The sequence below is a fragment of the Equus przewalskii genome, chromosome 1, assembly GCF_037783145.1.
Source record: "Equus przewalskii isolate Varuska chromosome 1, EquPr2, whole genome shotgun sequence".
In the NCBI taxonomy this organism is placed as follows: Eukaryota; Metazoa; Chordata; class Mammalia; order Perissodactyla; family Equidae; genus Equus; species Equus przewalskii.
The window spans coordinates 75,343,305-75,455,352 of record NC_091831.1 but is presented as its reverse complement, the minus strand read 5'-3'; the positions used below and the strand labels follow the sequence as shown (position 1 = coordinate 75,455,352).

Sequence of the window (112,048 nt, the reverse complement as noted above, 5' to 3'; positions counted from 1 at the left end):
AACTAAAAGGGGGTGATTATTTCTCGTTCTGTGGTCCCAGACCCCCGGCAGTCAGACGGGCATCACTCCTTGGACCCTACACCCCCTGGGATGTCAGGAGTGGGTCCCAGCCTGACAAATGTCCTGCTAACTGCTGCCTGGCCAGAAAGTCCCTTCCCTCGCCACACTGCTGGGGAGCTGCCTCCACTCCTTTCCTTTCACAGCCCCTCCCTCATCCCACCCAGGCACACTTGTCACCTCAGCTCGACACCAGCCTTCAGGCTCTGTGACCACATAGAGGCAGTGGGAGAGGAGAGCGGGAGGAGGGGAGGAGGGAAAACCCCTTCTTGCTCCCTTCCCTCAGCCTGCGCCTTCCTCCTCCCACGTCTAGGCCTCAACCTCCCCGGAGACAGGAAAGCACAACAGGTGGCACCTCCGCCCCCAGCCCCAGCCATCATTCCTACGGAGGAAGGCTGGGAAGGCTTCCCTTATTTCCGGAGCCTCCCCCCACCTGTGATTGACAGGGGGCAGAGCAGCAGCAAAAAGAAAGGGCAGCCTGAGGGGGGAGGGGATGGGAATAACACCCTGCCCTCCTTCCCCTGCTGCCCCCACGCGCTGCCCTGGTCTTCTCCCTAGTTCCCAGCTCCCTGAGGCCCTGCTGACTGGAGGCCACAGCAGGCCGAGGGCCATCTCGGTGCCTTGGAACAGCAGCTGAGGGAGGCAGGCTTCTAACTCCCTCCAATAAGGCCACGGCTACAAATGAAAAATCAAAACAGGTTCCTAATATCCCAGATTTAAAATCTAGAAAATGGGATGAAAATTTTCCCATGAAAATGCTGATATAAATAGTGATTAGTTTCTATAGAACCGTCAGTTCTATATTTCACACATTTCTGAATTAAAAGCTTTTTGTGGGCTGGCTTGGGAACATGGGTCCCTGTCGGCGCTGCTTCCATGGGACGTGGCTCCAAAATTCCGCACTCAAAATTCCAATCTCGAAACTGACTTTACACTGAACTTCTCATCATACATATCTTGAACATGGCTGTTGTTCATAAGTGTCAGCTGAACTTACGTTTGAGTTGGATCAGAAAGGTTAAGACACAGAATTCAGGCAGCTCAGAGGCGGGCAGAGCCAAGTGCTCCTTTATCTTTAAATTCAGGAATTACAGGAAAACCTTGTGACCACAGAACACCACCCCCTCCTCTCTCCGTTTGGCATCATTATTTCCAAAGTCCTGATTGCTAATAATTTTCTGGCTCTGAAAGCTTAAAATTCCTATCGTAATTGCATGAGGGAAGCGCCAGAGGGGAAGGGATTTTTTAAAATGGAGAGCTGATGTCAATGTGCTGCTTTAATTTGACTCTACCATTATGTGCCCATATGGCCATCTGTATCTCTTGGCATTTCCCTTAGGAAAAGTTTTAATTATTAGGAGTTTAATATTAGCAGAGAGAAATTTAAGCAAAAGATTTTTTTTAAAGTTCATTCAGATTCGGGGCTGGCCCCGTGGCCGAGTGGTTGGGTTCGCGCGCTCCGCTGCAGGCGGCCCAGTGTTTCGTTGGTTCGAATCCTGGGTGCGGACATGGCACTGCTCATCGAGCCACGCTGGGGCAGCGTCCCGCATGCCACGGCTGGATGAACCCACAATGAAGAGTGTACAACTATGTACCGGGGGGCTTTGGGAAGAAAAAGGAAAAAAATAAAATCTTAAAAAAAAAAAAAAAAAAAAAAAATAAAGTTCATTCAGATTCTAATGACTAAATGTGGGATGGCTTTTATCTGTGTTACATCCAGACATATCAAAGAGTAATTCTCAGCTGAAATAGAACTATGTCTTAATTGTACAATAATCCAAAGTAATTTTCTTTAATCTATAGCAAATAAATACCATAATAGCATAAATATGCTGATACTTTACAAAGGGGAGCGTGAAGAGGAAGGAAATTACTTTATGACTAATTGATCAAATAATTGTTAAGATTTAAGTTCATTAATACATAAGAGCTTTGCTCATTATGCTGTCTGTAGGGATCCACTTTAAATTGACCACACTATGAGCTAAACTGCTTGTGATGAGGGCCTTTTGCTTATAGAAAGAGGAAATCTCTTTAGCTAAGTTCCAACACAAACTCTCTTCAACAAAATTCTCACCTGCATTGTTATGTGAAGAGGCTTTATACTAAGATGCATTTTATTTGGCCGCAAGAAAAAATTACTAGACTCAAGAGAATGGAAAGTAAAGCTGTGTTAGCCACCACACACACCCAGGACACACACATCCACATACACACACAAAGGAAGACTCATGTGAGAGGAGAGAGACTCACGTAAAGCAAGTATTATGTAAAATTGTAAGATTTAAAATTGTTAGGGCTTAAATTGATTGCCAGGATTGTCCATTGATACTCAAGATAACCGTATGAACAAGTTACCCGTTTTTGTGACAGTAAATAATAATTATTCAATAATACAGAAAATTCAGGGTAATTGACAAAAGAGGCTGCACCTCAGTTTTTCCTTAATAGTAATTTTTATGTGGTACTGCCCTCTGCTGGAGTATAAAATCTACACACACATCCTTCATGGCTTGGTTAAGACCAACCTAGGACCAACCTTCTATTAATTATTGGTTGTTTGTTGGAACTCTTATGAGCAGCCTGGCTAAGACAGGAAGAGGAGAGTTCTTTTACAAACTGACAGGTATAAGCAGATTGAGGTTGGTATAATTGAGATGGGGGTGCCAGCCTCCTGAAGGTGCCCATCATTACCTCAGCCCGTCATTCAGAATTCCATACTCTGGGAATTACTTTTAGCACTCAGTAGGACTTTTCCTCCATGTCGAGTTAGGATGAGCCGTCTGTGGGCATTTGGTCTCTCTCTCTCTCAGCGTAGCAATGCTCTCTCTTTACCATTGTGAGGAACAGTGGCTTTCATGTAACAAGGCAGAGGAGTTGAGCTCCCTTACTTGTGCAGACATCGACCAGGAGCACTAGCCTGTCCTTTTCCTCTATAATATGTAATATAAACACGTCTTCCTTTCAATACAATATTAATAAGTAAGGTCTGGCATATTTTCTTTCCCTTTCTTTTTTAGATGAATAAATCTGTTTTGTCTAGTTTTGAGCCAGGACTATCCTCCTTAGAACATTTTTTCCACGTCTGCCCTCCCTGTTGTGTAGTTCTTCTCTCCTTTGAGTGCATGTTTCTGTTCTTTGTGTTGCTAACTTTAGAACCATCCCCTCATTTCTCGAATCAGATTTCCTCTATATGCCCATGGCCTTTTCTGTCCCAGCTGCAGGCTAACATCTGCTTCCTTTTTTGACTTACACATGCGGAAGCAATTTGTTGGATTGTCTTTCACATTTAATGACACATTGGGCCTGATAACATTAACACTGTTTTCTGCCCTTGTAACTGAAACATACATAACTACATATGCCCAAGGAAGTGACGGGAAACATTCCCCCCGTTTGTTCTGTGATTTCCTACTTGGGAATTCAGATTCCATCTTCTGAACCCTGTGAACTTGGTCATAAATGGATGGGGCAAGACTTGCTTCTCTTGTGTTTAGAGAGGATCATGGCCCTGATGCTCAGCCATGTGCTGGGCCTGCTGGAGCCTCTGGGGGAGTGGGTGCCGCACCTGTGGTCCTCAGCAGAGGATAGCCTGTTCTCTTTCTTCCTGTGGCTGTGTTCAGCTGAGGATGCCTCCTAGAAATCAGCTCCGCAGTTGAACTGAAGAGATCAAAGGAGCTGACAGTGCAACTCGAAATGAAATGATTGAGTTTTGTCAACCCTTTTGGAAATGTAAAGGGTAGCTTCTCATGACTTCCTGAGCTGAGCCATGCTCTTCCATTTTATGTGACAGCCAGTGACCATTCTCCTTTGAGGCAGGCCCTCAGAAGCTTCATGGAGGACATTTCTTCAGCTGATGAAGGCAATGCTTTTAAACTACGAGTTTTTGTGGTACTACATGTTTATATATATATTTGTGCTGTACTTTTTAAGCTGCCTTCATTTTGATCCCCTGTATGATTTTATATTTTTCTTATAAATAAATAAAGATTATTTTTAACTATAATAATGGGTGTTTAAAAATAAAAGATTGATGTCAACTGCTATCTATAATCGGTGCTTTTAAGTAGATTCCAACACAGTCATTGATTCATGTTTTCTGTTGGTCAGTCATCAATCAAAAACCTAGTGAGTTTCTAAACTATGTCCTGGATGCTGGGGATGCAAAAATAAGCAACATCTTCCTATCTTCACGGAGCCTATAGCCCAGGGAGAATCACTGTACACGATGAGAGACATTTCTAGAGAGAGTGCTACACAGGTCCAGGAATGGGCAGGACAAAAACAGTGAGAATCACTTGGGGCTGGCCTGGTGGTGTAGTGGTTAAGTGAGCGAGCTCCACTTTGGTGGCCCAGAGTTCTCAGGTTCAGATCCCAGATGCAGACCTATACACAGCTCATCAAGCCATCCTGTGGCGGCTTCCCACATACAAAATGGAGGAAGACTGGCATATATGTTAGCTCAGGGCCAATCTTCCTCAAGCAAAAAGAGCAGGATTGGCAACAGATGTTAGCTCAGGGCCAATCTTCCTCACTAAAAAATTGAGAATCACTGAAGTAGGAAGAAAGATGGATAAATAAACAACCTGATAAAATGCTTCAGATGCTGTAATATCTGTATGTGAAGGGAGATTTCACGGTTACTTTCCACCCATCCTAACTTTGTATCTCTGGCCCAGGCTTCTGCCAAACATCCCGAACTATCAACTTGATGTCTCCACATGGATGCTTCACAGGCATCTCAAACTCAACCTGTCCTAAACTGAACCCATGCTCCTTCCTTGCAAACTTGTTCTCACCCGAGTTCCTTATCTTACCATCCACCTTGTTGCTGGTACCATCCTTCAGACTTTCCTCTCCCCTTCCCTGTCTAGTCCACCTCCCAAATATCACTTAAATCTCTTCCCTCCTCTCCATCCTCATGACCACCATCCTAACCTGAGCAGCCACCCTTTCTCACCCTATAATGGCTTCCCAGCTGGTCTCCATATAGTTGGTGGATCCTGTCATCCCCACATTAACCCCTTCAGTGGGTTCCCATTTTGAAGATAAAGTCCCAAATCCTCGATATGCCTACAAGGCCCTGTGTGACTTGCCTCCAACCCCCCACTTAGCATCATCTTGCGCCACTCTCCCGCAGCTCCTGATGCTTCAGCCACACTGGACTTCTAGGTCCTCATGGCTCCCATTCTTTTTCCTGCCCAAGGCTTCAGCATGTGCTGCTTCCTCTACCCCTGTCCATACCCCAGCTACACTCATTCCTGGACGCACTGTCCTTCCATAGCTCATCCTACACAGCCCCTAGGTCTCACCCTGGACGCCCTTTTCTCAGAGAAATTGCACCTGACTCCCAGACTTGGTTGTCTTCCTATTATTTACCTTCATAGCACTAATCACAATAGTATAACTTGATTATTAGTGTCGTCCCCGCTAGGCTGCAAACCCCAGAGGACAGGCGCCTTGTTCTCTTATTCACCTCTTCATCATCAGGGCTAACTGGCCTGGAAGAGATTCTAAATATGCTGAATGGGTGAAATGGAGCTAATGAACAAATAAATGAAAGACTCTCAATATAGCAAAGCCTTTCTTCATAATCACATGGCCCTTGAGGAGGAAAAAGTTTATAAATAGAAAATAAAAATGAGAGGATTTGTTTACCAAACCACGAATGCCTCTGGTACACTGGGAAGTCTTGTTTATTTTGATGAAGTCCATCCCCTTCCATTCATCTTCTGGGCTGAAGAGATCAAAGCAAAAATGTTCTGGAATTACATAGGGAATTAATTACAATAGCACAATTTTGTGAATATACTAAAAGCCACTGAATTGGACACTGTAAAATGGTTAATATGGGGGCCGGCCCAGTGGCGCAGCAGTTAAGTGCACACGTTCTGCTTCAGCGGCCCGGGGTTCGCTGGTTTGGATCCCAGGTGCGGACATGGCATCGCTCATCAAGCCATGCTGTGGTAGGCGTCCGACATATAAAGTAGAGGAAGTTGGGCACGGATGTTAGCTCAGGGCCAGTCTTCCTCAGCAAAAGGAGGAGGATTGACAGCAGATGTTAGCTCAGGGCTAATCTTCCTCAAAAAAATAAAATAAAATAAAAATAAAATAAAATGGTTACTATGGTGAAATTTATGTTATGTGAATTGTATCCCAATGGGAAAAAAAAAAGCTTAAAAAATAATCAAAGCTGTCCCCACAGGAGAAAGTCAAACAGAAACAGCAGCTCCCAGCTTAGAGACAGGAGTCTGCAGCTGGTGGGAATGGAGGAGAAGGCGGGAAGGGGGAAGGTGAGAAAGAAGCTGGTCTTATCAGTCAGTGAAGACTGCTCATGAGCCCAGCTAGGCAACGTGTCATCCGTCTCCATGGTAAGAGCTAAGATGACAAAAGCCCTCTGGTAGGTCATCCATCTCCGTGGTAACAGCTAAGATGAACCACTGCTCTCTTGTTTTTGTTTTTTTTTTTTTAAAGATTTTATTTTTTTCCTTTTTTTTTTCCCCAAATCCCCCCCGGTACATAGTTGTATATTCTTCGTTGTGGGTCCTTCTAGTTGTGGCATGTGGGACGTTGCCTCAGCGTGGTTTGATGAGCAGTGCCATGTCCGTGCCCAGGATTCGAACCAACGAAACACTGGGCTGCCTGCAGCAGAGCGCACGAACTTAACCACTCAGCCACAGGGCCAGCCCCTCTCTGCTCTCTTGTTTTGACTCAGGGCTGAAGATCCTGTTCCTCAGAGGGTCTGTGGAGCTGAGGACTCTGCTCCCAATGCCACCATTCATCCAAACACCTTACCCTGCTGGCCCCTTGGTCCTTCCCTCTCTCAGGACAGGAGAAAACACTGATGAGGCCAAAGTGATCAGGGCTGTAGCTTTTCTATACAAAGTATAGAAAGTCATCAAATGTTTGGTGTGGACTCAAAAAATAACAGCATAAGAGAACCAACTGGATCTCATAAACAGAGGGTACATAAATTCAAGACAAAAAATAAATTTTGTTGATATTTGTCTTTCATTCAAATTTCTCCCTCCTTAAAAAAAACAAACAAAAAACCCCAAAAGTTCAACTTCATGGTTGTCCATAGCTACCTGCCATCTTATCTTTCTCCTTTCCTTTACAGCGTAGCCTCTTGAAAGAGTTGTCTGCTCTTTCTGTCTGGAAATCTAAATTTCCCCTTGGATCCTGTGACTTGCTGAAGTCTGACTCCAATGAAAGTGTGTGACAGAGGTGAAGAACGCCCTTCTAATTACTGTAGCCATCCCCTTTTCCATACCAATCCATATCCTTATGTAGAAAAGAGCTCACCTTTCTCCATGGGTGGCTCTAGTGTCCACTGGTGAGGGTCAAATCGGTTAACAAAATGGCATGACAGACCCAACAGAGAATGGTCGCACAGGATTCAAGGAGCTACTGAGACTGAGACCGAACTCAAGCCATGGCTACTGCTAGATGGGTAGGGGTGTGTTGGGGAAATTAGGTCTTCCCACAGAAGTCACATTTGCTTGGGCCTCCTAAAAGCAGATTCTGAGCTTAGGAACCAGGCATAACAAACTCTTACGGAACCAACACATACTCATAGGAAGGAAGTAGGGATTTTAATCACACCGTAGTAGGTGTTTCTTGAATCTTCCCCCAGGGGATGTCCAAAACTTTGAGATTCCTCCAACAAATAACACACCTCTAACAAACAGTGACTCAAAGGAGAGGGAACCATCCTAGCTCACTCTGTCACAAATCTCCATGAAGCTGTGGCACCCTGACTGCTCAGGGTAGCCTGTGGCAGAAAAGGGCCATGAACAGCAGAGTCGGGAGGAGCAGTGCCCTTGACCTCCAGGTACTGTGGAACCACGGCTATGTGGCTGGAAGAGTCCACCATGCTCAGGGGAGAAATGCCTCTTACAGAGAAGCCTGAAAATTCCATGGGAGAGAAACACAGGTGCGATGCCCCAAGGGCTCCCAGGGAACCATTTTTGGTTGGAGAGGCTCAGGGGCTGTTGAGGGCCTCATGTGCACAGGTGGAAGTGAGGAGCCAGGAAAAATTTTCCTTTTGCTACATTTAACATTAAAATTCATCGCTCCCTCGGCTTCTGAGACTCCATTCTCTCCTGGTTGTTTTCTACTCTGATTTTTTCCTTCTCCTCTTCTTTGTAGCCGCCTCTTCCTCGCCTATCTCATTAAATGTTGGTGGCCCTCAGCATTGCCTTTTCGCTTCCCCGCCGTCTCACATTATCCTCAATCTCTCTGGCTTCAGTTACCACCTCTGTGCTGGTGACCATGGTTTTATTTCTTAGCCCTGACCACCTCTTATGCCTCCTATACATATATGCAATTTTCTATTGAGCAAGTCCCAGGTGCTTCAAACATAATACATCAAAAATGGCAGACACAGGGCCAGCCCGGTGGCGCAGCAGAATGTGCGCACTTAACCGCTGCGCCACCGGGGTTCCCCGGTTCAGATCCCAGGTGCAGACATGACACCACTTGGCACGCCATGCTGTGGTAGGCATCCCACACATAAAGTAGAGGAAGAGGGCACAGATGTTAGCTCAGGGCCTGTCTTCCTCAGCGAAAAGAGGAGGATTGGCAGCAGTTAGCTCAGGGCTAATCTTCCTCAAAAAAAAAAAAAAAAAAAAAGGCAGACATCATTTCCTGGCCAATACCTGCCCCTCCCTCTAAATTACCTATCTCGGTGAAGAGCGTCCTTTTACTCCAGTAAGAAACTGGGAATTCAAGTTTGGTGTTGCCCTCCTTCATGACCACATCCTATTGATCAGGACCCCGCTTCAGTCCCTACGGCCAAGGCCAGCCTAGTGCCTCATCTTCTCTTGCCTCGCCTATTGCCATAATCATAACTGACCTCCCGCCCCCCAGTTTCCTTTTCTGCCTCACCAACCCCTTCACAGGCCATCCCTCATCCACCTAAAGTGATCCAAAGTCAAAATCAAGTCAAATTACTACCCTGCTTCATTCCTTGATTTGCTTCCCCTGCGCTCCGCCACCCTCCCACTTGCAGCCAAATAAAATTACGGTCCCTGTAAGTGAAGGCATAGTGAGGAAGCTTCATGGTCACTGTAGCCTAAATACTGTTTAAAAACTCAATTTAAAACTTCATTTAAAAACTCGGTCCAAGTCAAACACACTCTCGGTAGTTAGAAGCAATATTCCGTTCAGGTCCTTGATGGATGTAATTTTACTTCCATTCATGAAAACAAAAGTCTTTTACACAGCACTCAGAAAAAATACATAATGGACATTGTCTTATCTCTTCTTGGCAAGGACTATTTAGCTCTCAACAAGAAGGCTAACTGTGCAGATGATGTTTTGCTCCAAGTTAACACTTAAATATTTAATTAGAAAGCTTTCAAATGGGGGAGGTATTCATTGGAAGGTTTCCGAAAGCTTCATTCATTCAACAAATAATGCCCTTGTGCAAGCACTGTGGCAGGCCCTGATGAACTAGCGGGACATGACCCTGCCTTTTGACCAGTGTGCCCAGAGTCCAGGGCAGCCCATGCCAGCACTGCTTGCCCTCTCAGGCCCATCTCTTCCCCCTAGTGCTGGATCAAGCAGCTTCGGGCCTACTGGGCCAGGTTTTTCCTATCATAGCTAACAAAGAGTCAGTTTTCAAAATGCATGTGTAGTAGTTAGGGTTCTTCAGAGAAACAGAACCAATAGGAGGTATGTATATGTATAGAAAGAGATTTACTATAAGGAATCGGCTCATGCAGTTATGGAGGCTGACTAGTCTCAAGATCTGCAGGGTGACTTTGCAAGCTGGAGACCCAGGAGAGCCGATGGTATTAAATTCCAGTCTGAAAGCTAGCAGGCTCAAGACCCAAGAAGAGCTGATGTTTCAGTTCAAGTCTGCAGCCAGCAAAATACCAACGTCCCAGCTCAAGGCCATGAGGCAGCAAGAGTTACCTTTGACCTGTGGGAGGGTCAGACTTTTGTTCTATTCAGATTTCAACTGATTGGATGAGGCCCACCCACATTAAGGGGAACAATCTGCTTAGTCAGTCTACCTATTCAAACGTTAATCTCACCTAAAAACACCAACTCCTGGTACTAGACACACTCAGGATAATATTTGACCAAATGGTTGAGCATCCCATGGCCCAGTCAAGGTGACACATAAAATTAACCATCAGAGCATGTCAACATGTTTGACTGAATCCAGAATACTTTTAGGAAATATCAACTCTCTAACACAGTAAAAAAATTATTGAGGGCCTAGGGTGGAGAATACCCAGGGAATCATCAAAGCTATAGCTCCAAGTGTCTACAATGAAGATACTTTAATCAGTAAAGGGACTTCACAGGTTGAATGAAAGCAGAAATACTCTTAGCTCTGCCAAGTCAGGAAACCTGAATGGCACATCGATAGAGCTGTATTTCAGTAAAGTTCTGAGAGTGCTCTACCGATCAAATCGTTAGTTAGATAACAAACTAGTTCTAAGACCCACTCCTGTGAAGTTCTGGGTCTTCATTCTGCATATCACAAAATAGAATGACTGGCACAAGAATGAAAAGAATACTTATTCAGAACATCACGAGAGGTTAAATGCCAAGAGTATTTAAAGTATACGCCCTCCTTTTACTTGGGGAATGTAGTGTCTGTTCCTGGACCTGGCCAACCACCTCTCCCAAATCCCCATAACCGGCTGGGATAGCAGCTACCTATGTTGTATGAATTGAGTCGGACAACATGTCTCCACTTTCTCCACCCCCACTGGTGTTGTGCTCTTAGGCTGTCTTATTTTGCAAGGAAAGACCTAGATAAAATATGATAAATGTTAAGACAAGGTGTAACCTATTCTTATTTTCTGTTACTATGGAGATATTCTGGAGCACCTCTGAGATATAAGTACTGTGGCACTTAAATAATTCCTGTCTTTTGTTCTACCTGCTTCTTCAGGAGCAAAAGTCATATCCAAACCAAAAGGGTTGTGGGGTTTCCAGAATTTTGGAAGTATTAAGCCTGGTATACTTACATAGCATTGACTACATGTTTATGTATGTTACCTGTGTTAACTCATTTAGTCCTCACAGCCCTATGAGGTAAGTACTCTTCTTATCCCCATTTTATAGATGAAAAAAGTGAGGCACAGAATGGTTAAGTTGCTTGCCTAAGGTCACGCAACCAGTAGATGGTGGAATCAGGATCCTAACCCAGGAGTCTGGTCCCAGAGGCTCTGTGCTAAACCACTGCTATGCTTTCAAAACAACCTAAGGACAGAAGGAGAAGAAATACACATTCAGAAATTACTATCACGAGGAAGTCAGAAGATTTCTGGAACGTCTATAATTTCACTCTTGTTTTTCAAAAGCCCTGTCTTTTTCCCTACAGTGAATTCAGTAAAATCTAGGAGGGAAGGAAGGTAGGAAGGAAGAAAGGAAGGAAGGGAAGGGAGATGGAAGGAGAGACAAGTAGGCGAGAGGGTGGGGTGGCAGGAAAGCTGGGGGGAACACTGGAATGGTTACATTCCACTCCACTGTGCCCGAGGGAATTGTAGGTGGCAGCAGATTTAGGAAAAACAAAGAAAACAGGTTCTGCCTTTGGGGATTTGAGGGAAAAAAGAGAGGTGAACAGTGGACCCTAGCTTACCCCGGAGAAGGCACGCTGGATTCCCAGATACACATCCATTAGTACACATTAATCCCTCGTTTCCTGAGACCACGTTAGCCAGACTGCTTTATGGCAGAATCTTTTGGTCCAAGGAATGGTTTGCTTCGATTGGGACTTCCTTTCGTGCAGCCAGCTCCTCAAAGGCCAGCCCCTGACCCCCTGCACTCCCACAACACTCAGCAAAAACCCAGAGCAGGAACAGCAAAAATGCCGAGCACAATGGCCGTGTCGAGAACAAGACTTGGGGAGCAAAGGGGGCCTCCAGGTGTTAGAGTTGCCCATGGACATGGTCTGAAATTTTTGTTGCCTGGCCAGTACCATTAAAAGTTCTTAAATAGCTACTTGATTTCATATAGTTGTTTTGAAGAGAAGACTTGCTTCTAAAAAGAAAAAATTATATAAACTGCAGTATCAATGTATTTACAAACTATCTGTTGAAACAAAGAAATTTCAAAGAACAAACCATGTATTTTCCACACACACCTCCACCAACTTGGGGTGCAGTACTTTTGTGGAGGACATCTGGAATTGCTTTTAGGGACCCTTAAATGCTGCCCTGATGACCTAACTTTCCTAAAACCAGATTAGTGCTACGTTACACGAATTACAACATTCAGATTAAATATTTACAAGACCTAGATTATTAGAAAAGATTATTTTTTTTTAAAACGCTGCAAAGTTGTATTCATTCATAGACTTCTACACATAAAAAGTGATGTTGGGGCTGGCCCGGTGGCGTAGTGGTTAAGTTTGCATGCTCCGCTTCCATGGCCCAGGGTTCGTGGGTTCGGATCCTGGGCGTGGACCTACACACCACTCATCAGCCATGCTATGGCAGCGTCCCACATACAAAATAGAGGAAGACTGGCACAGATATTAGCTCAGGGACAATCTTCCTCAGGCAAAAAGAGGAAGATTGGCAACAGATGTTAGCTCAGAGCCAGTCTTCCTCACACACACAAAAAAATGTTGCAGGAAAAGCACAGTCTCTTTATTGGCATATGAAGATGTTCATTCTCTGTGATGGCCCTTGGTATGTGGGATGGTAGTTATCTTTAGTGTTCTTTTTGTTCGTTATCATTTCTATAATGAGAGTGCACTGACTTTATACTAAACATGCATGGTCAAAATGATTTCATTAAAAACAAAACAATAACTACAAAAACTCCCTTACAACGAAAGTAGCCTTTGGACTTTCTACTTGAATGAAACAAGAAATTTATTCAAGGTTAAAAATGTCTAAAGGCTCACTCAGGCCTCATGGGCAGAACAAGAATTGTACATCCAATTAAGTGTACAATTGCGATTAAATGTCTTTGCATCAGTGACATTCAACCAAATTCCCCAGGCAACTGGCGCAGAGAGGCCACAGGCTCACGTCACTCAATTAAAGAGAGGAGCAGACATGAGCCACGCAAAAATCAAGAAGAAAATTGATGTAAAAAAATCAAGATCCTCAGGCCAGGCACTGAATTTTCCTTTGATGAAATAAAAACATTCCATTTCAAGGTTGGCAGAGATGAACGAAGGCAGAAGAGGCCTCTAGTGCCTTTTAGAGGATGCCATGGAGCTCCATGTCTACACTAGCATATAGGATGGAGCCAAGTCATCTTGCTAGGCTTACTAGTACATTTCTTGGCAGGGTGGTCAGCTGGTAAAGCCAAGAATTCTAAATTAAACAGCCAGAAATGATCTTAAATATTTGGACGTGATATCCCCTCAACAGACTGGCTAGATTAGGGGTCTGCTGTGATAGAAAATTAAATGCCTGTCTCCCTGGTTGTTAAGGCCTTCATGCCATAGTACTCTGTGTTAGGAATGGGTAAATAACTATCTTACTAGGCATACAAGGTCATTGTATAATCTTGCCAACGTGTTTAGATAGACCAAAAAGAAGTGATAAGTATGTAATTATGAGGAACACATACTACACTAACTTGGGGAAAAGCTGGTTACTTATAGAGGAAAATTCCTTGATTATTTTTATGAACTGTGCAGCTTTGTCTTCTAGCAGAGTTGGACTCCTAGGAATCTTAAAAACCCCACATTACCATCTTCTCCTGAACACCTCCAAATACAAATTATCTCCAAAGGGCTAAGATCTCGAACAAATGTGTCTTAACTTTATGCATTTCTAAAGGAAGTTGGGACGGCACATAGGTTTGAAGTATTAGCTGGGTTTAATCCTCCTCCTTTTAAAAACTTTTTTCCAGCTTTATTAAGATATAACTGACATACAACACTGTAGAAGTTTAAGAGATAAAGCATAATGGTTTGACTTATATTGTGAAGTGATTACCACGATAAGTTTAGTTAAGATTCATCTCATATGGATACAATAAAAAGAAAAAAATTTTTTTTCTTTCTGATGAGAACTCAGGATCTACTCTCTCAACAACCTTCATGTGTATCATGGAGCATGTTAACTATAGTCGTCGTGTTGTTCACTACGTCCCTAGTACTTATTTATCTCATAACTGGAAGTTTGTACCTTTTGACCACCTTCCTCCGATACCCACTCTCCCTTACTCCCCCCACCTCCACCCCAGCTTCTGGTAACCACAGATAATCTGATCTCTTTTTCTCTGAGTTTGTGGGTTTTTCTTAGATTCCACATATCAGTGAGATCATGCAGTATTTGTCTCTCTCTGTCTGACTCATTTCACTTAGCATCACGCCCTATAGGTCAAACCATGTTGTCGAAAATGGCAGGATTTCCTCATTTTTATGGCAGAATAATATTCCATTGCATACCTATACCACAACTTCTTTATCCATTCATCCACCCATCTTCTGTCTTTTAAAGCAACATGTCACTTCACCACGAGGTGGCATTCTAGAAAGAAGAGTGTGAGTTTATAGGGTGGGACCTGGGGGGGCGGGGTGACTGGGAAAGCTGGGGTTCTTTTGACCTCTGTGGCACACAGATAGTTCACCAAGGAAAACTCCCAGTTAAATCCAGTGCTCACTGCACTAAAACAACACAGAAGGACCTGCTGCTTGGCCCCAGGCCCAGAGGACTGGTTAAGAGCCCTCTTTAAATGTACTGCTGGGTGCCTAGATATGCTCAGTCTCTCAGCTTCACCTTGCCCCTCATCCTGCTGGCAGGGGTCAGTCCTGGCAGGCAGTCTGCCCACTGTCAGAGGTTGTCCATTAAAATCACTCTAGCTCCCTTCCTCCTACAGCTTGTCAGGAGGGATGGTGGAAATTTACAGGAAGAAGGCACCTGTGCATTTGGGATTATATTTGATTTTAAGGTCCATTGCCTTTACCTCTTTCAAAATACTTAGCTTCTAAATGAATCCAGCTTTAAATGCCTGAACTAGTGGTCATGCACAGTTCTGTTTCCCAAATCTTTTGGGTTCATCCTTGAAGAACTCTCAAGGGGGACTGGGCTGTCTCTCTTAATAGTTGCTCTTTCATATGCCTAATCCTGAATTGTCTGACTATTATGAGTAAGTGCAGTGGTTAAACTAATACACTCACCACCTGAAGTGCTAAAGGTCAAAGTGTCCTTAAAATGTGACCTGGGTCCTACACAAACAGATGGCTCTGTTCCCAGAAACAGGTCGCCTGATCCCCTGTGGCCAGGGCCTCTTCCCCCTGACGGGGCTGTCTTAGGGTCTAGTCAGGACTCTTTACCATGAGGTACAGCTCTCAGGACCAAACCCACAGCGGGCAGAATTTTGACAATACTTACAACTTGAATGGCTCCAATTCTGGGTGCTGATTATAGCTCTTGGTATATCTCTGTCCCCAGCACCTACAAAATGGGTGTGTTAACAATGTTGGATATTAAAAGGTAGATAAGGAAGAATAAAACGCAAGGAGAGCTGGTGGTCTCAAATTCCACCTCCTGTGCTAAATTACCTGGGTGACTTTTTTGATGACTCATTCTTCTAAAAGCCCCACCCTCAAGGGTCCCACAAAAATTTTCCCACAGCTGGGTCATAATGTGAACTGAGCCGTTAACAGTTTTCACGACTATAGTAATGGTTTTTTCAATGAATTTGTTCTATAGATTAAAAGGGTGATGATATGCAGATAACATGAGGGGCGCAGGGTTCCTCAATGTTTGTGGTTGTCAAACCAAGACGATTTCTTGCCTAATCGTTCAGATTTAAAAGTTTTGTTTCTGCTGCTGGGAAGCACTTGCACAACTCAGCAGTCAGTGTCCTTCAAAGCTTTTCACGGTGACGTACAAATTCTTCACGAGCCATCAAATTTGTTAAAGCTCCAGTGAATTGGAGGCTAAGGTGAAACTTCTCTTCTTGTATAGATTTTGTATTTACAACTAGGAAAAAAGTTAGACACACACAGAAAAAAAGATCTAAAAGACATTCAGCTGAGCCTCAGAGAAACAAGCTCGTGATGAAGTAAACGTTTCAACCAACTGAAAATATTTCTCTGCTTTTAATGTGCTACTATTAGTAATATCATCATGAAAATAATATTTGACAAAAAAAATAGCTGGCAAAAATCTAGCAGTCTAGTAGAATTTGCCCACTATGGTATGCATAAAAGCCTGCATAAACATAATTTTAGAACTAGAAGGATTCTGGAATTCATCAAGAGTCAGATGTTAGAGGGGCCAGCCCTGTGGCCCAGTGGTTAAGTTCACATGCTCTGCTTGGGCAGCCCAGGGTTTCAGCAGTTCAGATCCTGGGCACAGACATGGCACACTCATCAAGCCATGCTGAGGCGGCATCCCACATAGCACAGCCAGAAGGACCTATAACTAGAATATACAACTATGTCCTGGGGGGCTTTGGGGAGAAGAAGAAGGAGGAAAAAAAATGGAGATTTGTAACAGATGTTAACTCAGGTGCCATTCTTTAGGGAAAAAAAAGTCAGATTTTACAGATGCAGAAAGTATAACAGCTTCACTTTCAATTCAATAAAATACTCTAAATTCAACCTAAGTGTAGTTATTCATGAGGACATTAACTCTTGAACATATTTTATAAAGAAGTGTTCCTTTGTTTGCTAATTTTTCCTCTCTTTCTTTTTGTCAAGACAACAGCACATTTTTATTGGGCTCCCTGGAGAAATGGTGGAGTTTAGGCCTAAGTAAACACTCAGCCTGAGCTTTGTGACGGCCCGAGTGGGCAATAGGCAAATAACAACAATTACTTAGCCCATTTTCCCTTGATAAAGAGAAATAGGTGGCAAGGATTTCTTCTTCCTCTAAGTGTCTGTCTCTGACATGAACTGCCTCAGAAAAGGGCTATTTTTCGGGAATGACTGCCTTGGACTAACTGCTTTTACCTCTTTTAGATGGTTTCTAGTTTTAATGTTAAATAGACACTAATAGGAGAAAACACATTAATTCATTCAACCAACATTTACTGAGCACTTGCTGTGGTCAGGCCCTCCTGCTAACTTCTGGGAATACAATGACAACTCTGACAGTCCCCAACCCCAAGGAGCCAACAAGTCCAGGAATGAAGACAGACAGGAAAACAGGCAACTGTTGTATTAGGAAGCCAAAGGTTATCTTTGATAGCAAGAATTTAGAATCTCTACTAGTTCCAATCAGTGTCTTTATGGGGAAACATATGGTAAGTTCTATCAGGGCAATTTAACCAAGAAACTATCAGAGTTAAAGGAACCAACTAGGGGCTAACAAATGTAGGCAGATGTTACCACCTTTAGGCCTAAAGGATCAATGGAAGGGAGAGGTCAGTGGAAACACAGCTCAATAGCTCATTTCTTTTTAGCACTGAATATCTGGATGTAATACAGTTTGTTTAACCACTCGTCTAGTGAAGGACATCTTGGTTGCTTCCAACTTTTGGCAATTATGAACATAACTGTTATAAATATGCATGCGCAGGTTTTTGTGGACATAACTTTTCAACTCCTTTGGGTCCAAGGAGTGCAATTGCTGATAAGAATATTTTTAGTTTTGTCAGAATTGCCAAACTGTCTTCCAAAGAGGCTATACCAGCAATGTATGAGAGTTCCCCTTGCTCCACATCCTCACTAGCATTTGGTGATGTCAGTGTTCTGGATTTTGGTTATTCTAATAGGCATGTGGTATTATTTCATTGTTGTTTTAATTTGCATTTCCCTGATGACAGATGATGTGAAGCATCTTGTCATGTGCTTATTTGCTATCTGTATTTCTTCTTTGATGAGATGTCTGTTAAGGTCTTTGACCCATTTTTTCATCGGTTTTTTTTTTTACTGTTGAGCTTTAAGAGTTCTTTATATATTTTGGATGACAGCCCTTTAACAGAGGTGTCCTTTGCAAATATTTTCTTCCAGTCTGTGGCTTGTTGTTTCATTCTCTTGACATTGTCTTTCACCAGCAGTTTTTTTTTTTTTTTTGTGGAAGATTAGCCCTGAGCTAACTATTGCCAATCCTCCTCTTTTTCTGAGGAAGACTGGCCCTGAGCTAACATCCATACCCATCTTCCTCTACTTTATACGTGGGACGCCTACCACAGCATGGCTTTTGCCAAGTGGTGCCATGTCTGCACCTGGGATCTGAATCAGTGAACCCCAGGCCACTGAGAGGCAGAATGAGTGAACTTAACCGTTGTGCCACCAGGCTGGCCCCAGAAGTTTTTTTTAATTTTAACGAAGTCCAGTTTATCAATTCTTTATTTCATGGATTGTGCCTTTGGTATTGTATCTAAAAAGTCATTGCCACACCCAAGCTCATCTAGGTTTTCTCCTGTGTTATCTTCTAGGAGTTTTATGGTTTTACGTTTTACATTTAAGTTTGTGATCCATTTTGAGCTAATTTTTGTGAAGGGTGTAAGGTTTGTATCGAGGTTCATTTTTTTGCACATGGTTATTCCACTGTTCCAGCACCATTTGTTGAAAAGTCTATCTTTGCTCCATTTTATTGCCTTTGCTCCTTTGTCAAAGACTAGTTAACTATATTTATGTGAGTTTATTTCTGGGCTCTCTGTTCTGTTCCACTGTTCTGTTTGTTCTTTCACCAATACCACACTTTCTTGATTACCCTAGCTTTATAGTAAGTCTTGAGGTCAGGTAGTGTCAGTCCTCCTACTTTGTTCTTGTCCTTCAATGTTGTGTTGGCTATTCTGGGTCTTCTGCCTTCCCATATAAACTTTAGAATCAGTTTGTCAATAACCATAAAATAGTTTGCTGGGGTTTTGATTAGGACTGCCTTGAATCTATACATCAAGTTGGAAAGAACTGACATCTTGATAATATTAAGTCTTCCTATCCATGAACATGGTACATCTCTCCATTTATTTAGTTCTTTGATTTAGTTCATCACAGTTTTGTAGTTTTCCTCAAATATATTTTGTTAGATTTATACCTAAGTATTTCACTTTTGGGGGGTGCCAATATAAATGGTATTGTGTTTTTAATTTAAAATTCCACTTGTTCCTTGTTGGTATATAGGAAAGCAATGACTTTTGTACATTAACTTTGTATCCTGCAACTTTGCAGTAATCGCTTATGAGTTCCAGGATGTTTTTCTTGTCAGTTCTTTCGGATTTTCTACATAGATGATCATGTTATCTGTGAACAAAGACAGTTTTATGTTTTCTTTCCCAATCTGTATACCTTTTATTTCCTTTTCTTGCCTTATTGCATTAGCTAGGACTTCCAGTACAATGTTATAGGAAAAATTACACAGTTTTTCAAAATTCTGTTAGAGGTTATGTGAGCAGAAATGTTTAAAGACAATTTACCTAAACTAGATATGGTCAAACCAGGACTGAGTTCCCTGTCTTTCTCAACTCCGAAGCTCAGGATCTTAAGCATAAAGCTCCATATCACCTCCAGGTATGGCATGGTTTGCTGTTTTTCCTGCCTCTCCCATCTTTAAATAAACAAAAGTATCAACATGCCTCACCTCACACAATCCTAAGGTTTTGCCAGTTGGCAGTCAGAGTTTAAGCTGGAAACCACTTTTATTAAAGTAAACCATTTTATTTATTAAAATAAACAACAACTCTTTACTTATGGCTCAAATGCAAAATACCATAAAATTTAGCCTCACCTTCCTAAGATAGAGTTTAAAAGGTGCAATATTATAGCTAAAATTACAGCTAAATTATAGAGAAAAAAATGGATATAACCACTAAGCAGAAGGAGATTTGGGATGATTGTTGCCCATTCTGCAAAGCCCTTAAACCCAGCTAACCTGAACTGGCACAAAAACAGACACATAGATCAATAGAACAGAATCGAGAGCCCAGAAATAAACCCACACATGCATGGACAACTAATTTTCCACAAGGGAGCCAAGAATATACAATGGAGAAAAGAAAGTCTCTTCAATAAATAGTGTTGGGAAAACTGGACAGCCACATGCAAAAGAATGAAAGTAGACCATTATCTTACACCATGCACAAAAATCAACTCAAAATGGATGAAAGACTTGACTGTGAGATATGAAACGTCTAGAAGAAAACATAGGCAGTACGCTCTTTGACATCGGTCTTAGCAGCATATTTTCAAGTACCATTCTGACTGGGCAAGAAAAACAAAAGAAAAAATAATAAATGGGACTACATCAAATCAAAAAGCTTCTGCACAGCAAAGGAAACCGTCAACAAGATGAAAAGACAACCTAATAATTGAGAGAAGATATTTGCACACCACACATCTGATAAGGGGTTAACATGCAAAATATACAAAGAACTCATACATCTCAACAACAAAAAAACTAACAACCCAGTTAAAAAAATGGGCAAAAGATCTGAACAGGCATTTCTCCAAAGAAGATATACAGATGGCCAATAGGCACATGAAAAGATGTTCAACATCGTTAACTGTCAGGGAAATGCAAATCAAAACTACAATGAAACATCACCTCACTCCCATCAGAATGGCTATAATTGGCAAGACAGAAAACAACAAGTGTTGGAGAGGATGTGGAGAGAAGGGAACCCTCATACACTGCTTGTGGGAGTGCAAACTGATGCAGCCACTATGGAAAACAGTATGGAGACTCCTCAAAAAATTAAGAACAGATCTACCTTATGGTCCAGCTATTCCACTGCTGGGTATTTATCCAAAGAACTTGAAAACAAATGCATTCATGCACCCCTATGTTCACTGCAGTATTATGCACAATAGCTAAGACTTGGAAGCAACCTAGATGCCCATCAAGGGACGAATGGATAAAGAAGATGTGGTATATGTATACACAAAGGAATACTACTCAGCCCTAAGAAATGATGAGATTCGGCCATTTGTGACAACATAGATGGACCTTGAGGGTATTATGCTAAGTGAAATAAGTCAGAGGGGGAATGTCAAATACCATATGCTCTCACTCATAAGTAGAAGATTAAAACAACAACCAACAAACACATAGCAACGGAGATTGGATTGGTGGTTACCAGAGGGGAAGTGGGGAGGGAGCATGGCGAAAGGACTGATTAGGCACATGTGTGTGGGGATGGATTTTAATTAGTCTTTGGGTGATGAACATGATGTAATTTACACAGGAATTGAAATATATTATGATGTACACCTGAAATTTATATAATGTTATAAACCAATGTTACTGCAATAAAAAAAGGGAAGAAATGTAATTGGCAAGTAATATACGAAAAAGGTTACCTTTGTTAATAAAAAAAGAAAACCACACTACAAGAAAAAAGAAAGATGCACAGGATTCCAATTTCTCCACATCCTTGCCAAAATACTTATTATTATTATTTTTTATAATAGCCATCTTAATGAGTTTGAGGTGGTATCTCATTGTGATTTTGATTTGCATTTATCTAATGATTAGTGATGCTGATCATCTTTTCATATGCTTGTTGGTCATTTGTATCATCTTTGGAGAAATGTCTGTTAAAATCCTTTGCAGTTTTGAATTGGTTTATTTGTTATTTTGCTACTGAGTTGTAGGATTTCTTTATACATTCTGGATATTAACCTCTCATCAGATACATGATTTGCAAATGTTTTTTCCCATTCCATAAGTTGCCTTTTCATTCTGTTGATTATGTCCTTTATGCACAGAATTTTTAAGTTTGATATAGTCCTATTTGTCTATTTTTTGTTATCTGTGCTCTTGGTATCATATCCAAGAAATTATTGCCCAAATCCAACGTCATGAAGTTTTCTCTCTCTGTTTTTTTCTAGGAATTTTATACTTTTAGGTTTTACGTTTAGGTCTTTAAACCACTTTGAGTTAATTTTTGTATCCAGTGTAAGGTAAGAGTCCAACTTCATTCTTTTGAATGTGGATATCCAATGTTCCCAGTGTCATTTGTTGAAGAGACTGTCTTTTCCCATTGCGTGGTCTTGGCATCCTTGTTGATCATTTGATCATATGCGCAAAGGTTCATTTCAGGGTTCATTCTATCCCAGTGATTTATATGTCTGTCTTTATGCCAGTACTACACTATTTTGCTTACTAGTTTTGTAATAGTTTGAAATCAGAAAGTGTGAGACCTGCAGCTTTTTGTTCTTTTTCAAGATTGTTTGGGTTATTCAGGGTCCCTTGAGATTCCATATGAATTTTAGGATTGTTTTTTTCTTTTTCTGCAAAAAGTGCTTTTGGGATTTTGATAGTGATTGCAATAAATCTATAGATTGCTTTGGGTAGCACTGTCAAATTACTTTAAAACACAGAAATTTGATTATATATCTCTTGTGAGATATAGCCTAAGGACAGACAAAAAACTGCAAATAAACCTTGATTTTTGTTTTGTAATCATATTGTTATGATATTTATCTTTTTGTCCTGAAATTTTATTATATATAATAGGATTGCAGACTAGGTTGTTAGAAACCAAGATTTTCATAAGAAAAATGAGACGTAAATATAAAATTAAAAAACTAAGAGAAAACATTGTAACCCTAAATTGAATGAAGAGAAATGGTATAAACTCAGATTTTTTAAAAAAAATTTTTCCTAGCTCCACCCACTGAGGAAGTCTAGAAACCAACCCAGTTGCTGTGGTCATCCCTAGTCCAAATGGTGGTCTCTATATACCATTTCCCACTAACAGTTTCCTTGGAGAAACTGCTAAATCCAGGTCTGGCAGGAAATGAAAATGATAGCTTGGGACATCTTGTCATACCAGAAAGTAAGGAAACTATCTAAGATGACCGGGATGTGTCAAAAGCCAATCAAAGGGTTAATCCTCTGGTTAAACATGGAATAATTGAAGTATCAAAAAAAGTAATAAACACACCAAATATATTAATATTCATGAATTCATAATGACTTTTAAAAACCAACTCCTTGGTTACCTTTCAGGGAGGCTAGGGAACAAATTTATTATTAAGAAAACCCCTAAGTAAAGGGAAGAAACCAGCACTTACCCTGCCTTTCTGGCATAAACTTCACCAAATAGTTGATGAAGGAAACAGTATTTCCTTATTGAAGAATTCCAACTCATAAATGCAGAAGAAATGACGGAACTGATATATCACCACTTTTCAATTCCTAATGAAATAATGGATCTAGGCAATGACCAGCAATAGCTAGTTTCTAAAAACCATTTGATCAAAAACTGGTAAGAACTGGGGCTGGCCCCGTGGCCGAGTGGTTAGGTTCGCGCGCTCCGCTGCAGGTGGCCCAGTGTTTCGTTAGTTCGAATCCTGGGCGCGGACATGGCACTGCTCATCGGACCACGCTGAGGCAGCGTCCCACATGCCACAACTAGAAGGATCCACAACGAAGAATATACAACTATGTACTGGGGGGCTTTGGGGAGAAAAAGGAAAAAATAAAAAAAAAAATCTTTAAAAAAAAAAAAAAAAAAAAACTGGTAAGAACTTTGTAATAGATGGATAAGGCTAACAACATCTGAAACCACTGACCAGTCTTGCTATCATACAAAGAAAAACAACCAGTTTTGCGCTGTGGCAGTATTGTAGCCAATGAGGTTTATCTGAGGTACGATTATTGCTAAGAGAAAAAGTACCAGACTTAAGTGCCACCTGATGATTCGCAATTGGAAGTACATGACACCTATGAAGTCTTCTGGCCAAAGAATTGAGGCTGGGTCTTATTAAACCTTTAAGTCTAACAATCAGTTTTGAAATTTTTATAGATTAAAGGAAGTCTGAGATTTGCTTCAAAATGAGCCACTGGTAGGGAAAGAGTGGGCAAGGTGTAGATGAAAAAAGATGGGCCATGTTGATAATTGCTGGAGTTAGACAAGGAGTGGATGGGAATTCATCATGCTATCTCTTTACTTATGTGTATGTTTTAAATTTCCAAAATAAAAAGTTTTTTAAAAAGCACTTGGACTCAATAACATTTTTCTATTTGGAAAAACCACCTGAATTTCTTGCTTGCTCCAACCTGTCACAGAAATTCTTCCCTTGAGGTTCCACTTGTCACTTTATGTTATAATGAACTGTGTAAATACAAGCCGGAAGAGGATTAGCTATGCAAGAAGGGTTGGTTAAATATCGAGATGGGGTTGCTAAAGGGAGACCTTTTAACAGTATTATCAATCTCAGCAACTTTGCAAGAACAAAGACCACAATAAGCATTAACAGTTACTAATATCATTCCTTTGCACTTTTTAAAATACATATATGTAATTACTTAATGTCTAACTCCCACTAGATTTAAGCTCCAGGAAAGCTATATTTTTTACTCACTGTATCTCTACTGCCTAACATGTTGCCTGGTACATTGGAATATATATATGTATATATATATAAACTTTTGGAATATATATACAAAATTTATATATATGAACTTTTTTTTCTTTGAGGAAGATTAGCCCTGAGCTAACATCTGTGCCCATCTTCCTCTACTTTCTATGTGGGATGCCTGCCACAGCATGGCTTGACAAGGGGTGCTAGGTCCGCACTCAGGATGCGAACTGGTGAACCCCAGGCCACAGAAGCGGAAGGAGTGAACTTAACCACTGCGCCCCCAGGCCGGCCCCTATATATGTAAACTTTTTAAGTATTCTGTTTTGACTTTTAAAATTTGCATAACTTCAGATATATTCTTCTCATGTCAAATAACAAAACAGCATTCTTTAGTTAACATACCATAGCCTGCCAAGCCATTCAAGAAAAGTATTTTAAAAATAGGACAGCATCTCATTCGTTGAGCCATTGGGATGAATTAATTTAATTTACACCCCTCTGAAGATCTTTCCCATCTCCAAGATTCTTTTATTTTATGACAAAACCATAGTTCTAGAAGCTTGTCTCTCATACCTGAGAAGACTAGATTTGGGACATGATCCTGTAGAACATAAGGGGTAAGCCTGATGAATCTGAATACAGGGGTCTGGAGGGTGAAAAAAGAGATTGAGTGCTCACAGGTGGTGCTGGTATTGGGGAGTGGGCGAGAATAGCTCAAAGCAAGAGGAGTCAAAGAGGAAATGAGTCCTTTTAGAGTGGGGAGGACAGTCATAAGAGGCAGATGACACCAACCATGAAAATTTCTCTGGGAAGTAGACATATGTATAAGAAATACAGTGCTGTGGTTTTGTAAAGAATGCACTCTTCTAAAGCCTGAATAAGATGCAACTTGCCTAATTCAAGACAAATTTTCTCATGAGAATAAAGGGAAAGCAGGGTATGTGTTCTCAGAGCTCACAAATCTATAACTCTTGTGGCAAAATATTTACTTTCTATTGCTTTTTATTTATCATTATTGTTGCTAAAGATTCTAGAGTTCTGGCTCCTAAATTCATAGTAAAAAAAAAAAAGCAGTTATTTAAAGTTCTTTACAGTGTTTTATCACATCTAACTTGTCTTCCAAAATTATTGATTTGGGGGAATATTTTCCCAGCGCTGGCACCACCATTTAATACATGCTTGGCGGGTCAAAAAAATTTTCTTAAATTATAGTATCATTATTTAACAAAAATAACACAGGAATGCAATAATAAGCAAAATCGCCACCAGAAGTATTTCTTAGCCTGAAACAACATAGTTCACATCATTGACAAAATATGGCAGGTATTTGTTTAATCAGTTAATCTTGCCAAGTAGCAAGAGCATATACAGTTTCAATTCATAAGCCTAAAATCGTGATTTTCTTACTAGTTTTTTAAAAAAATTTGGGCAATATATATTGTCACATTTTGCTTATAAGACAATATTTTTATATCACAATATTTCTAAATTTTCAGCCATACTGTATTTTATATATATATATATATATATATATATATATATATATATATATATATGGTTTCCTGGATAAGGAAAGAGGACAATAATTTTGATGAAAAAGAAGTTGATCCAGGGGGTCGGCCCCGTGGCCGAGCGGTTAAGTTCATGCGCTCTGCTTCAGCAGCCCAGGGTTTCGCTGGTTCGGATCCTGGGCGCGAAGATGGCACCACTCGTCAGGCCACGCTGAGGTGCCGTCCCACATGCCACAACTAGAAGGACCCACAACTAAAATATACAACTATGTACTGGAGGATTTGGGGAGAAAAAGCCGAAAGAAAAAAAAGATTGGCAATAGTTGTTAGCTCAGGTGCCAATCTTTAAAAAAAAACAAGGTAAAACAGCGGATATATAGTAGGATGAAACATGGCTAATTTAAAAGCAAACAAACACACAAATAAAAAAACAACAATAAAAAAGAAATTGATCCAACCAGAAATGATCCCTTTGTCTTTGGAACTCTAAGGCAATTGTCTGTAAATGATTTGTAACACCTACATTTTTGTTTTGAACGGATATTCTCAACTTTTATTCTTTTGTTTTTTTGGGCAAAATCATTTTAAGGGCCACTTTTGTAACTATCTCCTCTCTTGCATCATCAGTTTCTCTTCTCTACTGGATTACATGAGTACCGTTAGTAGTATGCTGGTAAATGTTTAACATCTGGTTTCTGGCGGTAGCAGCGAAGCCGTCAGTTGTAGCCATTGTCTATTTCCATGATGTAAATACTCCCATCCTGGCCAATTTCAAGGTGCCAACATGGAAGACATGTGCCAAACTGGCTCTCTGAGCCGGTATGAGCCAGCTTCAGTACACCAAGTGTTTTTCAAACCTCAGGTCATAACCCATTAGCGGATCTTGCAAACATTTTAGGGGTTATAAGCAGCATTTTTTTGATGAAAAATTAGAATGCTTCACACATAACAGGAGTATTATTTTGTGAACTTTTTGTTGCCATAATTTTAAGCATGTATGCAGCAAGTCACAATGGAAATGTAGTTCTTGCTGTGGTTTGCTTGAAGTCTAAAAGGCACCAATGTAGTATTGTCTTTCTTTAAAAGCAAAAATAAAAATAAAACAAGAAAATCAAAATCTTCCCTTTTTCCACTCCTTCCTTAGCTACAACACTGTTTCTCTGTTCCTCTTCACAGCAAAACTTAAAATATTTATAGTTGTTATTTCCATCACGTCTTCATCTCACATTTCTCGACTCACTTCAGAGTCAGCCCCCGATGACCTCCATGTTGCTAAATCCATTGGTCACTTCTGTGTTCCTCGACCTCTCCACAGCATTTGGCACCGCTGGCTGCTGTTCTTCCTTAAAACACTTTCTTTGGCGTCTGACGCCACTCTCAGCAGGGCTCCATGGCTGCCCCTTCTCAGTCCTTTTACTGGTTCTTCTCTTCTTGACTTCTATCTCCAGGGCTCTGTCCTAGGACAGTTCCTCCATCTGTTTACTCTCCTAGGTGACCTTATCAAATTCCGTGACTTCGCCTCTTATCATTTTCTCCCCATCTGTGCTTCAGTCATGCTGGTAGCCTCTCTCTTCCTGAACGTCTTAAATGCATTCTCAAGAGCCTTGGGGACTTTGCACTAGCTGTTCCCTCAGCCTAGAATGCTCTTCCCCAAGATCTTCACATGGCTGCCTCCTTTATTCATTCACCGGCAGCTTAAACCTCATCTCTTGGGAAAAGCTTTCCCCGGCACCCAACTAAAGTAGCCACGCAAGTGCTCCCAATTACGTCATCCTATTTTAATCTTCTCCAAAACACATCTCTATCTGCGTCCCCCACTGGAATGTACGTTCCACTGAAGTAGGACCAGCCCAACCTCCCTGTCCTCATGGAGCTTATAGTCTGGCGGGTGAAGCCAAAGTAAAAAGATAAATTATATAACATATTGGAATTTGGTAAGTGCTAGAGAAAGATAAAGCCAGGAAGTGATAGGGATCGTGTCTGTGTGTTTTGGGAGGGCGTTTGCAATTGTAGGGTGGTCAGGAAGGGCCTCACTGAGAGCTGATAGCTGAGTAGACTTTAAGGTAAAGGAAGCATCAAAGGCAAAGGTTCTGAGGTGGGAGCGTGACAAGCCTGTCCTAAGAATACGAAGAAGGCAGTAGCGGTTGCTGCAGAATGAGGGAGGCCGAATGTAGCAGGAAGTGAAGTCAGAGTACGGGGCTGGGGTCAGATCAGGAAGTGTTCTTGTAAGGACTTGGCTCTTTACTCAGAGAAGGAACAAAAGCTAGTGGAAAGTTTCAGCAGAGGAGTAACATTGTTTGAATGGTTTTGTCATGATCTCTCTGGCTGCTGTGCTGAGAAGAGGTTGCAGGGGCCCAAGGGCAAAAGCAGAGAGACCAATTAGGAGGTTACTGCAACAATCCGAGGCAGAGATGTGGGGCTTTCATGTATTTGTCTCTTCTCTGCCTCTGGAAGGGTCAAATAGGACAAAGCCCTTTGTATACTCGTATTCCTTATCGCCATGTCTTGTCATAGTAGGCATACAGTACATATTGATTGATTTTATTTTTTATTTTTTTCCTGAGGACGATTGTCCCTGAGCTAACATTTGTGCCATCTTCCTCTGTTTTTTTTTTGTATGTGGGATGCCGCCACAGCGTGGCTTGATGAGCAGTGTGTAGGCCCGGGCTGGGGATCGAACCCATGAACCCTGGCTACTTAAGCCAAGCAGGCGTACTTAACCACTCCGCCACTGGGCTGGCCCCTATTTTAACTGACATAAAAACCATACTGGGCTCATTGAACAAAACAGGGACCAATGAGGGCGTTATTTCTAAGAGTTCTCTGGTTTTGTGGCTATTTTAATCGAGAATTATTTCACTAACACTGGATTTCTGGCCCTTTTACTCAGTCCCATTCGCACCTAAACACCACTTACTTTGTAAAGGAGAGGTACTAAACCGAGGCAGAACTGTGAAGACATTCAATTGCTCCTCACTTTATCGGTAATCTATTATTTCAACCGAATATTGAGAGCGTCGACTTCAGGCAAAGCATTAACTAGGCATTGGGAAATATATAAATCCATCCTCTCAAGTTGCAGTCGAGTTGGACAGATAAAACACAGCACACAGAAAGATAAGGACAAACCCCAGGTAGCCTATGTCAAGGGTTAAACGCAGCTATTTAAGTTGGATCCTGCAGAGTGAATCTAACTTGGAAAATGAACAGGAGGAAAAGGAGAGAAAAGTCACTAAGTGAATCGGAACGTGAGTTCACTGGTATGGCATGTGTAAGAAATTCCTCAATTTAAATGAAAACAAAAGCTACAGAGGAGAAAGCCCATAGCAATGACACCAAAACACGTCTTTCAAAACAAATGTGGATAGAAATCAAGTAGAGACAGGTAGAAAGATGAGAACTTTGTGGTCCCTTGCAGAAAGCCAGCTGTTCCAGGTAGCTTACATAACTTTAGTTGTATTTCTCTCGTTTTTATGGCCAGTAGGTCAAACTAGCAGTCAATGTGGGTCCTTGACTGACAAGTCAGGTATTTATTGAACATCTAATACGCTCCAAGTTGTGATCAGTATTTTTATCCTTCCCTAGGGAAGTGTATAACTTAGTGAGAAAACACCAACACCAAAATAATTGGTGAATAACCCCCAGTGGTGGCAAGTCCAAGTGAGAGTAACCAGATGGGGGCTTGGGGCTGGGCACAGGCCAGCCGTCCCGACCTCAGTGCCCCACCACGTTACTTACACCCAAAGGGAGGCAGAAAGGGGGCGCCTCCAACTCGGGTTATCTTTCGTGGCACTGTTTGGACTCTGATCCAATGCAGACGAGGAAGCAAGCCTTGAGAAATCCCTGGCACGGACCCCGCCGCCCCGGGCAGCCCAGAGACGGGGCTTCTGGCCGCGTGGGCCCTCCCGCCGCCGGGTCAGGCGGCTGTGCGGTGTCACACTGGCCCTGGGGGGGCCCGGCTCTAAGCGCCCCGCCTCCTGGACTCCGCGCCGGGACACCGGGCGGGCGGGGACACGCCGGCCGAGGGAGAACCAGGCTTTCCCTGCCTCCTTCCCACACCCCTCCCCCGCGCCCCGACGACGGGCCGAGGCAGCCAGAGCGGCCCAGGAATCCTTTCAACACGCCCGCTGCCCCGGTCTCCGTCTGCCGGTCCCGCAGCAGGCCGGCGCGGTCCACGTCCCCAGGCGGGCAGGAGGCGGAGCTAGGCGGCCCGCGGCGGCGGGAGCGGCGAGCACGCCCCCACGCAGACGCGGGGCGGACGGCTACGCCCGGGCGCGAAGCGGGGATTGGAGGCGGCCTGACTCCTCTCTCTTCCCGTAGTCCCCGCCGCCGGCCGGAGCCAGGACGACGCTCCGCGGCAGACAAACAGCCTCGCGCGAGCAGCGCCAGCGACTCCTCTCCCCGGGTGAGTTGGCGCCGGCCGTCTTCCCGGGGGCCGGCCGAGGGGGACATTCGGACGTCGCTGTCCCCAACTCAGACTCTGATGGTGGGACAGTCTCCGGTCACCCCCTCCCCCGGGTTGTCACCGCGGCAGTCGGGGCTGGGTGGCGGGGAAGCTCCGAGACGAGCGGCTCCCGGGACTCGGGCCCTCCCGGGACAGCCCTCGGGGCGTCCGGCTGTTGGCCCTGCGGTGGCCCCGCTGCGGACCCGCCCGCCCGGGCTCCCTCCCGGCCCGGGCCGAGCGCCGCTGCACACCGGGCGATGTGGAGAGGTTTCCTTCCCGTATTTTCAATGACACGTCTTTAAAGTTTAATGACAGACCTCCGGTGCCCTCCCGGACGCTGAACGCGCCCTTTTTTAAGATGCCAAGTCATTGACTGCGATGGTAAACAATAGGAAACGCAAGTCATCTGAATTCCTTTGATCGTCCCTGAAACAGTGGTGACTTCTTGGGAGCGAATGCTGTCCTTGTGGATACTTCGAGGAATAACTGGTTTCATGCAAACCTGTGGCTTAAATTGGGTCACTCTCTGGTCACGATGTTAATTATGAATGTGGCTGTGGCAACTCTGTATCCTTTCTTTTTGTTCTTGTTCGTACTTCCTGAATTTTATGGAGCAGAAGCGTTCTGTGCTTTTGACTCAAATGTGTAAGTTAACGACATAGGTTGGGGTTACATTTAGGTGGTAAACCAAGAGGTATGCGGCTTTTTTCTTAATAGAGACAAGGTAATAGTGTGGTCTGCGCATTGCTGTACAGTATAATGACAGAATCGGCGGAAGTAAAATGTAGGAAGCTGTAGTTTCGTTTCTCTTTCAGTTCTGCTTAAATCGTCAGGTTTTCCCTGAAGCAATTAAATGTACCCATGGTACTTTTCTCTTTAAAACTATAGCTAAGTGCTACCCCCCACCACTTTTTTTTTTTTTTAGCCACAGAGAAGACTGTATCATTAATGTTCAAGGGATTAGATTTTTTTCCTTTGACTTGTTTAATTTGGAGGACGAAGAGCACTCCCTTCTATTAATAATAATAATAGCTAAAACTTACAAAGCACTTATATTCCATTGTTTTATTAATTCATTTAATCCTGAGAACAATCCTGTGAGGTGAATACTATTATTATTCCCATTATACCGATGGGAAAGGTTAAGTGAATATCTCTGATAGTTGTCCAGGAGTATTTGCTATTATTTTATTTTAGTATTTTTAGTAAGTTCCATGTTAGAAATTTTCTACTGATATGTTTTCTAAATCAATATTTCCTGTATTCATAATCCAAAATTATTTAGTATATAATATATAAGTACACTACGTAAAAATTTGGGTCAGCTCTTTGATTATGATAGCATCCTGTTAGTTGGCAAATAGTAAAATAATTTATAATTTAAATTTGAAAGGAGTTATGATATGAAGAAAAATGATACGTGCTTATTTTTCTTTCCCTCTGTTTTGGTTTTACACAGGGCAAGTGCCTCACTTTCGATCTGGGAAGGCTTTAAATAAAACTTGCTTAAAATCTTAGCGCATACACGGAAGAGAGACCCCAATCAAAAATAAGGTGGAAAAGAAGGATGTTGTCCTTAAACAACCTACAGAATGTCATCTCTAACCCGGTAACTGATTTCTATAAAATCTTTCTTCACCAGTGGTAGTGTTGAGAGCAAACCCTGTTGGATAGTTAGGATCCATTTCTGGGGCTGGGGGACTGTGGTGGGTGTTGACTGAAAAACAGATACTGCCCTTGAAGCTCTAGTCTAGTGGAGGACGAGGTCACAATTACAATATGAGGCGATGAGAACAGTGTTATGAATGGAGAACATGGGAGTACAGTGGAGGGAATGCCAACTCTGATGGTAGTAGGGAGGCTCAAATAATCATAAGGCATAATTTTCAAAGGAAAATGGATTTCTTATTGTACAGGTTTTTAAGTTTCTTTGTGTGTGTGTGAGGCAGACTGGCCCTGAGCTAACATCTGTTGCCAATCTTCCTCTTTTTGCTTGAGGAAGATTGGTGCTGAGCTAACAGATGTGGCAACTTCCTCTATTTTGTATGTGGGACGCTGCCACAGCATGGCTTGATGAGCGGTGTGTAGGTCCATGTGGAGCTCCGAACCTGTGAGCCCCGGGCCACTGAAGCAGAGCGCACGCACTTAACCACCACACCGCAGGGCCGGCCCCTTAAGTTTCTTTTATAATTAGACGTGCTCATGAGAAGTTCCTATCTTAGCTTTTCCCTCTGCCTTTCAAACACACTTGGTACTTGAGCAGGGAAAATGTCAGAAGCTAGCAGTGAGATGGAGAATGAGAAAAACTAAGGGTCTTGTCTGGGCCTCGTGCTGGTCCAAGAACCCCTTGAATGACTGTAATTGCTGGAAATTTCACTGTACGTCCTGGGAAGTGACAAACTTGTTTTAGTTTTCTGTGGTGATGAGCGTCTTTAGAGATGTCTAGTCCTCAGGTATCTGACACCGCATCGTGACTTTACTCTGAATTTAGAGCTGGAGTTGCTGCTGCTTTTGTAAACCCCCTGGGCAATAGGGAAGGTAGAGTCTTGGAAGGAAGGCCCTAAACCAGTTTTACTAGTTTATGTGGGTTCATTTTTTGGTTATTTACATTGTAGCTGTAATTCTTTTTTCCATAAGTTTTTAATGTCATTGTTCAAGAATGGGGTACAACCACCAAGTCAAGCAAATTCAGTTTAGAAGAAATAGCCTTCAATGGTAGAAGTTTTAAAAAGGAAGATTTACTGAATTTGAAGTCAGTGAGACATTTTAAATGATTTTGTGCATCTTAGAGTTAAAAACATCTCAAGGTTGTAAACTGACTTTCTGTAAAGATTAAAACTAATAGTTAATAATAATAGGCTACCTGCCAAGGGTGACTGAAGTGCAATCTTGTCTCAAGCCAGGAAGAGGAGTATCGGATGGTTGGGTTATGCTGCTCTCTTCTGCCCTTCATGCACAAAGATGCCTTATTTGAATGTTATTTAGAAAATAATTTTATATATGAAAATCCCTGCATTTCTTGATGCTAGCTTACTGATGATTCTTGTAATTTCTGGGGTTAGCACCCTCCACTGTAGAGTGGAAAGGAACTAAGTTGATGTGCATTTCCTGGTGAAGAGAGCCTGGAGGAGTGGCGCCGCTTTAGAGCAGTGAAGTCCGTTCAGGGCTCCCGAGGGGCCTCAGTGCTGTTCCAAGATAGTTCATGAGAACAGGTTTCCAAAGGAAAATATTTTTGGCAAATAGCTTTTTGTTTTTTTAAAGTTTCTCTGTTTCATAGTTCTCACAAGTAGAAAAGGTTAGAGGTAGGAAGACTGAACTGAATGGCAAAAATAACATTTTGATCAGTCTTTAAATTGTTTAATACTCATTATTGTTAACTGTTCATAGTGTTGAACACCCAAATTGCACTTAAGCTTTTCTCCCATTTGTAGCTAGTTGCCCTTCCAGTGTTCAAAAGACAATGGGAAAAAAAAAAAGAGGCTGGAAATAACTTAGCTATTTTAAGTTAATCAGTTAGGGTATTGTACAGCTAGACTTAAAAACCTCTTGCATTGTGGTTATTTTGTTAGTGATCAACTCAAACACTGGGGAAGTGTTTATTGAGTTTCTACCATATTCTTTATTCAGCATTGTGTGGACAGAGAGCTGCCAGCTTTTAATTTTTATTTCTTACTGTTTCTAAAGTTTTGGTCCACATTGGCAGTAGACAAATTCTGTCCGTATTAACTCTTCTTGGAAAAGATAAAATTGTATAACGGGCCCAATGTACTTTTTTCACATTCAGTGTATTTCATTGACTAGTTCAACTGATAGAATTCCAAGATTTAAAAAAGTCAGACTGAGGCTGGCCCTGTGGCCGAGTGGTTAGTCCGCGCTCTCCGCTTTGGCGGCTCAGGGTTTCACCGGTTCAGATCCTGGGTGCGGACATGGCACCACTCATCAAGCCATGTTGAGGTGGCGTCCCACATGCCACAACTAGGAAGACCCACAACTAAAATATACAACTATGTACTGGGAGGATTTAGGGAGAAAAAGCAAAAAAAAAAAAAAAAAAAGAGTCAGACTTGCTTTTTTTTTTCCCATTCAAATTGAGTGAATAATTTGGAAGACGGTACCTATACCAGAAATGCCCTCAGTGAAATCTCTTGTTTGGCAGCTCAGTATCTACCTAAATATTTTATTATTGTTGTTTATAGAGTTCTTAAGATGTCATTGAGTGTTACCTGGTTAAGAAGTTATTAGGAGTTAAACAGATTGGTCGTTACTCCAAGTTAATAAACCGCTTGTTAACATTAATCAAAGCTCATCATTCCAGTTCCTTTAGGAACCTTGCTTCCACATTATCCTTTTCTCCTTAGTTTTCTAAGGACCTCTCTTTCTACTTTACAATTTAATCTTAAAACACAAAACAATAAAATCTTTGTCTTTTAGCCTCTGAGGTCCCTCTCAGCCTTTGTTCCCTTGTCGTTCCTCCTTTTGCTGACCACCCTCTGAGGGGGTCCGTCTCTGCTGCCTTGATTTCCTCACCCCGCTCTGCCTTCTGATTTTTCGCTCTTTCTTATTTCTTTCTTGTCTTTACCAATCTTGTCTTGAACTTCTCTCTTTATTTCTTTCGCGTCTCTGCTGATCACCTTTAGACCTGAATATGTGTACAGTGTGTATATAGTTCTGGCCTTTCACCACCATGAGCTTTCTTAGATGGCCTGCTAACCCTTCCAGATGAGTTCGAAACTGAACTCGCATTTTCCTTCCCAAACCAGCTTCCCTCCTGTGGTTTCTGTCTCCATCAGTGCCCTTCTGCTCGTTAACTTTTGCCTCCTGTGCTACTGAGCCCCCAAGAGTGTGAAGATAATGTCTTCAAAATTTAAAGTTCATTTCTGTCAAACCCAGTGGCTTTCCCTTTTTTATTATTTTTAAAATATAAAAATAATATGTGTAAATCATTTTTGAAATTCAAACAGTATTTAAAGGTTTCATTAAAACATAAATTTTCCTTCTATTCTGGTGCTCAGTTCTCTTCCCTAAAGGTAATGGTTTTCCACTAATTTTTTGTATATCCTTGCTGAGAATATATGATCTATTCAAGAGTGTGTGTGTTGTGTATGTCACCTTGTATATATCCTGTTTCTTTATGTACGTATCATAGGATATAAACTGTTCTATTACCTGCTCTTTCCCATTTAACACATTTTGGAGACATCAGCACATCTAGATCTTCCTCACTTATTTTATGGCTGCATAATTAGTCCATTGTGTGGATGCACTATAACTTATTTAACCAGTCCCCTGTTAAAAGACTGTTTCCTTTTGGGATTGTATCCACTGCTATGGTGTACATCCTTGCGTATGCATCTTTGTGCACGTGTGCCAGTATTTTATAGGATAAATCTGTAAAAGTGGAATCACTGGGTCAAAGGGTAGGATATCCATTTCACTATCTTTATTTTTTGGATCTTCCTTGTTTTTCTGTGTTAAAGAAATTAACAGCCCTCCCCTTATTGAAATTGCCTTCCTTGATGTGATTGCCATGCTCTAACTGACTCTTCTGTCTTCTTTCTCTTCTCACCCCCTGCGTCCAAGTCTCCAGCACATCCCCAGTTTTGATAATTTACCAGCATGGAGTGATATCATATGGTTATGATTTATTTCAGTGAAAGGATTCAGAGCAAAATTGCAAAGGGAAAGGGCACATGGGGCAAAATCCAGGGGAAACTAGGTGCAAGGTTCCAAGAGTCGTCTCCCAGTGGAGTCACACAAAATGTGCTTAAATCCTCTAGCAACGAGTTGTGACAGCATGTGTGACATGTTGTCTACTAGGGAAGCTCATTAGACACTCACTACCTAGGGTTTTTATTGAGGGCTGGTCATGTAGGCAGCTTCTGCCTAGCACATTCCAAACTTCCAGACTCCCAAAAGGAAAGCAAGTGTTTACCATAAACTGTATTGTTTGCACAAACAGTTTAGGCAGAGTAAACCACCCTTGTTAGTTAGGGAAGTGGGTGCACCCATATCCGAGTTCCTAGACCCCAGCCAAGGGCCAGCCTTATAAGGAGGCAAGGATAGCGCTCAGGTCTGCTTTGTTGACCTTTTCTGCACACCCCTCAATTTTACAAACCATTGAGGCTTTGCCCCTGACTTTTCCTCTCTCTCATCTATTTTGATATCTTTAATAATAATCTCTACTCTGACTTTTAAGTATGAATTCTGGCCATTCACTGAGTCTCCTATTCTTTTCAGTATATTTGCTCTTAGATGTCCTACCAACCCTTCACACTAAAAGTGTTGAAAACTGAATTCATTACCTTCCTTCAGAAATGTACCTTCCTCCCAGTTTTACCATTTTAGATGGTGGCACTGTGTAGATAATTTCCTTTGAAATATCTCTTGTATCTATCCACCACCTTGCCCCCACCCCGACCCCCCGCCAATGTCTGCTGCCATCATCTTGGATTATATCCTTACCTCCTTATGCCAGGCTGACTGGAAGTAGTCAGTCACCCAGATGATCCCCTCCCCTCCAGTGCATTGTAACCCCACTGGACTGTGGTTCCCCAACCCCGCTGTCATTATGTCATTCTAAAATCTGACCTGATCCTGCCTTTCTGTAACTGCTCCCTTACTACGTACTGTCCTTCACATGAGTTTTGTCTTTTCCTACCTCTCTGCTTCTGTAAACTGACATTTCTACCTGAACTGGCTTCCTTCTCTCTGCCTAACTATATTCTTCCCAGCTCAAATCACACCTGCCTTGTAAACTTTCTTTTGCCACCTCAGTTAGAATTCTTTATACGTTTTTCTGAAGCATTTATCTGGCACTTACTTACTGCCCCATATTTTTGGTTGTTGAATTACTCAGGGTTTATAGTTGCAAGCACAGAAGCCAATCTCTAATTTGAGCAGAAAAGGAATTTATTAAATGATGTTGAGTGGTTCTCAGAGTCTCTGGCAGGACTGAAGAAGCAGGCTTGGCGACTACATAGTCACAGACAACACCCAAAATCATGCTGTAGGACTGTTCCCACAAATAGACATCTGTTGCTACGACCTGACACGGATGGTACTTTTTACACTGGCAACAGCACCAATGCCAGCAATGCCTGTCACCCTGGATGTAGCTGCTGCCCCCTTGCCAGAGGGAATCCTGCGTGATTCTGGCTTCTTCTTGTCACTAGTTCTAACTTAGAGTCTGAGCTGGGGGTGCTGACGGACAGAGTTTCATCATATGCCCTTGCCCTCGCTGCAGTCTAGCTGAGATCTAGTGTTCATAGGTAGAGGATTTTCCAGGTGTGGAAGGAGATTCTGATTTTGAACAGCCAAACAAAGTATCACATCTTGGCATAAAGCAGGATGATGTCTGGCTTGCTTGGCTTGGTTCTGATGCTCCCACGTGGAGGAAAGAGATGGTCATGATGCAGGAGATGCAGACAGATAGCACAGGTCCCCAGTGGATGGGGAGGACAGTGGAGTCACCTCTGTGGAAGGGGAGTGACAAGATCTGAAAGTTTGTCAGGCCCCAGACAAAAAGGCTGGGTTCCACGTGGTGAGCGGGCAGGTTTAGACCTGAATACTGTGCAGGACCACCTGTTGGAGCCCACCCAAGCTTGCAGACCCAGCCAGGCCAGGGTAGCTGGATGCCCGTGTCTTGAGAGATGCATAGGCACCCAGAGCTGCTTCTTAAGATCATGCAGTTCTCTGAGTTCCAGCGTTGTAGTGTGAGTGGTAGTCTGGAAGCCCAGCAGAGAAGATTAGGCGCTTGAATCCTAGGCGTTGAGGAGCGGCTAAGTTTGCAGCCCTCTCCATGGGCAGTAAGTGTTTATCATTATCTCCGTCAGCATTGGTGAAGGGCCTAGTGTGGTCTTCATCCTGCTGTTGGGAACATCAGTGGGACATTAGGAAGAAGGGAGGGGGCATGACATTGCAATAAGTTGTTTTTTCTATTATCAGAGTTATCCTATTAAGTGGAAGTTTCATTTTACAAAATCCTTAGCCAAATACTAGAAATAGTGTTTATCTTGTGTCTTTTTCCAAAGGACTCAGAGTGATTTGCAGATATTGTGAGTATCCTGGCCATGTTATTCCCTGTAGCTCTTTGAATAGTGAGGACAACTTGGAAAATGCTAGCTTTTAAAAATGTGGTCTTTCAATATTGTTTATGTAAATGCGCATTTGTTAAAATTATTTTTCCTAGATAATCCCCTATGTTGGGACCATTCCTGAGCAGTTGGAGCCTGGAACTTTGATTGTAGTACGTGGGCATGTTCCTAACGACTCGGACAGGTAAAATCATTGTTTTAGATGAAAAAAGAAGATGAATAAATGATCTTTTTGTGATTGTGGAACAACAACAAACAATGTGGGAGAGACCATTTTGAAACTTTGAGGCCTGCTTTTGCTTTCCTCAGCAGCCCTGGACAAGGTGCCAAGGAGATTGGAATGAATGGCTGAAATAAAAGTTTTTTGGATTTTTTTATTTTATTGCTATATCTGATTTCAATATAAAGAATCAGATATGTAGTTAAAGAAGGGAATTGTGGTCAGATGACAGGGACAAAGTCTAGTTACAGTGTAACATTCCCGCAGCATCTCTTAAGATCTGTTCTGGATGGTTTTATCAAATGCTTGCTTTGGATACAAACTCTGGACTAGGCTTTATCAGTTAGAGCTCTTTGTGGCTGACACCCAAAGAAGATGTGAAAATTAAGTCTCAAGGAAACAGCCCAACCTTTTAAGACAACTCTCTAAGGTTGTTAGAGACTTAGGCCTCTTCAGGCTCACCACTCTGCTGTCCCTAGGGTGAGGTTCTCTTTCTTGTGAATCTTAGAGGCTGGAACTCCAGCTCTCACATCTGTGTTTTGGATAGCTAGGTGGGTGCATATGGGTGGGGAGGGGGCAGTGAGTGCACAAAAGGCAGATGCCAGCTGACTTTTAAGGCCATTTCTAATAATTAGTTTTCCCTGAATACTTTGCTCTCACCTCATTGGCAGAGCTTTAAGGACACACACATGCCTAGCTGCAAGGGAGGCTGGAAAACATAGGCTCCTATTCTGGACAGATAGGCCCCAGTGATTGCTCAGGGATTCTGTTACTAAGGAAGAAGGAAAGGAAGATGAGGCAACTAGGCATTTAGGCCACATGGATGAATGAACAAAGGATCAGTCATATGTCACTCAGCCTGGATTTTTGTGCTTGCCAGGCCTTTCCCCGCAGCCTTCCTTTCTGAGTACTTATGTGGCCCATGTTTCTTTCCTCGTGTAGGTTCCAGGTGGATTTACAGTGTGGCAGCAGTGTGAAGCCTCGAGCCGATGTGGCCTTCCATTTCAATCCACGTTTCAAAAGGTCCAACTGCATTGTTTGCAATACTCTGAAAAATGAAAAATGGGGATGGGAAGAGATCACCTATGACATGCCTTTCAAGAAAGAAAGATCTTTTGAAATTGTGTTTATGGTGCTGAAAGACAAATTCCAGGTAGGTTTTGGAGAATGAAGGTTGAATCCTCATTAATGAGAACAAATGCCCAAGCATGCTTTTCACGTTACATTTTTTAAATCCAGAGAAAGAGTTTGGCTTTCTAATTTTTCTCTAAAGTTAGAGGATGGGCAGGTACCTATATGTGGGTGGGGCACAGCTGCTGTCTCGCACCAATGCTGTTGTGTGGAATACAGGTTCCGGTGCAGCCAGATCTTTTTATTAGGTCATATTTCTCCTAGCAGGACTGAATTTAGCTCAGAATTGGCCCAGCATTATATTAATTCTGGGGTAGTAAATTATAACCACCATGACTCAGAGTTTGGGGAAATCTGGAACTAATAGACAGCTCAGGAATCTAGTGTGGAAGTCAGAAGGGTTTTGTAAAGTTAAGTCTTGCCACAAGATAGTTCTTTAGGATCATGAGATTTGAGACCCAAAGGAGCTCTTAGAGATCCGACGTGTAGTAAATACCATCACCGGCTTCCTTGAGCACTTCATCCTAGTGCGGATGTGTAAGGTGGAATTTTCTCCGAGAGGCTCTTCTGCCTACTTGCCTGCAAGCCTGTGGAGCCTCCCAGACCAGAGATCTGAACTGCTTACAGTGAGGACTCTCCGCTCTCTGGTGTAGATCCTTTCTGTCCTTCAGGACTCTGGTCCCACCAGAACTTCTCCCCTAAATCTCCTGAACTCCATCAATCCCTCCCTTCTCTGGTCTTTTGAGCACTTGCATCTCTATCATTCTTTTTTAACACACGTTCCTGTACTGTTGTGCTTTGGTTTTTTCCGGGGTTTATTTTGTTTGATTTTAAGCTCCTTGAGGTCAGAGAACATACTGTATTCTGCTTGTGTTTTCCCAACACTCCCTACCCCAGTCCCTGGCATTTGGGCAGGAGGACAAGGAACTGTGTGTATGGAGACCTGCTCTGCGTCAGGCTCTGTGCTAGGGGACTCAGAAGTGACTTTGTCGTCTCCTCCCAACAGCAGCCCTTTGAAGGAGAGCTTTTTCCTGCTTACAGATAGGAATCTCAGATAAGTTGGGTAACTTGCCCATGTTCATTCATCCAGCAAATTCAACAAATAATTATTGAATGCCTGCCGCGTGCAAGGTGATCTCTCTTAGGGTGTGGTCCTAAGGACAGTGGCGGGGTGAGCTTGCAGGGCAGATCTCTGACCTGGGTTCACAGGCCTCTGGAGCATCCGGGGAATGTTTGAACCCTCATATATATGCACAGGTACGCACATGCATATGTACATATATTCATGAGTGCGTAGTCTGTCTGGAGAGAGGGTTCATGGCATTTAATCAGATCAGGTACTCAAAAGAAGGAACTCTGCTAGTGTTGTGGATACTTTCAGTCACAGTTTGATCAGCTGTGTAACGTGGACACCTATGGGAAAAGGTACAAAATTAAACCCGGTAAACAGATTTAAATTTGGTTAAATTAATAAAATTAATTTATTAACTGTTTTTCTTTTTGGTTGGGGGGCTGTCTTCTCTGTTCATCTAGGTGGCTGTAAATGGAAAACATATACTGCTCTATGCCCACAGGATTAGCCCAGAGAAGATTGACACTCTGGGCATTTCTGGCAAAGTGAATATTCACTCCGTTGGCTTTAGCTTCAGTTCGGTGAGTGCCTTTCCATAGCCCGAAGTCTTCTCTGATGATGTTTTCTTTTTTCCCCTCCCCAAAGCCCAGTACATAGTTGTATATTCTAGTTGTAGGTCATTCTGGTTCTTCTGTGTGGGACGCCACCACAGCATGGCTTGATGAGTGGTGCTAGGTCCATGCCCAGGATCTGAACCCACGAACCCTGGGCCTCTGAAGCAGAGCACGTGAACTTTAACCACTCAGCCACAGGGCCAGCCCCCTGATGATGTTTTCTGATGAAATGGTAGAAAACATCTTTAATTAACATGTTCTGTTAAGGTGAAGATAATGTAAATGTCTCCCTCATTAGTGTATTACTTTTTTGGAAGCAAGTCTTTCAGACTAGTAGGATGCTATTTATTGTCTGTAGGATCTCAAATTTAGTATTGTTCTAAGAAGAAACCCCAAACAAACAGTCCTTTTTAGCTGGACAGGGTATATTTCCTTGACACAGGAGTACAATGGAGTATTTTTCTGAGGTAGCTTCCTAGAAGTAGAATGTCTGAGTCAAAGGATATTGCTCCTTAACTTATGATTGGTACTGCTTACTGGCTCTCCAAAAAGATGAAAACAATTTGTGCCCTCAACAACTGGGCCCATTTTCTCACATTCTTCTTGAAATTAGTTCTTAATCTCTTTCACGTTTGCCAATTTGATAAGGGGGAAAAGGACCCTAATGTTAAGTTCATTTTTGGATTGTAATTTTTACGCATGTTTTTATGTGTAGTACCATTTATAATTTTTTTTGATATGTCAGGTTATATTTAGAATTCTGGTGGATGTTAAAAGTTAATCTTATCTTTTCTTCAGGATTTAAGAAGTACCCAAGCGTCAACTCTGGAACTAACAGAGATAAGTAGAGAAAATGTAAGTATTAAATCTTTTAATGAACTACTAGATTAAAAATCTTCTTTTAATTGCCATGTAAATCAGGTGGCAGTCAGGCTGAGTTTTTTAAAATTATGTTTTTAATATGAAGAATTGTTTTTAATATTAATAGGCTGGAAGTAATCATTTGAAAATTGAGGCATATACTTAGGTGCCAGGTACTCTAAGTTTTGCTGATGCTTAAACTCTCAGTGTATGTCACCACTGCCCACCATTCTTATATAAAAAGAACTCTCTTACCCTTAACTGTTGAATAGTACTGTCATGAGGTATTTCTAGACATTGAACACCATCAGCCCACTGGCAAATGAACTTCCACATGCATCTTCTCCCCCATGGGAACAAGTGCAGTTTACACATGGAGTTGTGCTCTTACTAGGGGAGAAAGTGAGCCTTAGTGATCTCAGCACGTTCCTCCCTCTTAGATAGAATATAAACTCAACATTTGGGGAGCATCCTGGAAAGACCAAATAAAACGTGTTTGAAGCTCACATGTAGTCCTCTGAAAATGATTAATTGCTGGTGGAGGATTCAGGATTCAGATGAGCAGGACCGTAGGACTGAGTAGCCCTTTTCTGCTCTATCCCACGCTGTCAGAAAGCACCAGTGGACCGCATGTCACCCCCAGGGCAGAGCAGGCACTGCTGTCCTGGGCTCTGGCCAGTACAACCAGTAAGATCTGACTGCTCATATTAAAAAATGTAATTCTTTTCAAATATCCTCATGTTGTCTTTCTCTTACAATAGGTACAAAAGTCTGGCATGTCACAGTTTGTAAATATTTTTGCCTAGGTCATAGCAAGTGGAACATTTTCAAAATTGCCTAGTCGATGAATAGTTTAAACCTTGGAAGTCAGCTTCATTCATTCCATACCTTATTGCAGAACTGTTTCCCTACAGCCTAGTAATAGAGGAGACATTTCTAAAATCGTACCCAGAACTGTCTACACCAAGAGCAAAGGTTCGACTCCCAGTCACACTTTGACTTGCGCCAAAATACTACGTACCAACTGTTGGTCGAAGGTTTGAAAAGCCAAAAATTTTCTTACTTCTGTAAAACAAATTAAATTTTAATTAACTGGTATGTGTAACCCTACCCTCACTAGAAGCCCAGAGCAGCCACTTTGCCTTATATGCTGTCTCTGGACAGGTCTCAGTCAACCAGGCATAAAGTCTCTGAGCCATTACTGTGTATTTCCTTAACTCCTTCCATCTAGGCTGCTTCCTCTTGAGGTAGGACACAGAGCACTACTTCAGACCCCAAGCATGAGTGAGTTTTACTCATGCAGAGGATATCAGGTCCCATTCCACGTCCCTTCATTTCATTGTCTAAAAAGTACTCACTGAGTGCTTGCTATGAGCCAGGCACAGTGCTGACTGCTGGGGACCCATCTGGGACCAAGGCAGACTTAGTCTGTCCCTTCATGGGCTTTACAAGGTCCTGGCCTTTAAACATCCCCCAGTGTGTTTGGACAGTTTTCCCATGAGGTCCCTTTCTGCAGGCTTCCTAGTGCTGACTGTGGTCTCTTTTCAGACTCTGCCATTTGTTGCAAGGTTGAACTCCTCAATGGGCCCTGGACGAACTATCGTCGTTAAAGGAGAAGTGAATACAAATGCCAAAAGGTCGGTATCAGGAAGTTATCAGTAATAGTGTGATACTTTCCATGTGTGTCTCTTACTGCTTTATACTCCACAGCAGTCTTGAGATATGAGTAGGGCTAGTGTCCTAATCCTCATTGGAAAGATGAGTATATTAAAGCAAGAGAAAGTTAGACTGCCAATAACTAGTTGGTGGCAGAACCAGGACTAGATTCCAGTGTTCTGACCTAGGCTTTTTGTGGCCGACAGGAGGGTGGCGTTTTTGTCTATGAGGCCCACCCTCACCTCGAACTCCAGGGCAGCCCTGTGAGATCAGGGCACTTTTGTTAGGGCCCCTCTTGTCATGTGACTTAGAAATTTTTGCTTTAAGAACCTTCTCCAGAGATGTTCAGATTTATGAAAGCTTGAAATTAGAGCTATTTTCAAGAAGGGAGGAAAACTTGTAAATGCTCGAAGGGAGCGCCTGCTTGAGAACATCCGCACTCTGCAGCCTGAAGGCATCGTTTGGTGTACTTGCTCCAGCCCTTCAGTTTCCTCCAACCACATCTGTAGTCTCAACATTGATTTTAAAGTTTTTATATTTTTATTTTGCAAATAACATACTTACATCAATGGACTGCTGACTCAGAATTTAAAATTCCCCTTCATCTGTTTCTGTGTCCATGTGCATACATGTTTTGTGTAGTTGTAATCGGAGTTCAATTCTGACTGATGAAATTGCAGAAACTGCACTACACTCTTCTACTTGGTTAATTAGAGGTTTTTTTATTCTCTCAAAAGCTTTAACGTTGATCTAAAATCAGGAAAATCGAAGGATATTGCTCTCCACTTGAACCCACGCCTCAATATTAAAGCATTTGTAAGAAATTCTTTTCTTCAGGAGTCCTGGGGAGAAGAAGAGAGAAACATTACCTCTTTCCCATTTAGTCCTGGGATGTACTTTGAGGTGAGATTATCTTTTTTTGAAAATGGAACAGGAAAAAGTCCATTTAAATCAAGTCCTAACTTAATCTGTGGAGGTTGTGTGTGGTTGTTGTTTGTTTATTTGGAGGTTGTATTTTGAATGTCCTCTTTTATAACACAATCAGTAAAAATGGCAAAGCCAGTAGAATACCATGTTATTTGCATTAGAATTATTTGACATCTGTTGCAAATTACTGTGTAGCCCCCTATTAGTTAATAGGAATTTTGATAGGAACCTTATCTCAGGACTCGGAGTGACACGTTTAATCCTAAGTGAACACGAGGACATAGGGGCTGTAGAACTGCCTGCACTGTCTGTTGCCAGCCCTCTTGGTTAGACACAGCTTTAGGTGGCAGTCCTTTCTTCCAGGGAGTCAGTCCTGTTTGTATATATCCAGGGAAGGACACGTTCAGACCACTGGAACTTGAAGGCATGTAGTCCTGAGTCCCCACATATGTGTGTGTTATAACACAGCCTTTCCCAGAATATGTGTCTGGGATGCTGAGCAGAGAATAGTCTCCTTGACATGTGGATGCTGGGTGGTTGGCTGGGTTCACTCACCAGCTTAGGTGACTCACTGCCTCACATGGTCATTTAGGGTCACTGATTTAGGTCATGCTTCAACATCTTTTTAAACTGTCACATGCTCTGGACCATTTGAGTTCTTGAGGACTTATCAAAACTAGTTGTTAAAAGCATGAACATCAAGGCTGAATGAAGGATGGCGATTTGACATTAATGTTTATTCACAAGTTCCCGTCTACTGCACAGTCCTGGGATGTGGGGTAACAGGCAGATGTGGGCTAATTATAGGTTCCCTGGAAATGGTGGATGTGGGTTTGGAATTCAGAAGGATGTGGGAGGTTGAAGGTGAAGTGGGGTTTTCCAGATTTAGGGGATGACCTGCACAGGTCTCTGGAGGAGAGAAGGGCAGCCCAAGGGTTTGTCGACTTGGCAGGAGTCAAGGTATGAAGTGTGTCTTAGGGTTTACGGAAGGGAGTTAGAGGTGAATGCTCCAGAAGGAAGTTGATCCTTGTGATTGGTGACAGGAAACCAGTGACACAACTTGTTTTTTTACTTATCTGAGCCCCAAGTTTGGAATTACTGTAGTAAAATAAAAAAGGACAATAATAATGAATTCTTTTAAATAATCTTTTCCTTTTGCTAGTTTTCTACTTCAGAAACAGTTAATTATCCTCGTGTTGGATCATTGCTCTGTTTTGTACAGTGATAAATTTTTTCCAATTGCTTCAAACTCTTGCCTTATTAATATGCTTTCATTGAGATTCTCCGATCTTTCCATTTTGCCATTACTCTGATTTTAAAGTTATCTTCTGTTCCTTGCCATTTCAAATTTATTAGTTTCAGCTACAATCTTTTAAAAAATACTTTTCAGTTCTGTAATTTCATCTGTGAGCTCTTATCAAATTCATGTTCTTGTGAGCTATTCTGTAACATTAGGTGGTTGTGAGGGATTTTGTTGTTCCATGTTTTCCTCTAGGTTGGGCTGTGGTTTTTTTGGCTTGTTATGTGTTTTTCCTGTTTTGCATAGTATGTTCATTGGCTGCATGCCATCTCTTTGCCATTTGTTCGTAATGCACTGGCTCTGATACAATATGAGTAACTAAGTGACTCTTTTTCCACTGCATCCATCTAATGCCACCTTGTTTTCCCTCCTGAGCAGGAAGCTGTGTGTTTTGTGCTCTCTTAAGATTTTGTTAAACGTACATTCATTACCAAAGGTTCCTTCCACCTGGTTGAAACTGGGTTTCCACCATTGTTGTGGGGATATAATCCGAGGTTATGGATGTTTTCCCCAGTTCTCTCTGGAGCCCTAGAGCCTTAATTTCTGTCACTTAGCTCTATTATCCACGGGATTTCCCCCTTTCCTTGTTTCCCCCAGGAGCCATTGCCACTAGTCCTATCAAAAGAACAGCCTTGGTTTGCTTCTTTGCAGATTCAGATTTTGTGCCTCAGTCTACCTTTGGGGCTGGGGCCACGTTAGAAGGCTTGATGGAGGCCAGAGCATAGGGAAGAACACAGTGCAGGTTCACCAAACTGGCCTTTTCCGTGTGGGCGGAAAACAAATGGTAGAATCAGTGGCCAGACTGGTGATGGGAACATGGTATCAGAAAGTATGAGGTTTAGGTGTAAAGTAATTTAAGAGGATAGTAGTTTCTTTTGTTTTTTACTGCTTTGAGTTTTAGCCAAAGACAACTCTGAAGGGCTAACACCAGTGGTGAATCTAAACCAAATCTCCGCCAGAATGCTAATTACTCCGTAGAGTCATAGAATATTGAGCTTTGAAGAGCTTTTGAGAAACAGACTTGCGGCCAAGATGTGCTGAGCTGGGATGGAAATCAGGGTCACCAAGCAGCTGTGCCATCGCTAGCAAGTGCTCTGCACTTCTGAAATTTCATAGTCTGATTTGTCCAAGACCCTAGAGTTTGAGGGAGAAAAGTCAGGATCCAAGTCCCTTGGTTCCCAGCCTCTTAGTTGGAGTCAGCTCCTCCGAGAGGGAGGCTCAGTCCGCAGTTTTCCTGCTGCGTCTGAGTTCCAGACGTCTATCAGTGAGGGAGCGGCAGCTTTCCACTTCCCCAGGAGCAACTGGCAGGAGAGGGCTGCAGGAGAGGGAGCCTGTGAAGACAGGAGGGCCAGCCAGGCCCCGGGGACAGTGGGAGGTTCCAAGCATCTTGAGAGTCACTTCCCCTCAGAACAAGGCAGAAGGTGCCAATGCCTGATACCCCTTCGTTAGATTAGGGTCTTAAAAAGCCCAAGAGGGAGGTTACAGCAGCAGGCTCGGAGAACTTCTCTATGTATAAAGTAAACCAGATGGTTCACTTTTTGACACTCTTGTTAGTGTGCAAGAAACAAACGTTTAAACCAAGGGGAACCGTTAATGTTGTGTGTACTTTCTTTCCAGATGATAATTTATTGTGATGTTAGAGAATTCAAGGTTGCGGTAAATGGTGTACACAGCCTGGAGTATAAACACAGATTTAAAGAGCTGAGCAGTATTGACATGCTGGAAATTGATGGAGATATCCACTTACTGGAAGTAAGGAGCTGGTAGCTGACATGGCTGCTACAAAAACTGAAATATAAAATGGCTTATGTAACACTGGCCTTGTTAAAATGCATCTCACTGTCATTTATGTTATGTCATTTATATATATTGTTAAATTGAGGTTGCATAACATTAAGTCCTACTTACTGGGTGTTCTCAGTCCTTGCCATGCAGTGTGATTGTCTAGAACAGAATGAGGAAATTTGAGCCAACAGCAACTTAAAGCTATTATTAAGGCCTTTCTAAGCTCTCCCCCCAACCTGGCCTCTTCTTTTTTAAACCCACGTTACATTCAACAAGTATTTATTAACTGCCTCTTACAATACAGTAGCTAACATGCGTTGAGCACTTATTTTTTGCCAGCACTGTGCTAGGAGCTGGGGATATATACACAGTGGTGCCCCAAACCAATCTGTTCCCTGTTGTCTTGAGCTCAGAATCTTCTGTGCTCTGCCGCTGTTTTTTCGACAGGCATTGAATAAACTTACCACTCAGCTAGTAAATCACCTAAAGACACTAATTTATAGAATACACTACCCCTTCACCAGTGATCGCTCTCGTAACCAGTGTTCTATCATGTCCCATAACTGAAAGGATTGATGTTGAGCTACATCTGGCGATTTTCTTCAGCATAATAAATATCTAGCTCTACAGCATTACCAAATAATTGACATTATGAAATCTGAACATGGCACAAAGATTAAGGCAAAAACCAAAAACAAATGGTGTTGAAATTCACTTGATATCAATCTCAAGGCCATTGATTTCTATACCAGTAAATGCTTATTTTAGAATATTTGAATTTAGGGTGAGTCAGAGGTCTGCACATACTCCTACAGAAAGTTTAAGGTAGAAGCAAGATGAATTCAATTTATAAAATGATTATGGGTAACAAAGCAATGTCAAGATTAGACTTAATGATTGTTTATAAAGTAGGCACTAGGAGAAAGTAAAATACCCCGAGACCAATGAAGCAGAGGCAACAGAGAAATCTGCTGCTTCTCCACATGCAAACCAGCACTGCCTCTGCTCTTCTAAAGGTCAGTCCCTCATCATTAGCAACTGAGATCCAAACATTGTTCTTTCTAAGTGATTAAAATCAAACCTGCATCAGCAGGTTAAATTGTTGCATTTCTGTATTTTTTTCTCTTAATCTTTGAAGCACTCGGCAGAAGTTCTTTGTGGAATTCTTACAGGTCAGAACTTGTTACGGGAAATTCCAAAGACTTGGGAGTGGGGAGGGAAAAAGCTCAGTCAGTCAGATCATTTTATCATATTAAATTGCTAGGCTGAATTCTGCCAGGATTTAGGAATATTTTCATAACAGACTTTGGTTAGATTTTATTTGTATCTGTATATCGAAAAGAATACTATTACCAGTCTTACTTTTTAAAAGTACTTAGTGTGGAAACTTCTAGCTCTTAATTCTTTTCTACTTTTGCATCTTAATTTACTATGCTTTCTTGCCAGGCTCAAAAAAACATTGTGGGTGGGGGTGTTGGGGAAAAGTGGTAGAAGCAGGAAGGCTCTAGAATCCCCCAGGGTTATTTTTTTCTTCATTAAAGAACATCAGAGGGCAGGACTGAGATGTTGGAGACTGTAGGCCACTTAGGAAAAAATAAAAGCCCACTTAACATTGTTTCCTCTAAGGCTTAAATATAGTTCATTTTCATTTTTCTTTACATGGAGGTATTACTAAGACCTAAGACTGATGCTTTGAGAGAATAAATACAAAATCTTAAAGATATTTTCTGAAAATAAGCTATTAGCATTTATAAATGAATCCTCTTGAGACATTTCTTAAAGAGAAATATGCATTCCTCGCAAGCTCACTCTCTAAAACTGCAAGTTAGCCTTTTGCTTCTTTGTCATAATTCTGCACTAAATTTCTATATTAAATTAGATCAAAGGCTTTCAAGCTCAATTAGAACATTCTATGGGACAGTTCTTAAATTTTAAAAAGGCATAAATAAATAAAATGCCTTGGGCAGATTTAATTTTATTTGAGCCCTCACTTTCCAGCTTCACCATGACATAGTACAGAGATTAGAGAACTTCAAAGCTTTGAAGAAAATCTGGTATTTACTTTCTTTCTCCTATGAGTAATTCTTGGTTAACCCCCAGCAGAAACATGATCATTTCTAATCCTAGAGGGGCTCCTTCCTGCCACCTAGCTTTTCTGGGCCCTTTCTAATTGTGGGTCAGGCAGGTGTGGTTGTTTTATAAACAGCCTATTGCCTCCACCCCCACAAGACACAGACAGATAAAGACGACAATCACAGTCCTGAAGGAAAGAAGCGCTTCCCTTGGGGGGCGCACACACAAAAATGACTGCTGAAGTAAAAATCCCAATTGTGCTGAATAACTGTCATTTCCTTGAAGAGCTGCTTTGAATGCAATCTCTGACACGAAGACCATGTACCTAAGACATTCCTTTACAGAAGAGTTACGGCTTTCCATTCTAAATGAGGTTTTGTTAGCTTTGGGTGCTAAAATTAAACATATCTGTAATATTAATAACATCAATCAGAAAAGACTATCATAAAGGTTTAAATAAGCACAGCAGTCTGTATAAAAACACCATGTATCATTTACTCTTTTTGCAATTCTCTACAACTGGTGTGGGAGCACAAACCAGGTGGGGATTTTGTAAAGAAGTCCAAGTGGGTGTTAAGGCACCAAAAGTAACATGGTACCAAACAACCAGAAACAAAAGTATGAAAAATAAATCTGAACTCTCAAAAGAGTATGAAACACCAAAAAACCCAAGTTTCAGAAGTAGCTCTGGAGTGGCTCTCCCAGTACAGCCTCCAGGTGCTGAACAGTCTTCTGGCACTGCTGCTCGACTTCCTCACATTCATCTACAAGAGAAAACATCACAGCGAACATGGCAGTCTTCCTGCCTCAGTTACCATTAGCCTAATTCTTTACATCTTGCATTCTCTGGCAATCATTCAATCAAGGGAGAGAAATGAAGCACATTAATGAAGCAGAAAGCATCAGGGAATACCTCCTCCGTATTCCTCTTTCCTTCCTTCCCTTCTACTTAGACTTGGAAGCTGAATAAGATAGACCCCCCCAGAATAGCAGTGCGCAAATGAAAATTCCAGACTCCCAGCAATGCCATTCTTGAGTAGCTCACACGGCTCCTCTCCCGGATGTAAGAAACAAAGGTGAATGTACTTTGTTTTAGATAGGGAGTGAATCGTTAATATGAAAGCATTTATCTATTTGCCTCCCTCATCCCTGCTTAGTAATAAGATGTACTGTTATTTCCTGGGCCGAGTGGTGGCACAGTGCTTACTGTGCCACAGGTGCAGCACTACACGAACCTGGACTTAAACCCCAGTTCCACCTGTGACACTCACTGTGCTAGTTTATTAAATTACTTAGTCCTTTTAAAACCTGTAGTTTCTTCCTTTATAAAACAGGCATAAGGCATACTGTATGCCTTGTTGTGAGGATTAAATGCGATCATCTATGGAGAACACTAAACGCTGGTCATTATTAACAGGCAGCTATCCTATTGCATCCTTAACGGCACGAGACATTTGATACAGTACCCTACATCTGGGACCAAAATTTCAATCATATAAATGTATGAGGTTAATGAAAAAAAATATTGTAGTCTTTTTGTACTATCACAAAAAAACACAAAAGTAAAGACAGTGAAGATTATACTGTAAACAAAATCTCAAATGGTCAGGAGGCTGTCCCTTCCTAACCTGCTCCCTCCACCCACTCAGAGTAGGAACCTGGCCTCTAGGGTCGGGCAGAGGATGGAGCCCAGGGCTAATCACACTTATCCATTATCATGGGCACATTTTCACAGAATTTTACTGTAATTATTTCTCAATAGTTTGGGAATTACCTTCCATCAGCTCAGCTAAGAAAGGAATGGATTCTGGTAGCAAAACAATATAATTCTCCTTTAGTTTTTCAGCCAGTGCTAATACGGTAATCAAAGCAGCAAATCGAACCTGAAAGGGATAAAATGATAAAGAATGAAAAAAACAAGTATTGCTATATTTATTATCTTAAGATCTGCCTCACTTGAGACAAGTTCTAACTTTTTAAACTGTTGTTTCACATGAGTTTGTTTCACTTTATGTCCATTCAACTTTCATCTTAGAAAACCAGTTTATTTACCAATTTGGGATTTGTTAATACTATGGCAACCTTATAGATCAGTGTTTTTCAGACTGTGTTCCAGTATTACAGGGCTTTAATGTGAATGTCTTTTTATAACATTTTCCTTTAAAAAAACGAATTTAACTGCACTGGAGCTCACCGCTCGCCTGGCTGACAGAGATGATGCCGCCCTGGCGGTGGAGTGTCCCAGGCCATCTCAGGCAGGACTCCCCACCCTCAGAATGCTGTGTGGTCACCACCATAGCTGTGAGGGGCCAAGGGACCAGCTCTGGTCACACACTGTCTCAGCCCTGAATAAAAAACACACTGTGTCACAATGTCCTAGTTTTGGAACTTGGAAAAAAAAGTTGAGGTGCTTCCCACATGACTTGTCTATGACAAGGAATGCAAGTAGTTGCTGCGTAGTGTTAGCCATTCACTTTGAAACAACAGCTGTACTAGTGCTTTCTGGTTTGGATAATTTAAAGAATATTTGGATACAGTAAAGTGAGTTGTTTAAAGAACATTTGTAACTACCTATGTTCAATCAGTATTTTCTTGATATTGTACAATCAAAACATTAAAATAAAAATAAATTTAATGCTACAACTTTATAAGAACTTACAGTTTAAAATCTGGGGTTTCATTAAAATAGCCTCATTGTTCTCATTATTTCCTAATAAATAAATGTTATGAATTTCAACTAATAAATCTACTAATAAAATTCTGTTTTGGTCTGTTTTATCCACTGAGGTTCTAGTGTGATAATTAGTTGGAGAAATGGAGATTCATTGCTAGAACAGTTTGAAAACTTTGACACTCGGGTATGGGATTTTAACTTCCACTCATCCCCGCCCCCCATGTTAGTGGGTGTCAACCATCACCACTTACCTTTCTTCCACAAAATCCTAAGCCTAATGTATACAATGGCGATGATACATTCCTCTAACTCAGAGGAACATTCTGTGGACAAACTGAAAGCATTTGTCTCTGGGAGCACAATGACGTTTAAATGGTGCTTAAAAAACACAAGGAAATACTGCAAGTCTTTTCAAGATTTACAAGTATTTAGAAAGTATTTCAGTACTTGTCTCTAACACACCATGGGGGTGGGGGGAAGACGACTATTTTTAAATAGCCTAAAGTAAAAGCCAAACATTTTTCAGGTTCAAACTTCTGCCTAACACAGCCCAACCTCTAGTCCTAGAAGACAAGCAGTGATGTTTGTCCCTGCTAGTTTACCACGGTCCTACGTCCATAACCACTTCAGGGTTGTTTAGGCTATATGGTGACAGCACAGTAACAGGGCTTGTCAACCACAGCTCCTAACCTTGGGTGAGGAGTCCCTCGTCTTTAGCAGAATCTGGTAGTTCAGTGGTTTCCACAGAGAGTCGTCTGCCATGGCCACTGAGAACTGTGCAATGCATGGTATCAGGTGCTTCGTCACCCGTTCCTGGAACTTCTCTTCTCCTCCAAGCCTGTTTTCCAGCTATTGAAAGACAAGGACTTGAGCAACAGGTTTCATTTCTGCTTGAAAAAATACCCAATGTGTAAATAATATTTTACTATCCTTCATAATATTAGTGTGCTCAAAAACCAGGTATTACTCTAATACTCTCTCTAGAGCAAATTTACCACCTTCTGGGACTCAAATAGAAAATCACATCGCCCTGAGCTTCATCTCTTTTCCTCCAGCAGAACATCTTAGAGAGTTTTTTTCAGAGGGCAGCCAAACTCTGAAACCACCTCAATAAACCCAGTTTTAAAAAAATGTAACCATTAGACCTTGTATCACACCTTTCACTCAAAAAATTCAAAAGTAAAACTCAGTAAACACCACTATGAAGATAAGTTATATCCATGAAAAATCAGAAACTGGTTCTGAAATTAAAATTTTGTAAAAAAGGAAAAACAAAACTTGGAGGGAAAAAAAAAGCCCAGCAACTGTCATTTTGGTAGATATAAAACCCATAAAAATTTAACCAATGGCTTCCTCATCTTTTAACAAAAGATGGTTCTTCTTGGTTACCTGATCCACCAGGGGCATCATCAAGGCTTCTGCTCTCTCTTTACTTAGAAAATGCTGAGTGTCAAAAAGGAAGATTTTATATAAACAGTTCAAAATAAACTGTAATAGCAAACAGCACTTTTCAGGGTCATTTTCAGAGTCAAAAAACGCTTCATCTGTAGATAGGGGAGAATGAAAACAAAAACAAAACAACTGAATTTCACAATTTGATCTCCAGTGTTTAAATTCAAGTCACTATTAAATCAGGAGGGTTTTCTAAAATGACCTAGATCATAATCAGGATGAAGACAGAACACAAATAAAAGGGATGGTCTCTCGGATAAGCGATTCCTCCTTTTAGAGTTAAGATTCTCAGTTGTTAAGATTGCTTAGTTTGGCAAGTTACCAGTTGTCAAGTGGGTTGATTAATAGTATTAAAGAACAAACCAATCTTAACTTCAATGTTTTAAAGTTACTTCCAATAACTTACAGCAATGCTCATTTTACTTTACCCTGCCTTCCAAGTGAGTCAATCACAGCATGTTTTCACTATGCTGAAACAAACACGTCAATGCTTAAGGCCTGACTATAAAATTCACCCTCCTCATGCTTATTATACTAACTGTACCTTGTGCAAGGTACATAGAGCAAGGACATCAACAGAACCGGAGTCAGCTACCAACCTGTTTTGGAGATGTTCACCTGGTTCAAGGTGTCAGCAAAAGGCTTCACTAAATGGCCAGCAAACAGAGTAAAAAGCCCTTTCAGTTTCTCAGCAATGCAATCTGCCACGTTGTAAAATGTCAACAGTCTGTCCTTTGGGGCATCCTCTGTTTTAGCCCAATCAAACAGCTAAAAAGATAATGTAGTATTAGTTTCTTCTACACATCCTGTAACACATATATGAGTCCATAGGAGATGTGGAGGAAGAAAGCGTACCTTGAAGAACAGAGGTCTGAATGTGACTTCAGAAAGTTTCACAACCATGGCTACTAGACAGTCAATGATGCAATTTTCCGTTTTTCCAATTTCCTCCAGATCATTCTGGGAATAGAAGAGCTGATTTATTAGAGTACTGACATCTAGCTCTAATAATTTTGGCAAGTACAACAGGTTACACAGCTGGTTTTTCTCTGGCTCTTAAATAGGTATAGATAAGTTTAGGATTTGGGGGACTGGAAATAAGCTTACCTCGGAGTGCTGTGCTCGAAAGTCCAGGGCCTCCAAGAAAAATACAGTCAGCTGAGACTGATGGGAGGCGAGCTCTTCCTTCTTCATGACCCCAATGTGCTCTTGCAAGATGCTCATAAATGGACCCATGTGATTCTACCAACAACACAGTAAAGAGGTGTGCCAATTTTCAATATTCCTAGAGTTCACTAATGCATTTATAAATGAATTAAACCACCACACTCCTCTTCAACTGAAAATTTAAAAGTTTCAGTACCATATCTCCCTTCTCCAAAGTCAAATACCCAATGTGGTCTAACCTTCCAGTTCTTCTCAATTTGCTTGTACGTTTTGTTGATGGCTGGCAGTAACACTCGAGGTGAGAGCGTGGTAGCCAGTGTCTTCTTAAGAGACGTGAGACGGACGTGAGCCTGTGAGGCAGAGCCCATTTCACTAGTGATTTTCTCCAAATGAATCACCTATAGGAACATCAAAACAGTGATGAAGGCCATAATGGGCACTCATTGAGAGCGTCTACACACCTAAGGAAAGTCAGAATGATGATGTGAGAAATCAATCCAAATGCTAGTGATTGGGAAAAGCTCAGTGCATTTCAGCTTCACATGGAATCCCTTTTAAAGCCAACCCCCCAATGTCTGTAGATAAAAATGAGCAGACGCTCCCTTCCCAGGTGGGAATCAGGGATGGGGGTAAATGGTGGGAGGTGGAAGGACACAGAGCATCCAGACTGATGATTTTCTTTGAGGACACGAATCCAGGGACCTTGAGAAGAATCAAGTTCTTTTTAAAAAAATCTAGAAAGCTCCCCAGATGCAGAGGTCTTTTTCTGTAAGAAGCCCTGGCTCTAGAGTAGGTGAACTGGTGGAGTCACTTGCATCATGGCAGCTTCGGCTCTTCACCTCATAAATGGCAGATGATCCATAAGACAGAACAGAACAAGGGGTCCTTCTCAGGCATCTTCAACTAGAAGTGCCACCTGCCCATTGTCTGTCTGCAAATAACCGATGGCCTGCAACCTAGGAATTCTGCTTTGAAAGACATCTGAGGATTAAGAAACCTTTCACAGTAGAAACAAATAGGGCACACCAGTTTCTAGAAGAAGTAATAAGAGGCAACCCAACCCCAAAGATATCTCAGGGGGAAAAAAAAGCAATAAAATACATTCTGCAAAATCAAAAAAAGAGCAGAGCCTCATGACAAAGTGATACCATATCACTGTCATGATTAAGCAGATAGGGACGGTGGAAATAGAAGAAAAAAACGAACATATACAGTAAAAACAAGCAAATCTTTTCAGAAATAAACTTCCTGCCAAACAAAAACTAAAAACTTAACAAATAAAATTACTAAATTTATAATCTTTCCCTTCCTGCTGCCACCTCACATACATGTCGTGGTCACTGTGACCCACCTGCGACAGCACGCCTTCTAGGTAGGGGCTGATGAAGTGCGGGAGAGTCTCAACAACCTTCTGCAGGGCCGCCAAGGCGCTGAGCAAATAGACCTCGGCCGAGACCAGCTCGCTGGTGTTCTTCATTGTTGTCAGCAATGATGGCATCAGACTGCACACAAAGAATGAGAGTTCTAGAGTAACTTTAAGCAGAAGCAGAGAATGGAGAATGGAGTAGAAGTTGTGAAAAAATCCAAACACCTGTGCTCGTTACATCTCTGTGTGTGTCACAGCCTACAAAGTATCGTCTACACATTGTACATGACTAAGCGCAAGAAATCTCCCAGTGCCAACAGTAGTGACAGAACAGTCATTTAAAAAAATAACATCTTTCAATTTAACACCTGCTAAGTGTCAGGCACTGTGCAAAAAGCCTTACACGCACTGCCCCACGGGAATCCCACGAGGTAGGTGCTGTGTCGGTTTTATAGATGGCAAAGCTCTAACAGGCCGAGTAGCCTGCCCAAGGCCCCACAGCCAACACACGCCAGAGCCAAGGAGAGAGCCAGCAGCATCCAACTTCCGAACGTGGGCAGCACGAGGCAGCTTCTGCCCAACTGGACTGGGCCCCTCGAAAGGAGCAGCACCTATTGCTTCCTAACAGCAGCTGATCAGAGGGGAGTGAAAACTGGAGGATAATAAACATCATAAAGGTAAACGAGAATGTTTTGTTTTTCAGTTTGAAGAAAACATCAATTCTTTAACAAATCTAATTTTAGGTAACTTTTACTTAGAGGCAAAAAAAGTCACTAAGGTATCATCTGTCAATCTGTACAGAAAGCCGGTGTGACGGCTCCTGCGGCAGGCCCCAGCCAGCATACCTGGGAAGCTGGGGGATGGCCAGTGCTTCCAGCGTGGAGGCCACCTCCGCTACACACAGCAGGGCACTTCCCAAGACATTCTTCTCCTCCTTCGTTTCGGGAGCAATCAGCCTCACTGCAGCGTTCAGCACTGGCACAAAAGGCTCCGGATTTTCTCTACCAAAGTTCTTGCACAAAAGCTTTAAGGTATACAACGCTGTCTGTCTGTTTATTGCTTGCTCTTCTACTGCCTTTTTTCTATGCTGCACAATGGCCAAAAGGACTGGAACCAGTTTTAGGAAATGGTAAACCTGAAGAGGACAGCCAAAATTCCCAAAGAATTAAAGCTGCAGAAAAAAATGCTAGTCCCTATCTCCATTTTTATTGCTTGAAACTGCCTAAATGGAAATCAGACCAAGGTCCTAAGCCACATGATTATACACAAGCAATTGTTTCTCTATCTGCTTCATTTATTACTAAGTGAATGCATGTACCTGTGCCCAATTTTTGATTTATAGAAAGCACTCTACTAGTCTGGAGTAAAAGAGGACTAGAGTTATGCTAAAGCCAAGGCAACGTATGGTCTATATTAAGCAAGAATTCCCTTAGGCTGAAATTCCATTCTGAGAGCTCTTACAACATATATACACGCTCCCGTCAGAATTAATATCCCATTTTAAAATGCATACACACATCACAGCATTGCATTCAGATAATGATATACTTATTTAAACCCACTAGAGAAGCCTAAGGGAGTTCAATGCAACTCTTTGATAAAGCCTAGAACAGTAACTGGGGCTGCTACGCAGTCTTCACTTACAATTTTCTTCTTCCAGGACGTATTCTGCTGTAGCTTGTTGTTCAAAAGATCCAAAGCTTTCCGGCGAACGGATGGCAGTGGGTTACCCAGCAGCCCTCTAATCACAGGAATGAACATTTCTGTGGGCAGCAAGGCATTGACCTATACGGCAGTTTTACATTTAACAACAACAACAAAAATAATAATAAAGGGAAGATCAATTCAGATTAACACAGACTTCTATTCATTGCATATCTTCTAGGGGTCAGGCATTTTGATACACATTTTCTTACTTAATTCTTACATTACCCTTTCAGGTAGGCATTACTAACCACATTTACTAAAAAAACAATAACAGCAACAACAACCTGATGCTAAGTGAATTGCTCAGTGCCACGGAGCTAAGTAATTTAGCTAGATTTTAAACAGAGATCCTAATGTCCAGGCCAGTGATATTTCTAATATACCACACACTCTACCTAATGGGTATTTTTCTTTTATTCCACATAAATAAAGTGGAACATTATAAAGTATTACATGACCGAACATTTAAGCACATTAAATATTAAGGCACATGATCTCCTAATTGGTACAGAAACAACTGTTTTCCAGACAAATTTATTTCTAGTCATCAAGAGATTCTTTTCCAAGAAAAATCTGAGCTGCATTAAGGGAAGCTATTGCTAAGTGTATTGTATAAAGTAGAACTTTGTTAAATAATTCCACAATGACATAAAAACAGCAACCAAACATAGCAGGTGGGGAGAAAGGAGAACCTACCTTATCTAGCATGTCATACGCTTTACTAAGGAGCGCTCGCCAAAACTTCACAGTTAGTTTGTCTACATTTTTCTCCATGGATTGTGCTATGGTGTTAATATAGCCAAGGACTGTTTCTAGCAACCTAAAACACAGGAGACGCATGTGAGAGTTTTGTGTACTATTTTTCCAGCTTTTTGATAAAAAGTTCGAAATTACTATCAAATAAAAATTTTAAAAAGAAAAGTAACATACCTCTGTTCAAGGCCTTTTAAAACCTGAGGACCACCACTTTCAACTACCTAATTTTTAAAGAAGGCGTCATTAGAACAATAGGGAAGCTGATAATAAAAAAATCATTTGAAGTGGGCTCGATGAAACTCATCTAAGACTATTGAACTCAAACTTCCAACAGTGTTTTCTGACAGCACAATTTAATCAGGTTCAGATCATCCCCATCATACAATAACTCTATTTCCCTTAATTAAATTATTCTGTTCATTTATTTTAGTTATATTCTATAGGTATTAGTAGTATCTTTAAAGTACTACAAAGATTCAGGAAAATATGGCAAACAATCAACACCCGTTTACCTACTAATTTTATGAAACACTCATCTTTCGTTAGCTCTTATGTAATAGCTCGCTTTTAATCTCAAGATGTTAAACATATGGATACAGCTGTCGTCCCCTTTGCACTGCTCCCTAATCCCAGTCTCTCACTACCTCAGGCCCCACAAACATGAATGTACATATCAGTCAGCAACACGCTTTTTGGATAACATTAGATTTTTGAGATCTACCTGTGATGACTTATGTTGTTCTGGTTCATTCATTTTTAACTGCACACAGTATTATTACTCTGTATATAGTGCAACTTATTTATTCATTCACCTCTGTTGGCAGACATTTAGCCTATGTAATCAAGGCTAAAAAAGAACGTTTTTATATCTCAAGCATCTAGGCAAGTTTTCGTAGAGCGTATATACTGAGAAGAGTTACTAATCACAGGAGATGAGCATCTTCAACCTGACTGGAACCTGCCAACTGCTTTCTAAAGTGGTCGTACTGACTCACGCTACCCATCCCTGGGTAAGAAACGACTGTCTCCCCATAGCCTTGCCACTTTGTGGTATTAACAGCTTTTCAATTTTTGCCAGTTTGATGGATATCATAGTGGCATGTCATTTAACATGCATTTTCCTCATTAGGGAGGTTGTTTGGTCAAGTATTAAATGGCCATTTGTGATCCTCTTTAGTGAATTCATATTCTTTGCCAATTGTTCTAATGGAAACTGATGCTTTCTGATTTATAGAGTAATAATCTACTCTTAGTCTGTGGCTTTCTTTGCATTTTGTTTATGGTGGCTTTTGCTGAACTGAAGTTTTTAGGAAATTCTCCTCCATCCTCTGGTCACAATGATTTTCCCCTTGATTTTCTCCTCAAAGTTCTAAGTATTCCTTTTCAGACCAAAGATTTTAAGCTACCTAAAATTGTCTCTTGTTTACAGTGTGAGATCAGTCTTTTTTCCACACATGGAACACAAATTGTGCTAGCTCTAGTTCTTGGACAAGCCTTTTTCCCCACTGCTTTGTAATGTCATCTGCCACACGACGCATTTCTTACACGCACACGGGTGTGTGTCAGGGCTTATGTTCAGTCACATTGATCCATGTGATCACTCTGCACCACCACTGTCCTTGGATAGCCTGTTTGATACACAGCAGTGTCTACAGTCATCCCCATCAAGCAAGCTTGCTAAACTAATTATTAGTTCTATGAGCTTCTTGATTCTCTTTTTTCTGATTCTTACACTTCCTTTTTTTTTGCAGGGAGAGATTTGCCCTGAGCTAACATCTGTTGCCAATCTTCCTCGTTTTTTATTTTTTCTCTCCAAAGCCCCAGGATATGGTTGCATAGCATAGTTGTAAGTCCTTCTAGTTCTTCTGTGAGCCACCACCACAGCGCTGCAACTGACAGACAAGTGGTGTGGTTCTGCGACCAGGAAACGAACCCAGGCCACTGAAGTTGTGAGAGCACCAAACTTTAACCAGTAGGCCACCAGGGCTCTCACACTTCATTTCTTTTGCTCAATTGAAAGAAGGGCCTCCTTGTTCCAGACTTTAACAGGCACACTGCTAATGTCTCATCGTGAAGTGTGATGTAAACTACAGATTTCTGACAGATATCTTTATCAGGCCAAGGAAGTTTCCATCCACCTTGCATTGCTAAGAAGATTTTTTTCCTTAAATCATGAATAAATATTGAATTCCTTGAATCATTTTCCTATAAATATTTCAATCATCATACGGTTTCCCCTCTTGATCTTTTCATGCATAATAAGAGATACATAACAGATATTCTAACGTTCAGCCAATATTATATTCCTGGTCAGGATCGTGGCCCTTCTTTCTCAATGCTTCTGTATTTCTTCATTTTGTTTCTGTATTTCCTCCTTTCTCTTTCATTGTTTAAAGTTAAAACACAAACTGAAAGGTGCACAAATCATATGTGTAAAGCTCACTATATTCAGGTAAAAAAAATAGCATATTGGGGCTGGCCTGGTGGCACAGTGGTTAAGTTTGCACATTCTGCTGCGGCAGCCCTGGGTTTGCCAGTTCAGATCCCGGGGGTGGACCTACGCACTGCGTGTCAAGCCATGCTGTGGCAGGCATCCCACATATAAAAGTAGAGGAAGATGGGCATGGCTGTTAGCTCAGGGCCAGTCTTCCTCAGCAAAAAGAGGAGGATTTGCAGCAGATGTTAGCTCAGGGCTAATCTTCCTCAAAAAAAATTAAAAAAGCATATTATTAGTACCTCAGAATCCCTCCTCTACTTGACCTCCATTACTACTCTTTTCCTCCTTCTCAAAGATAAATACTATCCTTACTTATAAAACCACAGATTTATTTTGCCTATTTCTGAACTTTATACAACTGGAATCATGGATGCACCCTTTTGTGTCTGCCATCGTTCCTCCTATAATGTTTATGAGAGTCATCAGACGGCTGTGTCTCACCGAGGTTCACCCATGTCCATTTATGACAACAGACACTTCATCCACTCCAGTGCTGACAGACACTTGGGTTGCTGCCACTTCTGGGCTACCATGAATCATGTATTACTAACATTCTTGAAGATGTCTTTTGGTGCACATGTTCATACATTTCTGTTGGGTATATACCATTTGAAAATGGAATTACCAAGTCATAGGGTTTATATATGTACAAACTTAGTAGATCCCGCCAAACGGTTTTTCATGGTGAATTGTACTATTCTTTTTCTACTATCTTTAAAGGCATGTCTCATGTTTTGATGAGATTATTTACCAAGCTATTTTTACTAGTTTAAAACACAGTTCCTTTAGAAAAAGCAAAACCGTTTTATCATAAACACATTTAAAGAACACATCACCTTTCTGATAAAATTATTGGAAGCCAGGAGCTGAGACATGAAGGACACTGACAGAAATTTGAAATGCCGCAGTTGCTTGCTAGTGTGAGCGTCTACATTAAAAACCTGTAGCATCTGTTCCTGTGATTCACTCTTATTGGACACTGTTTTGGGAATGGTTTCTGAAAAAGAGCAATACAACAAGTGACTGCACTCAACTTCACTTGACTCTTTAGTGTAGACACAGATATAAGGAGAATGGTAAATGGGATACAATTCTGAGAGAGAAATTTGTTCATCTATTATACCCAGTTTTTCCTCTTCTAAATTAGTGAAAGATGTGAGTGTACTTATCAACAAAGTACCCAACGGCCCTGAGAAGACAGTGTATGACAAAAACAAACAAAAGCAGGGCAACTGAGATAAGCAAATGGAAGACAAAAATACTACAAGAGGAGCCTTTAAATGTTGGCTCCATACCCAACTTCTGAAGCCTCAGAGGCATTTACTTGGTGGCCCACAATAGACTGAAGCGGGGTCAATTCTAGCCTTCAATGTTTAATTCTAAAAGTTTGAAAATGTATATCCTAAAACTTTGTAGAATCTCGTATTCAAGTGTGTCTACCATGAAAGGGGTTAGGGGTGCAGTGTTGGGAGGCTATGGTGGGCCACTTAAAAATTACTGTCCAAGAGTGACTCAAAACGAAGACTTCTTCCTGAAGCATGTCACCATGTACATCTCCCCAGGCACCTTCCAGTCTGTCCCTGCCTAACCTGAGCCGCCTGCAGGATGAGTCAGATGACTGCCTGGCCAAGCAGGGAAGACGGGGCAAACGGTCAGCCACCCAGATAACAGTCCCCGCGGAGTCCTCAGAACCTCCTTTCTAATGCACCTTCCTGTTCTGCTTCGAAGGGCAGAGAACTAAGAACGCTCAACACATCTACCCTTTCTTAAGGCAATCACATTGGTGCCACAATTAGTGGAATTTTCAAGACCATATATATGGTAAAATTTGAATATTTAGTTACCACTGCTGTGGTATCTATTTTTTTCCTTCTTGTAAACGTCTTCACAGATACTTTAATGGGAAACTAAGAGATAGCTAATAAAGTCCTGCTAACTGTCATTGTACCATAATTCATCCTTGACACTTGTAACACTCCACAGCCAACACACAGCGTAAAGGCACAGAGGGATAAAAGCCAGTGTGTGAGGAAAGGCAAGGAGAAACCCGACTTATTATTTTCCATAAAGATTTGAGAACATATACAACCACATACTCAAATTAAACATTATTAACTTCCTTAAAATCCTTCCAAAGATGTACTATGGGTTCTAAGGACAACCTGCATTGTCTTCTGCTTCTCCCGAGCCTTCAGATTAAACAATGATTCACACCTGACTCCTGCTTACCTTCTTTTTCCTCAGGCAGCTTTATTAAGTACTGGAGGATATTCATCAAGCTTTGTATCTGGTGCTGGACACTAAATTCACAACAGACTGAAATCCAAAATTCAGTGTCTGCCTCTAAAATAGCATCCTGTTCAGAGAAGAGAAATAGGTAACAAAACTGTACCTATTAAATTTATGTTTTAATAAGTACAAGTAAGGGAAATGTTTTAAAAATATTTCTTAGCACACAAAGTCACTATATATTGTTCCTTACAGTCACATGCATCACCAGAGGAATGAGGTACTGAGCTCCTTACAGGAAGAAGCCAATTTATGAGAATTATAAGGGCCTAATTCCAGGATAACCTGCATTATGATTTCTGGCAGAACTGCACGTACGACTTTATTCAGAGTAGGTCTAGATCCAGTCCTAGAGCCCATGTCTAAGAAGTCATTTAAAAACAGCCCTGGACCTGTAAGTTTTACCCTCATCTATGCGAACAGGGCTCTTCAAAACAGTCACCTGTGTTGTGATTTCAATGATACTGACAATCTTCCCTTTCCCCACGAAAGGCCCTTAGAACCACTTTCAAGAGAGAGTTTCATTACTTTACAGCAGTACGCTGTTGGGCTTAAAAGAACCACGCAGCATGGCACTAGTATCAGACCTGTTTCTTAGAAAAGTCAAATCACCCTCAGGAGATATTTTGTTGCTACTGAGGATATTCAGATGGCCACAGGCTCTGAAAGCAGTTTTAAAGAATGCCAAAAACATCTTTAAAAGTAGTTCTGAGCAAGCACTGTTAAGTAATGCACAGTAAGCATTCACCAGCACCATGTTTAAACTGGAAAATGTCACAAAATCTGTGTGAGACATCACCGTTTTCCTTATCACCCCACCCTATATTCTCACCTTTTCTCCATAGGCAGCCACCAGCACTGTTTTAGTGACATACTGTTCAAAAAGCAAGACGAGGAGAACCCAGAGGAATCTTTCTGCACCTAGTGTATCAACTAGCTGAACAAGGATGGGCCGGCGCCTGTGCTCCGGAACGTGTGGCAGTGCATCCACGAACACATTAATGATTTTCACCACGATTTCTTCCACATTTCTTGTGACTTCTACAGAGTCTCCACCATCAGACTACAGAAGAGCAAGCAGGGAGAGTGAGTAGGAGCAACAACCTTCACCAAACAAGCTTTAAGTGGAAACGAAAAGGCCTTCACGTGTGCCCAAAAAACTTATCAAAATAACTTTAATAATCAAAGACCAGTCAGGAAATACGCAATGAGTAGAGCTATGTCCCTGGCACTACTTGGCCCTGAGGGGAATACAAGGCATAGGATGTGAGCCCTGCCTCAAAGGTGATTTATCATCCATATGAAACAAGAAACACACCTGAAAAGACAACAGGAGGCACTACATGGCAGATCCCAATATGCGCCGTCTGGGAAGCTGCAAAAATCAAGCAGGATTCTGTGCCTTGAGAAGAATGGGTACAATCTAGAGAAGCAGAGCACAGAAAGGCCAACAACTCCCTATTGCTTCCACAATAAATCCAAACCATTTTACTCTGGTATTGGTGCTCCAAACATGCTTGTTGAGTGGAAGAACGAATAAATACTTGAGTGTACCACTAAACAACGCCTTCCACTCCTACTTGTCTCAACTCTTGGCTCTTCACCAAACTGATCTAGATGACATTCTTCACACACACTGTGCACATTCCTAGACTAGGCCTTTTCACATGCTATTGATGGCTCTGCCATCTCACTGAGCATATCCTAGCCTTCTTTCACACCAGTTCAAATTTTATTTCTTATGTAACTTTGTGGTCTCCTTGGCCCATATGGACTTTCGCCTATTCTGAACTCTTCGGCATATTTATCTGTTCTTTTGGCATATGTCATATTAATGCATATAATTATTTTTTTATATATACGTGTCCTGTACTGGCTAATTTGTTAGACACAGAGAACACCAATCTAATAGCAAGATTCAAAGGAGAAGGGGCCGAGTATGGGTAAACAGAAAACTCAAGACGACGACCAAGCTCTTTCATCTTCAAGGCTGCTTTTTAGTTTCAATTGTTGATTTCCTATGGCAAAGACTACGTCTCACTCATCTCTTTGACTACTTAGCGCTTAGAAAATGCTTAAAAAATGTTTGTTGAAGCGCATATTAACAAATTTGCCACCATCGCTCCAGAATGTCCTGTCTTCATCAACCTGCATAAGGGTATTATCGAACTCATGCAACGTCCTGAAATACACAGTCAATGTAAATCCATTTTGTGAGAGTAATGTTAAGGCGCTTTTATAGTTACACCCTTGCAGCACAGCAGAACCAGCTATGCATGGTTACTCATATTTTTGGAAAAGACATTATTTCCAAGATTACTTCTCAGCTTCACCATTCTAAAATTTAACAGGCATGAATACTTGACATTTCAGAAAGGCTTTTAATGTCATTGATTTACTACTACTTGAATTTCATACTACATAAAATTTTTCAACTTAAAAATAATAGTAATGTCAGTATAAAGACAGCTTACCTGAATAAGTGCTGGAATAACCATTTTCACTGTCTTGTTAATAACTTGAAAACTGTAAGTATCATCTAAACGCATGACATTGGCTCCCATAAATGTAAAAATAGACATAATGTTGTGTAGAACTTTATCCTGAAAGAAAACACATCTTTCAACATCTTCTATTTTAAACACATCAAATATCAATGACTCATTATAACGCAACAACAATAAGAGAAATAATTTAAAAATGGGCAAAGGAGGGGCTGGTCCCACGGCCTAGTGGTTAAGTTTGGTGTGCTTTGCTTCAGTGGCTCGGGTTCACAGGTGAGGATCCTGGGCATGGACCTACACCACTCGTCAGCCAAACTGTGGGGGCAACCTATATATGAAGTGGAGGAGTGGAGGAAGACTGCACAGATGTTAGCTCAGAGTTAATCTTCCTCAGCAAACAAAAAATGGCCACAGGATTTGCAAAGACATTTCTCCAAAGATAAACAAACGGTCAATAAGCACATGAAAAGATGCTCAGCATACTAGTAATTGGGAAATGCAAAATCCAAATCACAAGATACCACTTCACACCCACTAGGATGACTATAATAAAAAAGACAGACAGTAATAAGCCTCAGGGAGGATGTGGAGAAATTAGAACCCTCATTTACTGCTGGTGTACAGTGTAACTGATTTGGAAAGTATTCTGGCAGTTTCTCAGAAAGTTAAAAATAAAGTTAGCATCTAAGCCAGCAATCCACTCCTAGGTATACTCCAAAGAGACCTGTAAACATGTTTACACAAAACCTTGCATACAAATGTCCATAACAGTATAATTTTATCATAACAGCCAAAAAGTAGAAATAACTTAAATGCCCATCAACCGGTAAAAAGATATACAAAATGTGGCATATAAATACAATGGAATACTATTCAGCCATAAAAAGAAATACTGAGTCAAGCGTCAACACAGATGAACCTTGAAAACATTATGCTAAGTGAAAAAAGTCAGACACAAAAGACCACATATCATATGATTCCATTTATAAGACATTTCCAGAATAAGTAATTCCATCAAGACAGAAAGTAGATTAGTGGTTGCCAGAGGCAGGGCTGGTGGCGGCAGAGGGAATTGGGAGTGAATGCTAATGGGTATAGGTTTTTTTTTGCGGTGATGAAAATGTTCTGGAAGTAGATAAATGGTAATGGTTACACAACTTTGTCAATATACTAAAACCACTGAGTCCATACTACAAATGGGTTAATTTTATGGCAAACTATATTTCAATAAAAACAAAGGAAAAAATATCAATGATTTACTGTGTCTGGATTATCAACCCCTTTGAGAGCCACTGACTATTCCAAGGAAAAAAAATTCTATACACATAAATCTTGCACATGATTTTAGTAGATTAAAAGACCCCCTAAAGCTCATGGAGAAACCACAGATTAAGAACCTGTGGCCTGCATCCCCAATATAAAAATAGCTTCAATCTCTTCAAAAATCTTTAAATGATGTAGTTCTATTAGGGACAATGGATTTGCAGAGATTTCTTTAACTGAGGTAGTTTGTAATCAAATTAATTTCCTTAAGTCACAGGTTGAAAGCTGTCTGAGGGTTATCTGAGGATTCATGGGACAGTAATTTTTTCCAAATAGCACTAATACTACCACTTATTAGAAAGTAACATTGTGTCAGGCACTGTGCTAAATGCTAACCGTCAATCATCCAATCCTATCCTCACAATAATCCTATGAAGAAGGTTACTTTATTCTCTATTTTACAAAAAGGGAAACCGAAGCTCAGCAAGATCAACCAGCTCACACTGTCTCAGCTATTCAAGAGGCAGGGCTGTAAGATCCCAAACTGAGTTCAAACCAGCAAGCATCTACGCATTTTCATGGAAGAAATTATCTGAAGTATCTGCTAGAACCTTAAATCATTAACACTTACAGGAAATATCCCAGCAACAGTACCCAAAAGTAAAAGGGCATGGTGATGGGTCTGAGGCATCTCTGAAACGCGGATGCACTGAACTATCAATTCCACATTGAACTTCTCCTCATCAAGAACATCTACAGTGGTGAGAAATAAAAAATCTCTTAAGTGGGAGGTACATTCACACTCAAAGTAAATAATTTTTCCACCTTTTCCTTCCAATGAAGTACATACCTTTTGGTATTTTGCCACCATCTGGAGAGAGTTTTTGGCAGATGTTGAGCAAACAACTAAGAATTAATTGTTTGGTGTATTCCATGTTTCCCTGCTCCGGTAGCAAAGGTTCTAAACACCTTTGGGACCCCCAGAAGAGAAATGATGGAAAATGAAACAGTTGTACAGTTTCAGGGATACACTAATGACCATTGTTCAGAACACATATTAAATAAGGAATAAACTAAAATAACATTAAACATAAAGTCTATAAACCAAGAAGTAAGATTTCTCTCACTTTTTCTCATACAGGCAGCTGCTTATGTCAAATTACCTCTCTTCTCTATTGTACTTTCCATCAACCTATTTGGAATCTTCTCAGAGGACAAGCCTGAGAATTACTTTGCTTTCCAGATGAAAGCACAAATCCACAATTCAATGTCATACACTATAGCTATCTAATAATATATACCTACAAAATACAGTGGGCGTCACACTGCACCTTCAAATACCAGTAATGATGCCCCAGGGACACAGTATTGAAAGTTAGGAAAGGAAGGAGGCTGTAAGGTGAGTCATCATTTATACACGATACAGGATGAAGCTCAGGTTTGGCACTGGCAATGGGTACCTGAAACCATTCCTTAAATCTTCAACTAGAGTACTCAATTTGCTTTATTTTACAGACTAGTTAAGCAAGAAGAGAATATCTTGAAAACACAATGTTAAATAAAATAAGATGGGTAAGAAGTAGAATCCTCTTCTCTCACAGATGAAGGGCAAGTGTCATTACCTTGATAGCAGGTTAAAAAGAGTCGGTATCAATATCTGAGGATTTTTGAGTTTCTTTTTGTGCTGCAGTAATTCTAGGATGAGGGTTACTCTTTGCCAGTAAGAATCTCCAACTTCCTGAACAGATTCTAGATCTTGTGATTTTCTGGGAAACGGATAAGACAAAAAGTTGGAAAAGCAAACACAATGCCAAGCAACAATTATCGTACCTGATTATACCAAAATGATGGGTATCAAAAAATCACAACAGTTTCAAAACATTCAAAGCCTCAGGAACAACAGCACATTCTCACTGCATTCATAGCTCTTACTTCTGCTGCATTTTTTGCCTTCTTGTTTGCTGAATTGTGCCTAAGGGCTTAGTCTTATCTGGTGGCTCCAGTTCTATTCTGACTTGTTCGGCGTTAACAGAAATCTGAAATATGAAGGAAGAATGGTTGATGATAGAATTCCATGGGATAAACTTAGAGCAGTAAACATTAAGAAAGACAATGAAAACGTTTATGTCCACTTTTATGTCTCTCGACAACTCTAGGGCCCAGCCCAATCCCAAAGGCAAACACCACTGACAATTTCTTATGTATTCTTTTGGAAATTTTCCATATACTAATAGCTCTATAAAGATCAAAAAAAGAACGCAAACAGGAGCAGATTAAAAATTGCTCTGTACCTTAATTTGTTCCACCTAATGTATCTTAGAAACCTAAATAAATATGTTAAAATTCTAAGAACTGCTGAGTCTGGATACTAGGATTTCACCATACTACTATTTATTTTGTGAATGTGTTTTCTCCTAAAAAACACAACAAAACAAAACAGAGAATAACCAGGTGGTTATTCTGATGTAGAGCTAGGTTTTAATACACATATAAAGCCCTGAGCAGATTCTCAATCCCATTAAATGTCATTAAACAACTATCTAAATTAAGTAATCTGTTACCAAGGTGAACACCAAGCCATCACTCATTCCTATTCCTTGCATAAAACTGGTAGATCCTACGTAATACAAGTAAGATCCAAACTAACACACACCCTACCTCATTAAAACTATAATACTTCATACAATAAAAATAACGGTGAAGACTTCTAATTCTGATTTTCTACTTCTCTATGACCACCTTTTCCACGATTCTTGATAATGGTAACAGCCAACTGTCTAAAAGCAGTGTCAAATGGAGGATACTTAAACATGGGGTTACTCGGAAGAGAACAGACATTAATAAACAAATTACAGAAAGTTTGCAACTTACCCCTTTAAAAACACTGCTAATAGTCTGAGCACAATGTGAATTTTTACAGTTCACCAATAAATCAAACAACATACGCAAAAGCATCTGCTGAACTTTTTCATCTGATATAGATGCAAAAAATGGCTTTGTAATCTAGAGGTAGAAAAAAGGCAATTGAGCTCAATGAACAAACTTGAATTCCACAAAATGACCTTTATATCATTCTTTCTTACAATGTAAAATTGTTCCCAATTTTATCAGTTAAAATGCAATTCTTTTTAATGATCCAAATACATCGTGTAGTTTTGTAAAATGGGTCAAATATATCATATTCCTTTAAAACATGTCTACTCCACTTTATCTTCTTCAAGTCAAACATTTCAAATTTCTAAAAGCTTGAACATGCTTTAGTTTCTGAAAGAAGTCACTGACCTTTTCGAGGGCTGTAATCTGAATGGTTGGCATTCCTGTGTACAGTTCCTTTGTTGTATGCATAGCTTTTATAAACATATCTAGACTCTTTGGGTCCTTATGTAAAAGGGAAGCTGAATATTCATTATATTTTCCCAGAATGAGATGCAAAACAATGGCCTCATCTTTCAGGACAGCTGTGGGCTCCTTCTGAATCTTTTCTAATAGTTGTTCACCCATAGGCAATAGCTGAGAAAGCACCATCTAAAATTTGGAACATTTATTATTAAATAGTTATCTATACTGATAATAGTTTTGCTTGCTTTACAAAGACATCCAAAGATATCATATTGGAAGACTGGGAGCTCAGCCTAGAGAAAAAACCCCAAAATGATGACCTTTTGGACACAGGGATGACTATTAATCCAACTAAGGCACTCGGTCCCCTCTGCTGCTCAGGCTGTAAAGGCCAAAAGCTCTAAACCCTTCAGAGATCAGAGGAGAAATAATCTGAGTGTCCCAAGACTTTCTGAAAATAGGAAATACAAACTAAAGTTTTAGACTATAAAAATAAATTTCAGCTTTTCTAAAACACTGCACACTTCCCCAATGTTTCCATCTTGGTATAATTAATATTAATTCAAATTACGTATGTGAAGCCTTCAATAACAAATCAGGAGCCAGCAAGACATGGTTTGCAGACCAAATCCAGAGGACCATCTGCTTCTGTAAACTTTGTTTACCAAAACACAGCCATGCTCATTCATTTACATACTGTCTGCATCTGCTTTTGCAATATGATGGCAGAGCTGAGTAGCTGCAACAGAGACTGTATGGCACATCGAGCCTAAAATAAGTACTATTTGGTCCTTTACAGAACAAGACTGTCAACTCCTAGTTTAAACTATACCAGGCACAACACAGAGCTGATAAATGCCATCTGTTGGCTCACACCAAGAAAATAAAATCAAATGGTTTTCACTTCACTTTATCCTTCTTTTAGTTCTTTAAGTTGCAGTCAGTCCAAAACTGGTGAAGGACAGAAGCATTACTGGAACACTAGGATGAGGAACTTTTTCACTGCTCATCAGCACATATCATCATATAAACAAGGGGTCATAACCTCTTTCTTTTGTATCATAGGCTTCCTTGATAACATACTGAAAGGTATAGATTTTCCCCCTAGAAAAATGTACAACTACATACATTTTAAAAATGAGCAAATGATTTGGGAATGTTCAGACTCTTATGTCCAAATATATTACCTCGGGGAGAATTTTTACCTAAAGAATAGACGTAAACCAACAGTTCTTTCAATAGTGCACTTCAGTGTATTTCCCCACATGACTTTTAAATTCACTTAAAACCAAGTCAGTGATTAGACAGGGATAATAACACACAATTTTCAAATGGAAAGAAACTCACTCTCTCTTTTTCTCCACCCCAACTCTTTCCCCTTCCAAATTAATAAGAAGATTTTCACTTCTAAGTGCATATATGTAACTCTTGCAAATGTCTTCCTTAGAATAATCTTTAGTAACATCATGTGGAATGTATAATCCACTCAAATTGCGTATACCTCACTGTTGACTTCCTGAAGTACTTTCATCAGATCTTTTGCAATATAAGATGGGCAACTATATACACAATAAAGTAGGTTTTTCAAAGTTTCAGACAACTTCTGATGAGATTTCAGTTTCTTTTCTCTCTGTAGTTCCTCAAACAAAGTAGCCAAATCCTAGGATACGAAAAAGAAAATTGGATAAAAAAAGGATTAAGGAACTACAAAGGGTGCATGTACTAATTATGGAAGATTCTTTCCCCAATGATGAGACATGGCTCAAAATTTTTCATCTCACCTTGAAACCTTAATAGGAAGGTTATCAATTAGTTAGCTTACCATCTCAGTTAGCTTACCATCAAAAGACAAACACTGCTCTGTTAGCTGATGAAAGGATAGCAGAATGGAAATATGACAGCTATCTTTTTAAAATGCAGCAAGAAAGATTTGCAGACATTGACATCAGTTTCTAAATTCAATGATTTAGTAGATCAAACTCTCTGCAAAGCAAAATGTCAAGAAAGGGGCAAACTGTTCATGTGCACACACAGGCACGTGCACACTCAAACCTTCTTTGCTAATGAGTTTACCTGAACAACGTAGGTGGCATCTGAGGTGATCTCCTCTGCTTTGGGAACCAAATGATCTATTACCAGATGAAACTGGGATGCCACTCCACTGAGGGCCTGCAGACAGTGAACGGCAGCCCTACGGACTTCTTTTACTGGGCTTCCCAAATTAATGAGTAGAGATGTTACCACTAAAACCAAAGGGAAAAAAATTTAAGGAACAATTTAAAAAATTTAACCAGTACAAAATTTAAATAGTACCAAAGGGTATAAGATGAAAAGTTTTCCTACCAAATCAAGCTCCCTCTCCAAAGACTATTCACTGTGTAATTGTTTACAAGTCTAGAAAAATGTTAGACATACACTAGTGTATTCTTCTGAAAATATGCAAATGAGAGCATAGTACATATACCCTATTCTGCACCAACTGCTATCACATCTCAATGTATTTGGAAGTATTTTCCATATAAGTACACACACATCTAAATCAAATTATCCTTTCAAAATCATATAGCTCTCTGTTGTATTTCACATATTTTTAAAACCAGTACCTTACTGGTGAAAGTTTAGGTTGTTTCTAGTCTTTTGGCTTTAAAACCGCTGCAACAAACTCATGTGTATATACATCCTTGCAAAGTATGCAGAGTACCCATTTGTGCATCATGCTTTGTGAGTGTTTTGTCCTGAATTGACATTTGAAAAGGACATTCTTTTACCAACAGAGGACAGTCACACAACACAAAAGACATCTGAGAGACCCATGCAGCCATACACTTGAAGGAAGAGGTGCTGGACCCCTGGGAGGAAGTAGAAGGAGGTAAAGGGATCTCCTCTCCCTGCCTGGCAGCAACCAAGGGCATGGGACCATGCAAGCTTGAGAAAAGGCGGTGGGGGCAACTCTCCATGGGAACACCTTCACTCTCCAAGTTCCCTCACAGCCCGTGGGAAGGCCCCACACAGAGGTGGCTAAGCTATAGTGGGGGTTTCATCAATTCAGCACCCCAGGAGAGCAGATAGCAGGGGCAGAGCGAGAATGCCCCTGGAAGTGGGCACGAAGAAAGCACACCTCCCCTCCACCCCTGCCTGGCAGTCCAGCTCAGCCCGTCAGCCAGAGTACCTGCACATATGTTAGAAAAGCAGAAGCTATGAACAAGCGAGCTGGAAATGGCAGAGGGGCCCTGTCAGCATACATTCTAAGGATAGGCACAGACACCAGGGATTGCTGCAGGCTGAGAATACACAGCTCATGACCCACCCTCAGTAGCAGCAGGTGGAATGTGTGACCAGATACTACTAGTATATGAAGGCACAAATCCACGCCATCAAACAGTATGGAGATATATATTAATACTTGAGACGAGAAGGAAAATGACAAGCACCCAGAAATCAATCCTGAAGGCACATTTACAATCTAAATGACAGATAATTGAAAACAGCTATCATAAAAAAACTCAACAAGTTACAAGCAAATACAGACACAGTTTAATGAAATCAGGAGCAAAATTAATGAACAGACGGAATCCTTCACAAAAGAGATTGAAACTATAAAGAAAAACCAATCAGAAATGTTGGAGATGAAAAACACGATGGATGAGATAGATAAAAATCCAGAATCCCTAAATAACAGAGCTGATATCATGGAGGACAGAATTAGCAGTCTGGAGGACAGACATATAGAAATGATTCAGATGGAGGAGAGAGAACTAAGACTAAAATGAAATGAAGAAATTCTCCGAGAAATATCTGACTCAATTAGGAAATGCAACAGAAGTATTATAGGTATTCCAGAGAGAGAAGAGGAGAATGGATCAGAGAGCTTGTTCAAAGTAATAGCTGAGAACTCTCAAACCTATGGAAGAAGCTGGAAATACATGTAAAAGAAGCTAAGAGAACTCCTAAATACATCAATGTAAAAAGACCTTCAAGGCATATAGTAATGAAACTAGCAAAAGTAAATGACAAAGAAAAAATATTAAGGGCAGCGAGGCAGAAGAAAATAAGCTACAAGGGAAACCCCGTCAGGCTTTCAGCGAATTTCTCAGCAGAAACCTTACAGGCTAGGAGAGAGTGGAATGATACATTCAAAATTCTGAAAGACAAAAACTTTCAGCCAATACTCTATCCAGCAAAAATATCCTTCAGATATGAAAGAGAAATAAAAACTTCCCCAGATAAAGAAAAGCTAAGGGAGTTCATTGCCACAAGAACCTCCCCTACAAGAAATGATCAAGAAGGCCCTCATACCTGACAAAACAAAAGAAAGGGTTTACAAAGCCTTGAGCAAGAAGATAAATAGGCAGACGAAATCAGAAAATTGCAGCTCTCTATCAGAACAGGTTACCAAACACTTAATTATAACATTAAAGATAAAGGGAAGGAAAACATCAAAAATAAATGTAATCTTACCATTTTAACCACAAACTCACAACACAAGATGGAATAAGTTGTGACAACAGTAACTTAAAAGGGGGAATAGAAAAGGGATGGAATCAGCTTAGACTAAGGAAATAAGAGGTTATCAGAAAATGGACTATCTCATTTATGACATTTTTTATACAAACCTCATGAAAACCACTAAACAAATGATCAGAACAGAGACACAAATGACAAATAGTGAGAAAACCATCATAGAGAACTACCAGACTGAATTGCTAGTCCAAAATACATGGGAAAAGATATAAGGGAAATACAGAACAATTGGAAAACAAGTGATAAAACGGGAGCATTAAGCCCTCATGTATCAATAATCACTCTAAATGTAAATGAACTGAATTCTCCAACCAAAAGACACAGAGTGGCAGGACGTATTAAAAAACAAGACCCAACAATATGCTGTCTCCAGGAAACACATTTGAGCTCTAAAAACAAACACAGGCTCAGAGTGAAGACAATACTCCAAACTAATGGCAAACGAAAGCAGGTGTTGCCATACTTATACCAGACAAAGCAGACTTCAAGATAAAACAGGGAACGAGAGACAAAGACAGGCAGTATATAGCGATAAAAGGCACACTCCACCAAGAAGACATAACACTTATAAATATATATGCACCCAACACAGGAGCAACAAAGTACATAAAGCAACTGTTAACAAACCAAAAGGAGGTATTAACAACAACACAATAATAGTAGGGGACCTTAACACCCTGCTTACATCAATGGATAGATCATCCAGACAGAAAGTCAACAAGGAAATAGTGGATTTAAATGAAAAAGTAGACCAGATGGACTTAATAGATATATATAGAGCACTCCCTCCAAAAACACCAGAATACACACTCTTCTCAAGTGCACATGGAATATTCTCAAGGATAGAACATATGTTGGGCAACAAGGCAAGCCTCAATAAATTTAAGAAGATTAAAATCATATAAAGGATATTTTCTGACCAGAATGCTAGGAAACTAGAAATCAACTACAAGAAAAAAGCTGGGAAAGGGACAAATGTGGAGACTAAACATGCTACTGAACAACCAATGGATTACTGAAGAAATTAAAGGAGAAATTAAAAAATATCTGGAGACAAAGGAAAATGAAAATACACCATACCAACTCACATGGGAGGTAGCAAAAGAGGTCTTACAAGAGAAATTCATAGCAATACCTTCACAAAAAATCTCAAATAAGCAATCGTAAACTACACCTAACAGAAAATTCATAGCAACACCTTCACAAAAAAATCTCAAATAAGCAATCGTAAAATACACCTAACAGAATTAGAAAAAGAAGAACAAATAAAGCCCAAGGTCAGCAGAAGGAGGAAAATAATAAAAATTAGAGCAGAAGTAAATGAAATTGAAACAACAACAACAAAAAAACAGTAGAAAGGATCAATGAAACAAACAGCTGGTTCTCTGAGAAGATAAACAAAAATGACAAACCCTTAGCCAGACTCAGAAAAAAAGGGGGACGGCTCAAAGAAATAAAATTAGAAATGAGAGAGGAGAAGTTACAATGGATACGACAGAAATACAAAAGATAAGAAAATACTATGAAAAACTATATGCCAATAAACTGCAAAACCTAGAAAAAAATGGATAAATTCATAGATTCATACAACCTCCCAAAACTGAATCAAGAAGAAACAGAGAATCTGAATAGAAAAATCACAAATAAAGAGATTGAAACAGTCATTAAAAACCTCCCAAAAAATAAAAGTCCAGGACCAGATGGCTTCTCTGGAGAATTCTACCAAACATTCAAAGAACATTTAATACCTATCCTTCTCAAGCTATTCCAAAAAGCTGAAGAAGATGGAACACTTCCTAACACATTTTACGACGCCAAGATCATCCTGATCCCAAAGCCAGACAGGGACAACACAAAGAAGGAAAATTACAGTCCAATATCGCTGACGAACATAGATGTAAAAATCCCCAAGAAAATACTGGCAAACCAAATACAGTAATACATTAAAAAGACCATACACCACGATCAAGTGGGATTTATACCAGGGATGCAGGGATGGTTCAACATCCACAAATCAATGTGATACACCACATTAACAAAATGAGAAATGAAAACCACATGATCATCTCTATAGACACAGAGAAATCACTTGACAAGATCCAACATCCATTTATGATAAAAACTCTCAATAAAATGGGTATAGAAGGAAAGTACCTCAACATAATAAAGGTCATATATGACAAACCCACAGCCAACATCATATTCAATGGGGAAACTGAAAGCCATCCCTCTGAGAAGAGGAACAAGACAAGGGTACCCACTCTTGCCACTCTTATTCAACAGAGTACTGGAGGTTTTCGCCACAGCAATTAGGCAAGAAAAAGAAATAAAAGGTATCCAAATAGGCAATGAACAAGTGAAACTCTCACTGTTTCTAGATGATGATTCTATATATAGAAAACCCTAAAGAACCCACCAAGAAAGTTTTAGAAATAATAAATGAATATGGTCAAGTTGCAGGATACAAAATCAACATACAAAAATCAGTTGCGTTTCAATACACCAACAACAAAGTAGCAGAAAGAGAAATTAAGAACACAATCACATTTACAATTGCAACAAAAAGAAGAAAATACCTAGGAATAAGCTTAACCAAAGAGGTGAAAGACCTGTACACTGAAAATTATAAAACATTGTTGAAAGAAATAGAAGGCACAAAGAAATGGTAAGATAATAGTTAAAATGTCCATAGTTCCAAGAGCAATCTACAATTCAATGCAATCCCTATCAAAGTTCCAATGACATTTTTCACAGAAATAGAACAGAGAATCCTAAAATTTACATGGAACAACAAAAGACCTCGAACAGCCAAAGCAATCCTGAGAAAAAAGAACAAAGCTGAAGGAATCACACTCCCTGATTTCAAGATACACTACAAAGCTATAGTAATCAAAACAGCACAGTACTGGTACAAAAACAGACACAAAGATCAATGGAACAGAATGGAGAGCCCAGAAATAAACCCATACAGCTATGGGCAGCTAATTTTCAACAAGGGAGCCAAGAACATACAATGGAGAAAGCAAAGTCTCTTCAGTAAATAGTGTTGGGAAGACTGGACAACCACATGCAAAAGAATGAAAGTAGACCATTACCTTACACCAAATACAAAAATTAACTCAAAATGGTTTAAAGACTTGAATGTAAGACCTGAAACCATGAAACATCTAGAAGAAACACAGTCAGTATGCTCTTCGACATCGGTCTTAGCAGCATATTTTCAAGTAACATGTCTGAGTGGGCAAGAGAAACAAGAGAAAAAGTAAACAAATGGGACTACATCAAACTAAAAAGCTCTGCATAGCAAAGGAAACCATCAAAAAAAGGAAAAGACAACCTAACGACTGGGAGAAGATATTTGCTAAGAATGTATATCATAAGGGGTTAATATCCAAAATATATAAAGAACTCATACACCTCAACAACAAAAAACCTGACAACCCAATTAAAAAATGGGCAAAAGATCTGAACAGACATTTCTCCAAACATGATATACAGATCGCCAAAAGGCATGTTCAATATCACTAATTACCAGGGAAATGCAAATCAAAACTACAATCAGATATCACCTCACACCCATCAGAATGGCTATAATTAACAAGACAGGAAATAACGAGTGTTGGAGAGGATGTGGAGAAAAGGGAACCGTCATACACTGCTGCTGGGAGTGCAACCTGGTGCAGCGACTTTGGAAAACAGTATGGAGATTCCTCAGAAAATTAAGAATAGAACTACCCTATGATCCAGCTATTCTACTGCTGGGAATTTATCCGAAGAACATGAAAACACAAAAACATAAAGATACATGCACCCCTATGTTCATCACAGCATTATTCACAATAGCCAAGACTTGGAAGCAACCTAGGTACCCAGCAAGGGATGAATGGATAATAAAGATGTGATATATATATATACACAATGGAATACTACCCAGCCATAAGAAATGATGAAATTCGGCCATTTCTGACAACATGGATGGAGCTTGAGGGTACTATGAGCAAAATAACTCAGAGGGAGAAAGTTAAATACTGTATGATGCCACTCATAAATAGAAGATAAAAGCAACAACAAACAAATACATAGAGACAGAGACTGGATTGGTGGTTACCAGAGGGGAAGGGGGGAGGGAGGAGGGCAAAAGGGGTGATTAGGCACATGCGTATGGTGACGGAGAGTAAGTAATCTTTGGGTGATAAACATGGTCTAATCTACACAGATATCGAAACAATGTTGTACACCTGAAATTTATATAATGTTATAAATCAATGTTACTGCAATAAAAAATTTAAAAAAGAAAAAACTTTCTAAAAAGTAAATCCACCTGAAATAGGGACTGCTACTTTATAGTAAGTGTAGAGAAACAATTACATTCATGGTATTTTATTTTTCAAGTAAAACTTTAAATTGTTTCTTTACCTTACATTTTACAAAAGTTTGGTTACAACTGTAATTATGTGCTCTTTCAAGGAGCTAATAAAAGATAAACATTGAGAAATTGTTCTGGGAAAAGTGTACGGTCATTCACTTTGCTTTCACAGAATACATATAAAGAGTGATTTTGGAATTGAAAAAATAATCAAGAACATCTTCAAATTTCCCAAGGGCCATTCTTATTCCTGACACTAAAGTCATTCCATCATCCTCATCTACTTTCTCATTTTCAATCACTATAGGGTCTAATTTTGCCAGATATTCTTATTTGCCAACAGCTTTGCAAGTCGATCCACTTTTCAATATCATATTCATCAACTTCATGAAATTCTTTTGCAAAATTTGCAATTCTACTTTATAAAAAATAGAAATTTTATTTTTTTAGTGTTTCGTGAGTAGGTGCCCAACCTGAAAATGACTTACACCTGATAAAAGAGATAAATCCAGGAGGATTGAGTGGAGACCCATTTTATAAGTAGTCAATTGACTGCTGAATTGTATTATGATGGTTTGGCTTTCCTATATAACCCTGTAACTGCTGAAGCTCAGGAAATGAATAGTTGGATATTAATAACCCATGACTAACCATCTGCTATTTCTATTATTTGTTTTGGTGAGATTTTACAATTGACATTCATATCTTAAAAGCAATACTTAGATGTAATCAGAAATAGTTGGGAAAGAGAGAGAGAGTGCACACTATTTAAAAAAAAAATTAACAAAAGAAATTCTCCAAACTACACCCTTCATACACTACATATAGAGAAAGCATTAACAGTTTGTCATGACAGAAGATAACAATGCCACTTGCAATACCTGGAGAAGCTATGGATGCCAGTTTGTGTTTATATTGTGCCTTCTGAGAAGAGAGCATCGCACAACCTATATAAAGAGCTTGAGTCTGCAGCACTGTTTCCACGCTGTAGTTAAGTGGATTTGAAAGGCTAGAACCATAGGTCCATAAAACAGAAAAGAACCTGAATAACTGAAAAACATCTTCTAGATGTACCTAAATTGAAAAAAAAGAAGATAGTGAAGTTTAACTTTCACTCATACACAGCAGTTCCAAATCCTCTGTTCACTAGTACAATTACAGAAAACAATTTATTGCAATGTTTTGCTTTGTCTAGTCACTTAAAATTATTCTACACTTGGTATTTTAACCAACTGAGAAGAATGTAAATGAATCCAGAGGACTGATATCCAAAGGACTCACCATAATTTTGCATTTGAACACATTTAACAAAAAAAGAAAGAGGACACTAAGCAGAAAACCAATACAAGAGTGATGCTGGGGAAGTCTCATTAAGAAAGTACTTCAGAGATGTAGTGAGCAACGTCAACTGTGTTAAATGTCGCCAAGAGGGCAAGTAAGACAAGAACAAAGAACTGGCCATTGGACCTGACAACATGGAGGTCACTGGTGCTGTGATGAACTTTCTCAACTGAGTGACTTTGCATATCCTAAATCATCTCTCTAAACATCAGTTTCTCTTTGGTAATGGCATCAATCAAACAAACAGATTGACTGGGCTGATGTGATGATTAAATATATTACAGGCCTAACACATTAGTAGGCATGCAGCAATGTTAGTCTCTGTCCAACTTTCTGATTGGTGTCATGATTACAGTACTGCTTAATAGGGCCCATGTTTATTATCTCATACTCTTCACTATTTGTCTACTTCTGTTTTCATTAAAAACTGTTATTACTGAAATAATCTGCAATATCTTCTAAAAGGGAAGAGTATGCCTGAAAAACATGAGCCCAGTACCTTTATGAAAAGTTTCATCAGAACTCTGAAATGAATGGCATCAGCACCACTGAGTATCATCTCAAAGAGCCCAATAAGCAAGTGCAGATAGTCTCTGCTGTCTTCTTTCAGTTGTTCAGGGTTCCACCAAATGTCATCTATGTGAACACGAAGAGAAAGGGAAACGATGAACGAACTTATGTGGACACACTGCTGGGAACTTTTCACTCAAGACAAAAAACAGTCGTGGAGTCAATAATCCAGTTTTCCAGAATATCACATTCAAAAGAGTCACACCTTGTCCTACCTTTGGGAAAAGATTTAGGAGCCTTTAGTGCATGAATAAAGTTTTTCAGTGAAAAGACGAGTAAAACTGAGTCCTCCACAGCAATCCTCTGGGCAGTGTTGAGCTGTTCTATGTAATTTGCCCACAGCTCCACTGGAATTCCTCTGTCCATCATCAGCTCAAAATGCCATTCTGAGGGGATTTCCTGAATTGGTAAAGGAATCGAAAACAGCACAAATTGAAAGGGGTTCTGCACATGGGTTATATAGGTGGACTGCAATGGATATATGACTGAGCAATATGCAAAATTTTGTCTACATGTGCATTTAGCAGGGGAGAGGATTAATAGCTTTAATCAGATTTTTAAAGAGGTCTAACCACTCTTCACAAGAAAAGACATAAGTAAGTTAACCATGGCTTCATTTTATCTATGTTTCTGAAAACATCATTCCTAAAAACAAATGTTATTCACATAAATTATGTTTCTTAAATGGCACATTTCTAAAAAGAAAGATAAGGAGTTGGATTTCTGCAAGATCTTTAAAGGGACTTTCCTCATTTCACATTTTTACTGCTAATCTGAAGCAAGTACGTGGTAAAATCTGCAAACTTGCAGATGTACTAAACAAATAGCAAAATGTCAAGGTGTTTAGAAATAACGCTGCAAATGCCAAAGCATGAGAAAAGTGCAGGAACATAACAATGAGACTGCGTACAGGCAAGGGGAGGGTAATAACTTGGAAGGAAAATAATCCAAAGCGAGACTTCTAAGATAATGTCTTTAGTGAGGGATTTCATGGGCTCAATGTGCTGCTACAGCCGAAAAGATGCTCATGACTCCCAGAAATGGTATTCAACATAAAACAATGTTATCTAGGTATACATAAAACACTCAATTTGTCCACACTTTTAACAGTGGGAAGAAATACAGTTCAGGTTACCACACTTTACAAAAGATAATAAAGAACGAAGAGCCTATCTAGGCTACTTGTTAGAATACGAAGATTCATTCTTCTTAAGTTTACACAATTTTAGCACACAATGGCTATGACCAGAACTTGCAAAATCATGAGGGTAAACGTAAATGTGAAAAAGATGTGATTTGTTTAGCAAATCCTATAATGAGGAGCCTCTGAAGTTTGGAGGACAAACAAAAACAAAATACTATCACATATAGCAAATGTTAAAAGAAGTAATATTATTACCTTAAGATGTGGTACTAGGTTAAACATAAACAACTGAAACAGCCTCCTTATTAATACTGTCAGAGACAAGAGCAGCTGGCAAAATCCAAATCTAACATAATATTAAAATAATACAAAAGATCTATTTTTAGTAGACAATAGAATGAAGTAATATTTCATTTAAGCACTAACATATCTAGCGAATTCTTCATCACAAGATGTAGTTAAGTATAGCTTGCAAAATTATGCAACAAAGATGATACAGGGAAGAGTCAACCAGCAGAGACAAAACATTACAACCCCGAACTTCTAGGATTCAATTAAATTTTCTGCAAAAGGAAGAGAGCGCCTCATTCACTACCTACTGCTACCCAACGCCGCTCCACATTTCACCCCTAGGATCCAAAGACTCAGCATTACAGCCTCCGATCTTCAGTTCTGCTGTGATGACCAGGCCAGGCTGTGACTACTCAACGTCCCTTCCTCCAGACACTGTGCACTCCTTACCACTGCAGTGATGACACTTTCGAGCTTCCTTATTTTTTTCTGCAATAAACTGAAGACTCTTATCGCAAACGGAAAGTGAGTTTCTTTTAAAGATGAACAGCAAGAGACAAGCACAGACATGATCACGTGAAAAGTCACTTTCTGTTTCAGGTTGAAGGACTCCTTTTCTCCAACGCTTATTAAATCCTCCACCTTGAAAAATAAACATACTCCATTATCGGTAGCTCTTGGTTTGCATAAAACAATTTTCTCTACTTCAGGCCTATCTAGATACTATGTGTTTTACATTTAAAGTGAGATGACAAATGTAAAGCCTTAAACAAGTAGTAAGCACTGATTTCTAAGTAATTATAAACATAAATAATTTCAAAACTTCTAAAGAACATAATTGCACTTCCTAACCTGATGTTTTTAAATTACACACGTAACACCTTCACAAAGGTTTGTTTACTAAGGCAAAAGAAATTTTCTCCTCTTTTAGCTTATATTTTGCTATTTTAACAAAAAGTATGACTTCAATATTTTAAATGAGAGGAAAAATGGAAGTTGAAAAAGTACACATTCTCACTGGTCCAATATAAAACCACAAGGGAAAAAATTAAATTATGTAAAATGTTAAAGATTTTCAAACAATCTGCGGAATATACTAAACAATACTATCCATGTTTAAAGCAAAGTACTCAAGAATGCAAAACATTTTTAAAAAGAAGAACAATCTAGTAAAGCATACACTGAGAATCTACTAAGATTATGGGAAGGAAATCTTGAGGGCGGACCTGAACAGCAAACCTACCATCTTTAACATTGAAGAAGGGTCCCCCGAATTTATATTCTCAGCCAGCAACTCAATCATCTTCTGATTTGCTACACCAATTAGTTTTCCTGACTTGGTGCTTTTAATCACATTTTCAAGAGCTGTTAAAAAAAGAAAGAATTGAACACCAGAGGCCCCTCGTGGCACCAAGACTCACGTAAAGAATCATGTAGAGTAAGGAATTTAGGCAAAATTTTTACAATTTCCCTATGAAGGTTTGCTTTTTATTTTTCCTTTTATCCAATTCTGATCAGCTAGCTTCCTTTTCAATGTGTACTTTATATGTTAACAAAAAGTTGTAAAATTTTGCTGGCATATAACAAACATAATTTCAAATAATAATTATAGCCAATTTTAAATTGTAGTTATCTTCTTTATAAAGTGTTACCTGTTCACTGTTTCTAAAAAAAAAACACCTGAATTTCTTACCTTCTTTCCAGCCTCTTAACATAGGATGCAGAGAGCAAATTCCTGATTTTGATAAATGTATCGCGATTTTCATCTCAGCAGATTCCATATCATCATTGTCGATGATCATAAATGGCAACAGATGCACCACCACCTGATTTGACAACTGATCATTTTCACTCAGTATCTCTTCTTTAATTAGTATGTCTGCTGCTATCTCAAGTACCTTGTACCTAAAACATATGTAAACACATTTGGTTGAGAGACACCCCAGAGACTTCAATTCAGCAAGAAATCATCATTACATTATCCAGCTCAACCGACATCATCCTGGTCTCCTTACCAAACACAGCATTCAGAGACACCAAAACATCACTTAAAATCCATGCTAATCAAGGAGTTATTTGGGACAGTAATTTTAAATTAACTTTGTCAAATCTTTTTTTCTGAGAAATCATTAGGTTAACTAGAACACGAAACATAATATCACACTCTGTCTCAACTCCACAAGAAATCAGATTCACTCATAAGTTCAAAAAACATTATCTGAACACATAATATGTGCTAAGAACTAACTATGATAGGTACAAAAATCTGTAAGACATGCTCTCATCCACTAAGTATAGTCATTTTTCCCATGCAAAAAGTTTAGGTGCCAAAAATAAAATAACCAGAACTCAGCAAATACTACAGAAAGGTATTGTGTGCCTCTGAGCTTAATTTTTGTTTAATATATTTGTATTTGTTTTTAATTATAAACTGGTATCTTAGCCTTGTAAAAAAAAATCAAACTAGGATTATATAAAGTAGAAAATTAAAGCTCCTGCCCGGGGCCGGCCCGGTGGTGCATCAGTTAAGTTCGCATGTTTTGCTTCAGGGGGCTGGGGTTTGCTGGTTCGGATCCCAGGTGTAGACATGGCACGCTATGCCGTGGTAGGCATCCCACATATAAAGTAGAGGAAGATGGGCACGGATGTTAGCTCAGGGCCAGTCTTCCTCAGCAAACAGAGGAGGACTGGCAGTAGATGTTAGCTCAGGGCTAATCTTCCTCAAAAAAAAAAAAAAAAAAAAAAAGCTCCTTCCCATTCTATTTTCCAGATTTCAGTGTTATATCATACATTATATACTACTTTTTCCATTTTATTAAGAAAAATTTCAAACATACAGAATAGTATAATGAGCCCATACAAACTCAAATAAATTACTTTTATAGAGCAAGAATGTTACATTAAGATCCATTCCACTACCATGACCAAAGGGTCACACAACTAAATTGTAAATTGCAAAAATGTAAAAAAAATCAAAGTGAACTTGATTTAAGAATTCATCAATTCAAAATAGTATGAGGGGAAATGAATACATACCATCCCCTATTTTTTGAAAGTTCTGCTCTTCGAAAGAGATTCAGAAGATTTGAAATGGTCGCTTCTGAACTAAAGTGTTGTTTGAAAATCTAGAGGGGAAAAAAATATCCATGAGTAAATTTTTACTTGCTTCAAATACATATGGTGCTTGTTACATGAACTTTAAAAATAATGAATTATAAAGAACTTATCTCCCACGAATTCTAGTATAATTTCAAAGTTTTAAGAAAGCAATTTCTTAAAAGTGGCATTTATGAGCCAATTTGCCATGATCCCGAAGTACTTATTTACTACTAACAAAAATTCACAAAGCACTTTTCCATTTTGAAGAACTTCCCTATATATAAAATTGCGCAGTCTAATTACTCCCATGAGCTTTCCCCGAGGCTTAAGTCTGTGGTCTCCAGAGATCAAATATCTCCAAAAATATTCCTGCCTAAAGCAAAGAATCATGAGAGAAGGGCAAGAAAATATTTACAAACAAAACGTGCATTTCAAAGAACAACAAATTCACTCACCTCAAAAGCACTTATGGCCGATAAAACAACATCTATACTGTCATCACCTAATCGGGTTAAAACAGCTTCTTTTATGAAAGACTCATCGATACTCTCCTGAGCAAGAGAAAAAAAATACTAATTTAGATGTTGCCAAAACCTCTTAAGACTTTACACTAGAAAGAAAGCATAGTTTTGTGAAAAGCAGACCAGAACATCCATCAAGGAACAGAATCTGCCCTGGATGTGAACTCAAACACCAGGCACACTTGCATTCAATCAGATAATCTCTAAAGGTCCTTTTTATTTATTTATTTATATTTTTTTGCTGAGAAACATTCACCCTGAGCTAACGTCTGTGCTAATCCTCCTCTATTTTGTATGCAGGTTGCCATCACAGCATGGCCACCAACAAGTGGTGTAGGCCCACATCTGCAAACCAAACCTGGGCTGCCAAAGTGGAGCATGCCAAAATTAACCACCAGGCCACAGGGCTGGCCCCTAAAGGTCCTTTTTAGATGAATAATTATTTGGTACAAACATTTCCCAGGGGCCAGCCCGGTGGCGCAGCGGTTAAGTGCGCATGTTCCACTTCTCGGCAGTCCAGGGTTTGCTGGTTCAGATCCCGGGTGTGGACATGGCACCGCTTGGCAAAAGCCATGCTGTGGTAGGCGTCCCACATATAAAGCAGAGGAAGATGGGCATGGATGCTAGCTCAGGGCCAGTCTTCCTCAGTGAAAGAGAAGGACTGGCAGGAGTTAGCTCAGGGCTAATCTTCCTCAAAACAAACAAACAAACAAAAACATTTACCAGTTTCCACCGAAAATATTATAAAATATGTAGAATCAAAATATAATTTTTTCATTAAAAAGTTCATCTTGCTAAAATGAGAGCCCAGATACTGAGAGCGCGTAGACTAAAGAAGCAGAACGTCCAGGTCTAATCCTAGCTCTAGCATTTCCCAGCTGACCTCGAGCAAGTTACTGAACCTTTCTAGGCCTCACTACAGTCATGTGTCGCTTAACGACAGGGATTTGTTCTGAGAAATGCCTTGTTAGGCCATTTCTCATTGTGTGAACATCACAGAGTGTACTTACACAAACCTAGATGTTACAGCCTACTACACACCTAGGCTATCTGGTACTAATCTTAGGGGACCACTATCATATATGTGGTCCATCCCTGACCGAAGTGTCATTATGCAGCACAAGACTGTATTCTCATCTATAAAACAGGGCTAATAACAGTACCTACCTCAAAAGGTTGTTACAGGATTAAATAATACATGTCAGTGCTTAGAACAGTGTCCTACACATAGTAAGTACTACTAGACGTTAGTTGTTATCATCATCAAGATTTTTACAATAAAGACATGCACTGAGAAGCCAGTCTTCCAAAAAAATCCTATTTTTTTAAGTAACAAAAGAAAATAGAGCATATAAACATTCACAGTAACAGAAAACTAAGACTGCTAATTAACCTGAATATATGTCCCTACTCGCAGGTGATGAAAACTAAATAATCCTACAGAAAAAATACAGGTCACTCTGTTGAGAGAGAAAACTAAAATCCCTAGAATTCATAAAACTGAAGTCAAAGTTTCATGTATCAAATGCCACCAAAATTTTCTCAAGAGCTAACAAGTAGCCAAATATCCCAATCTGGAATTCTAGAATAGAACCTAAGACCTATCACTGATGGAGAAGGGAAAATGAAATCAAAGCATGCAAAGAAAGACAACCGCAATTATAATACTGAAGCCTGTGTCAAATGTATACAGCGCCCTTCCCTGAAAAACCAACCAGAACCAGAGGATGGGGAGGAAGGGATTAAGAGTAAAAGAAGGAAGGATAAGAACAGCTTCAGGAATATTAGGAGATTCCAGGAATCCCTTTCTTATTCCAGGCACTGAAATCTTCCTCTTATAACAAACACCTGTAAGCAATGAGTTTAATTATCCAACAAATCAGTAACGCGAACCTATCAGCAATCTGTGAAAGAAACCTAGAAACCTAATTCATGCCACATTGGAAATGAATTAAATAAAGCAGTATTTTTCAAATTTGAGTACTACATCAACCATTTAAAAAAAAAAATTCTTAGAGACCCTAATGTGGCTTTTATTATTTATATACCAATTTAAAAATTAAGTATACCTCCTTAAAAATACAGAAAAATAACAGAAAAATATTAAAAATATAAAACAAAGTTTGTAAGTCAAATATTTAAAAAACCCTGTAAAACCAGTAAAATTCAAATTGAGATGAATTCAATGTAGCTGAAATTAAATCCCACTTATAATTTGAATCTGGTTTTAATTGCCATGACAAAAATTCTACAGAATGCTTATACCACCATGTACTACGAGGAAACTAAACTCTACCACCACTCTTCTTTAGTCCAGAAATTTTCCAGATATGCAAATAGTAGTACATAAGATGATTTTAGACACTATACAGATGAACATTCCTGTTTTAATTATAGTAACTGTAGTAAAATGTATATACAATTAGCACTTCAAATCCATGATTTGAAGGCTATGTAAAAAAATGAGTCTATCTAAAAGTAACTAAAGAAAAATTGTAAGAAAATAATATGAGTGGCGAGCTAATATTGCAAAAATTGTGAAGGGACTGCTTGAATAACTAAAGTTCAGAAAGTACCACTCTTTGAATCACTGCAAAGTCTTTGTAAAATATCATTTTGGTATAAAGGCATTGTTTACAAATTAAGTCAGCCTCTGTACTTACTATTTCGAGCCACCAAAATTTTAAACACAAACACAACTGTAGGTACTGAAATCATGGAACAGTTCTCCAAGAGCAACCATGCTCACGTCCTCAAATACGCTGTTAAACTTCAGACTATCAAAAGCAAACTTCAAAACTGAAAGATTCTCAGATAATTTGTGAACCTCTATAAATTGATCTATAAATTCCAGTTTGAAAAACACTGAACTGAAAAGCTAAACTAATAATCTGCAATGTGGAAGCATATGAAAACAGTTGTTCTTAGGGCATACACAGGTTAACATGGCGGCTATTGGTATGTAAGGTCCTAAATCTTTGTCTAGTATACTCCCATCTGCTTTATTCAGCTTCTCTCTATAATTCCACAATATAGATTCTAATTGGTAGCTTCAATTTCTTATTCTAGATTTATACTGTTCATCTTAAGGATAAAAACATCACAAACGAAAGTGATCTGACACAAACCTTTGATGTTTTCATGATATTTTTCAGATGATTAATGGCCAGAAGTCTCACGGGAGCAAGCGGATGATTCAGACTGAGCATCAAGGAGGTATCAGAATCTGCTAAGAACTATAGGATTCATCACAATTACCACAGGATTTCACCATTAAACCGCAGCCGCACATGATCAAGAACAAAAATCAGAGAAAACCACTCCAAACTACCCAACATATTCATTAACAACCGTCTAATTTCAGAAACCAAAATGTAAAGCAAAATCTTTGTCTCCAGAACATGGTATGAGTTAAAACAGATGAAAAAAATTGTTATTGTTAATGTGGTGATTTCATGTACACCTGTGTCTATATGTAGGTTTAACTTGGTGAAGTAATTCTTCTTTTTCCTTTCTTTTAAAGATTGGCACCTGTGCTAACAACTGTTGCCAATCTTCTTTTTCTTTCCCCCCTCTGCTTTTTCTCCCCCAATCCCCCCAGTACATAGTTGTATATTTTCAGTTGTGGGTCCTCCTAGTTGTGGCGTGTGGGTTGCCACCTCAACGTGGCCTGATGAGTGGTGCCATGTCGGCACCCAGGATCCGAACCGGCGAAACCCTGGGCCACCGAAGATGGAGTGCTCGAACTTAACCACTCGGCCACGGGACCAGCCCCTGAAGTAATTCTAGGAAGTAATTTTATAGCATTTATGTATATCTGATTCCAAAGCGAAAAGCTTCTAAGACAAATCACTATATTAGCACCTAAATGAAAATATAAATTTAAGAAATTGATCATTAAAGACAGATTACAATTCATATAAATGATACAACGGTGACATTCAAATTAGTGACAATTTACTTCATTTATGTAATTAGACTAAGAAGGAAGTCTGTCTATCAACCTAAGACTGGGAAATGAAATACCAATAAAGATGAAAGTCTAATTTTGGAAGAGAAAAATCAAAACAATCATATTTCTTTTCAAAATATTTATTTTCAAGGCTAATTATAAGAACTGCTTAAATGTCTAACTTCTAGTATGAAGATTTACGGTGAGTCACCAGAAAACTCCTGAAGTTCTAACATGATCATGAGATAAAAATCCACCTCTCTTTTCCTAATCGATGATTAAACAGCTATATGTGGCTAGTGAGTACTGCGCTGGAAAGTGCAGATACAGGAGAACCAGAAACCTAAGCGAGGCCCCCTTTTGGTGATTGCTAACTGAGATCATATATACAATTTCCAAACAATATTTCTTCTGAAATAAGTATCACATCCACTTGTTTAAATTACGGTACCTTTCTCCAATTATTCAATTCCTCCCTCACAGCCCTACTTTAGGTAACTAGCAAACTGTTGAAAATCTCATTTCTCCCTGAAACTTTCCAAAGAGAGGAATGAAGGAGCAAATTTCCTTCTGGAGCTCTTTAAATAACCGCAAATATACTCCTAAGTGTGATAATTCCCCTGAAGAAAAACTTACCTGATATTTTCCTCCACTTATAGAAAGAGAGATAAATTGGTGAAAAATCTCTTGTTTTTTTAGGTCTGTAATTTCCTTTAGGCGTTCCTCTAACACAACATCCAATGTTCTGGGATATCTGGGAAGAAATTAAAGAGTTAACTTATTATTCTTAATAAAGTAATTAACTACACACACCATACAGGTATAAAAGAAAGACACAAATAAAATTTTAAAAATTACTGAGACTGAGACTTAAAATTTTAATAAACAGTATATGTAAAACCAAATGATACTGATCAAGTTTGTTACTATGAGCATTCCAACATCAAAAGTCTCTCTAGAAAAATTATACCCTCTACAGTCCCCACACAACTCTTACTTTCTCTTATATTTCAAATATATTTAAATCCTATATCTGTCCCTTCCTGAGGAGGGAAAAAATAAAGACAGTCACTTTACAATTCAGTCACTACATTAAGATGTGACTTGTGAATCATCTGTTTATAAAACAAGAGGTACACATTAAAAAAACGCACAAACACACACACGACTTACTTGCTTTCTAAAAGTCTGATAAGGGGAAGAAACTGTTCATTAAGCAAAGATACTTTATTAGGATCAATTCCTTCCTGTGAACTGTATGAAATATACTCTTCAAAAAGAAGGCTGCAAAACAAAACAAGTATCAGCAGACATGAGAGTTACGATTTATTGAGTACCTATTATGTTTTGGGTGCTTCGGGAATATGACCTGTAACTGTCATACTTCTACAGAGTAGAAACTATCCTTATTTTAGAGATACAAAACTAGGGCCAAGGGGTCTTATAATTTGCCTGAGGTCAAATCAGAACAGCAACAACAGCTAACACTTAGTGCTCACTACTGTGACATAAAAAGTAGAACAGGGCTTTCAACCCCGGTCTAATTCCAGAGCCCAAGCTCTCAACAGTGCTTCAGGTGTTTACTCTCATTTAATTCACAAGCCAACCCTGTGAGCAAGGGGCACAATGACATACACCAGCAGACAGGTACCCGCCCAATTTTACACAACAGCAAAACCAGATCCAGGCAGTCCGACCTTCAGAACTCACTACTCTGCTCTCCTGGAAACGACAGAAGCAGGATTCAAACCTAGGTGTGACTGCAATGCCCATGTGCTTTCCACTGTATCAAGGTGCCCAGTAAGTAAGAAAAGAAAACGGAAGGCTGAACTACCTTTACAGAGAGGGAAGAAATAATAAATAATCTAACTTCACACCAACCCTCAGTATTAAGTTTCTAATTGATATTTACTGAATGCCAACTGGGATGTACTGTTTTAGGCATTTTGGTCCATTTATTCACAGGAAACTCTAAACAGCCACAAATTACATGTAGCTATAACCCAAATTTAGCTTATCAACTTTATACAATCATGTATAAACACCAAAAACAAGAGAAATTACTTTTTTTCTATTGCCACAGTTATTGGACTAAGTACTTACAATTAATAAAATGATATAGACAAAGCAAGATATAAATTATAAAGGGATACTGGAAAACTGACAACCAACCCCAAAAAGTATATAAGCCACAAAAATACAAATCAAAAGCATGTCAAAAATAATAGCTTACCTAGCCAACAAATGGTCTAGATTGTTCTTCAGTGATATATTTCTAAGTATAGCTTCTAAGTGTCTCCTGTAGATTTCACCATCCAACCCTTCAGTTTCTTCTCCTTAGTATACAACAAATTAAAATCGATTGGGGAAAATTTCTTTGCATGCTTACACTATTGCATTTATTTATAGCAGATATTCTTTCTAGATAACTCACTTTAAAACATATACATTGATATCAAGCTTTTTACCTAGTTCAAAAGTGTACTCCACCTATTTAGTCTTTTACATTTTTCAAAGCATTTCTGTATATACTACCCTCATTTATTCTTTACCTGAAGTTCTCTATATTTTTAGAAACAAGTATTATCATGCCAATCTCATGAATCAAACACAAGTCAAAAAAACACAGCCTTTCCCCAGGTCCCAATACAAGTGGTCAAGTTGGGACCCAAACCTAGATCTCAATAAACTACATCTGAAAATAAGCTAAACTTTCATCTTACTACCTCCTTACTCAACCAACAGCTGTCATCTACTCCAGATTTGCTATAAATATATGAATCAGAGTTGGCCCTGCCTTCAAAGACTGGGATCGCATTACCCATTGCCAACAGAATAGAAAAAATATCCTTTCATTTATGCTAGTTATGCTTCCAAAATGCATGTTCAAACCAAGATTTGGTTAAGCACACCTTATTTTCCAATAGACTGACATAATTTTAGAGATGTCTTTTTTAGGATGTCTTTTTTTTTTTTTTTGAGGAAGATTAGCCCTGAGCTAACATTGGCTGCCAATCCTCCTCTTTTTGCTGAGGAAGACTGGCCCTGAGCTAACATCCGTGCCCACCTTCCTCTACTTTATACGTGGGATGTCTACCACACCATGGCTTGCCAAACGGTGCCATGTCCGCACCCAGGATCCGAACCGGTGAACCCCAGGACGCTGAAGTGGAATGTGTGAACTTAACTGCTGTGCCCCAGGATGTATTTCTTAATTCAAGTAGCAATAGGACCAAGTATTTCTTTGTTGTCTTTGTGTAGTTATTGAAGGGTAAAAAACACATAATGTAAACAATCAATCTTTTGGCTTTTTTTTTAACTTGGATTTTTATACATGAGATTTTCTTGGTCCTACATTTTCAATGACTCAAGGAAGAAAAGCTTTTTGGCAACTGGGTATTGTGAACGAATCACTGACGTTCATTATATATCTAAATGAGAAGGGAAAGTTTTACTTGATAACATATTTTAATTGTTTTAAAATAATTCCATAGTCTTTTTCAGGCAGAGACTGTTTAAGAACACATATTTTTAAAAAAATAGAATTCTGAGCATTTCACTCAATTAACAAGGATCTCTCTTCAACTAACTTGCTCCCCACCCCAAATGTTTTTCACATAAGAAAAATAGACAAATTACGCAAAAGCAATTGAATAGTAGAAACTTGAAGTATCTTAAAGCTATTAACAAAGGTATGGTTCCTATTTTGAGAGAATCAAATCTTAGAAAATAAGTTTCTGGACACAAAATGTAAAACCACATACCTGTAACATGATTAATGATGGAGACAACCAGATGCGGAAGCATGTATCGCAGAAGAGGACTGATGTCATATATTTCAGAAATCCCATGAAGTATTGTAATAAGATGAGGAACATTACACAAGTGAGGAAACGGCCTTTGAAGAAGCAGGTATGTAAGATTATGACTTTACAAGTTAGACAATGAATGGCAATTTAAAAAAATAGCATAAAATTTATCTTATAAAAAAATTATTCAAAATAATCTCATTCATCTCTAATTATTATTTCTCAATTGTACGTACTTTTTCCCAAGGCTCTCTGGCTTCTGCCTCTGCAGGAGCACTATCAAGCAACCTAATCCATCCTTGATCAAAGAGGGAATTTTGGTCAACGTTTTGATGATCTGTGAAGCCAATGAATTAACGAAGGTATCTTCCATTGTCACTTTCACAGAAATCTGACATATTATCATGTACGTTGCAGCTCTATAATCTGGTAAAGATGATTTCAGTCCCTAAATATTTTTAAAAATATAAGGGAAAATGATAAACTATATTATTTCATTCTACTTAAAACGTTGCTTTACCTTGAAAAATTAGAAACATCATAAACTAGAAATTAATAGAACCTAATTCACACTGAGAGTCAACCTCTCCTCAGGAGTGAAAAATCAAGATGTTGACCCTTTCTCCCTAGCAGACATGGAGATGACAAGTCTCCTGGATGAGAGAAGGATCTCAGTAGGTCTCCCAACTCACACATCCACTAGACATCCTAACAGTACCTCTGTGGGGAATCTGGAAGGTGGGAGGCAACAAGGCACTTGGGAAGAAGAAACATTAGACACAGAAATCAATGCAAAAGGAATGATAAAAGAGCCTTTGCCTTGAAGAGATTTTCTAATCCATCCTCCTTCCAGTGAGGTCACAAGATGGCCAAGAAGATAGATCTGGTATACAGTGGCAGGTCAAATAGCCTTATTCTTAAGGAGCCCTAATTAAGATCCTAATTAACTCTGGTAAGTTTTTAAGACAAAAGAAGTTATTTTTTACCTAAAAATTAAATCTCATCAACCATCTGAAATAAACTGTCAGTTTTAAAACATTTACGTCTAAGCGAAATTTTCAAAAGCAAGAAAATTCCTTTAAGTACAAATTAATCTACTTTACACACGAGCAGGGCCAACCTTTTGGATATATGGAAACAGCTTGGCGACTATATTGTCTGATATGTCCTTAGCAGTCACCAGAGCAGACACGATGGTAGAAGCATAAAAAGTTAAAAGCACCCTCAACTGAGCTGAGCTCCCAGGATACTCAGCAAAAACCTGGAACAACAAACACAAACACATTTAAGAGTGAAAGACCAAGTATAAAAATGTTTATAGCTCTCGACTACATCAGGCTGACATTTTAAAATTTTTTTGTTCTTTTTCAGGGAAGATTTGCCCTAAGCTAACATCTGTTGCCAATCTTCCTCCTTTTTTTTTTTCCTGCCTCCTCCACCCCGCCAAACCCACAGTACACAGCTGTGCATAGTTCTAAGTTCTCCCAGTTCTATGTGAGCCGCACCCCCAGCATGGTTACCAACAGACAAGTGGTGTGGTTCTGCACCCAGAAACCAAACCGAGGCTGCCGAAGTGAAGCACACTGAACTTTAACTGCTAGGCCATCAGGGCTGGCTCTTGACATTTTAATTTTTACCATATGAAACTTTAAATAAATAACAAATTCAATGGTTCAATTAAATACGGCAAGAATGACATTTTTAGATTGTCTTTTTAAACTATTTAAACAATCACTATAAATAGAATTTGGTAAGGAATAGAATAACTTATTTTTAGAGAAAAACACCTTTGGTGACGAAAGAGTGATCAAACCACTCATGCTCCTAAACAGATCATTTAACAAAGGGAACTTCTTCAAAGTACCATCCTTACTAGGGAAAGCCTTAGTATGCTTTCTTTATTCAGAGCAAGCAACCTTCTAATGAAACTACACATTCATGAAACAATATACCACTCACCACTCACCTTTACAGATCTTGTTACCAGACTACAAATGAAATCCATGAATCCAAGATCTTTGTAGCAGTGGGTAACCAGAGTTCCTTTAGCCAAGGGCACTCCAGATTGCTGTTATAGACAGAAAGAACCAGGTATTACTCAGGACATTCATCAACTGCTCATCAGTTTTAAAGTATCTACCATAGTAACAGCTTTATACTGCTGTAGCTCATAATATAAAATATAGCCTCTCCTTATAACTGGTCATAGAGACGAGATTACCACATAAAATCATGCAGACTTCAGAAATTCAAAAGAGAACGTTAGCAGTGAGGGTGGAGGTACTCAGTGAAAAATGCTTACTTATCATGCATTGCATTTTGACATATATTTATCTAAATCTGGACTTTCTAGATTCTTAGTAACTCCACTGGTTAGAGTTGGCTTTTGAGCCAATGTGATATGGTTTTGTCACTGCTTTACAATAACGCTAGTAATAGAAACAGACTAGGAACCCGGCCAACTTATACTATTCCCACTGCCTAGCACTGTGCATGGTATGTACTAGGTGCTCAATAAATATTGGAAAATCAAGGAAAGGAGAATTTGAAGTGACCTTTAATAGGTGAATGGGGTTTGGACACCTGAAACAAGTGTGTCTAGGGAGCAGCAAGATCTGTGTGTAGACCAGCGGAAAAAATGATCTTGATGCGGCCAGCCCCGTGGCCGAGTGGTTAAGTTTGTGCACTCTGCATCGGTGGCCCAGGGTTCACTGGTTTGGCTCCTGGGTATAGACCTACACGCTGCTCATTAAGCCATGCTGTGGTGGCATCCCATATAGAAGAGCTGGAGTGACTTGCAACTAGGATAAACAACTACGTGCTGGGACTTTGGGGAGGGGGGAAAAAAAGGAAGACTGGCAACAGATGTCAGCTCAGGGCCAATCTTAAAAAAAAAGAGACCTTGATATTAACAGTGAATGCTGAAAGGTTTGATAAGAAGCTTTATCATAGGTTGGCCTTCTCTCATTAAACATTCTTTAGTTCAAGTGCTTTACATCCAAACTTTTAAACTTCTAATTAAAAATTCCCATTCCTTTCTTTTTAATAATTCTGATCATTGACCTCACTATCATCACCCATAAACTTAACTCTTTCCACAGTCCCGCAGATCATTAGCCTGCTTTCATCCCCATTTACCCTCCTCCCAGCCTGAATCGCCAGGCTCAACATTCAGTAAAATTCCTACTAACAACATACATCTACTTCCTCTACTACATGTGGCAAACAAAGTGATAACATCAAGTCAATTGTTTTACTACAAAATCATGAAAACATGTTATCTGATCTTAGCCAGACCCTTCCTGTAAGGGAACTATCCTTTTATTCACCTGTAAATTAATTCCTAGCATCTTCTTTACAACTTCAATAACTTCCTAAAGTCCTTCAAGTTGTCCTTATCCTTTTAATTTTGTATTATATCTGCTTTTCTTCACCTCCAACTTTTTTTAAGCTCTTCAGTTCCAAAATTTAAAATGGCAGACAGCATGGTACAGTGGAAAGACATAAGCTTTAAAATCAGATCTGGATTCAAATCTTCTCTCTATCACTTTATAGTTATGTGAACTTTGGCAAGTAACTTAATTCTGTGAGCCTCTCCTCAACTGTAAAAATGGAGTTTTGTGAGAATCCAACATAACATAATGTAAATTGTCTAGCCTGATGTCAGGTACTAAATAAAAGCCAGCTATTATTCATAATTGTTTCAACTGGAAATTAGGAAATAAAAGCGATGGAGGTAATACTTGGACTACTCTCAGGAGCACTAATGACTAATGATATCATTTTTCCAAATTATATCTCTTAAGACTTGTAATGATAATAAATGTGTCATTCAACAATCATACCTTAACTGGCAACAACCAGAACCACTTGTGCTTTGAATTATTAATTTTTAGAAGCTGTATAACTCGCACAAATATTCTTGTCTCGTGGTATGGCAGAACACAAGCAATGAGGCTATCTTGATTATAAAGATGGATATGGAACCTGGAGAAAAAGCAAACAACTCAAACTGACACAAAACTTATAAGCACTTATTTCCTTATGTGTCCAAACTGTATTATCAATGAGCTAAAACTACTTAGAATGAGTATCAGTGAGAAGAACCACACAACTATAAGCAAAACACAGAGCACTTAAACATAAGCCCTCTACTTTGCACTAAAGTACTCCTCAACAGGGTTCTGCCAATTTCTATGCAGCAGTATTTTTTAATATTCAATATCAAAATTTATATCCCATTCCCTTCCTCTCAACTTTTTAAACTTCTTATTACATTATCACACTGTGGAATGGTTGCAGTCAAAGCACCAGAAAAGCAACTGGCCATCTAGGCAGCAATGCTCAGCTTCTCTCTATGCTCCAAAGTTCACGTTCCAGACTCCTCAGCTTACCTAACTATCATAATTCTGAAACAAGAAGACTAATTGAAAAGAAAATCACATTACTTTCTTTGAATAATAAAAAAATTATCAAATTACAACCCTATACAATTTGTCCATGAACTTCACAAAACTTGGTATTGGTCCCTCCACCTAATAACATAAGACAGATTTATTAATTCTGTCAGATACATTAAATCCTTTCTAGCCTATAAGACCTAGCTCAAATGCCTTTTTCAAGGTGCTCTTCCGAATTCTGCCAGTCAAGTCCCTCCTATGTCTGTCTAAACTCTCCTACCTTTGATCTGTACCTTTCTTGGAAGACCATACCACTCTGCCTTTTACTGGTTATAAATATGGCTTTAGTATTAGCCAAGATGTTACTTTCGCCATGAAGCTTTCCTCAACTACTTCAGGCAGAACCACAGCCCCAAACTTTGCAGACGCCTTTATTACAGCGTTTATTTCAAAACAGTAACGAAGGGTGGCCTACCCATCCTTGTACCTAACTTAATGTTTGCTAAATAAATAAGTTACATGAATAAGTATATGCAAAACCAAATGCAAGGAGTACTCCTTATATTACTGGTCTATTTGGGGAATATTAAACGTTACAAGACAGAGGGAAATATTACAGACTTGATTCTTTTCTGTCTGATGAGTCTAATGTTCTGATAATCAGAAGATCCAAATTAAATTTATGTTTTCTCAGTGACTCACTTGCTTCCTTTGTCCCTATGTCTCCAATTAACGAAGTAGAATCTTCCTACTTTTAAAACATATATATGGGAGAAAAAACAAAAACATGTAAGCTGTGACATGATACTAATGTGAAGCTAGTAAGTGAGGAAATAAACTAAGTAAACTTACTGAGACAATCTCCAAAGTGGATGAAAGATCAGCCCTCGGAAACAACCTTGTATCTCAGCTCACTAGTTGTCTGACCTTAATCCTTCTACAACTGTTTTCTCAACTATAAAATGGGGATAATACATGTATCTCCCCATAGGAATGTTGTGAGCATTAAGATCATGTATGCAAAGTGCTCACAATAAAGCCTGGTGTATAAATGTCCAATACACATTAGCTATTATTCTTTTTCTTAGGTTATGGTATTTCAGAGAATACTATTACCTTCTTCCCAAACCACTGTTTTTATTTTGGCAAAAAATGAGTTTAATTATACCCTTTGCCCCAAATGTGCAGTGACAACTTGTAATGGCAAAGTGACAGGAGCTCCTCAGAACTAATGAGGTTAGACTATTTACTCAAAATCTTCAGTAGTTCTACTTTCCATATGAACAAAAATGAGTTTCATAGTAGAAGGGTATGCTTCTCTCATCCAATAGACACTGTGTTAACCACTTAAAATATATCTCATTTTTCAGCTTTAAATTGACAAATGTTCTCATTACTTAAGTTTTTAAATGATCAGAGTTGTGAGCCCACAATTATTTTTGTAATTCCATTTGTTACCTGTGAATCAACCACTCCAGACACTTCTGTGCCGGCTTCAGCAGGAAGTAAGGGGACAGGTGAATAAGGAATAATGAAATGTTTTCATCCAGCTGCTTGTTCACTGCTTTAGTGTGAACGCTGCGCTCCAAGGTTTTTGCTAGCTGGCTGAACAATGGTGCTTCAAACTGCTCAAAGGAAGGATCGATTCCAAGCAGCTCTTCCAGGCCAGTGCATCCTAGGAAAACACCAGTCCATTGAACAATTCCCTGTAAGCAAACTCATCTCACCCCTCTTTTATGGTTTTACTTATCTCTAAAAATCTCTGAACTCTTTTAGTATGTATAACCTTTAATACCATCCCAAACACTGATTTCTAGTGTTCAACATATAAAACAAATCACATCTCACCAACTAGGAGAACAGAAAGTACTTCCTGGCAGGAAAGTACATTCCTTTTTTTTCCTTTTAAACATCCCCCACAATAACTAGGCCAGTCCTCAGGGAAGACACCTCCTCCACCCCAGCCACTGACTACAGCCCCTTTGGCTGTTCGTCCTCTCTATACATTAGTTGACCTCCCGCAGCTTGTTTGTTCGTCTGTGAAATTCAGATCCCACTGCCTACACACATCTCAAGCATCCAGCACAAGGTTGTTATTCTCTTCATCTTAACGACATAAGTCAATAAGTCAGAAACTGCTAAGGAAGAGGGCGGGCCAGAAGAGAAAACACGAAAATACAGCAACATCCAGAAAACAAACGCTTCGCAGAGCTTTTCTAAGTTGAAGAGTAGCTCACCGATAGCAAAGGCGGTGTCCCTGTCGATGGTGGCCGCTTCCTTGGGGTCAAACAACAGAGAGGCAACTTCATCTCTAGACAGGAGACTGGGATCAGTTTGAGGGAGGGCGAGTCGTTGGAGCTGCTGGGCTAAGGACGTCATCTCTCAGGCAGGTGAACTCCTAAAAACACAGGCTAAGAAACATGACCACTGTGAGATGTCTACAAAACTACAGGATGGCTTTAGTGCAAGAAGCAAATGCCTCACGTACGAGCAACTCTCCTGTGCACTCAGCGCAGTCGCGGACAAATGACCGGCTGTCCCGGGGCTCGCGGACTCCGGAGGGGCAAACACTGCAGCAACAGAGTTACCCACTGATTACAGCCCCTGGAGCCGCCCAAGGCTTTCTTCAGCCCCGACTCCGCAGAGACTCGAAAACGCGTGGACATCTTACCCTCCGTTGGGATACCGCCTGGATCCACAGCTTCTACTCACCGGGAGCTCGACGTCGCGCAGCTCTCAGAAGCCAAAAACTCTTCACAGCAGCTCCCACATGTTACCAAAAAGCCCAGCCCTCGCCCGGAAACCTAGAGCACGCCTCAGGGGAACTTCCGGTTTCGGGCACTACGGCAAGAGAAGAGGTACAAACTTGCCGGAAATACGACAAGATGACTCCGCCTCCCTGCGGCGAAGCCCCGCCTCTTTACCACGCCAGGCTTGGGGCTCAGGCTGTGGGTTCCGACTCCTCCGCTAGGGTCCAGCCGACTGCGCCGTGCCTTGTGTCTGAAGGTTTCAGTTTCTGGGTGGGCCTTTCGTGAACTTTAAGGATCTGTAGCCGGAATCGTCCATCTAACATACACTTATCCAGCTTTTACTCTGTACCAGCAGCATCGAGTAGTGGATAAAACTATGAACTGTGAAGTCATGTTGCCTCGTTTAAATCCCAGCGCTAGTGCCCCTGGGCTGTGTGAGCTCCACCGAATTATACCATCTCTCAGAGTTTGTTACCTCCTCTAGAAAGTGAGAACGGGCTGAAAATTTCATGCGATGAGCTGCTCGCAATGCTAGCCGCTCAATGAATGCTGGATACCACGGAGCTTGGGGGCGTCACTCCACTTTGTATTCCTGGAGGACAAGTACTGTGGGGTTTTTGCTCTTAAAACTAACCTTGTCGAGATATGATTTACAAACCGGATCACCCACTTAACAGTTCGATGAGTTTTAACAAATGAGTATGTAGGTGTCACTATCTCCCCAGTCAAGACATAGAAAGTTTCTATCGCCCCCCAAAATCTCCTCTTGACCCTTTGCAGAGATGCCCACGCCCCCTCCCGGCCCCAGACAACCATTGGTCTTCCTAGTGACACTATAGATTAGTGCTGAGGAAGACAGTCCCATATGGATATGCCACAATCTGTCCCCAAAGCAGTGCGGTATGTGCTACAAATGGGGTGAACTGGTCTCTCCAAGGAGCTGCACGGGACGCAGGAGTGACATTGGATATCCTATCCTTTCTTTGCTGGATGTATTAGTTTCTCTCCAGAGATAGAGCTCTTCCGTGCCAGGGTGTCAATCTTTCAGTAACCTTCTTCCCTGGAGAAGAGTGGAAACACGGTTACAGATGTGGGGGCTCTCTTCTTCTAAACTCTATGCAGATTTTCTCCTTTTATTAACACAATCTTTTGTTGTGTTTTGCTTTAACAGCATTCAAAACAACCAAAGAAATCTCTCCAATTATTTTTACGGTTAATAATCTTTTTCATGTGGTGTTGATTGCTTGCAGAGAATAACAGGATTTTTTAAGTTCTGGTGGTATCTATTTCACCCTTAGAAACATCTGCCGAAGAAATTTTTCTGTTCCTATGTGTCCCGGGAATTTTACTTTTATAAAAGCAATCAGCTTTGGGGGAAATGATAGTAGTAGTAAGATATGAAAGTAGTGAGAAATGAAAATCAAGCCTATTTATCCACAAGACATATTTGCTTTTTTACTTAAAAAAACATGTTTTTAAAAGCTTTATCAAAGTGAAAATAAAAAGTGCTGCAGGTATTTGGTTCAACTCTTTCTATGTCAGTTTCCATGATATATGGCGCCATACTGAGTTTTACTTTGGAAGTAAACTAGGAAAGTACGAAGAAAACAAGTCAGAGATTCATAAATATAATTTTTTTAAAAAGGCTTGGTTTAAAAAAATAAACCAAGATCTTGAATTATATCTTTTTCTCCATTTTAAAAGAATCCTTTGGATATATTTGTTTTATATTTGTATACATATTTGTATATATGTTTTCTGGCTTTCGCTTCCTTGGTTTTTGTGATTATATGCCCGTCTCCTCTTTGATTATTCAGTCGAGGACAAGAGCGAACTTACTTTCTCAGTTGTTATTTGAGTTTAAAATATCAGTTCTAGCTCATATGTAGCTCTGCAGTTCTTCTAGATAATAATCCTTTTCATGACTTTTGCTATTTTACATTCATTAAATCCATAATTTTAGCTATAATTGATACATATTTCTTAAAGCAAGGATAAACATTCCTTTCAGAGATGGTATTTTAACCATACATTCTTTTATTTAATGGGGGATGTTACATGGTAGAGTGATAAATTCTACTCCTCATTTCAATCACTGTTCACAGCAAGGACTCTACCCAAAAAAAAGCAAATTTGTAAGAGTTATTTGAATAAATTAGTTGTTTTTTAAAAGATATTCTCCTTCCCTCCCCCACTCCTTTTAATCCGAAGTACAGATAACCTTGATTCATTCCATGTGCACTTTATACTAGTCTAGGTATATGGGGGTGAACAAGACAGCTGAGGTCTCTACTCTTGTGGAACTTACATTCCACCAGGAAGAGACAGGAAATAGATAAACCAGAAAACCATCAGGTAATGTAGTAAGTGCTCTGATGACAATAATCCAAAGTCCTATGATAGGGGTGACAGCGGGAGGGCATTGTTGGTTTGAGTGGCTGAAGAAGGACTCTCTGAGGAGGGAACATTTAACCTGAGGCCTGAATGAGAAGTCTTGAAAAAATGGAGCTCATTCCAGATAGATGGATCTTGATGTTTGCTGCAATCACAGCAGAGCTTCTTTGTGCCCATCAGATATACCAAGCTTGTGGCTTTTTCCTAGCACTTATCACTACCTGAAATGATCTGATTTGTTTATCTATTTCTTTCTTGTATCCCCTCACTAGAATACTATCTTCCTGTGGGCTGACATGAAGCCCACCCCTAAGATTTGTGGAGCCTAGACAAAAGTACAAATAGAGACTTACCTACTGTCGGTCTAAATATTTAAAAAGTGTAGCTCAACTTAACCCACTGTTAACTAAGATACATTTATAACCTCCAACTTTGATGAGTAACCATTTACAATGGCAGAATAAAAATGTTTTCTTATAGCTGAAAGACAGCAAAATGTAGAAGATGATAGCACTTTATTATTATTGCACCTGTCTGCGTACAGTGTTGATCGGCTGATGATTTTGGATGAATAATAAAGACGTATAGAGTTAATACATTTCCTATATATTTAGCCCATAAAATTTTGCCTTCACTTCAGCAAAATCATCAATTAAGTTGTTTAATCCAGATTTTCATGAATTGTTTTCTATTGACAAAAATGATCAAAAAGATTTTAAAATTAATTTAATTGTATTCAAAGAGTACGAATATATTTTCATAAATTAAAAATTCAATATACTATATTTATTTTTCACTTGTTTTCAATAGAATTATCTTCTCAGAAGGCAAACTACAGATTATTATTTATATTTGTCATTATAATTAATGATAAAAATTTTAATAAAATTAAATAAAGCTAATTTTTGTAAATATTTTTACCTTATTAAATATTTTCATAAAAAATTTATTCACAAGTTTATCATCCAATGTCCGTCTAGTTGCCAGTGTAAAAAATCAATATCGCCCTTCATTCATGTTACATCTATGTCTACCTATTTTCAAATTTGAGTCACATAAACTATTTAATATTGTTAAATCATCCTCAGCCACCACATCAATTGCTGACAATGCTATACTGATACATGAGTACCTCCACAACCATAAATTGGAAAACAAAAGAAAACAAGAAATTACATGTTTGCAACTAGTTAGAAATAATGCTTCATTATGCAAAAATCTATTACATTCATGCAGGCTGAAAGGAAGAGCGTGACAAGTTAACCAATTTGTCTTTTCTCTTACCTAAGAACTTCCACATCAGAATCCTCTGTGCGCTCTGAATCAGTGTCCAGAAGCAGTGCAATCCACAAACCTTCAGAACGTCCCAGCAGGGTTGTCTTTTATTTAGGACACAAGGGGAGAGACCTGATTCCCTGAAGCTTAAACGCATAAGTCAGAGACTGGATGTTCAGACCTATAGGTGAGGCTACAGTAGTGCTAAATGGAAGATATTGAGGGACGGGTTCCCACATTTTTTAGCAAATTTATTTTTTATGTATTTGTGATACACAGGGTACAGGCCTAACCCTGGTCCAAGGGTAGTGTTGAAAAGAGGGCTTTCTCATTTGTACTACGAAACCCCTGCTGGGAAGTAACATGCCTGGGATGGGTTGGCAGTATTTATTAGCAGAACAAATGAATGAATGAATGTAAATGTGTGCAAGCTCTATCTGTTCTCACTCTTGTTCAAGAAACATATATAAGAATGCAAGTAAATGACAGTAGCACTCTTACAGAAATAACTTAGAATTATTCTAACTATAACAAAAATAAGTTATTGAGAAACTTCAGAATTTTATTAGTAGATTATTTGCATCATATATTACAACTGATGAGATGCTATCTACTTGACACTATATTTATTGATGAGAAATGAAATAGGATGTATATAATTAGCAATGTAAGTTCAGCATGTGAAATCTACATTTTAGTCAAGCACCAGCAAATGAGTTCAATGCCTGAGAAATTATTTGTTTCTTCATATTGTGTCCCAAATAAAGTAATTTACATTATTATGAATTTGAGCACTTGTGTTCTTGTCATCAAAAGTACAATTATTTTTCTAGTTATTTTGACATGCACTTGTAGGGAGCTGGGAGTTGAAAAAAAATGATTTGGAAATCAACCAGAGCAAGTGCCTGGTGTATCTCTGGAACCAGCAGAGGGCTCCAAAGCATTTTTCCTGAGCCCCAGAGCGCATTCAGCTGTAACTTACGTGGAGCAGCAGTTTTCAAACTTTTTAAATTTGAAAAGTGTGTACAATTATATAAAAATTGGTTCATTAAATCTTCCATATATTATAAAATGAAATAAAAAATAACGCTTTTAAATGTTATTTAGAGAACCACAGGACTTAAAAATGTTTAGATTTTCTTAGCAAATGGGAATTATTTAAAATCATCTTTTTTTTTTCTTTTTGAGGAAGATTAGCCCTGAGCTAACTGCTGCCAATCCTCCTCTTTTTTCTGAGGAAGACTGGCCCTGAGCTAACATCCGTGCCCATCGTCCTCTACTTTCTATGTGGGACTCCTGCCACAGCATGGCATGCCAAGCGCTGCCATGTCCGCACCTGGGATCCAAACTGGTGAACCCTGGGCCGCCAAAGTGGAAGGTGTGCACTTAACCACTGCGCCACTAGGCCGGCCCCTAAAATCATCTTTTTAATACACTAAATTGGAGGTGTGGGTGGCCTGAATCTCTTTCTCTCCACCCTGCTCACCTCATTCTAAGTTACTTTCCATTGAACATCTGCCACTGGGAGATTTTTGTGTTGAGGATAACAACGAAGAAGCAAAGAACGGAGAAAGCCAGTAAGGCGAAATTAATAGAAACAGGATGACGAAGAGTTATCAGAAGGAAAGTTTGGGTGGTGGCTGGAGGGGAAGGACTTGGCTTTATGTAATCTGGCTTTGAAAAATTTAGGATAGAGAGAAGAGTTTTGGGGATAAATTGAAGAGAAGAGCAGCTCCCTGAGTGAGATGATATTAGATAGATAGAGCATAAATAGAAAAATTAAAATTTTTGCTTTGTGTTACATTTGGATTCTCCCTTTGGTGTTCTTAAAAGACTTCTATGAAGGTTTCAATTTATTTTCAGTTCTATTTGGGAACCAGACTAATATTTCTTATAATATAACTCTATGCTATGGCTAGTTTCAAGACCCAGCAAACCAGTCTACTTTTATGTGGATTATTGAAGTATTGTAAATAAGAGACAAAAATGCCATTCTTTTCTTGTGACGTGATTATATACCTGGAAAAGCCAAGGATTCAGTTCTAAAAGCAACTGGATACAGGATGGAATATAAGAAACTGGATAAGTGCAAGTATGTGCACCGACACATACATGCATGTGGTGTCAATAACATTTTATCTGTAATTATAGGAAAACAAACTGACAAAATAAAGGCCTATTTCCAATAGCAAAACACAGGCTCATAAAGTACTTGAGAGAAAACCTAAATTTATAAGATCTTTATGAAGAAACTATAAAACCTTATGGAAAATTAAAATGAAAGATTTGAATGAGTGGAGAAGATTAGTAGCTGTATTATGCTCCTGAATAGGAAGACAAATATTACACGAAATGTCTATGGGCCATCCCCAAGTTAATTTACATACTTAATTCAGTCTTAAGGAAAATCCCAGAATGTTTTTTAAAACTTGACAAAATGTTTCTTAAATGGATGTAAAAGAATAAGTACAACAGAATATATTTAAAAATTTCTCAGAGGGACACAGTGGAAAAATTTAACAAGGAAGATTAGTATTATCTGATATTAAAAATATATGACAAAGCAGCTGCAGGTCAAAGGGTATAGCTCTGGGGCAAAAATAGACAAATAGATCTCCTGTACCAAGAGCTAGACCAGAAATAGACCTGATATATGTGAGCATTTGATATAGTACAGGGTAAATATCAAAAGAATCAGGGAAGAAAATATTCAGTAATTGATGTTGAGGTAAGTAATTTGGGTGGAGTAAAAAAAAGTCAAAATAGATATTGACCTCAATCCATACACAAGAATGGATTCCAGAATACCTAAAGAAATTATAGTTCTGAACAGATACAGTAACAGGGGCCAAATTTACACTCCCAGTTCTCCAAAAGTACACTGGAAACAACCAAAACAGGGGTAAAATATATGAAAAAATGATTTTCAACACACTGTACATCAGGCAACTAAGTTACCAGTGACCCCAGAGAAGCATGAAATAAATGAGGTGACCCCACAGTTGCCCCAGTTTGCTGCCTTTGGAGAATCTCTGACCACAGCCCAAGGAGAGGAAACCAGGCAGAGCACTATGGATGCTCTGAGTTGAACAAAGGGAGCTAAGAGTCCAGGGAGAACAAGGCAGCTAGAGCTAGAAGAAGAGAAAGCCTCAAGGAGAGAGAGAGCTCTGGAGATCTGTAGAGGGTCCTCCTTGAGTACTGGTCAGGGCTTGCTTGTGAGGAAACTGCTAAAGCTGAGGAAAGAAACATCGGAAAGGATTAGAGGGAACAATCTCCACATTGCACAGGGCCAGGAATAGAGCCTATTCCTACCAGTGAGGTGAAAACCTTGTGATTGGGTAGAGTTCACAGAAGGGTTTTGCCTCAGTAGAGGGGAATAATCGGCCCTAGATTGAGTACTGCTCCAGTCCCACCTACCACATTTCAACAGCAGGACGTAGAAGATAAAACTGTTTCCAAGTAACCTAACCGCATTCCAGAGAAAACTCAAGAATGTCTAAAGGAATACAAACATATCCATCACCCAAAAAGGTAAATTTCACAGTGTCTGACGTCCAGTAAGAAATTATGAGTCATGCGAAAAAGGAAGAAAACACAACACGTAATAAGGAGAAATGTTGATTGAAACAGAACTAACACAGCTGTTAGAATTAGCAGACAAGGACAATAAACGATTGTTATAACTATATTCCATAGGTTCAAAAAGTTAATGGAGACATGGGATATTAAAAAGACCCATATTGAACTGCTAGAGAATACTATGATGTATGAGATGAAAAATATGCTGCATGAGATTAATGGCAAAGTAGATGTCATGGAAGAAAAGACTAGTGAACTTGAAAGCATAGCAATACAAACGATCCAAAATGAAACACCCAGAAAAAAAGAGAATTTTTTAAAATGAAATTGTTCCACCAATAAATTATGGGACAACTTCAAGTGGGCTAACGTATTCATAATTGGAGTCCCCAAAGGAAGTGGGCAGATGGCAAAAATATTTGAAGAGATAATGTCTGGACATTTTCCAAATTTGATGAAAAATGCTGAATCCATAGATCCAGGAAGCTCAATAAACACCCACAGAAGAAGCAGTAAGAAAACAACACCAATTCTCATCATGATCAAAATGCTAAAAAATTATATAAAAACTTACATAGCAGAAAAACCAGAAAAGAATGGAATCGCATATTTATCAATTTGGGGGATGATGTAAGAAAGGACTTCCTAGAAGTTTCAGAAAACAATTGTTGAGGAAAAGATCAGCAGATATAACTACATATAAACTACAAATTCAAGTATCTTCTGCTTTTTAAGATAATGCATAAACAAACTAAACAAACTTTAAAAACAAGCAGCAGAGTGAAAAAACAATGAATATAGAAGATAAAATGACATGATTATGTACGTATATATATATATAATACATATCTCATACTAATAATGAGAAAAACACTAAGATTTCAATATATAGCCAAAAAACATAACCAAATGATTCACACACACAAAATCCAACTATTAAATTTACAGAGAAATGTTCAACTCTGTTAGAAAGCAAGCTAATGTAGAATAATGCACCTTGTACCTACTAAATCAGTAAGTTTTTTAACTTTTTATTGAGATTATGATAATTTACAACCTTGTGAAATTTCAGTTGTACATTATTGTTTTGTTTGTCAGTCATGAGTAGGTGCACCACTTCACCTCTGTGTCCACCCCCACCCCCCCTTTCCCCTGGTAACTACTAATCTGTTCTCTTTGCCTACATGTTTAACTTCCACATATGAGTGGAGTCATACAGAGATTATCTTTCTCCATCTGGCTTATTTGACTTAACATAATACCCTCAAGGTCGATCCATGTTGTTGCAAATGGGATGATTTTATCCTTTTTTATGGCTGAGTAGTATTCCAATGTATATATATATATACCATATCTTCTTTATCCATTCATCTGTTGATGGGCACTTAGGTTGCTTCCACATCTTGGCTATTGTAAATAGTGCTGCAATGAACATAGGGGTGCATGAGACTTTTGGAATTGCTGATTTCAAGTTCTTTGGATAGATACTCAGTAGTGGGATGGCTGGGTCATATGGTATTTCTATTTTTAATTTTTTGAGAAATCTCCATACTGTTTTCCATAATGGCTGCACCAGTTTGCATTCCCACCAGCAGTGTATGAGGGTTCCTTTTTCTCTACAACCTCTCCAACATTTGTTACTTTTTGTTTTGGTTATTTTTGCCATTCTAACAGGTGTAAGGTGATATCTTAGTGTAGTTTTGATTTGCATTTCCCTGATGATCACTGATGATGAGCATCTTTTCATGTGTCTATTGGCCATCCGTATATCTTCTTTGGAGAAATGTCTGTTCATGTCCCCTGCCAACTTTTTGATCTGGTTGTTTGATTTTTGTTGTTGAGTTGTGTGAGTTCTTTATATAGTATGGAGATTAACCGTTTGCTGGATATATGACTTGCAAATATTTTTTCCCAATTGGTGGGTTGTTTTTTTGTTTCAATCCTGTTTTCCTTTGCCTTGAAGAAGCTCTTTAGTCCAATGAAGTCCCATTTGTTTATTCTTTCTATTGTTTCGCTTCTCTGAGAAGACATGGTGTCTAAAAAGATCCTTTTGATGTTGATATCAAAGAGTGTACTGCCTATATTTTCTTCTAGAAGCCTTATGGTTTCAGGTCTCACCTTTAGGTCTTTGATCCATTTTGAGTTTATTTTTGTGAATAGTGAAAAAGAATGGTCAATTTACATTCTTTTGCATATGGCTGTCCAGTTTGCCCAGCACCATTTGTTGAAGAGACTTTCTTTTCTCTCCATTGTATGCCCTCAGCTCATTTGTCGAAGATTAGCTGTCCATAGATGTGTGGTTTTATTTATAAATCCGTAAATTTTTTAAAAGGTAATATTGCTTGTTCCTGGAAAAAGCAGATTTGAATTCACATTTTCATGCATTGCCAATGATACTATAAAGCAGTGTCACCCTTTCAGAAGCAATTGGAAATATGCATCAGGAACTCAAAGTATGTTCATACCCATTAATTTACTAATTCCATTCCTGGGAGTCTGTAACAATCCAACATTCCACAGCCGTGAACAGACTGTGATCACTTTATTGTGTGGGATGGAGGATTTGTAAAAGTACATATAATTAAATATAAATACAGTTAATATAAGTACACATTTTTAAATATAAACTTTTAAAAACCATAGTTTGATAGTTTTAAACAAAAATAATCAAAGACCTTTTTCTAATTTATCTATGCATACCAACCATTTTTACATGGTGTCATTTTCCATTTTAAATCATCCTCTAATATTTAAATCTTAATAAATATAGTTAACATTTTTCTCCATGAATAACTCCATATAGCTTATTAGAGACCATATATTGACAACTATTTAATACCAATGCACATTTTAGGTTATGCTACTTTAAAGGCTTTTCTTTAGCCTGGGAACAAACAGCCTACTTTGAAACAAACATTCAGTTCTGAGAGTCAGGTTTCTATAAAAGAAGGAATAATGGAATGAATTCTTTCCATTTAGTATACTTACAGAGACATTGGGGAAATTTTTCATTATGCATCTCAGAGGACTTTCTGTAAAAGTGATTATACTTATAAAAATTTTCATCTATAAGTGTAAT

At 39.6% G+C, this 112,048-nt stretch overlaps 2 protein-coding genes, 1 long non-coding RNA gene and 1 pseudogene across 10 annotated transcripts; 2 read left to right on the top strand and 2 right to left on the bottom strand.

The window, feature by feature from the left end:
* Positions 1–5,626: 5,626 nt before the first annotated feature.
* On the bottom strand, positions 5,627–24,775 carry LOC103556677 (uncharacterized). Of its 2 annotated transcripts, XR_011524841.1 has the most exons (5): positions 24,659–24,775; positions 15,384–15,446; positions 14,438–14,519; positions 11,184–11,283; positions 5,627–5,794 (listed from the first exon to the last, which is right to left on the bottom strand). It is a non-coding gene; the product is annotated as an uncharacterized lncRNA (long non-coding RNA). The 2 variants fall into 2 exon arrangements; XR_546259.2 differs by lacking the exon at positions 14,438–14,519 and having other exon boundaries at positions 5,736–5,794.
* LOC139078624 (U4 spliceosomal RNA) lies at positions 23,496–23,564 on the top strand (annotated as a pseudogene).
* An 11-nt stretch (positions 24,776–24,786) lies between the features above and the next one.
* LGALS8 (galectin 8) lies at positions 24,787–48,985 on the top strand. Of its 7 annotated transcripts, XM_070568324.1 has the most exons (11): positions 24,797–24,873; positions 30,088–30,172; positions 31,671–31,820; positions 38,400–38,488; positions 39,467–39,677; positions 41,189–41,308; positions 42,140–42,196; positions 43,117–43,239; positions 43,751–43,839; positions 44,596–44,761; positions 47,703–48,985. In XM_070568324.1, exons 3-11 carry the CDS (start codon positions 31,779–31,781, stop codon positions 47,850–47,852), a joined length of 1,047 nt encoding a protein of 348 aa, XP_070424425.1. In that variant the 5' UTR covers positions 24,797–24,873; positions 30,088–30,172; positions 31,671–31,778; the 3' UTR covers positions 47,853–48,985. The 7 variants fall into 7 exon arrangements, with proteins under 7 accessions (XP_070424470.1, XP_070424425.1, XP_070424454.1 ...); XM_070568353.1 differs by lacking the exon at positions 43,117–43,239 and having other exon boundaries at positions 24,810–24,873; XM_008528899.2 differs by lacking the exon at positions 30,088–30,172 and having other exon boundaries at positions 24,835–24,874; positions 31,673–31,820.
* A 1,433-nt stretch (positions 48,986–50,418) lies between these two features.
* Positions 50,419–102,781, bottom strand: HEATR1 (HEAT repeat containing 1). The gene is made up of 45 exons (XM_008528898.2): positions 101,684–102,781; positions 101,209–101,382; positions 100,430–100,646; positions 98,417–98,558; positions 96,538–96,639; positions 95,692–95,832; positions 94,808–95,019; positions 94,527–94,660; positions 92,996–93,098; positions 91,936–92,046; positions 91,399–91,516; positions 89,939–90,046; positions 86,745–86,840; positions 86,227–86,315; positions 84,884–85,095; positions 84,434–84,555; positions 83,641–83,832; positions 81,971–82,154; positions 81,685–81,821; positions 80,726–80,918; positions 73,031–73,200; positions 72,459–72,617; positions 70,901–71,143; positions 70,490–70,621; positions 69,551–69,654; positions 69,241–69,384; positions 68,469–68,587; positions 68,250–68,371; positions 66,326–66,454; positions 64,684–64,914; positions 63,792–63,918; positions 62,399–62,559; positions 59,240–59,286; positions 59,006–59,129; positions 58,247–58,387; positions 57,448–57,737; positions 56,588–56,738; positions 55,476–55,634; positions 55,177–55,311; positions 54,925–55,029; positions 54,669–54,837; positions 54,007–54,161; positions 53,308–53,466; positions 51,718–51,826; positions 50,419–50,707 (listed from the first exon to the last, which is right to left on the bottom strand). Exons 2-45 carry the CDS (start codon positions 101,348–101,350, stop codon positions 50,619–50,621), a joined length of 6,429 nt encoding a protein of 2,142 aa, XP_008527120.2. The 5' UTR covers positions 101,351–101,382; positions 101,684–102,781; the 3' UTR covers positions 50,419–50,618.
* Between the last annotated feature and the right edge of the window lie 9,267 nt (positions 102,782–112,048).

Excerpts from the sequence above, each read along its gene's own strand:
- HEATR1 (XM_008528898.2), bottom strand. The coding sequence starts at position 101,350 with ATGACGTCCTTAGCCCAGCAGCTCCAACGACTCGCCCTCCCTCAAACT. Across the intron at positions 82,155-83,640 it reads AAAGTGTCATCACTGCAGTG|GAAATCCCCTCAGAATGGCA; the intron begins GTAAGGAGTGCA and ends TTACCAATTCAG. Across the intron at positions 72,618-73,030 it reads ATGCCACCTACGTTGTTCAG|GATTTGGCTACTTTGTTTGA; the intron begins GTAAACTCATTA and ends TTCGTATCCTAG.
- LGALS8 (XM_070568324.1), top strand. The coding sequence starts at position 31,779 with ATGTTGTCCTTAAACAACCTACAGAATGTCATCTCTAACCCG. Across the intron at positions 41,309-42,139 it reads TTGGCTTTAGCTTCAGTTCG|GATTTAAGAAGTACCCAAGC; the intron begins GTGAGTGCCTTT and ends TCTTTTCTTCAG. Across the intron at positions 43,240-43,750 it reads GTACCAACTGTTGGTCGAAG|ACTCTGCCATTTGTTGCAAG; the intron begins GTTTGAAAAGCC and ends GTCTCTTTTCAG.